This window comes from Typha angustifolia, chromosome 9 (genome assembly GCF_048772165.1).
Source record: "Typha angustifolia cultivar Huaian chromosome 9, ASM4877216v1, whole genome shotgun sequence".
Classification (NCBI taxonomy): Eukaryota; Viridiplantae; Streptophyta; class Magnoliopsida; order Poales; family Typhaceae; genus Typha; species Typha angustifolia.
Window position 1 is genome coordinate 4203490 of NC_133247.1, and position 140203 is coordinate 4343692.

Here is a 140203-nt window from a genome sequence, read left to right on the forward strand (position 1 = left end):
TACATGTTATATACATTAAGCCAAACATTATTTTTCAGCCTAGATGATGCATCTATATTGTGCAAAATAGATCAAAACAAATAGCCCGACGGTTAATTGGGAGGTCTAGGAATCCAAACTCTTCTATATTTTGGTCAAAGAAACTTGTTGACAGAATCACTTATGGCATAGTGATATCATGTTTGAGAGGCTGGATCATAGATCATTTATACTTTTCATTTGATCTTCGGGTCACGTTTATTGAAAGATCTGTATAATAGAAATGTGAAGACGCACCTGTCTCATATCATGAATTTGGTGATGTATGCCATATGAGGCCATAATTATTCTGCTTGACAAAATAATTGGTTGTCTCCTGTTTGAAAGTGAATGTCAGACGTGTTCCTTGTACTTGTGTGGCACAAAACTTATACTTGTTTTGATTACCTTGCAGTACAATTATGTTTTGATTATTTTTATCTGAGTAATGCAATGGAACTAGCGCAATTATCATATTGCAACATATGAGACCATTTTGGTTCTACTCATGTACGAAATGCTGAAAACAAAACCCAAAAAATATGTGCCTTCACAGGAAGCTGCTTCCTTCCTTTTATTTTTCATCTTCCTTCAGGTGACACGAAAAAGATAGAGAGGGTCAGCCCCTCGAATGTGTAAGGAACTAAGGATCCACCACTGACAGTAGGAACTAGGAAGGCCTTTCACCATGCAACAGTTAGCATTGCCGATTTCATGCAACACTAAGAAGATGTTGCACAACAGTAAGAAATATTAAAACCAGGGAGTCTTTTGTTAGTGGTGGGGATGGTTTCCATTTGGAGCAGTAGTAATCAATTGACATCAGACAGAACTAAGAAAATATTAACTGTAGGAAGTACACGTTACTTTAGTGTTCTGTATCCTTAACATTGCATATTGTGCCTGAACGTCCTCTTCTCTTTCAGCTTCTTGAGTTGTTATATGCATAATCTATTATCGCCTTCAAAATTTCTACCTTTGAGAAAAATTTCAGGCTTCATCATGAGCTTAATTTTTGTACTGAATTGCAGGCTGATTGATCTCAATGCATGTGCTTGTGGGTTGTGCAGTGTTGATTGGAATATAAACAATGGTGGATAAGCTTTGGTTGTATGAGCTATAATGCTTGTAATCATTGTCTATTCCTGAAATGTGGATTGTGGAGTGTTGATTGGAATATAAACAATGGTGGAAAGGTTTTGGTTGTATGACCTATAATTCTTCTAATCATTGCCTATTCCTGAAATGTAGATATTTTTGTTATTGGTGGACTATATAAATGTGTTGGCTTGTGTATGCTTTTCCTGACGGTTGAACAATGTCCTTGAGTATGGATCTACTCGCTTTTTGTCCAAATAAAGTCCAATTTCCTCTGCTTGCTTTTCCTCCAAATTAAAGTCAAAATTTCTTTCTATTGTCAACGATGTTACATTTATGAAAGCATGCACTCCATTAAGTCTGCATTGCTATGTTGTTAGGCTATCAGTTGGGTCTGTCGTAAGCCATTAGAGGGCTGGCCTGGGGTCCATATCAATCCACTAGTCTAAAACTAGCAAATTGGTGTAGGCGTGTAGCTCAACCCCACTTGCTTTTGTTGCCAGACGTCAGTCCACAATAAGTTTGTTAACAAAAGGAGCCTAGTGACTTTATGCCAACTTGAGATTAGCTTAGAACTCGTAACAAACAGTTAGGTTAAATGGGGTTGTACTTTGGACTAAATCACTCTACATCGTATATTTTATTTTGTATAATTATGTATCTTTATACTTTTAATTAATTTATATATAAGCCCCATTAACAAAGATTATAAATACCTTTAAAATTAACAAATAAATATGTTTTCTCGTTTATGACAGTTAGTGGTGGTTTTTATTTCTCAGAATAAGCGGGCTCAACTTAGTTATATATTATTTAGAAGATATATAAATAGAGAACATAGGAGGGAGTAGGAGGATTGGAAAGTGAATAGCGAGGAAAAGGAATAAAATGATATCTCAGAGGAAGAAAGTAAGCGTGATTTCCATTACAAAAATTCAAACTTTGGAGGGAAAATTTGATATTTCTTGCTAAATTAAAAGTGCAGGAGGTTAATGATTATATATATATATATATATATATATATATAACATTAACCAATTCCTATCAAGGCATAATCGAGAGTCAAGTTGATAGATAGAAATTGAAAACCAGGTGCCGAGAACTCTGTCCTCGAGCCAACCCGGGCGAAAGTGCTGCCGTGTTTTGCTCGCCGTGGTGGTCAAAACCCAGACCGAGCGGTGCGAGACCGAAACCCGAGCTGGACCGGAGTGACGTCACGATCCCTTGGGAATAAACCCTTATTGTCATTATACTTTGTGTGGACACTGAAATTTAGGTTTTATAAATAGAATTCACAGACAACGATGAAGATTATACTTGCAGACCTATTATCTTTTTTCAAAAATTTATCAAACTAAATCCTATGCCGTGTCGTATAGATAATCTTATATTTATTATTTGATCCTACATTTAAGAAAAAAAAGTATTAACTCAAAAATATTAAGGTTTAGTTTCATCTATAATATATAATCCGAGATATGACATTTATTCACCGTATATAAATAAATATATAGTTTCAATCCTCGAACACCCAAGAGTCAAAGGGTGAACAGTCCCAGCGCCCCGGTCAACGCGGCAAAGGCGGTTCCTCCTTTGCGGCGCAACATTCGCAAGGCGTCATCTGACGCATGCCCCGCACGTGAGGAATCCATCTATCGCGGGTCCCACTCTCCACATGGGGGCGGTGTGCCACGTCTGACCTATTTATTTTCTCAACAATCCCAAGGGCGATTAATTAAATATTATTAAAAACTCCACCCTCCCCCCACGCTTGCGCCGCAGAGGCTGGGAAAATGTGTTCCTCTCTGAATCTCGTACAAGAGTTATGTTTTTTTTTTTTTCTTTTTTTAATTTATTCAGATAAAAAAAATATAAGGATGATCGAGCAATCTCCACCGTTCAGATCTATGATCGACTGTTCGACTAGGGGCAGGCGGATTTTATTCATCGACAGAGGGAGTGGCGTGCAAACCTCTGTTTTGACTTAAAAAGCCATGTCCTAGAAAAGGAGCATTAGCATTACTACGGACAAGTAGGGAAATGAAGAAGCATGTGGAAAGGTGATTATAGTACATCTCATCACATGGTAGTGTTTAGGGTTTTCTTGGGATCACACACAACGATAGGATTGGGACTCACTTCGGATTTTATTAGTTAGTCTGTACACATCATTAGATATGATCATAAAATTAATCATAACTAGTAGTATATGCATGATTAATGCCTTGTTAATAGTATATCCTATAACTTATAAACTAAAAACTCATTAAAAGTTTTGGATTCTTTAAAATGTGGTCTTTTGAACTATTATGTCTGGCCAAATCTCATACAATGTAATGTCAGAGTCCACCTTAGGGACGGACAACATCACCTTTAGGGTGGAATGAGAAGCTTCTCATGATGACCCAACTTGGCATTTTTAATTTTAGTTATCGTAACAAAAACACCACATAGCTTAAAAGAGGAGAGCAGCAGTAAATAAAAGCAATACAAGATTAGTAAATGTCACATTTAAGTCTGCTCACTTCGCTTGTAGCAAAGTCAGCTAAGATTCCATGCCATTGCAATTGATTCAAAGACAAGCAACATATCCTACTCATCCAAGTTTGTATTTCATATCCTTCACCTGGAAGCCATGTACCTCTGGAAAGCTTTTCGCCATTCCAGAAATGCCTCCGAGAAACAAAAGTATATAGCATATTAATCGAAAAGCTAATGGTAGAGGTTTTCAGGAAAAATCAAATAAAGACTGTTATGCATTCCATAAGAGTAAGCTAATAAACAATGCAACTTGAGTTCAAAGCCTCTTTAAGAAGTTGCAATAAATGGAAGTTTTTGACGGAGTTGGCGTTGAGCAAGAGATTTTGCTCGTTTAACTGCGTATTTTGCTACGAGGTTCTTCCTACCTCCCCAAGTTATCACTGCCTGCTTCTGCTAGTATAGTCAGTCTTCGTGCCGTTTTAGTGAACTCGCTGTGCAAGGATAAAGTAAATATGTTAGTTTTGCTTCTAGATGCAACAATTTAGGACTGCAATGTAATGCGAAATGATCAAAGCATAGAAGCTGCTTCCAAAAGAAAGGCCTTAATAACAGGCCATGTGGAAACACCCACCTGAAAGGCTCATCTCCAGTATGTTTGACCACACCTGCTGCATTCCGGTAAAGTACATGGCTCATCACCTCAGCTTTCTCGATTCCAAACATGTCAGCTAGACGTCCATACAACTCTTCATATGAACCGAAGACAGAGAGGTCAAGGGTGCGACTAACATCCTCCGATTCCATAAATACTTTACAGTGCCTAGTCTCCGATCCAAGCTCAGAAGCCTGGTGATCCTTGTACCATGGAAATCCTTCGCATGACGACTTATCCATAAGACCATTATGATTAATTGCAGAATTCAAACCATCTGAGACATTCACCGTCTTCTCAGGATTCCCATCTGATGAACTGTTTCCAGTGACTCCAGGGGAGACTGTATCCCTGGAGATGCTCAGAGATATCTGTTGCTCGGTAAGGATTGGCTGGCCAAAGAGCACTAGCTGAGGTGTCTTTCCGTCATCTGATTTCTTCTTGCTCTGAGGAGTGCCAATTGTTAGCAAGCAAGAGATGTTGTCATGACTTGGGGCTTTGCCAACAATGAGGCCTGTAGATATTCTTGATGGTGGAGTTGCGTGATCAAGCCGGTGAAACCCAGCGTGGAACAGACTTGACTGCATTTTGTTAAGGTGGAGATCTGATAAAGATATACCAAATTGAGCATGCCTGGCTCCCTGTATGCCTGCAGGAGTGCTGTCCGGGAAACAGCGCAGGAGGCTGTTGTTGCTGGGAAGTAGAGGGTTCGGGGGAAATGTTGGATTTGGAAGCTGGCCATCAAGTGGAAAGTTAGGGTGTGGTGGGATCCGCAACTTCTTCCTAGGCGGTGAGAACGGTGCTAAATGAATGCCTGGCATGTTTGAAACAAGTTCAACCAGCCATGGGCTCACACATTTCACATTCTGCAACAGATCTGGTTCATCCCAAGTCACCTGCAAAACCAAAATAGTGCATGAAATATGGATGAACATATAATATTTTTCGAGAAAAGGTGGAATATAGAAATGAAAGTATTCCTGTGACAATTCAACCAATCAAGCAAGCTAGGAGATTAACGAAGAATGTCCGCAGTAAAAAAACATGTTATGTAGTCCTGTTTAGGGCTAATTAAAATCAGCAAGACTTGCAAGGAATTGACACACGTATTTTCACAAGGGCTTATAAAAGCTAGTGTCAGATTATCATACTGTTAGCTTTATTCAAAGTATCAATTGATCAAAGATTTGGAGAAACGGAAAAGCCTAATTATGATCACCCTAGCATAAACAAACAATTGAGAATGCATAATTTTTTACACTGGCAATCTGACAATTGAAAGAACGATAGCAAAAGACCAAAATGTCTTGTTCAGTGAATACCTGAAGAAGCCTCCAGGGTGAATTAGGCCATTTTATGGGATCAGTGACCTGAACAGATGCTATTGTTCCCATGAACCAGCTGATTCTCGAGGAGTCCTCAGTTTCAAAGGCCATCTTGAATCTCATGCCTGGGCACCATTGGATCCTCATTGCCGCTCGAACTGACGAAGCCTTCACACAGAACTCCGGCGTACTCGCTCTTGGATAATACACAACCTCAAAGGGCTGCCCGCTAGCTGCAAGATTAGCTGCCTCAATGACTGACTCAGCCCTCGCTCGTCCCTTTCCTCTCATATTCCCCCCACCCCCATTACTCCTCATCAACTTGCTGTCCTCCTCCCTCAAGAAGACAGAAAACCCTCCATAGGTTGAGAGACAATTCCCATTTTGGGGATTCCACCCTGACGGGGTCTCAGACCCCCCGCCAATCCCTCTTTTAGCCCGTCGGATTCCCACACAGAGATCCCCATTTTCGGTTCTCAGAAATACAATCGAATCCCCGGCGACGAGCTTTTTTTGATTCACAAATGTGCTCCATCCAGTAGTGAGGAGATGCCTGCGAGGAGTTCCTCTATAGATATGCCTAAACTTCCAAATCTCACCATGCACATCCTTTGCGAGCACGGTCTGGACCGGAGGGTCAGCAGAGTAGTCCAGCCGGGGGAAGATGGTCTCTGCACAGTAGCGAGGGACGGAGAATCCACCACCGTTGTTGGCATCTGACTGCGTTAATGTCTTTGCAAAGGAAGCAGGCTTTTCTTGTACATCAGCCCCATTACAATTGAGACCGACTCCATCATCTTCGCCAAACTCTGGTTCGCCAGACCTGATCTGGACCAACCGTATCTTGGCGAAGACTTCATCAGTCTCCGGATCGGCCATGAATTTTACTGCAGTCACCCTACAAAGAACGAGAGCAGGGATCCGCTGCGAATTACTGAAGTCGACGAATCCCTGGGCATGCTCTGCGTGGCCCTGAGGAAAGTAGTACACCTTGGAGTTCACCGCCGGCATCTGAACCATTCCACCTGCGCATGCGTGCCAGAGCTGGGAGTCCAAGCATTTCTCAGTGTCCTTCATCATTTCCTTTGTTGATTCACCAAATATGATCATGATATGGAGAAATTCTCACTCTTTCTCAGAGAATGCTGAGAAAAAAGAGGTTCTCAAAGGGTTAGGAAAATAACCATAAGAAAGACCCACATCTTTAAACATTGGCCCAATAAAGACAGCAAGAAGTACTGGAAATTATTACCTCTGGACTACTCCTCTCATCAAATAAGTGAAGAGAGCAACTGGAAAATTTGAGAAGACTTAACTCAGGCTTTTACATTATCAACTAAAGATTGCAACAAGGCAAATTCCTCCAAAAGAATTGGACTAAGAATAACAAAAACTTAATGAATTGATAAAAAAAATAAGAAAGAAAGAAAGAAAGAAAGAAAAAGAAACCCTTACCTTTTGAACCAGTGCAGTAGGATCAAGAAGCAAACAGCTCCAATTCAGCTCAGCGAATGTAACAATTTCCACCTGTTCACAATCTTCCTCTAGATTCCCTTCAGATTGCCACAAAAAAAAGCTCCAGATCTCAACTAGCCCATAAAGAGTTATATAATCTGGACAACCCTAAAACAAATAAAAGAAATAGGAAAACTGTTAAAACTCGGAGCTTAAGAACCCAAACCCTCGAAGAATACCAACTTCACGACCAAACCCACACGCTAAAGCACCATTCGCCAGAGACCCAACTCCCAAAAATTCTCAACTTTATCAGCAAATCCCAACATTTCCTTCTTTCCACCCGACCAAAAGGGCAAAAACCCACCTCCAAAAACTACCAGCAGAGACCTCCTCCTCCCGATTCAGTCGAGATTTCTCTCCAAAGGTGGCATCTTTCCTCTTCTCATCTCCTTCCTCCGATTATTCCATCACGGACTCAAAAGGAATCCCCCTTCTCGTCAGGTGATTTAAGATTCCCCCAACAGCAGAAGAAGAGAGAGAGAGAGAGAGAGAGATTAAACTGAGGCCTCTCTGCTATGTCCAATTCAATCTTTATAGGATCTCTCTCTCTCTCTCTCTCTCTCTCTCTCTTATTTCTCTCTCTTTTTCTTTTTTATGTACTATATATCGCTCTCTCGTCTAGTGGAGATAAATAGAGGAGGACGAATCCAAAAGGGATCACGCAAATTACAAAAAGAAACTAACTTAAAAATCCAATTATATAATTAATTCATGGGATGTTTGCTCAATACATTAGTACAGTAGTGCCAGTAGAAGCATGACTTCGGGATCGGGTGTTCGGTTCATAACAGGAGTAACATTAAGGGTGCCCAGCTACCCGAAACGTGTCACTTAGGGTGTTGAGTAGCTTACGTGGACCGATCTTTTGGTCGGGCGCCGTGGTATCCTAACTCGGCGATTCCTCGCCGAGTCGACGGACTCTCGGCCCCGACGAGATCCGCGCTTTCTTCCACTGATTGACCTCGTAGTTCCGTCTAATTACGTGTTTGCCACTCCACCTGTTATTGTCTTGCAATTATTGTGATACTCAGATGTGTCATGTGTGAGACGAACAATATTTACTTATCCAAAGAAAGAAAAAGTTATCCAAACATTTATCCAAGCAAACACGCATATATCTATCGAATAAAACCCGATTACTAACTAACTAGTCGACAAGTTATCCAAATAAACTAGCAGAGTAATGTGAATTACGTCGGTAGAAAATAAACATTAATTCCAACAAAATATAGATAATATCATCACAAAAGAATAGGTTTGGTCCACTGTCGCGCTCATGACCAGTGCTTTAAACGTCGTGCTACAGAGTCATCTCGTGAACTCGGGAAAACAATTTTCCCACGTATACAAGGAGACCAATTCAACCAGTTGATTTGGATTCTTATTCTCGGATAGTTTTAGATCTAATCAAATCACTCACTGTCAGCCTTATTGTATGCTTTTGCACCCTACATAGCTTGTAAGCTTGGGCTTTTGATTGGTTACACAGGATTGACGCTGTAGACTCATTGAAATTTTATTAGACTTATGCTTATTAGGTCATGAAAAAAAGTAGCGGGACTAAATTTTATGAGGTTGACCTTGTGCAAATTGGTCCGGATGCATGCATTCTGAGATACACGTTAATACAGAGATGGTATGTATGTGAATACGATTGTGTGTTAGTCGGAGTCATAGAACGTACACGATTGTTACCTTAAATTGAACGCTCAAAGAATCGCATAACCAATCTTAATTTATTAGAAAGGTAGTCCATTAACAAAATAGTCCTTAGTTGACTTGACGGTGGCTTGGTTTTATTCTTGTAGATCGAGATTGTTCTGAGGACAGAATACTCTTTTAACTGCTAGCAAACGTGATGTGAGTCTCCCGCTTCATTTTTATTCTCTCCATTTCCTGGGTACACCAATTCAATCAAAATGCTTTCGTTAGAAATCAACTAGATAAGTAATGGCCAACCAAGATTACTTGTTACTTATCGGTCTCAGAATAAACCTATTCGAATTTTTTTTAAACAAATTTTTACAGTTTAGTCCTTGAGGTCGTAACAAATATCGTATGGGTCCTAAAAGCTGCACGATCGGCCATCAACTCCGAGGACGAGGAGGGGCCAAACCCCGTAAAATTTAATCAGTGCCGATAAATCTTCAATAACTCGCCGATTAGTTCCTCGGGAACCGGGGTTTCGGGCGGTGGCGATCCCGTAACGGAGGCGCCGGGGGCGGGCAGCGACACACGAACTCCGACGCGGTCTAAAGTGCGCCCATCCCACCCCACCACCCCAAGCTAAAGTGCGCCGGAGAGTTGTAAAATTACGTAACCGCCCCCCGCCCCACCCTCCCCGATGGACCCCACCGCATGTCCAGTCCCTTGACAGCTACTGGACAAGACGTCACGCACCAAGCGGAGCACGTCGACGCGTATTAAGCTATACTAGACACGTGGAGCGATCCGGGTGGAGCTCCGGTCGCTCTCGTGGGGTCAAATTCGTCTCGTCCGACCGGTGGGGTCGCGGTTTCGGATCTATGTCGTCCGGAAAATTAAATAATTATCTTTATATATTAAATTGGCACTAAAATTTTCCAGAATACCATAGTTCTTGTGCCATATATCCTTTTAAAAAATAATGATTTATTTATTTATTTAAATCAACCTCCCTTTTATATAAATTATTTTAAAAACCTTTTATTCGATATCATAACGTAAAGAAAACTAATTTCTTTTAAATAAGATAAAAAAGTGGTTGACAAATATTCTCTACTCTAACATAAAACATTTCATAGGTAGGTGGAATATTTTCTTAATCCTCCTCCTCTGCCAATGACCTTTTTTATTTGTAGATTATACATACTAATCTTAATATAAACTCCTTTTATTAAAAAAGAATGAAAAAGAAAAGGAAAAGTTCCTTCTGGTCTAGGTTTAGACTTTAGACTGGACCAGAAAGAAAGCTGGTCTATATATGCTTATATTATATTATTCTTTCAGAAAGAGTATAGATTCTGCAAGGCGTTGGAATTGAACAAATGTCTTTTCTGATCAGGTACTGGGAATATTTTATCTCTGTCAGCTTACCTTTTTGCAGAGATGGATTAATGCAAGAAATTAAATCATAGTACGTGATGTGATTCAACCAACAAATTATCATCTTCTTTTATTCAAGTTTCTTTATTCCTTCAAATTCACCGCATCCTCCCACTGATATGACTTATCCTCCTGTAGATACCATAATACACAGACCCTAAATATATATATATATATATATATATAGTTTTAAGTATAGCAACTGTTATTTAATAGATTTATCTATATATGTATATATACTAATTAGTATAAAAACGATAGATTACGAGAGACTCTATACTCATGTTTTATAAGGTTCTTTTGTCGCACACTCATCCTTGTTTGAAAAAACTAACTCATTATATTTATATAAGTATTGGAAAATTATACTGTACTAGTCTACGAAGAAGATTAAAAACACAGATTTCATAGTCAGACTGGAAGACCTCGTAAGGTCTAATCTAAGAGGTCTGCTATCTGCCTATCAATTAATGGAAGAAGGGTACGAGACAAAGTCGATAAAAAGCTGAAAACGATACAAGAAAATGAGTGAAATGGAAATAAAGGAAGAATAGAGAAAGCTATGAAAGAGAAGAGAGAGAGAGAGAGAGAAAGAACTTTGAGGCTATGGATATGCTTGCTTCTTCACACTTTTTTCTTGTAATATAATATAAGTCTATTTATTGAACTTATTCTGAAGTGATGATGTTGGGTAATTGCAATAATATCCAGCTATCTTATTCCTCTAAACTTATTTGTTCTTTTGGTAAGTTTGAAGAATATATTTCTCTGTATATATCTTCAATTATAGATCATGCATTGCTATGTATTATTGCTGTATACTATTTTCTTTCTTTCTCTCATTCGTTTTTCCTAGTCAATGCACCTCCTAATGGCCTGCCCTTTTGTGAAGAAGCATATGATATAAATTGCTACTGTGGTGCATAAAAAATAAATAAAAAGAATAAAATAATGCATGTCCCACTATTTATACCGTGTTGAGAAAATATTAGAATATAGCGTTGGATATATATTTTATACTTCTGTACTAATTCCATAAGTATTCCTTAATCCTTACGGACGTCTTTATTTTAATTGATAGAGATCTACTTGTGTTGAGTAAATATATATTCAATGAGAAAATTCAAGATAATTTATTGGTATAAAATAAAAGTTAGAATATTTTTGTTCAAGCTGATAACAATTTCTAAATTAAGAATTCAAAGGCATTATTAATTTTGGACCCAAAAAAAAAAAAATTCTAATAATTATAACTTAGTTTAAAAAAAAGAAAATAGACGAAATAAAGTTCATAGTACAAAGTGATTGCTACTATAGTGCATGTCCTTTCCTTCCATACTAAATAAATCAAATAATAAATAATGGATGCCCCACCATTTATACTGTTTTGACAAATATCATAATCTAGCTTTAAATATATTTTATTTTCTTGTACCTTTTATATGAGAATTATCTAATCATTCTTCATTTTATACCTCTAAGCACTTTTGATGTAGATGTAAATATAGACATGAGAGTTCCTCGTAGCTTATAATTAATACAAAATTAAAGTTTAGAAAGATAAAATTATTTTTTGTTCAAGGTGATAATAATTTCATTAATTAAAAAGAAAGGAGATATATTGAGATAAGATCAAATGTATTTATCCCTAGAATATAAAACAATTCAACTACAGGTAAGAACTAGCATATATCTTAGGGGTTTAACTATTTGCTCGAGTGCTTGTGTTTTAAGTTATAAAGTTGATACTAAGCTTCTCTGCTATTCGGTTTGTGTTTTAACCTAGGTGTGCAATTTATCTAAGAGCCGTAGCCCTATCTCATCTCTCCATCTGATGTATCAAATTGTAAATGTTTGCTAAATTTAATAAATTATTGATATAAGGTTAATCATTCCTAATTATAGAAACAATTAGACTCTATCAAACTTTAGTCGATATCCTAAATCGTATATTCTAGATTTTAAGTTGTGTGCGTCGCTGAGCTATTATTCGACACTAAACATCGTTGAGTTGCTCCTCCAAGCTATAAAACCGTCGAGCTATCAATCAAGTTTAACAAAGTCATAGAGCTAAACCATCAAATTTCTAAATAATTTTTTTCCATAATAATTATTTGAAGTCAAAATCGATCGTACCATCTTGTTATTCATACCTATCAATTTTATGAGAGCTGATTAATCTTAAAAAAATAAAAACAAAAATCTACTCTCTCTCTCAAATGCAATGCATTATTCATGGAGCAATGGATTCTATACCTAATCTTTTCCCCCAATAAGATCAAAAGGTAGGAGGTTATTTACTAAAAGGAAAAGAACAGGTAACTAGTTATAAAATTTAGGAGGTTTTATGTACGTAATACATTTATCATCTGCATTCTTCTTATTAAATTTTCTCACAATCATTGGGTGGGCATCACATCAAACAGTAAGCCCCACTTGCTCTGATGTGATCTTAAATCAATGTGCAATTAATATAATTGGCTGCTTTCCAAATAAGTTTTTATTTTCGGACAAAATAATGCTCTTTGTCGACTAATTAACTACGCTAATGACTTTAATCATGGATTTCAAGTGATAATTTTGTTCGTCTCCTTAATCCAAGAGAATTTTTAGTGTCAAATCAAATCAAATCCTTGTTGTATGAGGATTACGACTTTTAATTTAGTTATGATTAGACTCCTTGCGTCAAGTCTTAATAATATTATAGAAAACTACAAACAACATTATACACTGTGAGTCTGTGACTATATTACAAATAAAACCCTTTTTTAATTTAGTAAATTGACCCTCTCTTTTGTTGACAAATACTTAATTAAGTTTGACTTAATAAACTCGACTTCAAATGCTATTGTTTACTCTCATCTCTGTTTTTAATTTTAATTTTTGAGATCAAACAATAATAGCATTTATAGATTTTAATGTTTCGATACGATTTTAATAATTGCTCTAATTCTATTCCAATCAATGTTTTGATTTATTTTTGAACTATTCTAGAGCTTTAATTTGACATATGATTCAGCTAACTTTAGCAAACAAAGATCCATACTTATAGATAATAAAAAGAGGGTTTTACTTATAATATGGTCAAGGTGCTATTTATATATTTCACATAATATTATAACAATTAATCTTTCACATCACCATGCATGAGGATGGGGTAACCCTCTCCATCAAACAACTTACCAAACAAAATTTAAGCACAACTTCTCCATTACTTCCATTGGTTTAGTGATAACTACTACTTACTACATTAATTTGTCAAATCCAACATTTTCAGGGGAGTGGTAATTAATCATGGGCATATTAATCACATAATTAGTGCCATGCCCTAGACTACTAGATGAGGCCTTGATTAGACCTAATTAATGATTAGGTTAATTAATAAAGGATCAATAGATCTACACATCAACTTCCACACAACTCATTGGCCAGCAAAGAAGGCATGAGTAAGTAGGCAATTGGGCATGTGATGTTCTCATTAGATCAAGTGGCCAAGCTGTTCTTCCTTCCAACTGTGGGAATAGAAAAACTTTTGGTAGCTTGTCTTTGACCAAATGGATACCAAAGGAAGTGACTGAAGGAGACATTGCCATTGTTCTACACTTCATCAAGAGAAAGGTGCATGTGAGATTGCTCACCAATGACAATATCTTCTGATAGAAGTGAGAGTTAAAGGCATGCACTTTTTAACTATTATCCATCTCATACTACTTAGATTTAGATGCAAAAAGTTGTATGAATGGAATTATTGATTGTTTAGTTATTATATTAGTATGAAGAGAGAAAATATTAGTTTTTATTCTACAAGTTAACGGAGGCTTAAGGATTTAAAATGTTTGACCTAAGGCAATGATAGCAACACATATGCTTGAGACTCAATATTAACCGATATAAATCTTTGTTTAGTTCTAGAAAGTTTCAAAGACTAAACAAGACCATCTCTCATATTAAGGGGTTTTTTTTTCCATACTTGTGGAGCACCATGGCCTACATTTGTGGCGTTAAACTAGCCTACTTAATGATGTTATTAAGATCCAATTAAAAAATAATTTTTTTGGTCATCCAAGATGACCGCCAAAAGGGGGGAGATAGATTTGCAGAACAATTAGAGAAGACATTATTCCAAAGCTTTAAGTGGGCCTCAAGAAATTTGTCTTAGATATTCTAAGTTTGACTACTCTAAAGGGTATATTGAATGGACCAAGCCCAACATTTTTTTGGTTTGTTAAGGCTGAATTAAAGCAATGTTAGTGTGGCTTAGATGTATTGAAACTGATAAATAATATGATATAAGCATTGGTTTTATTTAATAATCACATAAGACTTGGTTCTTAGAAGCTTAGGGAACATCACTTTGGAAAATACAACTGGGTATTACATGTAGAATTGTAGATTAACTTAGATTAAGGTCTCTGGGCATTCTTTTGTTGTTGACCTTTCCTATATCATAATTAGCTGCTTGACCATCATCTCCAAGGGAAAAAGAATTTTTAGTTGCAATTATGTGCTAAAGACAATCTGACTGGATATAAAACAATGTTTTAACACCACATTGACTCAAGATACAGAACTCAAATTTGCTACATGGATTTAACACTTCTGAGGCATTTATCCAGCTAAACAATGATACATATTTTTGGGCCGTGGCTTAGGGGCCAAGTCAAGCGCCTGTTTCAGGTAAACTATTACAATTTTACCTAGTCACCGAGTAGATTACTAGGCTTTTTCTCAACAATTCAAGGTTTGAAATGGTAATATTGGAGCTCCCCTCTGAGTTTTGAGCTTCCTCCACTCGTGATTTATGAGGGTTTAACGAATAACCAGCCCATGTTTTGCAGTTTCCCTTTTCTCGGATAATGACAGTTGAATGGATAAGGAATACCAATGCAAAACAATTCAGACTTGTTAAAGAATGAAAGGATTTCGTTGTATGATTTGATAACATGACAAATCTTTAAGTACCTCACAGGCAAAAGATTTCAAACTTATACTTCCTCTGTTGGTCCAACCATAATTTACCTGCGCAAATCCGCAAAAGAGGAAAAAGAAGAAAGTGAATATTCATTTGAGCTTTTTATGCCACTACATTTAGAAATCAGACTAAGAGATTTACCTTTTGAATTTACCAAGAGTTAACTGAAACCGATTTTGACGCATCAAGATGATTTAATCGGCAAGTACCTAGGAGAAATTCTGGAAGCTCTTCTTCTGTATTTCCCTGTATTATATTCAACTTAGATTGGTTTGTCATGATTAATATAGTAGAGAAACTTATGATTCTATGGTGCCCTGTCAGGTCAAAATGGTTCAGTTCAATTTATAGGTCAAGAGTGAATTTATTTCATTTCTATGCTTCAACTCAGTACTGATCAATGACCTGATTTTTTAAAAAGAATACATCAATGCACATGAGAAAGCAAGAGAAGTACCCTCATTATTACCTGTATCAAGAATGCCATTTCTATCACCAGATTATTCAAATACCCGAGTACAAGGCTCATAATGCCCCTGGCAACTGTAGACGAGCCAACATCAATTGCAAGCTGAAACGCACATTGCCATGTGGTCAGAAATCAAAATCAGAGTATCAATTATTGTTTATCATAACACATGAGATCACTCTGCATGCAGCAATACTGCAGTAACATTAGTTGTGCCAAGCAATGAACCATAAAAGCAATAACAATTGCAACCAGGCCAATTGAGCTTGGCTTGAATCTTTTCGAGAAAAAGAGTTAATCTATCATTGAAGGCTTCATTCAGAAAAGCTTATATCTTCTTCACACCAAATGGAAAAACAGAGCATCTTAACCAGCTTAGTTTTAATGAAAGCTTGCTTACCTCCAGGTAGTTGCTTCCACGAAAATAATGGATTTCTAGTGCTAGACCAACCAGACCTGCTTTCTTGCCCACACTTTGCTTCACTATCCAAGATCCCTGCATGGACCAGATTAAAGCCACAAAATCACAAATTGCGACCGGTGATTTGATGCCAAGATCGATCAAATGATTCAACACAATGTTACACATGCTTGAGTACCTTGGATATGTATGGGATGAGCTTGAACCTTGAATTTCTAAATGCATCATCTCCTTTGACAAATCTTTCTAGGAGGGGAACCTTTTCCAATGGGCTATCCATCATGTAGTACAAAGCAATATTGTGAGTGGTTGAACCAGGAACCTGTACAATGGAATTATGGTAAGATATTGAAAGTCAAAGAGAACTTTCTTTTGCAAGACAATTGTTTCCTTGTAGCAGAAAGGAAGATGAATAGTTGTAAAATAACCTGCATGTTTACAATGAAAAAAAATTCGCTGCCGCCTTGTGCTGCATATTTCTGCAAAATGAAATTCTTGGTTAGCACAAAAATTGGTAAAAATCTGGTCAAGGAAGACTAAATTTGACAAAAGGAGTAGGCTGTGTATTCTTGAGAAAGGTACCTGAACGATTCCTCCAGGTCTACCGCCAAGGTCATCTTCACGTTTATCAGATTTTAACCAATCAGCTCCCACTAGTTGCATCAAGGTGTTATTTGCTTTGATCTGTTGGAAGAGATGTGTAAATCTTATTACAAATTACTGCTACTTTGATACTGGCCTCTGAAGTCTGATTTGTTGATAAAGAGTTTCTTATATTACTCCCACACAGTATTTGACATGTGGGATACAAACAATATTAGCCACAAGATACTAACAAATTAGGTGCCTTCGCAATTATATTACCTTGCAGCAGTTCAAGCCAGCTGAATATGCAAATAAGATAATCTCATACAATCAGTATACTAGTGAATTGGTGCCTTCGAAATTATTTGCTACTTTTCAAAACAGGTGCCATGTACTTTCAAGACAGGATGATTATCCAGCCAAGCAGAATATGGAAAAAGAAGGTTAACTATGAACAAGACCTAGGTGACAAAAGCATGAATGGCCGTGCCGACGGCGTACCGACACGTGGCACAAGGGGTGCCACACGGCACCCCTCCTAATAGCTTCGCCATTGACCTCGTCGTCGAGCTTACCGTCATCATCGCCGCTGGCCTTCGCTAACACCACTCGCCGCTCGCCAGAGCTCGCGTCGAGTGCCCTAGCTGAGGGAGGGGAAGAGAGAGAGAGAGAGAGAGAGAGAGAGAGAGAGAGAGTTTATCGGTTAAAACTTAAGTTGCGGATCCGAAAATCTTCAAGCAATCCATTCGAACGCCTTTCTCGCGTTGGATACAATGATTGCTGCCCGGGATCAACTTTTGATGCCCTTGGAGACTGGATCTGAACACTTTTTAGAATAAAACGAATCGACCGTTTTAGCCAAAAAGGTCAATCTGTTTCAGGATCAGCCAAAACTTAGAACATTTGTCTTTATGACTATGTACATAATTATTCAAGTAAAAGAATTAGATTAAAGTGACAAATGCATTTGTCTCTATGGTTGGAAGAGAGTGATAGCCAAAGACACAACCCATATACTTCAATGTTGGCATCCTAGCTCTTCAAACACTCATTAAGATAGATTATTTTGCATCTGACTAAGTGGTGCAAACTTTACTAACGTGAACTGATCAAAATTATTCTCAAATCAAACATCTTTTAAGCACTATGTCTATATGCCACGAAGCGATAACATTAATCTAGTGAAAGTAGAGTCAGAAAATAGAATATAAAGGGACCGATTACCTTTTGACGGTCCCTTAAGTAAGATTCACTACGGATTAGAAATGTAGAAGGATCTGCCATCGCCCAACTACAAGTCATATTACAACTTGGATCTTTGGGAAGCGTAGTGCCAAAGCAGCATGTTGTAATATCCTCAGCAGCAATTTCTTGTAAATCAATATATCCTCTCTTTTGAACTGTGAACAAGAAAAATTACATAAAACAGATCACTACCCAAGAAAGCAGTATGTCCTATTAAAGATTGATTCCTAAATCGAATAAGTTCAGTCTGTAGCACACCTGCAAGTTCATGCAACCTTTTCACAAAAGCAGCAGCAGTTGATAATGTACTGTGGTGTTGGTCCTGTTCATGTGATGTCAAACACCAAAAATGCCAATAAGAAAATCTAATTATTATCAAACAATGGATAGCAGAAAACATGATTTCATTGTTTAAGAATGTCACTTGCACCCCATTAAGAGGAATAACATCAGAAGGAAAAGGAATAGTTCAGAGTGAAGGACAAAGTCCACTATTAGTCCATTAGAGTAGATGATAATTTTCACAGTAAACTCAACATCTAGATGCCTTAAGAAACGTGCAAGATAGCAAAAGAAATATTATCTTCATTCATATTATCATATAAGCAAGACCAAGTGAATCTTTTTACGCATTTCAACTCTTATAACCTCTACTTAATATACAATGTCAAACATACTCTATAGAATTAATTGAATCTTGCACTTACAGCAAGTAGATTATAGTCATACATATCTATCTGCACATACATGTCAACATCGATATGGATTACCCCAAACAGTACATATAGTTTTTATCAACAAAAATGAAAATGTCCATGTAGTACATAGCAACACCAAAATAAATCAACTTTATCTAGTGTAGATGAACTAAAATATGTCAAGAAACATAACAGAGAGATTCTAGATATCACAAAAAGCCTCACATGAAAGTGCATGCTTTCATCAGAAAAACATGAAATTTCCTTCTGATCATACTCTGACTCATCGGGAACATCATAGAACTCATCCGCTCCATCATTACGTTGAAGGAAGGAGCCACTGCTGTTTGCTTGTCTAGAAGAAGAATTTTCTGATCCTTCTGCAGGATTTTCACCCATACAATTTTCACTCTCAGTGCTCTCAATTGCTGACAGCACTTCTACCCTTACGTGTTCTTTTTCAGTCTGTGGAAATCCTACGTGACATGTCAACTCACCAGATGAGAAATCAGAGAATGGACAGTTGCCAAGTTTTGGTCGGAAGAATTCTCGCAGAGCTGCAAAATAAATAGTTAAATGCACTCTTTGGAGACATCCTGGAAGACTATTATAATTGCCAATGATAATTGTTATGATAATAATGTTCACATATAATGTAATGGTAGAAAAATATATCATTTGCAGACTATACCAGCAACTCTCCCTAGCATCCGGATTGTAATGAACTTTGCAGATGAAGTTATCAAATAAGACTTCCAGAATTTCCAGTCAATGGCAAGCATGTGTTTTACAACAGATTGTTTTCCTTGATTTACAGGAGATATTACATATCCTCCACCTACAGAAAAGTACATATTTGCAAGATTAGTCCCAGATAAATGGGTAGGCACTTCCAGCAGATCTGAGAATCTTAAATAATATTGACAGCAAAAACGTAAGCATACACTACTTTTAAGGCACGCTCGTATATAGCCTCTCTCAGTTTGACATTTTGGGTGGAAAACAGAGTGGTGTAGAATTACTGCAAATTTTTAAATACTGTTAGTTTATGCTGAACTTTTTTCACACAATAGTGACCAGGATCTAGTTAATGGAATCACATCATTACCATATGTTCCGTTATCTTCCCTCCTCCAATAGCGTCGTAATAATAAATCTCTTCTTCTCATTCCCCTGAAAACTACATTTAACACAGTTAACAAGCGCTAAGTTACTAGTAAAGAGGCATCTAAATTTTCACAATTTTAAAAGCTCAGCATCTGACCATGGCAACCAATCACTTTGCAATTTCATGTGAATAATGTCAGTATGGCCATCTAGATGTTCAACCACTCTGCCTTCTAATAAACAGAAGTCCCATCTGTAAGAAATCATAATGCTTAATTGTTGGAACAAGAGAGCTTCCATGGAAAACGAAGCTTTGATGGAATCAGAAGGGCCTAGTGTAGTCAATTGAAAGGTCTCAAATGTTGAAAGCACTGTAGAATGAACATGGCACTCGAAGAAGCAGAATTGGCATCTTACTCAGATCTTGATGGACCGAGAGATATGAGAGTTTGGAAAACTGCCTCTGAAGTTGCATCAACCACGCCAACTGCCATTATAGCTGGATGATCATCCCAATACTGAGGAAGGGAGTATTTATTAGTTATTACTGCTTCCAGAACTTACTCAAGATAACTACTTGCTTGAACATTAATAAATACCTTCCCAGGATAATCACCATACTTTGCCTCTTTAAACAGCCGTAAGCCTACACAGAAAGTATGGATTGATAATGGAACTCCGGTACCAGCAAGCAAGCAGCAATAATAAATGATAAAGTATTACCGTTTCTGCAACCAAATATTGCCCATGGAGAAGGTTCAATAACATCAGATGACATTGGATCAGCGTGCATAGAAGATAATACAGTCCAATCTGCAGTGCTTTCATATAGAAGAAATAGGAAAAGAATTAACAATTATATGGAGTTTAATAATCAATTCTACAACAAATGGACTCATCGTAGTTAAACACAAAGAAGCATTGTTACTTGAATCTCCTGAGGTGCATGCGCCAATTCTAGTTAGTTGAAAAAGATAAATAATCATGCATAAAATGTGAAATGGACAAAAAAGTAGCCCAGATTACCTATAGGGTGCATAGGATTAGTCCTGCCACGACACAGTCTGTGAAATTACAACACTAGTCAATAAGAAGGTCATTCAAAAGAACCAGCAATCATACAAACAGTATGAAGGACGACCTTTGCAGTATTCATGAACACTAACATATTAAGCAAGTTGCAAATGATCTTTTTAGAATCATAATAAAATTCCTACTAGGCACATAACCAAACTAAGCCATTGCTTTCGCGAATCAATTTAGTCTATAGCTTGCCAAAGATAACCATGCCGACTGGCACGATGCGTGCTGGTTAACGTATCGGCACATGGCACGAGGGGGGAGGGGGTGCCGCATAACACCCCTTCTCTCACCTTGTAGTAGTGATCTACTTGCCATGACCATCACCGTTGTCGTCACCATTGCCATCGTCATAGTCACTTCTGTGCCCTAACATTGGGGGAAGAAGACAAATGGAGATGATGACCCAAATGGGTCAAATAAGAACAATCCACTTTGCTGATCTAACTTTAGTTGTGGGATCTATTTGGGTCATCATCTCCATCCGTCTTCTTCCTCTCGATGCTAGGACATGGTGGGGCGACCGCAATGGTGGCATAGTAAGTAGTCTCTCTCTTTCCTTTCTCTCTCTTCTCCTCTCTCCTCTCCTTTTCTTCTATTTCTTCTTAACCGTGCTGACAGCAAGGAAATCCTTGAAGCTTGCATATGTGACAAGAAAATAACAAAAAATGTCTATATACCTATTATTTGGTGTTGGCTTCATTAGAATTTTTTCAGTCATTCAGCTAAACTTGCATAAATAGGTTCTTTGTCTCCCAGTGATAAAAACAATATCAAGATATGCAACAAAAATTAGGCCCGCAAACTTAAAAGTCTTGTGAATAAGTGAAAAAGTCTTGTAAAACACCTTTTAATAAAATTAGAGAAGCTAATGGGTTTATGCAAACAAGCAATCAGCAATGGCATATTATTGAATCTATATGCTTGACCATCAAAACATTACAAAGAAAACTCTATGGAAATGTTGGTGTCTAACCTAAAAGATTGCCATCTTTTTCGAGAACAAGCCACAAAACTCTCTTCTTGGTTTGGGCACTCCTGGAAGGAATGAAAGATATTAAACTTCTAATATACAAACCTACATATATATATACACACACACACACACTACGAGAAAGAATTCTAACCTTTATGACAGCTTTCATTAAGCACCGGATCCACCTAATTGCTTCATCCGAACTTTTGGCACCTAACTGCAAAATCAATCATTCTTGGTCTAAGTAAAACCCTGGAGGTTACATAGAGAACTAGTAAGTTTTATGATTGGTTTAGTGTAAGTATCCAAGGATACCTTAAGTTGGTCATTGCCATTTGAAGCATTGTAAAGTGTAAATATATAGAGAACCTGCATATTGTCACCAAAATATACAACAAACCATCTCTGCTAAAAATGTAAAACTACACTTAATTAAACATATAAGATTTCTAGGCAAATTAATGATCTAAATAGTAGGAAGCTTTACACTTCTATGTATGCTCTCTCTCCCATTGTCTGCAACACGTATACATGAATCAATCATTGCACTTCTCACAGGATCCTGGGAAGACAAAATATGTTCACTGGATTAATGTCATGAAATGCAAATACATAATGAAACAAGTTCAGAATTGTAACAAAGCAAAGATATGAAGCTGAAGCTGTTGTCACATTTATCTTCTTAAAAGCAAGATTGTAGAAATGATGGTGCAAGAGGAAAAAGGATGCAGGTACAGTTGACTTGGTTACACTCTATGGTAAACAACTAAACATCATAGGAACCGAATGTGCAGTCAGTGTCAGTGAAGGCAACAACTTGAATTATTGTGTTACAGATGAAATAATGATTTATTGTTCAATTCCACAAGTCCCATGCATTCAAATAAAAAATATAAATTATCAGAAGAATATATCACATAAGAAGAAAAAGATGGAGCGCTGTGGAATCCTTGAAAACGACCTGGGTAAAAATAATCCAGAAAAGCGCAGTAAGTCAGTAATATCTTTCTATAGCTATGTTAACACTAAATCTGCAGAATGTCAGGAAAAGTAACATGCAACTCCCTCCCTTCTAATGCTTCTTTCAAACCTTAAGAGTCCAATAGTGCATCCATACAACATCATACAAAACTACCAAGTGAACTCAGGGCCTCAACCCCTTATTCATCTGCCTTTATTAATTGAATGTCCTGCTTTCCTGCCCTTGGCTCCACACTTGTAAAAATTCTTATAAGCTCTGGCAACGCATAGCCTCAGTTGGAAGGCAAGCCTTGAAGTTGAGCAAATTCATGCGGCTTCAAGGTGCTGTGCTAATGTTTATCTCAGAGTTCAAAGGTGAACCAATGATAGCTTCGTACACAATTCGCTACCTTCAGCTGAAAGAAAACAAGTTCAGAAGATCTTTTCTATTATTTGATTGGTAGCAGTGCTAGAATGAGAAGAGGACCTCATCTATTATATGAAAAAAGTAAAAATATTTTATCACCTAGCATGTACTTTTCTCTTTATCTGGGTTATTGGGTTTGAATCCAGATCCCACTTTCACTTCCACCATTAATTTACTGTCCAAGACCTTCCTTGACACAATAATTTCTTGTATCTTTCTCAATTGGTAGAAAGCAATATAAGATGATCATGCCACTATAACTCCATACACTAAACAATGCGATTCTACGTCATTCGAAATAATTCACCCGATAAGTAACAGAGCGCTCCTTATCACCGAAACATCGGCAAGAACCAAGAAAACCCAATGCGGGGAACAAATGACTCTATCAATCAAGAGAAACAAAGAAGACGAACCAGAGATGGGCTTTTCTTACCCCTCTCTTTGAAGCGGGCGCGGCCTTGTACCAATTGAGGGCGTTGTCCTCGAGAACGAAGTACCGTTTCCTCGGATACCGGAGCCCGAGGCGATTAGAACCAATGAGATAGAGCCAACCTTCCATCCTCCTGTGCTCCTCCTCCTCCATTGGAGGTTCCCGTCTCTTCTCCTCTGGTTAAGGTTCGGACTCCATTCGTTAAGAAAAAGACCTTTTTCTCTTCTGCCGAGGAAGGAGAGAGGGGAGAGGTAGCCCCCGGCAGAAGAAGAAGAAGAAGAAGAAGAAGAAGAAGACGAGAATAAGAACGCGAAGAGGCGGGGTTGGATAAATGCTTATTCTTAGTAGCAAAGGATTTTGAACGGGGGTGATGGAGTGGTGATGTGATGTATTGTAAATCAAATGGACAGATGAAATCTCTCTCTCTCTCTTTCTCTCTCTCTCTCTCTCTCTTCGTTGCTTTCTCCTACTACCTCACAATTTTCAAATCAAACCACGTCTCTCTCTCTCTAGAAAGTAGGGGAGGGTGTGGGGGCAGGGCAGTACACCGTACACGAGACAGAAGAAGGGCGGGAGGAAGTTATTATGGTTAAGTTTGGGGCCTTCCATTCCGGGGAATTGTTAACCAAGGGTGGCTACTTCTTGAATAGTAAATGAGTGATGACGTGTACTTTTACTTTTATGCCCTTACTATATATATATATATATATATTATAATCTAAAATGGGATCTAAGCGATCACGCCCGTCCTTGTGGTTGTTATATTATTTTTTTCGCACAAGATCTTGATGTATCGGTACACATTTGATGAGTTATTTGTTGGAATTAATTTTAACGATTCGATCAGTATTTAATCCTCACCGCTTATATATGAGACATACTTATATATCCTCATCGCATTTAATCCACAGATATATTATATTTATGAAAGAAAAAAAGAATTATATTTACTCTAATTTGAATAGAATTCTTAAAAGAGAATTGAGAAGAAAGATGTAAAGCCTACACGTTAGGGTTTATTTTCTTTTTTTCTTCCTCATGCCTATGTTGTCTAGATTGGCGTCATTGTGTCCCTCTCTATGCCCTTCTCTAAATCTCCTTTCACTTTGCATCTTGTCTAAGGTGGTAGAGGAAGGTTGGAGCCACAATTTCCTTTGTTAGGTTAAAGTGTTTAGATTATGGGTTGAGTGGTTCCGAACCTTATCCTAAAGAGGAGAGAGGGCCTTCCGTCCTCTCTACTTCGGTGAGCCATCATGGCGGCGGCGATGTGTATATTTCCACCTTAACATATTTTTTTTCCTTTTATTTCCCTATTGCAAGTTGGTGAACGTCAATTCTCTCAACCTTACTCGATGTTTCTCATGCCTATAAATCTCAAGATCATGCTTTCATTTTATTTTCTGCCTTAGAGCTTGATATTTTATTCTACTTATTAATTGTAACCAAGTGGGATACTTTTCTACCATATATCCAAATTGAGGAGAGACAATTACTTTGCTCTTCTTTTCTATTATCTACTCGTCTCTTCTCTCCAATTCTATCTATCCAAACATAATGGTAGGTTAGATTAAAATCTAACATTAAATTAGCAATGCCACTGGTGACCTAAAGACTATTGAGCATTTATGGCACTTGAAACATGGCCTCTCACTTGCTACAACAAGTTAAGCATTTCCAAATTAGGAGTCAACAAGATTAAAGTATTTCCCGATGATATTTTTCTGAACTATCATTATTTTTTATTAGTAACTTTCTAAGTTTTTATTTTTAATGTATGATGACTCTCTAATTGAACGAGTCAAGTGAGACATTTCTAATAGTTCATAAGTCGTTATATACTTAGAAAAAAAGTTCAATGAATCATTATGAAAAATGATGATAATTCAGAAGATAAAAAACAAATTATTCCTATTTTTAACCTAACGGAGACTATATAAATAACATATATTCATATATATCATTAAAACTATCAAGACCTTTAATAAGTTCTATTTCTTAACTTTCATATATATAATATGTGCGCCACGATATTTATATCGTCCGAAAACTTAGAGAGATCAAATGGAGATAAATTAACGTCCCTCCCACCAACCAGGCAAGTGTGAAGTGTAATTAGATTAAATTTTCTGGGATCCAATTCTGGACCAAATTAATAAAGCTAGAATACTATTAAATTTGGGCATTAAATAGAAGGATATAAGCTGTCACATGGAGAAGAGTGGCATTGCAACTAAAAGCCATGCCCATGCCTAGTATTAAAGCTTGCAGCTAACTAAGAAGCCTTAATTTATTGTAGAACGTTGTGGTAGCTCAAAGTCAAAACCAGGGATAAGATCCAATACTAATATAACTATTCTAATTTGTTTATAATAATATAAAATATTCTAGCTTTTAGTTGTATGTTAATATTTTGTGTAATAAGTATATTTAATATGATATAAAATTATAATTATAATTTAATGATAATTAAAATATTATTATTTATAATGGATAAACGAGGATAATAGAGAGAAGATATGTTTACATGGATACCCATTATATATCTAAAAAAGAATTCCTTTTATTTTGCATTTATAGCATTTACAATTTTTTTATTAAGTGGATACCCTTCTGAGTTAACTAACTAATTTAAATAATTAAGATTTTTAAAAACAAAGATATTTTTATTATACTATTCATATATTTCTCTTAATTAAGGTTTTTTAAATTTTTTTAATTCTTATTATACTTTTCATACATTTAAAAAATAGTAATATATAAATATAAAAATATTAGATGAAAAAGGAGATGAGAGATAAATAATTATTATTATAATAATATATGCCTAAGTAGTTTTTATATAAGTATGGAGAATAATTAGATTGTTTGCAAACTCCAACTAGCAAGGAGAAGCTTTCATATATATATATATATATGTTTGCTTGTTTTTATTTTTTATTTTGGCATGTATACCATTCAAAATTATCTTATTTGCTTGTATGCCTCACTAATATATATTTACATGGACACTTCTAAATTAACTAACTATTAAAATTTATATAACTAAGATAGAAAAAAAAATATTCTTATCTACTTTTCATATATTTCTCTTAATTAAGGATTTTATTTTAACTTTTAGCTATTAAATTATTGAGACTTAATCTTATATCTATTGAAACATAATCGTAAGGTATTCGTACAACAAACATATATTTTGAGGGGTATATGTAACATTAATTTTGGAGAGTATACAAGCAAATAAGAGATGTTTAAGGATATACATTTTAAAAAAAAAAATCTATCTATTTATTAATTTTTGGGTATATCCATGTTATCGGGTCTAAAATCTAAATATTCAAGCGGGCATGATCATGCTTTGTTGGTTTATTAGTGAGCCAATCTTAATTCATTAATTTAGGTTTGGAATTATTTTCAAGCCAAGCTCAAAACAACTTAGCTCATTTTGATTTAAGTCGAAAAGACTTGATATATAAATTTATTTTCTTCTTTCAATCAAGTTTAATTCAAGTTTGATCCGATTTAGACTTCGTGTAAAAATGTATTTGATTTCACATATCAACCGATTTTTTTGGACCCGATCTCATCTTTAACTTCAAATCGACTCAAATTATAATTTGATCACATCCAAAATGTCTCAACCTACAAGATTCCAAATCACCAAAAGAGAAAATCTTCTCAAATTTGCTAAATTTTATGCCAATATATTTGATCCCACATACATATAGTTTGTTTGAAATTAGTAATTTACCCTTTTAATATCTCTATAAAGTGGAATGGCTATCATAGGTATCTTTAATTTAATGAAATGGTTGGGAGTTAGATCTTTTGGCGTCAATGGAGAAATCTAAGTGGACTTCTCTTCTCAATTATGGCACCAAATCTAGTCTTATTGAATATTATATATGTATGTGCTTAAACTTTGACCATCTACAAAGCTGTTCAAATTTAATATCAAGGCAAATAGTGAGTTGGATTCATACAAATATAAATGTGGATGGGGATTTTATGGGTTTACTAAGAGTTCATTGATATCTGCATTGGCTGGTGCAACTATGCCATTATTATGAATTTAATAGATGCATGCATTTGGATATCTATTACTGTTTAATTAAAGATAAATTCAGGGGAAATTCATAAGAAACACCATAACTTTTGTTTTTATTATTTTAAATTTTAATACTCTATTATGTATGTATTTATTATATGTATTATATCAAAGGTATTCTGCAATATATTTGACATAAAAGCAAATCTTTGCATAGTAAAATTACATCAAGTGCATTGAATTAACCCAATTACTATTTGGACGACAAAAGCTAATGATAATAAAAGCCAAAGATAATGAGTTTTTTTTCTTCAAATTTCTATAAATATAATGTAAATAATAAATAAAAGAGACAGCCATCTAAATTATAAAATAAAATAATTAATCTATTTGATTTCCTTCTTGGATTTTGTTGTCAAAGCTACATGGTCATCTTTAATATCTATGTTTCTAGCAAGTGAACTTTGGGTCCCAGATTTTGTCTCATGATTGGGTTCACATTGGTAGGAATAGTTGACCCAAACCCCACTTGCTCCTCATCTAGATGGTTCACAGGGACATTTTATTTCAAGATAACACTGTTTATATCCTTGTACCATATGTATGTGTATAAAGACAACAATAATGTCAATTAAAGTTTCCAACAATTTGGGATGGGCTATTTAAATAACTCTCTTTTATTCACCTCAATTAGTGCATCCTGGGAATTAAATCCTAGCATCATGCATACATTTATAAATTAGTTTTTGTTTGTTTTGAGTTTTGAGACCCATCCTGGTTTCCGAATTCCTAAATTAGTTTATTAATCAAATATTTTTATTTATCTTTTTTGTTTCTAATTAAATTTATTTTATAAAAAATTAAGATTAAAAAATAAAACTAACTAACTGAGAGTATGTGTGGGACTTAGTCTCAAACAAAACAATTTAGAATTTACTATTAATTGATTTGACTCAATTTTAATTTACCTTTTGGTACTTTAAACTAATATATATTTATATTTTGTATGTATACCCTTAAAAAAAACTCATTATTTGTTTGATATACTCTTCTAAATTTGATATTTGTATATAATCTCTTAAATCATAAATTATTTGTATAATATTTTGCCTGCCTCAATAATTTAGTAGAAAAAAAAATACTGCTAACAAAAAAAATACATCATTACTTAAATAAGAATATTTTGTTTTTTTGTATCTAAATTTTTTAATATGGACTTTAAAGAGTATACATATAAAATTTGTGTGTTTTAAGTGGTGGCAGAAAGAGTGTAAGTATACAAATTTAAAAAAACTATTTTTATTCAAAATTGATTAGTAAAACTAATTATATATTTATTTTAACTAATTAGATTATTTAATAAATAATACAGATGAAATATAAATTTTTGGATTAAACTTTTATAGGACAAAATTATTATTTTTAAAAATTAAATAGTATTAAAGCTGGGCTCCAAATTTTTAGAGGGGCTTTCAATTTGGCCCCTATTTGAAGCCCGATTGTAATTCTACCGGGTTCTAAATTTAGTATTTTGGAGCCCGATTAGAGAATGTTAAACTAGTTTTAAATAAAACTTCTATTTGTAGCACTCCTGAAAGAGAGGTTTTCTTTTTTTTAGAGATTTGAAGTCTAAAATCTTTTTTCTTAATATCTTGTAATATCTAATGCAGATAATATGAGCCCACAAAACAAGGGGAATAAAAAGGATGGGATACCACTTCAATGCTAACCACTAGAGTAGAGAGAGACTGCCTTCTCTTCAGGCCAACAGTCTGATACCCTTACCTTAATCAAGATAACACTTTCTACCACCACTTTGCATTCAACTTACTACCTCTGTAAACTAAGTTGCAACTGCTACATTTTGCATCCAAAACTAGTGGTGGCAAATATTTTTAGCCATAAACAAGTTATAAACCATCTCTACAATCATTAAATATGGGGACAATTATTACTCCTTTTGCATCCAGCGGTAAACCAAATTCCTAAATTTCCTTTCATTGAATACCTCATCCTTCTTTATACCAGTTTATGAATATAAAATATTAAATCCATTGCTCTTATCAACACGAGGTTTGAGACAAACTGGCGATGTATAAACCACGTTCCAGAGTAGGAGTTCCTGAATTTGATGATACGAGAAGGAATACTAGTATATATAAAGAAAAACGTAGAAAAAAAAGAGAGAGTTTGCACGGTATCACTCAAACAAGACTAAAAAAAAAATTATGATTCTTTCTAGATGATCAAGATGTACATTTAATAAATATAACGGATGAAAGAAAGTGCCCTTTTTTTTTTGGTTTATTTTTTGTAGATCTCCTATACCTTGTTACCTTTAGAACAAGTAGTATCACTAGGTTGAAGAGCTATTAGGCTTTTATGAAAACTTCGTTTGCGCCTTTGTCCTTGTCCATGTCTTTATATTGGTAGTGTCCTGAATTTTTAGTGCCCAAGAGTGGCGAGGCCTCTTTATCACCTACCTGCAATAACATTGACAGTAATGAAAAATAAATAAATTCGACTCGCAGCGCTATCGAATTATCTACAATATCATTTAAATTCTCGCTTCTCTATAATATAATTAAGTAAAAAAAGTGATATATTTCTGAAAAATAACATGAAATATAAAAGCTTTCTAATATATCGGAAATGCTAGCTCCTGTATGAATCTTTCTAAAATTTTATGGTATTATATTTTTCGTGCCCTTTTAGTTTTCTTCCGACAATATCCCAAGAGTGATTAGTGAGTAAACAAATACCTGAGTGAGGGGCATGACATCAATGGAGGACTTCTTCTTGTTCTCAAGCACAGAGTAGTAGGAGTACAAACCCATCCCAAAGATTGCAACGAGGATGCCAAGGATGTTCCTTGCAGTGAAGGGATCACGCAGTAAGACGAAGCCAAAGGATAGGATGAGGCATGTCTTTAGGTGGCCAAGAACTTGGTATGTCACTGGAGATGTTGTTCCAATCACTAGGAAGGTGCTGAAGTTCACAGACACAGCAATCAAGCAAGATAGCATGATGAAGGCCTGCAAATAAACAAGATAGGAGTTGTTCCAGTTACAATGTTTTGAACACAGAAGTAACAAATTATAAGGCAAATTAAGTACATTGATCGATATTCAAAAGTGCCTCGTGAACTTTCATTTGTGGAAATCGATCCTCTTTCTACTTTTTGTGATTTTAATCTATCTGTACCGCTAGCTTTTCCATCTAAAAATAACAATGAGGATGATTTTTTGTTCAAAAGCCGCCAAATTTTCGTTATGAATGAAAGAAGTTTTTGGTGGAAAATGATATAAAACTCTGAGACTTTCAACAAAAAAAAAAACTCTCCTTTTTTCAACTGATTACCACAAATTAAGGAGTATGTTGGTCCTTTTGAATTAAAAAAGTTTAAAACTCTAGAAATAGGACAGAAATACAAGAGAGTTAAGTATCACCAATGAAAGCTAGGATAGACATTTTAATTTTGGGTCAACCACATATGATTATAGTTACTTTTCTGTAAAATATACCTCATCAAGAAATAAGCATAAAAAAGATAAACATTAATCTACATGAATCCACTTTTGGGTAGTGAGAAAACTCACCAAAACCTGGAAGGAGTAATTGAAGGCAAAGACACTTCTATTCGTCAGCATTCGATCAACAAAAGGGCCAGTTACAAACAACACAGCCGCTTGATATGGCGAAGACTGGTAGAGGAGCTGAGTGGAAGAAACCTTCAATCTCTTCTGTATTGTATTTGTTAGCTATTGTTTAAAATCAAGGGTTAAGGAAACCTATAATTGAGAAAATAATTACACACACACACACACACAATATAACATCTTGAAGATTGAGAACTGAAGAGGATACGATTTGGCCGACGCATGTCGCAGCGATCGCCAACAAGGCGATGACTGAGCCAAGAAGATTGAGTTTTAGATCAGTGACAGACGCAATGCCAACTCCAAACAGCAACACCAGAAGAGAGATCTTGATGCTTTGGCTGCAAGTTTAGCTCTGTTAGATCTTTGGGAAATATTTTGCTTTTATTATCATTAACATCCTATATTTTATTTTTACTGTCATAAACACACCCAAGTTAATTTAACCTAATCAATTACGATGAAATGGAAAGTATTCTGCTTTTTAAGAAATAATACAGGTTAATTTACAGAGGGGTATTACAGTCGTTATATATAATGTTAATTTGTCTTATGATATGGTAATTTTAGATTAAGTTGACTAACATCATAGTGCTTTATAAATAATAATAATAGTAATAATATGGTGTTAATGAACATAATAATAAAAACAAAACTTAGGGTGTTTTTCTGAGTTCCTTTCAGTGAATCACTCTGTCTACCATCAAATTGAGAGAGAAAAATCTTAAATCTAGTTGTTTTAGAATCACAGTAGTGTGATGATACTATGCATTCAATTTGTTTGCCTGACCTGAACTTCTTGTTGAGGAAGATAGTTTCCAGCAGAACTGTGAAGGGTATGATAGCCAACTTTGTCATCTGCATCATGGTTGTTTGCAACTTCTTTAGAACAAAATGTCATAAGATTGCAGTGAAGAATACAGAGCCTGAAACAACAACTAGCCTGGTAAAATCCAACGGAGTTAAAGCCTAGGCAGAGATTGAGGAGGCCAATGGAGGTGCCATTGAGCACTCCAAAGAGGATCACAGTCTGCGTGTCAATCGCTTTGGGCTCAAAGAGCCGTAAGCGTTGCGCCAGATGTAGAGTGCAGAAAGTGACTGTCAGATGCCAGCTCGTCAGCGTAGTAGCTGTGTTTCAAATTAGCATCATAGAATTAGAAGGTCATTTTTATTCTCAGTTTTAAAAAAGAGTAAATACTAAAATAGTGTAAGAAGACAAACCAAATAGGAAGCCGAGAGAGCTAATGAGAAACTTGTTGCAGATGACAATGGCTACGGAGGATGCAACTGAGAGCACCAGAGAACCAATCACACCTAATTGGAAACGTGAGCCTTCTGACATTTTTGATGTCAAATGCTAATCGTGGTGACCTTCTGCTGCACTATTAACATTAGCTATAGGTTTATTGTATACATTTATCATGATAAATTTAATAGGAATATAAGATACACTCGCGAGACTGCATTCGGTGTGTTATTTTAAAAACAAAACACTTATCAAATTTTAGAACAGACAATTATAAAAATAGACAATAGATCACAAAATCTAGATATAAAAATCCTTGTAATTTACTAGCACCACCCATTAATTTTACAATAACCGAGAGTCCATGATGCAGTAAACCCAAGACTTAGCCCCAAAATTCTCCAAATCTAAATCAAGAAATTAAGAAGCCTTGTCCTTTTGTAATGTTTAATGCAAATAGGATATTATTGTATTCTTGTAGTTAAGTCCTATCGATCTACGATAGAGGTCATGACGTTAATTCTCTTAGAAAATATTTGGGGTTGATAATTTCAACTTAGTTAGGTATAAGTCTCCTTTATTATTAAATTAAAACATCTAGATATTATTTTTCTATCTCATATTCTTTACCAAAATGTGCATAAACTTCTCATTTATATTTAAAGCTTATATACCAATCAAGTATGACATTACTCTATAACTTAATCTATAACAGTAATAATAATAATAATTAAAAAAGAGAACGTACAATGTGACTTGATGACGTCGATAGGATTCCACCAACTAGTCTATGCTCACTTGCGGGGTGGGGTTTTATTCCACGACGGATAGGTCCCGCTCTACGAGGAGAAAACACCCGATAAGAGTTATCCGAGTAAACTCTTACCATATCTTTTATCCACGGTAATAACATCATAAACAACCTCATTCGTCACTATACCTTCTAATTATTGGCATGAATAGTAATTCAAACTTTCTAATACTATTCGCTCCTAAACTCAGAAAAGCTGGAATAAGGCGGCTCAAAAACCAGGGGAGCACCGACAGATATGCAACAGTGAATATTGATATAAATATAAAATATAACTTGCTACCATCCAGATCGAATCTCGGCCGTCCGTTCCGATGAGCCTATTTCCTCTCTCTACTCTCATGGCGGTGATCACGGCTCCGAGATAATATTGCGGAAGAAATCGACTTAGAACCGCAAAAAAAGATTAAAAAAAGTTTGCAAAAAGGTAAAATCGTAACGGACGAAGGTCTTTTTCGCAAATACATATCATTAGTAGTTTGAGGGAATCATACTGGAAGAAGAAGAAGAAGAAGAAGAAGAAGAAATCGAATATTAATTCACCTTGATAACCACTCAGAACTCCTCCTCTGAGAGCCGCCGATCTCTTCCGCTGGTCATAAACGGACGGCTAAGATCATCCCCAAATAGATAGATAGATAGATAGATAGATAGATAGATAGATAGAGGAAGAGAGAGGGGGGGAGGGAAGAATAACTCTTGTGATAGAAGGAAGGCAGAGAGAAGGCTTTCTTATTCTACGAGAGCGGAAGGGGTAGATGGTTAAAGAACTGACGCCGTGAATACGCCGTTAGTTCATCTATATCCCATTCTCCCCCTGGTTGGGTTATCGAAGGAGATTCTTGACGGCGTTAAGTTGCTGAGACGAGGGAGCAAGAGAGCAGGAGCCAGGTTGGCTGTTTCCCTTCAATGAGAGGACTATTGGAGTATTTAAAGTGGGCCAGCCAGCTCCAAAGGCCTAAATAAAACGTACATATTATATACTTCGAGAGGTGCAAAATATCTTTGTCGCAAGTTTGGAAAATATGTCGTTATTTTTTTTAATTTTGTATCATGTATTCATTCATGTTGCATGAGTTTGTAGTTACATAGTAGTGGCGTTTGATAAGCTTAAAAATACATTGCCTGCCTAGTCAACTCTTCCCGACTTCTCCCGTCTTGACAAGTGGATATTATGTGTATAAATTATACAAAATATTATTTTAAAAAAAAACTAAATAAGATTTGAGAGTCAACTCCGATCGAGTTGGGTTCAAATACAACATGCGAGTTGGTAAGGTGCACGTTGGAAGGAAATGCATATTAAGAATGATTGGGATCACATTATTATTTTAGTTGTGACATTTCATGTTACCCATATGCTACTGGATTAATGCCATGCCGTCTTCGTCTTTGAGCTGGAAGCCATTAATGCACGTTTACTACTGTTTGGTTCGTCTTTGAGGCTAACATGCAGTGCAGGGTTAGGAGCTACCTCTGGATTTTAATTAGATAGGTAGATCGACCATCGTTTTCTAAGTCAATGCTCAGGTAAAAGTTATATTCTATCTCTTGGCTTTACTGTTAATTAGAACGTAAAAAGATTTAGTTACCCCACAAGAATATAATCTATGAACTAAAGGTATGTTAAAAAAATGAAGCTAAATCGTAGAGATAATATATATGGGAAGAATTCATGGTATAATATAATTTCACAGCTTGGCTTACAAGATGAGAATTAGTAAGTTTCCTAGTGTTGCGATAGCAATGAGACATCCCTCCAATATTCTGGAGCTTTGACGCGTTGCAGAGTTGAGTGATATGTGTATGCCCCTCTCCATGAAATTTTGTTAAATCGTGGTAAGCGAATTGTAATAGTATAAAGAATAATATGTACGTAGGAGCAGCATGTGGGAGGATATATTTAGATACATATATATCAGTCAACTTTAATGAACATGGCACAATTCTAAAAATTATTTACTTTGATACTAAATTAACGCACTAATTATTTTAGAAATTTAAGTTATTATATAATACTGAAAAGAAAATAGGATTCAGTGTGAGTCAATCCGTGCATAGTTACGATGTCGGAGTACTCAAATTAACCGAGTTGACAATAAGTGAAAGATTAGCCTATCTCTTTTCAGAAAGAACGCAAGGATTGACCTTCACAGTCTACTTGTTTACAAATTAAACATCCAAGCCGGTCATGTTCTTGTTTTCTCTCACTATAGCCCTTTCAATCAAGTTCTACGAGGAAACATACTTCATTGGTTGGTCTTTCTGTGGGCAGAGAAGTGACACAGAAGTAGTTGGCTTCTTAGATATATACTTATTGATGAATCCTCATAGATTGGTGTTTTCATAATTAAGAAAGATGGGGAAGAGGAAAAGGAAAGAAGAGAAGAGGAGAGGAGAAAAAAGCATAGCAATAGATTGTCTTGATAGGTTGATTGCATCATTGTACTTGGGAAAATGATTGTTGTGGTACAGAAAGGTTTTGCTGCACATTTATGAGTTTGTTGCAAGGGACATGAGGAATGCCCTGTGTGAGAACTGGATCACAACTTGAGTACCAGAGGAATGAGAGAGAGAGAGAGAGAAGTACTTTTGTAATAATATTTTTGGAAGGTTTACCTACATCTGTTTTTTTTGTAGTGAAAGAAGGTAGGTGAGAGACCATTCATTTCTAACAGACAGCTTACAACCAGCACATAGGAAATCCTGTTACAGGGTGGAAAAGGGAACTAATATTGGACAAATCCTAGAACTTAGCGAAACATCAGGTAGCATAATAAAAAACATATTGTAACAACACCCAAGAAATTAGCTTTCATCATATTCATTCATTGTGACCCCAGCGAATTTGGACTGAGAAGCGCACCTGCACAACAACAACCCACAACATTTAACATACGCTGAATAGAGGAAGCAAAACATTTATTAAAAAAATTAAGATTTAATTATATTTTGCCCACCTGTTTGACCATATATTACTTTGTCTACTTGTACTATAAAAACGTACAGGTATCCTCTATACTTTTAAAATGCTACAACCCCTTAAACGTCGTTAATAGAAGCCCTAAAATTATTTTTCTATCCCTTTATAGTTAGAGTAAAATGTTAAGATTTATTACCTAAAAATATAAATTTACTTAACTACTCTTACTTACCACCGATTGGATTACTCTACCTCGCACGGTCACTGCCCAAGGTACTCAAACTTGGGGAAGAAAATGGGTTGGGAAAAAAGAGTGAAAGCCATTTTGTAGTTCATCTAAGAAAGTAGATCAGGATAAAATTGTGTAAAAAATATTCTTAAGGATAATTTCATCTATATAAAAATAATATATTGTTCATGTGCTTGTTACGTGAGTTTTAACTCACGAACGCTAATAGATGAGTTTAGTTGTAACATTTTAAAAGTATAAAAAAGTATTTGTACGCTTTTATAGTACAAGGGGTCAAAATGATACAAGGTAAAAATACACGGGGTGAAGCATAAGTACACGAGGCGAAGCATAATTAAGCCAAAAATTTAAAACTAAAAAGCTAATGTCACATTTTTGCCATCAAAGTTCCAGATGGAAAAAAGATTGGGATTTTCCATCTTACTACCAGCTTCTAAATCAAGATTATTAGTCAGCGGCAATGACGACGACAGTCGTTGATGATATATAGAAGCAGAGCAAGGAAGACTAGATGAACTGGAAGCAGAATTATGATCATGGCATGAAGCTTAATTCTTTTGTGTGCTGGAGAACTGTGGTTGTTCTCAATTCCATCATCTGGCGAAGATTGGACTGTGAGAATGAACAAGAGAAATGCTGCTAATCTGCAGTAGAGGGGAGACAGAAGAAATGCTCTTTCCATGATTTGTTCTGGAAATAAACATGCAAATAATGAAAGGCTCATATATATGGATGAGCTCACAAAACTAGTCCTGTCTGTGCTTGAGCTAAAGTCATCGTATGGACCATTGAGGAAATAAATTGGAATTTTTCGTCAACGCAAGAGAATTCCTACAATGGCCTTGAGAAAATTCAAAGCACTGATCCAAGTCAACATGCAGTTCTTCTGCAACACTAATCTTTTCATTTTTAATTTGAGACCAGAAAAAAATCTAAATCTGATATCGATGCTAGATAATTTTATATTACGACAGTAGTCAAACAGTAGTTATATTACACCATTTTCGTCACCATCCAAGTGAAGGAAAAAATATCACTATGCAACTCTTTCTATGAAAAGAAAAAGAAAAGAAGAGGTCCTCATAATGCAACTTGTGCAGTATTTATCGTGTCATCAATACATGCAACAGTCAGACAGAATTTGATTCACCAATGGAAGTGAAAGATCTGATTCATGTCAGAAACAATAAATGACACATAAATGAAATGGGATGCTAATATTCTTGATGTATCAGTTGCTGCTCTGCATGCACTTGTGATCTTATTAGTTCGATAGAGGGGAGAATAGTTTTACCCACTCTAAATATACAGCAGAGATGGGTTTATATGTACATTTTCTACACCATGGACCGGGTGAGAGAGAAAAAAGAATCTGTATGAAATGGTGCAGAAGCAGCTAATTGGAAAGAGAATAAGTACTCGAATTTCAAGCAGTTCCTTCATTGTTCTTTTGATAGACAGCTTCTAAGCATTCCTTTGCTCTATGGACCTTTGACTGAAGGTAGAAGCTCCCACCTTTTGCATTTTTTTCGAACAAGGTATCATACTTCTGCACATTAAACCTTAAGGCATCAAGGCAAATTTCCCAATATATATATGTACAAACACACACACACAGCGAGAGAGTAGAATGCAAACCACCTGCATGACTTCTTCCCATGTTGAGTGCTCCGTGATCCCCAAGATCTGCCTAGCTTCCTGCTCGGTCATAGTTTTGCTCGCCCTGCGCATATTATTTATTGTTTCATGTGCCACGCCAGTTTTATTGGCATCTAGAGACAGGGATAAATAAAAGAAAAAACATGGAAATGAGAAACAACTCTTTATTTACAAAAATCACTAATTAAAATTGTATATGAGCTCTCCAGATAAAGAACATTTTAGACTAATAGGCGACTTTGTATACAAAGAATGTGAGAACTAAGTGATCTGACAGTAGGAAATAGAATTAATGATGGTGACACTATGAAAGAACTAAAAACTTATCATCAACTCCTGAATCTATTGTCTAATATCTAGACCAGTGACTAAAGAAAGAAAGATCTTACTTTCAAGTGCTTTACGATATGCTTGTAATACAGCCCTTCCTAATATTCCAGAGCCCATTATAATTAAATTAGCGATAAGCTTTGCAGCCTGCAACATGGAACAGCAGTCTTCAGATGAATCACTTAACAAACTTAGAGACATGCAATTTCTAACAAAAAAACATCGATTAAAGAATGATATTTTCTTAGTTTAAACAAATAGTAGCTCTCAACGGTCTATAGTCCTTACAATAAGTTGTATCTACTATCTAATAAGTCAGAAAAGTGAACAAATCTTGTTCTTCTGGAAGAGGAAAAACAAAAGAAGAAGAAAACACCGCGAAACAATTGGTAAGTAATCACATTGTTACTTGTTTTACTATTGCTAGAGCTTAAATTGTAATGCAGAAGCCTGATAAAATTCATAGCTAAATTCGTTTGGAATGTAATAAAAGAACATGCTCACTGTATAGTTCAGCTTGAAACTATTGTAGGATGCTTAAAATTCGATAAGTTAAAAAAGAAAAGAAAATATATAAGTTTTCCATCTCAAGATAATACTTAGCAAATAACTCCCTAAGAAAAATTCGCCTTTCAGGTACCAAATTCACAGATCAACTTAAATCCTTCTATATCAATGAATTATTCTAAGCTAACAACAATACAACAGCAAAATTGGAGCTTAGACGAGCGCTAATTCCATAAATCAAAGCATGACCGACTAATTAAGAAAAGAAAACCCGAATCACCAATACTTCTGAATGCATCAACCGAAAGAATCAAACCACCTAATTGGATAACTACCACAATGATGGGAATCAAGGACAATAACAAATAATTATAACAAATAGGGTGACTAACCATTATTTCGTCGGGTGAAGAGAATTCTCCGGAGATGGCGCGTTTGTCTAGGATTTCGTGGGTCGCAGGAAGAGAAGAGGTTATTGGACTCGGAATTGGGCGAGAAGAAAACGTTACGATGACTTGGGGAAGAGGAAGAGGGAGAGGGAGAGGGAGAGGGTCAGAGAGAGAGAGAGAGAGAGAGTGAGGGGAAGGTTCGAGAACCCGGTTATTATTTACTGACGGTCGAACAATAAATCGGCAGAACCCGGTTTCGAGTATGGATCGGACTGTTTTTATATATATATATATATATATATATATATGGAAGTTTACAAATCATACCCTACGTTTTTGCCATTCACACCCTGTTTTTGATAATTTTATGATTCTATCCTTCCCTTTTCTATTTATTTAACACTCGAGGTTAACTTGAATGGTACCAACAAAATAATATTATATTATAATATACTAAATAATTTTATAAATTATCTAAATTATCTATGTCTTCTTCATCCTCTCATATTTTCCTTGTGAAATTAGTAGAATAGGAGGGGGAAGAAGAAGATGAGAAGGAGGGAGAGGAGGAAGATAGAAAATAATGCGACGGTGGGAGTGACCAGTGGAGAAGATTGTTGGGGGATAGAGAGATGACGGCAAAAATAACATCATGGTATTAAATAAAAATTATAAAAAAATGAGTTTTTTTTAAATTATTCATGAGTCCGAAGACTAGATATGAGTTGGATAAAGAGCTAATCCTCTTTTGATACAGATACACTTAGGGCATCAACTTTTTAGCCAATATAATACGCAGTCTAGTTTAGGCTTCAAGCCATGTGCATCGCTGAATAATCGTTCCAAACCAAACGCCATTGAGACCTACTCTAAACCGTCGTCTTACCGAACTGCTTCTCCAAGCTAACCGCACTACCGAGCCATCAATCGAGTCAAGCTGTTAAGCTAAGCCACCAAACCACTAAATAATTTTTTCACAATATTATTTAGGGTTGGGGTTTAACCTATGAACTCATTAGTTATGGGAAAAGTACTTATTAATAAATTTCATTAAACAATAAATTGGATTAATTAACTGTATGAAACGAAATAAGAATTCAGCCATATTTTAACTAAAATCAAAAGACATTTTAGTTTTCCGTACAAAACAATTTTTTAGAACCTCTGCATAAAACTTGCAGTCCAACTCTATGTTAATAATGCGACACGAATCATATGAGACAAGGCTGGACTTAGTCATAGTGTGACATAATATAATTTATATTTGGAGTTTTTATCATGTCATCATCTCCGGAACTTGTAGCAGTTTCTGTTGACCTTTAAATTCGACACAAACATAGAGAATTTATGAACTTAAGACTTCCTTCGCTGACTATAGAAGTTATACAAGAACAATTCCAGTCATAACATTTATTAATCTACTGATGTAATATTTTCAACTTGGTCCATAGAGCATTCCATATCTTATTCTCGTTAATTTATTTATAAGTTAATCATGTCTTCTACTCTAATCAAGTTAAATAACTATTTTACGGTATAGAATGAGGTTTACATAAAAATAGATAATAATTTTTAAAACTTAATTATAATTATTTATTTGAAGAGGTCAACACTAATTTTGTTGACTCGTACGGAGGACTACTCCCCCCCCCCCCCCTCTCTCTCTCTATATATAAGAATGAATCCCTTACTTGACTTCTAATATTAAGAAGGGCTTGGATAGAAAAAGGGGGAGAGAAGAAGAAAGGAAGGAAGAAAATGAATTGGATTAGTAGAAAGATTTATCTTTACAATGTGACCCTCGGACTTCATATGCTCGATCTCTGGGAGCGTTACCTTTTCAGTATCCTTCCTTTTTATGTTTTTTTTTACAATTTGGTCTAACGTGATTGTGCTTTTTTACTTTGCGGTACTAATTTTTGCCTCTAATTTGAGAAAGTATTTACCTTTGTTTTGCATAAACAACCTTCGAAGTTTGTCTTAACACTATTTTTAAGATATATTATTGCTTACTCTCCTCTTGTTAGTCTGCTACAGTGGATTCCGATTCATATCTAGTTATATGAAAGGTAAATTATCTTTCTGGCTTCCTTGATCTCATTCTTTTAATTTTCTAAGTCAACCAATGTGATTCCTTGTGTTTGCTAATCATCTAACAAAGAGACTAATTATTCTTCTTTCTTCTTTTCCTTTCTCGCAGCCATTTGAAGTCCCAGCTCAAAAATCTGGGAGGATGTTAAAGAAGAGTTTAAAATTATGCTTTGGTATTATAAAGATTTTATGTATCCGTTTTGTTTATTATGTGCATTATTTCCGGAGTTAATTTAACGTTTAAGCCCTCGTAAAATAGAATAATAAGAAGCAGAGGACTTGATCTCTTGACTCTTTTTGTCGTACTACTACTTTGGAATCTTTCGAGCAGCGGTCTTGCGAATCCACTTGTTATTCTACGCCAAATCCGAATCTATTCAAATTGCGGGTCAAACTTGTTAATTTACTAACCCGATTTCTTCTCTGGCTCCTGGAGGGGTGTAAACGAGTGAGTGCTGAGGTTCGGCTTGAAATAGATTTCAAATTTCAAATTTTGTTTAGATGAGTCGAGCCTAACTCGAGCTCGAGTTAGGACTGTCATATATTTCATCAATTCATATGCATCCAAGAAGTCAAGAACTACAATTCAAATTGAATATAGATTTGAACTAGTAAGGCATTGAGAATTTGGGATAGACACCCTACACCCATATAGTTGGGAATGAATTGGATAATATCTAAATGTCTCAATTTTGTTTCGAATGTAAATCTAAATTTATTTGTTTATATATATTTTTTTTACCTCGAGAAAGCCTGTAGGTGAGATTTTAAATAAATATAAAGTATTTTCTATAATCTTGCTTAATTTTTTTATTTTGGAAAGAAAGTTCGTAAATCGATCATATCATTCATTTTAATCAATCGATTACAATTTAATACAAGAGAATAAATAAGAAATAGAGCAAGAGCTCTAACACAAGTGCCGCACTTGACTATATTATAGACTGAACAATAATTAAAGCAGGCATCTGAACAAATAATCAAGCATAATAAAAAGAAAGGAGATAGAGCAGACACTTTAGAAATAAACTTTTTGCTTAACTAACAAATAATACTACAAGCTGAACAGCATGAGTCTCGAGAAGTTGAACACTCAACCAAAGAGTAAGCCCCGATAAAAATACAAGCACACCGATGACAAAGTTCAATGAATTCGACAAAATACATAATAATTCTATTTTAGTAGATCTGTGAATCAAGAATACAACGTACAATAAACAAAACAAATAAAGAAGAATATAGAAAAAAAACTAATAATGAGGGGGAGAGATCTAACAGATTTGTCTGCCTATTTCATCTAATATAACTTGCTTAAATCTCTTTCTGGTTTATTGTAATATAATTTTGAATAATTTTATATTCGTGATAGCTTTAAAAAAAATTTAATAAATCTGTTTCCCTGTAGAGAAATGTGATAACTAATATTGCTATGAGAAGTTTGGTGAAAAGGTTAGGTGCCGGATGAAATCACCACTAACGGATCTTGTTTGCTTTCCAACAACTGCACTTTCTTAAACCCTCAACCGGACCCCCATCTCCAGATCCGAAATCCGCAACCACCCACTCCCTAGGAGCTATCTCGGTAGGTGTGGAAAAAGATACCTCACTCCCTTCCCTCCACTTCTATAAATACCACAAGGTCTCTCGCTCCTCTCGCTCACGCCCACTCAGATCTCCTTCCACCTCTCTAACCTTTCTCATTGTCACTCCGAGGTCGCTCGATTTATTGAAATGGCTTCCGATGGCATCCTCTTGGGCATGGGGAATCCCCTCCTCGACATCTCCGCCGTCGTCGACGAGGATTTCCTCAATAAGTAACTCCCATCTCCTCTTCTATCTCTCCATTTGATCTCGTCCTGCTGTAGATTTGACTGTACCATTCAATCCGATCCGATCCTTGTTCTGTTCATTTTTATCGGATCACTTGTGGAGTTTTTTTTTTTTATTTTTTTTTTATGTATATCTCGTTCTCGGATCCGTTATGGTAAGATCTTTTTGATGGGAAGGCCATGTTTTGCTCTAATGCTTTAAATCTGGTGGAGATTTTGATTAAGTCATATTTGGATACCGATGCTGGGAGTTAATAGTGATGTTTTTTTTTTTGTCTTATGCTACCTTTGGGAACTATTAAGATTGATCTCTGTTAGGTATTTGCTATAAGAGAAGCTTTTGTTACGATCTGCGCACGTTAATTCCTCAACTTTAAAGTGTTTGTATTCCTCGTAGTCTTTCACGTGGTTTAATTTTTAGAATGGATCATAAACCTGCATATCTGATTAATGATACTCTTTGAATAGAAAATATGCGTTCTTTCTTATACCTTGCCATTTATATGGCGTGCTTACGTGGATTTAGTTGTTTGCCTCTTGTAAATGATATTGTAATAGAGTAGGATTTGCGTATAGATTTTCATTACATAACAGGAAGATTGGGTGTTTTTTTAATAAGACGCCTGATGAGAAGTTCTGCAATCAAGAACGCTAGATCCTTTAGCTCTTTATCTGATCCTGGAGCTCTGTATTAACATTCACCAATTCTCTTAGTTTACTTTATAGATCTTTCACTTTTTGACAAAGTTATTTTCATTCATAGATGAATTGGCTATTATCATGCTAGAAATTGAGAGTAATGCTGTAATTCCACGTGCTTATATATGCTATAATGCTGTAATGCATCCTTGATAAACAGGAAAAAATGTTCATCAAAATTAGCTATTTGTTACCAAAGAAAATCATTTTCATCAATTCCAATATTCTCGAAGGTAGGATTAGAGATATTCTTTTTGGTCTTTGTGTAAAGCTTTGTCAATGTTATATGTGTAAAATAACTATTTAAACTGATCTGATCTGTACGGTTTATCATAGCCTTCGTACAAATATAATTGTTGTAATATATGTTGGGGAATTATGACTCATCTGATTAAGAGGTCTTATTTTTCTTCTTTTGTCTTTCCTCAGATATGACATCAAGCCAAATAATGCAATTCTGGCAGAGGAAAAGCATTTCCCAATGTAAGTTTGATGTTGAATTTGGAAGTTGGTTATGCTATCAACCTACAATCTTCAGAAGCTATGAATTGAGCTATTATTTTATTTTATTTTCTCAACATACCAGTTATCCTCTTTAACTTTCTTCAAAAGAATGGTCAAAATATGAGTTTCTTCACTGAAGGATGGCAAAGTAAATGAAGAGTTTTGATCTTGTTTCCTTTTGTTCTTTCTTTCAATACACCTTATATACACCGTACCTGTGGATGCCAGGTGCTTAGCAGTTAGCACTAAATACTTTTATTCTTTTCATTTCAATTCAATGACAGTATACTTTTGTTCTTTCCGTTGCATCAAAACCACAAATACTTCCTGGTTTAGTCTGCTAGGTTGCGACATTGCAATGACTTTTCACTTAACTAATTAAAGTTATTTCCAGGTATGATGAATTGGCTGCAAGGAACAATGTTGAATACATCGCTGGAGGTAACTTATATAATTAGTTCTTTTACTTCTATACTGAGATTTTATATAATTTGATGGCCTAATCTTATGTGATTTGCTATACGGATCATTCCAGGGGCCACTCAGAATTCAATTAGGGTTGCCCAGGTATACAGTTAAGATTTCTATTGTCGTATTTTAGATCACCTGCTGATAGGCAGAATTTCAGATGAATATACCTATTCCTTGCTTTGTGCAGTGGATGCTTCAAATTCCAGGTGCAACAAGTTATATGGGCTGCATTGGAAAAGACAAGTTTGGTGAGGAGATGAAGAAAGCCTCAAAAGCTGCAGGTGTTAATGTAAGTTGAGTTCTCCTTTTGCAGCTATATTTATCTCTATGAATATATGTAATATGTCATCCCTGATGGCCATCCAGGTTCACTATTATGAGGATGAGACTGCTCCAACTGGTACATGCGCTGTCTGTGTTGTTGGTGGTGAAAGGTCAGTTTTTTACTTCTTTTTTCACTGGGCTCTCCTATTTATTTTGTGCTCATACAACAAGATTATTTTGGACTATCCTAATTATCTAGACGTCCTTTTCTATCCTTTCTTGCATTAGTTATCTATTTCTGACTGTTATTGAACACCCATAAACTTCTGTTTTACCATTGGAACCAATGGGAGAACTTCTTCATTTCTGATCTTTGAAGTTTCGCAGACTTGCATCTATCAGTAGTATAGCTTACAAATATGAGTTCATCTGTAAGATTTTGTATATACTGGCTGTTTTTCTTGCTAAATCTTGTGCAAATGCACACAATCAGTACAAGTATTTGCAGGCAGTATTGAAAGAATAGTATGTGCATGAGTGATGCTCTTGAGCAGGTGTTCAATTTTAGATTAATATCACATTGTCTGTAGTTGATCAGAATTGATATTGTATAATTAGTTGATAGTATATTTATAATCTGTACACATCATGTGATCATGCCAAAGAAAGGAACTAGGTGTCAATTTTCACGTTTACCAATAAGCAGAGAGGTCCTAACCCTGTATTTACCATGTGAAATATTAAGAAATCACTTTTCAGCACATTCATCTATCATGTTTCACATTCACCTTACTCCAGAAAACTTTTCCGTTTGCTAGTCTGGAGTAATTGATATAGGTGACTATGAATGAGAATAAGTTATTTGTTCCAACATCTCAATTGAAAGTGCTGAAGAAGGTTACACTAGAGCTTGCTTGTGGTATAAATCAGATATTTCATTTTTTGAGAATAGGAACTCATTAATGCTTGATGACTTATTTCTAAAAATCATTGACTTGGGCCAATGAAACCTATTCCTGTTCATACTGAGTTGCAATTTTCTGCGACTTGTGTCGATGGCATCAGACTTCTGTCAGGATACCATGCATTTATTTCATGCCCGCCTGTAATTTTTATACCATTTTAATCTATCCAAGTAATTGGTGAACTCTGATTATCTTTCACTATTGCTGTATGTGTGAATTACTCTGAAGCCCAAGACATGTGAGGAAATCAATTCTATTAAGTTATTGTCTGCTTCATTTCCTTTAACCGTTCTAGTTTTTGTTCACAGATAGTGTTACAATTCTCATCAGCACTCATCTTATAAATATGCAAGTTTCATCTGAACTAAGCACTCTTCAAATTTTTGGTGCTTCTCAATTGATCTTTAATTTCTATTATGCTTCCATTACTTCCTTCCTTACTCTATTTAAATTCTTCTATCTGACTGATCATGCCTCAGTGAAGTTGTCTCCTGTTTTTCTATGATTCTATTGGCTTTAATATTTTCTCTTATGTCATACTTCGATATTGTACAATTTGTGTTTCTGTTCTGGTACCACCATTAATATGATAAATTACAATATCACATGTATGCCCTTCTCTATGCATTGTTTGGTTATATGATTCTTAGATCTTGATTTCTGAAATGTGGTATCCAACCTTTTCAATTTTTAGGCTAAAATTTTGCATTATGGCGGTGATGTTATTCGTGATGTTGTCCTTGTTTGATAAGCAGGTCTCTAGTGGCAAACTTATCTGCTGCGAATTGCTACAAGTCTGAGCATTTGAAGAGGCCAGAGAACTGGGCTCTAGGTATCTAATTCATCATTATAAGAAACTGTTACTCTAGGTATCTAATTCATTGATATAAGAATCTGTAATATTGCAGTCATTTGTATAATGGTACAAGTATTTTTCTTTGTTTGGATAAATTCCTATCCCATACTCTGATGTTAACCTTACCTCATTTGCTATAGCAGAACCTTTAGAAACTTATTTAGAATACATGGGCTTGCTAGATTTTGGTAATATAGATTCTTCCAATGAGAAAACCATTTTGAATCTTCTACCGGTGAGTGTTGGAAATTATTATAAATAATCATTTGGATATGAAATGCAGAATTATTCACATACTGTATGAAGTTTTATTCTTGAATACTTTCAATTTCCTTCTTCTTGGAGTCTATCTCAGTCAATTATATTTGCCGTCAGATACGTATCTTCCAATTTAAGTTTTTCGCTCTTTGAGATTTGACAACATATTAAACTCTTATACATAACATTTTCTTGTGGACTTAGACCATGAAAAATTGCTTTATCCTTACTTCATCAGGTTTATGATTAACTATGTACTATTTTATTAGTTGAGAAGGCAAAGTATATTTATATTGCTGGCTATTTCCTGACGGTTTCACCCGAGTCAATTCAACTTGTAGCTGAGCATGCTGCTGCAAACAACAAGGTACCAGTCAATTTGCAAATATAGAAGGTCCTTTACTTTTGTGTGATTATTGGATTTCTGTGTATTAATATACTTTGCTTGCAGATATTCTTGATGAACCTTTCTGCTCCTTTCATCTGTGAGTTCTTTCGTGATGCCCAGGAGAAGCCTCTGCCGTAAGTATTGGGTTCTTTCTCAAAAGTATCATAACTATTACTTTGAACACAATTTGAGACTAATTGTTAATCGAAAGTACTTGTAGAGTTAGACATATGTCTATACTTACCTGATTAAAATGGAGTACTAATACTTGGCATGGGATGTAACTGTTTAAGCCAAATGAAGCAAATTGGGAATTACAATAAAAGCTTGCTACTACCCTATATCCCATTTCTTTGTTGTTAGGCATTAAGACATCTGTTAAAAGTATGTCTTATGTCTATGAATGTATTATCTCAGGTATGTAGACTATGTTTTTGGGAATGAAACCGAGGCAAGGACCTTTGCAAAAGTCCGTGGTTGGGAGGTACTCAGTCTTTCTGCTTTCTGTTACTGATTTGTGATGACCTAGATCCTAATCGATTAGCAATATGTAGACCGAGAATGTTGAGGAGATTGCTCTCAGGATCTCAGCATTGCCCAAGGTAGGAACACGCAAAAGGATTACCGTTATCACCCAAGGTTCTGATCCAGTAGTTGTCGCTGAAGATGGAAAGGTACTTTCTTGAATTACCATTTCATGTTGCCATAGTATTTACTGTTCATCTTGCATAAATTATATTTGGGCAAAATTGAACAATTTCTTGGTGACTGAGAGAATTTACTAGATTTTTGGATCAGAATTTTATTTCCAATATGTATTCATTAGTTTAGTTAAATCAGATATGTTTTGTTACTGGGAATAATAAACAAAGGATAGCAAGGACAAAATTTTATTTTGGACAACCTCTGTCTGTTAGCACTTAGCAAACTTCATATCTATGTTTGTTGGGTCTTCCAATCTTTCTTGCTTCTTGGAGTCAGATAAGAATCTAAAATCAAAAGCCACCTAATGTTTGATATAAGAATTCTAGTGCAGTGACTTCTACTATGGAGTGTGGGTTACCTTTGTTGTTATTGCAAGCGGATCTCTAGCTTTCCCATTACCTTCATCCTGAGAATAGCTAAGACGCTATCTTTTGGTGCACATAGAATTTTATGATGATATGTTCTGGGCCTCTTTCTTTTTGGTGACTTTAGTCAACACTATTTTAGAGTGTACTTTTGCCCTATCCTTTTATGCTGAACAGTTGCATATTATTTTCTCTGCTGCATTGATCTCGGTTAGTTAATCTCCCATTGTCATTGCGCAATTCATGTAATATGTGCTCTTTTCTGTTTACAAGATTTTCTTATATGTGTCTAAGCATAAATCATCTTAAATATGAGACTAGAAATCAGCACTATTCTAATACTATATCTGATATTTTGCTTTCTACATATATGGAGCATCTCATTTATGTGTTCTCTGACTTGACATACGCTCTTAATGAAATCTCACTAACAGGTAAAGACATTCCCTGTGATTCTTTTGCCGAAGGAGAAGCTGGTTGACACCAATGGAGCAGGTAGTTTCTGCAAACTTACATATATGAACTATCAATTTTTTTAATCACCATATGCATTTTTCTATCATCTTCATGTTGAGCAGCTTATTTACAAGTTCCCTATGTTTTAAGAGACGGTTTTCTTTAAAGCTGCAGCTGTTCAACATGCATATCATATGACATGTCTGTAAGCATATCAGAATTATTGAGATAAAACATTGGTTGCTTTATGCTTTCTATGGCTAACTTATTTTAGAAACTCTGAATCTTGTACATTCAGAGCGAAGGAGCTTTGAATTTTCAACAATTAATCTACTTTCTTCCATCATAGAAGAAGTTACAGCTACGTAACTCGTACTAGTTTCCTGGTAGATCTCAGTCTTCCATATTACTAACCCCAAAACAATGAAAGCTAGCAGTTATTCTACAATAAGTATATTTTTGACACCAGGCAGCACGATAATGCCAAGTGTTAATGGATTTACAAGAATGTCATCTTTTCAAATATGCGAAACTAACAATCTGCTATGTTTTACCTGCATATCCTTTTATTTTCTCATAAAATCCAATGCCATTGGTCTTTGGTTATCTAATTTGTTGTGCTTTAGCAGAGTTCTAATTGTCTGTCTCTCAGGTGACTCATTTGTTGGAGGGTTCCTTTCTCAATTGGTTAAAGAAAAGAGCATAGAGGACTGTGTCAAAGCTGGCTGTTACGCCGCGAACGTCGTTATCCAACGATCGGGCTGCACCTTCCCTGAAAAGCCTGACTACAACTAGAAGATTTTGATAAGACTATTATAAGAGCAAATCAGAGGCAAAACATTCCCCCTTACTCCGGCTCAAAATTCGTGTTGTTACTCTTTGCTACTATTACTATTAATCTCGTCTCAACATTGGTGATAAACACCACGAGGTGTTTTAATTTCTCTCATCTGATTCATCCCATTAAAGCTAGTTGAAGCACTGTAATGTTATAAAATTTCGGAACATGTATGTGATTCAAAGCCTATTATTATTTCCATATTATTTGGGTAAAAGAACATCTTATTGCCGTACTTTTCTCTATTGGAATAATTTTTTACCACCTCGGACCAAGCTGAGATATGAAACGACATTCATTATGTTCGACGAAATGCTTCAGTGGTGAACATGAACGAGAAATCGCGACTATCGCGACCCTATCGGTACCGAGTCCGAGTCCGAGTCCGAGTCCGAGTGGTGGATAGCTTAGATAGCTTCCAGAAGTTTAATTCTTGTTACGACTCTAGTGCGATCCTCTGCGTGAACGGAAGAACCTATCTACGAACGCCCGCTGCTTTGTAATTGATAGAGTTGGCTAGGCTTAAAACTTTGTCTTGAGATAAAATTCTTGTGAAGAATAATTTGGGACAGATTTCGAGTTAAATTCAGATACCTGAACACTATATATATATATATATATATATAGCTTGCACATGCGGTGGAGTTCAAAATCATCGCCATCTTCTTTGTAGAAGCTGAGGAGGGAGAACCATGGGCGTCTCTTACTCCTGCGGTATCCCATCCTACCTTCCTCTTCGCAAATTTTTGCTTCTCAACTTTGCTCCAGTGCTCTCATCCAAACCCTAATTGCAGGTGGATTCGATGACCAAACTTTTAAGTGGAGGATTGATGGATTCTCGCACCTCCTACGGCATGGGAATGTGCAGACCAAGTCTCGCCCTTTTAAGCTCGCTGGCTTCGAGTGGTAATTTCAGATGCGTTCTCTTTTTGTGGGGTTATCCCATGGTTTTTTTTTTTTTGATTGTCTGGGTTATCCCATGGTTGGTCGGAACTTCCAGAGTTTGGATTTACTTGCAGGTGTTTAATAGTGAATCCAATGGCTCAAGCGCACTATGTCGGAAAGGAATTCGTCTCTTTGGCAATCCATCTAGATGCACGTTCTATGAAGTCTGATTGCGTGGTAGAAGCCGTCTTTAAGTTGGTGTTATATGATCAACTGTCCAGAAAGCACATTATAAATGAAGGTAGATTCTTGAACCAATATTATATACAACTTGAGTCGCTTGATATTGTAACATTGCGTAGCCTCAATATTATATTACATAATACACTCAGAGTTCTACTGAGGATGAGTTTACAATGTTTTACTAAAAAGTATGTGACCTATATGAATCAGTCAAGGATAAGTCTAAGTTTGCGTAGGTCTTAGGCCAAAGATTTATTTTAACTTATTCTTTTTGTTCTTCAAACTTAAGCACTTAAATCTTCTATGTCTAACTAAATCATAACATGTTTCGTTTGATCGAATACTTTTCTTTATGAATAAATAGCAAAATAACTAAATTATCCTTTATCTACAAGATAAATCCAAGAATGTCGAACTACAGGGGTTTAATGTCTAAGTTTAAAATATACGAGTGTAAGTTGAAATTGTATAAAATCACTAATCACCTAAGATAATTTATAACTTTTCTACTTTATTTATAATTTTGTTCCCAAGTTTTCCAGTAGCCGCACCATAGCAATAGTAGGTCCACATTGTAGTAGAGGTACTGTTCACGGTGAACAGTACCAACGCATTACTTTATTAATATATTTTGTAGGAGTCTAAAAGGTTAGATTAGGTTAGTTAGATTATCAAAAGAGTGGTCCAACAACTAGTAAAAGTGGTTGAAGTTGTATCTACAATAATAGAGACACTTGGTTTAAGTCTCGCCCTAGGCATTGGTTGTCTGAAGAGTACTATTAGAATAAAAGTATCTTTTTTTTCGGTAGTAAGTTTTCCTAGAAAAAGGTCATTAGGTATACCATGCTTTGTCATACTTCTTATTAATGTCAACTTGTAGTTCTCTTACTGAAGTTGAATTGTTTATGAACTAATATAGTATTTGGTGTGCCTTGTAATCACCTGAAGGTCATGCCTATTTAGCTCCATTTAACTGTCAGATCAGTTTCACTCCATGGTCTAAGCCCTGGTGAATATCTCAAATTTGTGTTAGATTTTTATTCTAAGATCATTCTTGGAAACAGAGTGAGATAATCGATGGTTCCAACCTGATTCTTGCTTCCTGCCGGCCTACTTCTTTCCTTTTCTTTTTCATTATTTGTCTCCTAACCTGAAAATTTCTAATTCCTGAAAGGCTGAAAAGATTAGGACATCCGGATCTATCATCAGATGATCACCACTAATTTAATTCTCATGCCTTGTTTATAGTTTCTGTTGTACAGAACTCTAAATTAAATTGCTTCATTTCGTGTGCAGTTAGCCATCAATTCCAGACTACAAGTCTGGCCTCAAGAACAACATATGTGATTTCCCTCGAAAAATTAAAATCATCTTCTGAATTTCTTGTCAATGATAGCTGTGTCTTCGGAGCGAAGCTTATTAATTTCAACAGACTTAGACTCCTAACTGTATCTGAAAGCCTATCTGTACAGAAGGAAATAACTAATGTCTATACATGGAATGTATCGTATCTCCAGCTTTCAGAAAAGAAGATATGCCATTCCAAGTTTTTTTCAACAGACAGATACAGATGGTATGTGCTTGTTTTACTTTTCCATTTTTTTCTCATATAGAAGGGAATGTGCTTTCTTTTTAGCTGCAAAACTTTTGGAAATTATTATCATTTTCAAACTGTCTAAAGGGACTGCTTCCTCATGCAAGTTTGTTTCCACTAGTATGAAATATGATGATAAATCAAAATGACAACTACCTCATCTGAAAATAATAGTTGACTAAATAGCTAATGGATCAGATGTGGTGTGCAATGACATGCTCTACAGACTACACGTAGTATTCATCACGTCTTGATAACTGATCCTGATGTTTCTTCTTTTTCGCTCTTCTTAATTTTGTAACCTTCTTAAATTTTCTATGCATGTTGTCTTTCCAGAGAGTAGAATATACTCATCTAGTGATTTTGCTGTATTTCAAATCCAGCTCATGTCCTGAATTATCCTTGGACCTTAATGGTTTACATGGGACTACTGACTAATTCGTACTATGGATAGAACTTCTCCTACTATCCTTGTTTTCCTGTGTCAATGTAATTTAAGTAAGCATTGGGCTCTATAACTTGTTTTGAAGTTTATAATCTATGGTCCAGAACTGAGTAAATATACTTTACTCAGCTTACTGTTTAGAATCTCTACAAATTTTTGACCCGCTTCTACTATTTTCTATTGCTAGTGATTATTTTTCTTTGTGGTACTCTCAGGTATCTCATCCTAAAAACTTCTGGTCCTCAAGATAGTGATTTCATTTCTTTAGACTTGGCACTCCGCAACCCTGATTGCATCCCAGTTGCATCTGGACTGTTGGTGGATTTCACCTTATGCATTAAGGACAAAAAAAATGGCTACCACAAGAAATTCTCAGGTTTAGCTTCATAACTCGTGCTTGCGTCTCTTCCTGTAGCTTTATATAAAAGTCTACTGATATGGTTTTCTTTCACATGTAGCTCGAGAGCACTTCGATAGAAAGACCGCAATTTGGGGGTGGTTGCAGTTTATTTCACAGGCAAACATCAGAATGCCATCAAATGGATTTCTCGTTGACAGCAAGTGCACCATTGAAGCAACTGTTACCATCCTAGGATTATACAATAGAAATAGATAGTTAGTTTGAGAAGTCATAGTAGATTGGTAGAAAATGATGAGTATAATTGTTTTCAGAAGTACTTCTTGATCAATGTAATTAATTGCTTTTGTTTCTAAATCGATCTTTTGCCAGAATCTAGCTCCATAATATTATATATATTATCTGAATCTGAACTCAAGTTCTTTTACCAACATTTTATTCCTTTTGTTTCTGGAATTGATGATATATTAGCTACGCCTAGGTAGAAAAAAAAAATAGAGCAAATTATAATTTAGCTCCTTGTGATTTGGTCTAATTTTTTCTTACTATATTGTGCTTCAAACTTAATTAATTGCTCTATCATCTCAATCAAATTGTAGCCCCTAGATTTTTCATCTACAACTGCCGGTAGTTCATTAGTGTCAATATTTTTCATCATAAATAAGTTCCGAAATGGCTAAAGTATGCTTATTATTTTAAATAAGATTATTAATTTATAAGCGTAATTAATTCTTTTTCACATTCTAATTAATAATTGACTAATAGTTATAATTTAATCTAAACCACATAGTTAAGTACTTAAGTCTAAAGTACATTTAAGATCTTATCTGAATCGCATAAGGGTAACCTCAAGTGATAAATTGTAATTGCTCAAAAAAAAAAGAAAATAAAAATTATAACTCAAAAACATTTGAGATTTAATTATGTGCTATTTTTATATATTTCTTCTTGAACTTTTTCCTGATAACCAATGATAAATAATTGATAATAGTGCCGCTGGATTTTGCCTTCTTCTCTCTACCACATCAGATGCCAATGTTTGCATCCTTTTCAAAGGTTGCCAAGCAATTGCATTTCCCAAATATGTTCATCTATCTTGACTGAGATAATACAAACAATATAAATTTTATAATAGGAGTTAAATTCTATCGTTTGAAGAAGATTTTATAGACAGTGAAGTTTGCTTTTTGAATAATTTTTCCTCTTAAACTAGTGTTCGTTCACCACTCTGGCATTGATAACGGTCTTCAATTCCTTTGTCCTTGGTAATAGCTGATACAACCCAGAAGGTCCCTTTCTTTACCCTGTCCACTGTTCGATCCTTATCGATTTGCTCGTTAAGCATCCTTCCCAACAAATAATTCTTTGCACTGGTCAACTCTTTTTACTCTGTTTTATTTGTTAGTTATCAAATCCACAAGTAATCTCTTGCTCAAGTCAATCATATTCTATCCCCATTCTGGTCTCTTTCTTGGAATAACGCCAGAACTATTGCCCACAACCTGTTTCCCAAAATGCGTGAAAGAGAACCACTGGCTTGAATTGGCATCACAGGAGAACGTAGATGGTCATGAGTCTGTGCTTATAGATGCTCTAAAGTCTAATAGACCATCATATTGAAGCTAATTGAAGCAAAGGAAAGAGAGAACCATGGTTTCTTCCTCTAATGGTAGTTCCCTTCCTCTTCCATTCACTTAAAGATTATGGTTGCTTTCATGCTCTCATCCAAATTCTGACGGCAGATGAATCAGATATGCGAACTTTTAGATGGAGGATTAATGGATTTGCCTCCCTCCTAGAGCATGGAAAAGGATGGACTAACTCTCGGTTTTTTCAGATCAATGGCTTCAATTGGTAAGCTCAGTTATATCTTCTTGCTATGGTAGAATGAATAGCAGGGTAAAATGTGTTCCAGATTATCTATCTGAGCCTGTTTCCATATCCAAAATTTTCAGGTTATAGAAATGTATTTGTCCATTTGGCTTGAATCCAGATACATATCTGTATTTGACTTATCTCTGAATGTAGTTATGGACTGAAGTTTATTATCCAAATTTAAATCTTTATATCTGCATCCTTAAAATAGTGTAAGGAACACAATCTTTATTTGTCATCTCTTCACAGGACCTCCTGATTTATTTATCCTTTATTTTTTAGTAACATTAATTTTACAGTTTGGTGTGAAAATCAACTATAATTATATCAGATGGCCCATTTGAATTTACTTTGATTTGATAATCTTGTCAAGTTTACCTTTCTGGTTTTCTATCGGTGTTGGCATTTGAGAAAGAATGCTACTATCTGGTCATTTTCACTTTTAAATCTTGATGAATTATTTTTTCTGCTGGAAAAACATTTCATTTTCTTGGTTCAAGCTATGCCTTCTCATAACCTTATCTTTCTTTGGATTCTATCATTTTTGGTAGGCCTGGGTACGATTAGAAATTTGGCTTGCGAAGGGTCTTTTCTCTCTCTTAATTTCTCTGCCCTATTGACAAGTCTTCGTCCTCAAATTTCTCTGAGTTTAAAGTGGGATGGAAGTTAATCTATATGAATATGTTAGAGTGAACACTCCTTAAGATACTCAACTGCTTATACTTTCTGACACGTTTTCGATGGATCTTATCAATTTTGGTGAATTTTTTAGTGACTTTACATTTTGACCCCTACTATTGGACTTTATTGATGTACCGTATATTTGATAAGTCTATATGTTGGATTTCATTGTCACATACTTTTTGATTTCATCGAATTTCATGTGTTTGACGGAATTTAACTTTTTTATGTTTTAGCCCTTTTTATGAGATTTGATGGTATCGATGGATTTCTAGGCATATTTTTATTTTGATATGTTTTGGACTTAGCGGATTTTATTGATGGCAAAAGTAGCATTGCAAAACTTTCCAAAGTTGCATCCTGAATCACCATTTTCGTTCAGAATCAGCATAGTAATAGCTCTGCTTATATTCAACATACTTGCTTTCATATGTACCCAAGTTCTGCAGAACAACATCAAAACATTCACTTGTTTTGGTAATGAGCTAAAAATAGTTATCTATTTGGGTTAAAAATAAATTTAATGATATATTATTAGCCATCCAAAATTGTTTTACTCTCTCTCTATCTAGATTTTCCCTTTCCTGTCGCCTTGCTATTGCTAAGATTATAAAGTTCCTTTTGTAAGAAAGCCAAGAAAGCTTCTTTAAGTTGAACATGTTATAACTATTTTCTTCTTGTTCTTCTATAATGCGCAAAAGATCACATGACATCCAAATATCCAACATTTCAAGGATTTCAAGATTTAAATTGATAGCCATCTCTAACCTTTTGGAGGCACTACTAATTTTAGTTTATTTGCAGGTGCTTGAAGGTGAACCCATTATATAAAAAGAGTGATGGCACAACGAGATACGTAGCTCTTAGACTTGAGCTAAATTCTTCTTCCATACAATCTAACTTTGTGGTAGAAGCTGTCTTCAAGTTGGTAATATATAATCAATTGCCTGGAGAGCACATTGAAAAGGAAGGTAGCTTCTTGAATATTAAATAGCTAGCGCGTGAATAGCTTCATATATCCCTTCAATTTATTGAAACATCATATAGTTTAATTAAATCAAAACTAGAACTGAGTCATGAAGTACGAAACAGTAACTGGAATTTTCATGCAAACTATTGCTATCTGCTTAATTTTATAATCTCAAATTAAGAATTGCTTAACTAGTTCATCCCTAGGTTATTATTTGGAATATTTTGGAACTTGGAATTACTAGCGAAAACATTCTTTTACTGAACTGTAATTTAGTATTAGGACTTCAACACCTTTTCTGCTAAACCAGTTATCTACCAGGATTATTCTCAGTGGTCCCTTCATCTGAGACGGCGATAACCAGTACGGCGATAACCAGTTTTCTCCGATAGCAATGACTATTTCCTGAAAAATCATTACTTTTAGCTATCATATCTGTTAAAACTTAAAAGTACAGAGGTTTCAGATTTGATATATTATATATACCTGATACTAGGTTTGGTTAGATATGTGTCTTGGCACTAGTGCATGTAGCTCTTGGATTTCTTCAAAACATGGAAGGATCTATAACCAGAATCTAATTTGTTATCACCATATTTTTTCCCTTGATTTTAATATTATTTGTCTTCCAATTCCTATGAGCTTAAATGCTTATTCAGATCTCACTTGTGAGCAGGCTCATCCAATAAAATTTTGCTGTGGATAGAGGTTCTTGAGTTAATTGGTTCATCTTATGTGCAGTTACTCATTTTTTTCAAACTACAAGAACTGTAGGAGGTTCAAGTATGATCCCCCTTGAAACATTAAAGTCATCCTCTGGATTTATTGCCAATGACAGCTGTGTCTTTGGTGTGGAGATAAAAAAATCTGAAAAACTCTCTCTCCCTGAGGTATCTGAAACCTTATATATGCAGAAGAACAAGAAACGTTATGTCTACCCTTGGAATATCAAGAATTTCTTTGAGCCACATTTTAGAAAGTGCCGCTCCAAAACTTTTATTATTGGTGGATACAAATGGTATGTGCTCTTTTTTCCTTTCAGGCTCTCTTTCGTTCCGAAACCATTTTAAGACTACCTACAAAGTCTAATAAACACAAAAGTAAAGTATAAAAACTTCTTGTAGCTCTATGTAGCTGCAGGAGTCAGCATTACGACTGAATCATCCTCATTCTTCCTAGCATTGTTTTAATGAAATTATTAGTCATTGGGCTTTCTTAACTACTGAAGTTTGCATCTTCTTGTCCTCAAAATTTCAATTTTTGTATTTGCCATCACTACTATTAATTTGCATTTGCTCTCTGTACTCTCAGGCATCTCACTCGATATCCAGGCGGGCGTGGTAATAGTGAGTTTCTCTCTTTATATTTGAAGTTTGATGAATCTAACCAACTCTCACCAAATTCTGGAGTGTTTGTGGAGTTCAGCATATGCATCAAGGACCAAAAAGATAGCAATCACAAAATACTCACAGGTTCAGCTCTCTTCATAATCCTAGTATCAGAATCTATATGTAGCTCCCCCCACTATGTGCTGATACTATTTTCTTGGACAATTAGAAAGATACCATTTTGACGCAACAAACAGGAGTTGTGGATGGCCAAGGTTTATTTCAATGAAAGATTTCAGAAACCCATCAAGAGGTTTTTTTGTTGAGGAGAAGTGCACCATTGAAGCACATATCACCATCCTAGGATCATCCATTGGGGCACAAAAGCTGTAATGTCTAGTCTTGTAATATTCACTGTTGCATTGCCCCCTAATGTACATGATTAGTATGAGAAAAGAATAGTGGATGTTTAGAAAGCGAAATATATATATATAATGATTGCGATAATTTGCTAAGTAAGCAGAGCAATTTCTAATCGTTACATTAAATATTAACATATGGAATTTGGTAAACAAATCACAATTTAGAGCTCATAATTTCTCAAGAGTGTGATTTTTTTTTTCTCATTACAATTTAGTGATTTACCTTATGGTAATAGGTGTTTTGGCCTCTATTTACATGCTGTTAAAATAAATAAATAGATAATGTTGGATCGGTTAATCTTGTTCGGATCCGACCCGGATCCGATAAGAGGTATCCCCACTATCAACCCCCTCGCCCCAAGCCCTCCTCGGCTCTTCCCTCAACCACCAATCTCGTTGCTTCCCAAATCCCAAATACCCCCGGAGATCAAAACAGTACGAAGACCGACGCCGAAATTTTGTCGTATCGGCCGAAGAGTCCGACACGCTCCGAGCTCTCTCCCATGCCGGACGCCGTCGTGCCCCCGCCGCGGCTTGACCTCCGTTCCACCGGTCACGTGCTCCGCCGTTCGTGCTCGTCGCTCCTCGCCTCCCTCCCTTCCCTCCTCCTCGCCTCCCTCCTCTTGCTCCTCTTTCGCTCGGCCATCCTCGCCGGAACCCTGACCCTCTCCTCCGTCGCCGATAGTGACCCCGCCGTCAAGTCTCTCCTATCCCGGCTCTCCTCCTCCCCGTCCCCTCCTCCCTCCTCTTTCCCCTCTCACATCCACCGACAACGCCGGCGGTCCACACCGTTCCTACAGCTCACTCGCGCTGGAACACTAACCCTGGACGACGACGACTTCTTCTCCGACCCCGACTTCTCCGCCGGCGCCGGCGCCTCCGACCGCCTCTCCTCCCTCCTCCGCCGCAATCGGCCCCTCTCCAATTACTCCTATATTTTCCTCGCCGCCGACGAAGCTGCCGCCTCCCTCCTCGTCTCCCCGAAACCCTTCAAGATTAGGGTTCCCCCTTCCCCCTCTTCCCCTTTCTTCTTCTCCTTGCCCAAATCCGTCCCGACCGCTGCTGACGTCGAAGATCACCGTGATCGCGCAGTTGATTTTCGGATCTTTGGTGGCCGCGGGATCGATCTCGACCGTCAAGACGCCGCCGCGATTCTTTACCTCCTCGTGCTCCTCTCATCAGCCCACGCCCTTGCTATCCTGGGGTTCGTCGTCGCCTACTCCTCCGCCCTTGGGATTGTCTTCTTTGCTGTTGCCTGCATGTATCTTAGTAGACCGGTCTCGGTTATTGAGACTTTCTTCTCCGGTGCCCGGCTTGGGATCCGGCGGCTCACGGGGTTCGTGTTCTTGCGGTGGGCGGCGAGGGATGCGCTCGTTCAATTCCTTTGTCTCTGGTTCTTTGCTGATATTTACGACCAGACTGAGCTCTTCAAGCTGTTCGTTAGAGTAAAGCTCATGCCTTTGTCACTGTCACCGGTAAATCCATGGCCAACGTTGTCCGGCCCGAATGATGCTACGCTATCTGGATTCTTCTTTGTGTGGACGCTGCTTGATTTTATGGTGTCAGTAGTCTTCACGGTTGTGCCATGGGTGGTCATCATGGACCGCAATATGAGGCGGCCCGGCCGGGATGCAGTGAAGGAAGGGTGTTACCTAGTGTCACTGATGCCTTCTCAGGCTATCTTGATTAAATGGTCAGAGACTTTCCTCTGTGGGAGTTTGGGGACAATGGTCGTGATGATCCTTGGAGGGAGATTTCTCAGTGGATTATTTTATTCACTGGCGGAGGTGTATTTTATGGTGGTTTGGTTGATCTTCTACTTTGCTGCAAGGTGTAAGGATGCAGAATTGGAGGGGCGAAGGTTTGGACAGGAAGATTTGGAGGATTGTATCAATGGCCACAGATGAATGGGAGGCGGCTGGGCTGTAATGATGGTCTGGTTAGTAGAATCTTTGTCTTGCAACTATAGTGGTTCCATGAATCCATCAGTGCTGCTCTTGTTATATTTGCTGTGATCAAACTGTCTTTTTTTTTGTCCTGGCATTTGATGTTGTTCCACTTGATTTTTAGCGACGAGGGTGAACTTGAACTTGTATGTACAGTTCTTTCGACATAAGAAATTATGTATATCATTAACTTGGCATTTATGTAACTTGTATTGGTAGTAGGTGATAGGCCTTGTCAATTGGTAATTTCAATTGGACTGTATCTATTTTATGTAGAATTTGATGCTCTTCTGTATTAAACTGCAGCTGGTTAGGATCTTTCCTTAAAGTGGAAGTTCATCTTGTTGGGACTTGAGAACATTTTCTCAGCCATCTTTTATTTCCATCACTTGATATATACTTTCTTTTCATTGTAACTTTATTAAAATTAATAAGTTTGAGAGATATGTCATATGAGGAACTTTCACAGCCCTATAAAGTAATATATAATCATTAGTGAAACTATTAGGAAGAGGGGAATGAATAGTGCTTTGGCAGTCTGGAGAAAGCTCATCTGGTATGTCCAATAAAAAGTCCTATATGAAACTCCATTAGCACTGCTTTAACGTGGCCTATAAGTTTCAATTAGTTTCATGTAAAAGAGTCCTAGATAAAAACTCCATCAGCACTGCTTTAACCTGGCTTATAAGTTTCAATTAGTTTCATGTAAGGAGATTAGGTGCTAATAGTTCATAATGCGTGAGATTATCACTAATGTTCTTCTGTTGCTGTTGTTGTCATGTAAATGGACTCATCATATTATTGTGTTAATGGTGGTTTAACTTTTTGAGTTTTTCTTTTCTTTTGATATAAAACTTTTGCAGTTCCAACATGCTAGAATTTTGTGATAGAATGGTTATTGAATTTGTGTGTGCACTCAATTTGCAATATTGATACTTGCATTTTTGAGTTAAATAATAGTTTTGTTACTTCCTAATTCATGCTTTTGGGGATGATTTTTCATATAGAAGTCCTAAATCATTTGATACTTGATGTGTTTGGGGTGTACGCATTTCTTTTTCCTCTGCTATTTCTTTGATTATATGTTCTCTAATAATGATATCACCTTTTAACAATTTCTTTAGCGCAATTAGAGTTCACAAAAATTGTTCAGGATTGTGGAACCTTGACTTTATTGACTTACTTCCTTTATGAAGTTTACATTTTCAATTGGTTAGTATAAGAATTTGTGCCTAGAGGTTCTATCTGGAGTGATCAGTACTAAATATTGAAAAATCAGGAGTATGCCCATGCGAGTTGTAGTTTTCTTAATTCCTCAAGGGTTGCAATTTTGTACTAATGACAATAGCATTCTGTTGTCATTTTGCTGCATACTTTTGACTGGTAAATGGATAGCAGAGGAGTGATGGAACTTTGCAACAAAATCATCAGAAAATGTGATAGATCTTCTCGACAGATCTTGATCTTGATCTCAATATCTGACACAATGTAGCCAAGCTGGTCTACAGTGCCTTTGGCAATCATGGATCATTTTGAGCCATTTAAACGACTTTTATGGCATCACCTTAAGTTGTCATAATGAAGTCTGCTATCGTTCTACTAGCAGCAAACTTATTCATTATAATATCCTTATTTTCATGAAAATTTAATTTGTGACATTGTTGTTTTAATATTTTTGACTTTTAAAGCATGGCTACCTCAATGAGTATCAGAAAAAAGCTTCTTGTTAATTTTAGGGTGTATTTAAGAATCTCAAATAACACTGAATACCTTTCTGCACTTCTACTACATTATTTGATTTTATCTTCCTCTTCTTAACTGTTAACTAAAGGAAATAAATAATAGACCTACTTCATTTTGCTTGGGCTTTTGGCTTGAGGATTAAAATGCCCTTATTCTTGCAAAGCATTGTTCTTTGGCTCTTGAACTGAATTTTCTTTGAAATGCCCTGATCTAGCTATAAGCTAATTGTGATAACTCTTTGTTAACTCATTTGACATTTTTCCTTTTTGTCTTAAATAGTTAGTTTCATGATGTCAATCAAGCAGGCTAATGCAGTCAATGCAGGATTACTGAGTCATCATCATATGAGATTTTTGTTCCCTTAAAAATGTGCAGTTAGATGAGGTTGACAAATTGTCCTACATCAGTATTAATTGCATAGAAAAGATGGAAATAAACATGAAGATGGAGTTCTCCGATGTCATGGTGGATGGGTTAGTAGTCTCTATACAGACTGATTGGATATGGCATGCTCTCAGGGCTTCTGTAGGGAGACCAGGAGACTGTGTATCCATGCAGCTGCACAGATAACATTCCCATCATGGTGTTTCATATAATTTTTCTGTTCCTACATAGAAAGGTGCGGCCTTACTTTGAGATCGACTCCATCTTCCCAGCATGCTGTATCAGGACAAATCGGCGAAATCCTGAGTTGTGCTGGTGCCCTAGGTGGCAGAGTCTGGGTCGGAGGTTCGGTAGGACACTCAACTGCTGCTTGTTCTTCTGCACATGCTTGCCCTTTTGCTTCTTTAACAGCTTCTTCCGTAGCTTCTTCCCTTGCTTGGTTATTTGTCCCCTCATTAGACTGTTATTCATTGTGAAAGCTGTCCAAATTCAAGTTAGTACAAGACAACTGGGCTTGAACCTTTGTATCCCAATTTCACTCCATTTTCACTTTTTTGTAAGGAAGGTTGACTTGCACTTTCAATATTGAGATATTCACTTGTAGGTATCCTATCTCCTGACTTATATTCACATGTGCTAAGGAAGACAGTGTGCATAGGATAGAAGTCTAGGTCCTCGTTTGTGGGATCTTATGATTCTTATCACTAAGCAAGTGTGACTGAACTGTAGAAGCAATGTGTCCTAAATCCTAATAGCTTCTAGATGCAGTTTTCTAATCTTTGTTCTTCCCCTTGCATCTCAAATTTGCGTTGAGAGAATAATTGGTTTGTGAGTCTATGGTTTGATATTTGATGTAAAGATCATTAATGCTTGAGAGAGGATAATGATCACTTGTGGACCATGATAAATAATAGTTGCTTCTCTAGTAAAACAAGTGAGATGCTACTGTATTTCACCTAATTGTCACATTTTGAATATTTAATTTGTAAATTCTAATTGTTGTGATAAAATAGTTATGAAATTTATGTAGACCATTGAGTTATCTGGTGAAATAGATTCTACTGCACATCTAACTGTTTTATATGTTCCAGCCTTTTTCCTGTCAACATTTCATGAGCTTTTGATCGGGCAACTAGTAAAGTGTAGCTGATTGTAAAATGATTAATTTCTTTTCACTTCCCGTGGAGGATCTTTACCTTGTACTCGACACATTTTAAGTGAGTTGCTTGTTTGATATCTGGAAAATTGTTTGCGTATTGTGATAAGTAATGTTCACTTCTATGACTGATCTTTTCTTTGTTGCTATGTGGTCACCTCCGGTGGCCTTCCTACAACAGAAGTTCTAACTCCTAACTTGGTGGATATCTGGATGGTTGGTATAATGATCTTTTCTTCAGCTAATTGTTCCTTTTGTTCCTCCTTTTATTTTCTGGTTCTTGCTTAAGATTTTTGTTAGTTCTGTTCTTCACTATTGGTTTGGCAATGATTTGCTCAAGGAACACTCGGATTTTCTTATTCCATATATTGCTGCATTTCTGTGTCTATTAATTTCTTACAGCAGATCTCTCTGTATTGAAGAATATGAAAAAAAAGAATTTAAACTTCTAATCATTTGCACTGTCATATTGCACAAACATCTCAAATCATCAAGATGCAGTTTATATCAACTGAGTCTAATAGCAAGGATCTTACTCCAAGACAAATTTCAGCAAGATTCTAGCATATTGATTGCAGGTATTCCTACCATCTTATGTAGGTTTCTTATAAAATTCTTGATTGCTGATATTGTACGTACTGAAACTTCAGATTATCGTATGACTTGACCATAACCATCAACTTGTATCTTGATAGGATGACACTTTGCATGTGTATTGCAGAATTAGTACCTTATTCTCCACTTAGCTACTTTTCTTTGAATAATACCTGCTTGTAATCTGTCTTTCAATGAAGTATTACAATTTCCTTTTCTTTTGAAAAGTTTCTGGACTTTATTTGTCTTGGTTATATGGTAGTAGCCCCAGCACTTCTGTCTTTGGAAATGGACTCATCTTCCAGTACTTTTATTTGGATCTTTGGAGGTGGGGAGAAGTACTGTCTAGAGATCTAACTATTAGCAGCGCAAAGGAAATAACACACGTTCTTGCTGCAAACTGGCATAATGGCATTAGAAAGGGTGGTTGCTCTCATTCCAGTTTGTATTCCTCTTTGAATTCATACTACTCCACAGAGATTCTCTAGCAAGGTGACCTTAATCACATAACCTCTTGCATTCCCCTCCCACAGAACTACTGATCGGAAATATCTCTGGGCTAATTTTCTCTTCCTGGGTGTAATTCGTAAAGACTACTGTTTGGAACTTATCTTGCAGAAGTTGATAAAGCCTTCCTGAGAAAGGCCCCAACGGATATGCTCCTTGATGAGGGTGACAGCATGGAGGCAACCTAGAATCACATGTGCTTATACACTATAGGTTGCTTGTCTTGGAGCATTGGCTGAATCTTGTAAGAATTCTAAACATGGCTATCGGCGGCGCTAAGCGAGCTATAAAACTTATGTACAAGGTAAGTACAAGGCTTATGCACCAGCTCGTCGAATATCTCAAAGACAAATTGGTGAACCTAGCTATCACAGTTGCAAGGATAAGATATCAAGTTTCTATGTGCTGCTGCTATCAGTTAGAAGGGGCAATAAGCTTTGCAGTCTGGCCATTGTCATAATCTTCCTCCACTCCAAACAGCCTTCACTGCCAAATGAAAGTCTAGTGTTACAGGTATCCTCTACAGTCTACAATGAATGGGGCACTAAGTGATGACCTAACGGTTGGCTAATAATTGTATCATTCCAGATCTGAGCTCTAGAGTTTCTACCCCATTTCTCGAAAGGCTTTTCGCCGGATCTTTTATCTGTAGTCAATTTTCATTTACCATTCCAGCCAAAGCCAGGTTCTTGTTCCATATTTCGGACAATATTCATTCTAGATTGATGTTTGCAGGACCCGCATAACTGTAAATCTGCTGATAAAATTTTACATTCACGTCTCCCGGCAAACTAATCCGAATTTGTTGGGCTAGGTTTGATGAGAATGTTATGCTATACATCACATATCAGATCAGCTGAGGGTCCTTTTCCTTTTGATGTGGATTGTTAACTGCGATTCACACTGATTCACTAAATTCAGCATTTATTCCAATGATAGATCAAACAGCATTTTTCACCCCCTCTATATTGATAGGAAACAAAGTTTTATTCAATGAACAAATGTGGCCTGTTATTTATTTGTTATATTGCTTGCTTATGTATCTCCTTGGCTATGGTACCTCCAAAAGGTTGATCTGAATTCAAATTTAATTTTCAAAAGATCTCTTATTAGTGGTCCATTTTGAGTGCCGAGCCACTACTGAAACCTAGTATCGTTATAGAATATTGGAGAGTGGAAAGTGGAAGCTTCCATGGTGAGTAGAAAGACAGTGATAGCCTGGGCCCTTGTTGCTTATGCTGAAAGTTATAGTATATTTTGTTAGGATAAGATAATGATGGTGGGGTGTTTAATATGTGAGGGGTTCCAATAAATGGAACACTTGTCTACTAAAGTTGGTGGGATTTAATGATAAAAAAACCTGGCACAAATTAGGTGAAGGACTAAAAGATCAATGCCCTTGGGCTATGTCACACATCAAATTTAGAAATTAATGGCCAAGTAGGTTAAATAGTGTGCCGATTGGTGCACAAATTGTGCCACTCTTATTCTAATATATTAGAAGAATGCAGGCCTGGATCCCCATGAGCTTATAACTGGAAATTTTACTCAACAAACGCTTCGGAAATCTTCAGGAAATGTATGAAATGAGCTTTATAATATTTCCAGATATTCTTTTTATATTTGAATAAAAGTTCAATAAAGAGAGAAAATAAAACAAAAAAAAGATACTTGTATGTCTGTTGTGTTATTAATTAGACTATATTAGACCGTTTCTGGTAATCGATAACTATCGACAATCATTAACATCCTGCAACAACACATTAAGCAAATAAAAAATGAAAAAAAAATTAATGATTAGTGCAACATGAAGAAGAAACAATTCATCAAGGGGGAGTCACTGTCCATCTTCTTAAACCGAATTCTGTGGTGCACGCTTATGTGGTTATTAATGATAAATTAACCCCATGCAACTTGAGGAACTTTTATAAATTTTCTCCTCCAAGAGATCGATGAATCTTTCCATGCTTTCAATCTTGGTAACTGTATACATTTCTCCCTTTAATTGCTGCCAAAAGGATAAAGAAGTTTTATGCGGCATAATGTAGTATACCTAACTTCCTTTTGTTTTTAGTCTGTTGTTCTTATGATGATAGTGCTTTTATAATCTATAATTAACATAAAGTTGGAATATTACGTGGGAATATGAGTCATTCTTTTTGTCATTTGATTGGCAAAGAGACAAATGACCATTAGGTAAAATAGCTTCCAAAGATTTTGAAGTTCCAAATGTAGCTTGCCAAAACAAAATGCCAAAGGTTTTTTTTTTCATCTTTTGGGTAAATAAACTCTTCAAAATGTTTCATATATATCTGGAGTTCTTGCACTCCAAGTTGACAAATAGAAGAAATGCTATATTTTGTTTCCATACAAGTTTGCCACCAGATCTATCACATGGACAGCTTGAAATCCTTGCTTACTGTGGGCTATAGGCTCAAGGGTTTCCTACCAAAACTCTAAAAAGTAAGGAGGCTGAGTTCTGCCAACTAAAGAGATGAGGGTGGATGTGGAAGTTATGGGGAACAAAGTTTAGGTCAGAGGAAAGGAGACATGGTCATGTGAGGTTCTTCTAAGTTCTAGGGTTTTAATGGTTCAATATTTAGTCTCCAAGTTATAACTATGCTTTTAGTGAGTATTTTGTTAGCAATGTATGTAGTTATTAAAGGAGTAACCTTGAGATTATACAAGATTCCTCTCCAGCTAACTCCTTTGTTAGAATAAAAACAAAAATTAGAATGGAATGTAATGTAATGGACTATAAAATGGATCATGTTCTATTGTCTCCTCCTAAAAGCACCAATAGATAAAACAAGTAATATATATAGCTGGGCCATTTACAATGCACTTTGTTGTTCTTTGTTTCTCTCTTATTCAAACAAGGACAACCGTTGTGGTAGACCTATCACCTGCTAGAACTAGAACAAAGATAACAAAGTAGCAATGCTGTTATTAATTAATAACTACTGAGCAATTAAAACACGGATCCAAACCACCTAAATTCACCTGAAAATCCTGTGGGAGTCCACTGGTTTTGAGAGGGAATAAAGGAAGCTATAATGTTTGATACTATAAACATGTAGCTAATCCTGCTCAAGGTGTATGTAGCCTTAGTGATTGGGTATTTGAGTCTCTCCTACCGAAAAAAAATATATATACAAGTATCAAGTCATCTGGGCAAACAATAGATATGTGATACAGCACAACTTAGAAGAAAAATTCATAGGTTCCTTGGGACCCAAAGCCCAGGTAAGATGTAACCATTTAAGATCTACTTATTTAGGATTTCCTGGAGTTATTGCCATCATACTAATGTTGTTTATTTACAGTACCAGAAGATGCATGCAATGAGAGCATTCTAATAATTTATAAACAAATGTCTAGAAATGATTTCTAGTGGTAGATGGACCCTATAGACAAGAGAATTGCTTTAGTCCAGTGTAAGAGGAAATTAGCTTTGACAATGTGCCAGAAAGACTAACAAGGGAATTCCACATTAGATGCCAAAAATAGGAGACCAAATACTATATCTCCTTTATCTTCTTTATTTCAATATTTACACTAAGAAGCCCAAAAAATGTACATAAGCTTCTCACTTTCTCAACACTCTCTCTATTCACAGGCAGTAAGTAAGTAATAACCATCTCCTAATCTCTTCTTCCTCCTTTAGCTTTGCTCCTCCTCTGCTCCCAGCCCACCTCCACTTGTTATCCAAGGATGCACTATTCAAATTCAAATCTTTTTTTAAAAATAAACAAGAATAATAGTCCAAAATAATAACTAATTCACTAAATGATTTGTGGCTTTTTGGTGCGTTTTTGAAAAGCGCATTAAAAACTACCCCAACAAAAAAAACCCCCGAAAAGAAGATACTTACTGAGGACTTGCTCCGCGGAGAACCTTCTAGAAACGTCCTTGCACATCATCCTCCTCATCAGATCCTTCGCGGCCGGGGAGACCCCGGAGAAGATACTTGCCGGAAACCTAAGGTTCCCCCTCAGCACTGCCTTGAAGGTCTCCTCCGCCGTCTCTCCGTAGAACGGCGCCGCTTCCCCGCCGGTCAGCATCACGTACATCACCACCCCGGCGCTCCACACGTCCACCTTCTCGCCGTACTCCTCCCCTCTCACCACCTCCGGCGCCACGTAGAACGGCGTCCCTACCAGCCCAGTCATCCGCCGCCCGCAGCCGAAGCCCGCAGCCGACCCGAAGTCGGCGAGCCGGACCCGTCCGCCCCGGTCGAGCAGCACGTTGTCTGGCTTCACGTCGCGGTGTGCCACCCCACGCCGGTGGCACGAGGCCAGCGCCGCCGCGATCTGCGCCACCACAGCCGCCGCCTCCGGCTCCGAGGGCGGGGATCCGCGCCGGAGCCGGATCCACTGGAAGAGATCGGGGCCGTCGACGAGGTCCATGACGAGGTGGATGGAAGCCTGGTCCTCGAAGGTGGCGTGGATCTGGACCACGGCAGGGTTGCCAGCGCCAGCGAGGAGGGTGGTCTTCGCCTCGAGTTCCGCGCACTCGCAGTCGATGGGGTCGGCGAGGAGGGACTTGTCGACAGACTTGACGGCGAAGGGCTCGCCGGAGGAGAGGGAGGTGCACCGCCGGACTACGCCGAAGCGTCCGCGCCCGATCTCCGCGCCTATCTCGTACTCTCGTCTCAATTCCTCGCTCATCTCTCTTCTTCTCTCTCTGGATTCCTTTTCTATTTTCCTCTAAATTTTAATTGGAATTTTGTTTGATTCCGAAGGCTAACGACCTGCGGTATTTGTAGGTTGGATTTCGTGGAATCCTACGTGGAGGGGACAGGTGAGATCAAAACATTTCACAATCCCTTAATTACCCCTCATACTAACTTAATAGAGGGAGGGAGTTAAAAAACAAAGGAAGAGATCTCTTCGATCTAATTAATTAAGTACTATTATTATATTAACTAGCGTGCTTAGTGACTAATTGATGATTTAAATTAGAGGTAAAGCTTTTGCAAAAAGGGCTATATTTTAGGGCTTCTCTTAAAAAATAACTACCGGGAGGTAAAGCTTTTGCAAAAAGGGTTCATATATGGGGGAAGTGGTAATTATTTAATTAAATAGTTAGGTATAAAATTATTATTTTAAAATATCTTATATACATAAATCGAATCGTATACTGCCACGTGTTAAACGGCAGCACCTTTTCCTCTCTACTGTTCGCCTTAATATCCACTGAAACGATAAGCCGGTGAATAGCTTGGGCACTTATCTCTTTTGCCATTAGATTTCTAAGGAATAACGAATTGCCCTGTCCTCAACTTAATCTATAATTTGGTTAACTAACACTTAGAGACAGCATACCGCTCGTCTTCTTCTCTTATCTATTGCTAATTAAAACTTAAAAGTTTGGTCTAGAGTTATTTCATCATCAATTATTTGAGTTAGAATAATAACTCATCTAATGTCGTCCTAGAGGATTTATTATGTTTTTTTTTTAAATTCATGCTGATAAAATATCAATTAAATTTTATGACCACAAGCAACTTAGCAACAGCTTCTCCATTAATAATAATTTAATTGCACTTAGATACTAGGATAAAAGTTGCTGCCAGTAGTCTTTATTTCTCTTTTGTTTTTTTTATTCTCCATTTTTTTTTAAAGAAAACCGATATACAAGATTTTATACAAAAGAAATACTACGAGAAGCTTTAAACCTAACTATAATAGATGATAATAAACGAAGAATTAACGAGCCCAAGCAGCTCAAACATACAAACCCTATGTTTAGTATTATGTTTACCTTCTCATCTAGTGGATAATTTTCTAGTGATCTTTCTTGAGGTTAGAACAATTATCGGATTCTCACTCGGAGATTTGGAGACAGTGGATGACTACTTTCCGTCCCTCTACCCATGTCTCGTTCGATGACTTCTTTTGCCTTTCTCTCCTTCTTCATTTCTGATAGATTTAACTGCATTGAACCCACTTCTATGAAAAGAAGTAATATCATTAGTTAACTTTAGCCTAATAGCAACTAACATAATAAAAATTATCCCATTAACTTTTGAAATACGGTTCAATATTGTTCTTACCCTAAGCCTAGTAAGACTTGGGCCAGAGTACGAGACAAAGGCCCATCTTGAAACCAAGCCCAATGGGCATAGTATCCAAATATACTGGTCCTAAGCCCAACAGGAAAATAAGTTTATATGAAATCTACTAAGTAGGGTGTCAACAAGAGCTACACTTTTGACTCGAATTTAAATTTATCAAACTCAAAAACTAGTAAAGCTAAAAAAACGAGATGAAATCTTATCTTAAGCTCGTTTGGCTTGGCAAGCTTAGTCAATTTTATGGAACTAAATATTTAACCACTAAATCTCAATCTAAAGGCTAAAATACTTATTAACTATTATTTAATAAATCATAGCTCGAGTTGAATTGATTTATTAAATGAGCTTGCTGATCTCAAACAAAATACACAACACAGAAAGTTATGTAGCTGAATCTAACAAGATTTATTATGGCGGCGAAATGAAAATAAAAATAAAAATAAAATTTGAAGGTTAGAAAATAGTGACAAATATGAACTTCTTTCTCTGCTCCTTATACTGAGCGCATCATTAGCTGTTGTTATTAACTTAGACAGGGAAAACAATGCTTAGAGCTTGTAATGGCAGACCTCAATGAACAAGAGAAGAGGTAGGATACAAAATTGTTAATAAGTGAGATTCAAGTTCCTGTGCATCTCAAACTAATGTAAGAAAATAAAGATTTTTATAAATCGCAGCCTATATTTTATTTATTTTATGATTCACATCTCGTCTATGAGGATTTTATAATTTGACTCTTTTTTTTCCTTTTATAATTATCATTTAATACTCTAATATTATTTTGACTAATTAACGGTGACCAAGTTACGAAAATACTTCCACCACTCCCTCTCTTTTTTATATCCCGCTATCATCTTTTTCATCTACCTCCTCCATCGTTGTCACCGTTGCCACCACCACTTTTCCTCAGCTTCTCTCTTCTCCCTCTTCCTCATCTTTTTCTTTTTCTTTAGAATGAATAAGACAAGAATAATTTAGGTATTCATAAATTATTTCATATATTATAACAAATACAACAAATTTTTTTAAAACTGTCTAAGTTAATCCAGAATGTTAAATAAAAATTAAAGGAGAAAATGAGAGATCGGATTATAAAATCCTCAAGGACGAAATGCGAATCACAAAATAGGTAAAATGTAGAGTGCGATTTGTAAAAATCTCTAAAAAGATATAGCATAAATATTGAACAGTACTGTACATCAGTAGCTCTGTCAGTTCTGTCAGTTTCAGGTTAACTAGATCTCTTGGATGGTCTATCGCCATCAATGCAGCTCTGGACATCTATATCTTCTTCTTCCTGCTTGAAAACAAAGATTAATTAGTCATGGACCAACATTCTCTCATATAACAATCTTCAATTTACATTCACGAATGCCTGAGTATACATAATTGACCGAAATGACAACAATAATATTCTGCAAACACCACAATGTCTTGCTACTTACAGGAAGAGACTTATATGATATTCATGTAGCTTAAAGATTAGTTAGTCATGGACCAATATTCTCTCATATAACAATCCTCAATTTACATTCACGAATGCCTGAGTATACATAATTGATCGAAATGACAACAATAATATTCTGCAAACACCAAAATGTCTTGCTACTTACAGGAAGAGACTTATATGATATTCATGTAGCTTAAAGAGTTTGCTTATTTGCATCTAGCATTTCAATGCGGAAACTTGATATTGTTTAATGGACAATCCATGTGCCAAACTAGTGGATTGGTAACGGAGTATGATGCAGTTGTTACCATCCAATTACATGAAAGGACAACAGTTAACTCAACTAGTCATTCTACTCTCATTATCTAATGTTAGTTTGAACAACAATCAAGGTGTTCTTATAGTTCTTCACCATTAAAACTTAAAAAGTACAAAATTCTACACTACCTTATCTGCTCCAAGTTTGTCTGCTTCTTGCCATTTGCGCACAAAAGATCCCACTGAAGCATATGAATCATGTTCCTTGAGAGAATTTTCTTCTGCTGATGAAAATTTTGGATTGGGAACAGCATATAGACTATCACTAATGCTTCTTTTCCTGCCAGATGAGGACTCTGCTGTAGAAAGTGTGTCCTCATTCATCTTTGAAGTCTCTACTTGGTTATTCAAGTTTGCTTGGATAGGTCTCTGACCATCTACATCTCTCGGCGTAATGTTGCGTGAATTGTTCTTAACATTATAATAAGAGGGTACTCTTTGATCAAAAGATGAACTAGTGCAAGATGCTTCCTTCTTCACAATGACCACAGGAATTTCCAAGGTATTAATTTCCATTAGATTATCAGCAACAACTTCATCTGTACCACCAAATTTTGCAACTCTTGAAGTTCTGTCTAATTTCCACATCAAGGAAACAGCATCATCCAGGCGTTCACGAGCAGTATTAATATCTACAATGGGCTTAGGGTAGTTTACTCCTAAATCAACTCCAGCAGCCACCAGGACAGATTTAGGAGCATTCCATGGATGATGAATCCATTCATTTGGCATTCTCACGAGTTCTGGAATCCAACTTCTCACATACTCACCATCTGGATCAAAGTTGTGACCTTGAACCTAATTTCCAGGATAAGAAAGTTGAGCAAGCCAAAATAATGTTTATTAGTTGATGCTTTATGTAGAAAGAAAAGAAGTGGAGATATTTTCATGGAAACATTATATTGTTGTATATACATGATTGGCGAATTAAGTTCATTTAAGGATAATTTCAATATACTAGAGTTGCCTGTTTTCTCAGTTAAAAAATCTATCAAGATATGATGTCTGTTGTATTTTACAAAATACTAGCAGTATTGCTGTTGTTGATACATATTTGTCAGTGTTCATAGTTTAAGGCTGTTTATTATCATTTGAATTGCATCTTTTATAGTTCATGAAAATATTTGGATATCGCATACCTCAGGACTATCAAGCCTGTTGAGCTCGTGACCATCAGGTAAGCTGCCTGATACATATTGCCAACCAAGGATGTCACTTTCTAAGTCAGCATCCAATAACGTGTCCCAAAAATATTTCATCCCCCATGTCCATGGGAGTAGTAGAAATTTCACAAAGAAACTTGCAACAATGACTCTAGTTTTGTTGTGTATCCAACCAGTTGCCCAGAGTTCTCTCATACCAGCATCCACCAATGGGTATCCTGTCCTTCCCTGCCTCCAAGACTTAAACTGACCCTCATCTGACTGCCAAGGATAGTGCCTAAAATTCCCCAACAATGATCGTTCATGAGTGAATGGAAAGTTGAAACACAAATAACGTGAATATTCTCTAAGACCAATTGACCTTAGAAAAAGGTCCACACTTTCCTCTGCTTCAGACATATCATCTTTTGCCCATTGTATCTGCTTCGTTCTAACAGTTCGATAGATTTTCTTCACACTAATTTCACCAAAATGGAGATATGGTGACAACAATGAAGTTGTGGTTCCTTCCAACTTCCTTCTGTTTTTTGCATATTCCGCTAAATGCCTTTCAACAAATTCATCTAGCATTATGTTTGCATTACTCCAACCTGGAGACCATCCTCTACTTAGCAATGCATTACTTGATTTTTCTGATTCATTTTCAAGGCCCAAATCCTCAATTGAACATCTATGAATGACGTCCACCCCTGGAACAGCAAATTGAATGTGAGGAATCATAGAAGGGTACTCTATAGAAGATATTCCTACAACTCAAGCAACAGTTATATTACATATATAGTTTCTACATCTACAATTAAAATAAAAGGTTCAGGTAAATAGCCCTGTGTTCATATAACACAACAGCAATAATTCTGCTGAAGGTTACTCAAGTATGCAAGATTAGGTTCTTCACCTTTTCTCTAATCTAGGAGTGCCATTCCAAGGAAAATCATCTTAAGGTCTGACCAATAAGCACAACAGAGGATGGTTGGGCTTACAATTCACACTTACATAGACTTTGACGACTTTAAAACTTTAAAAAATGTCAAACGCTTTTCCATTAGTTGGGGCCTATATGAATTGTGCCTTCTCGATTTGGCGGTCAACTATAGATTTCTTCTAGAAATAAGGATAGTATATTTGTTGCCTTCATTAACATAGCTGCTTATATCCCACAGTGACATAATAATTTTACCAGATATATCAACTTAATCCATAACAAGGGAATGTTAATTGAAAGAACAAAACTTTCCAGAACATGGCGAGGTCTTCAAATTCACATACAACACATGGGGTATACATGTGCGTGAACTGATGAGTAAATAATTGAAGTATTGTATTGATAAAATACATAGGTGAGAACCAAAGGGAAAAGACACAAGACCACAAGGATGAGAATGAAGAAGATCAATATGCCAGATGCTGAATTTAATGGATCTAAAACCAAGAAGGTAAATATTTAATAACTGAATAAAACTATTATGATTCCAGTTTCTACCTGTGGCTGCCACCAATTTCCATGGAGGAAGAGACGTCACTGAGTCAATAGGCAAGTCCTTACACTTCTCCCAATATGCAGAAAAGTTCGTAAAAGCATGTCCATTCTCATCAGAGACTTCCCAAGGTTCGTAAAGCAGATCAGCATTAAAGCTTTGCACCGAAACCCCAAGAGCCATGAGCTGAGTCTTGATTTTGTGATCCCGTACAAGTGAAACAGGGTCTGAAAATGAGGTGGAATGCATAAGAATGAATAAATTGCCTTTACACTACATTATAACTATCTTCAGATGGCCAAAATATATAACGATAATGCAATATGACAAATGTGAGATGGAGTAGAATTAATACCAATAAAACCAAAACAGAATTGCTGGTGCCATATGAAAAAAGACTAGAAGTCCGAACAAAAAGTGCCCTCCTGAGCACAATTGAGAAAATAAAATCATCTAAGACTTGTGTAGCTTAAGAACCTTTCTTTTAAATTCTGCAATTATGAGAACAAGATGATGAGGACCAAGATGAACAGTATGCGACATTAGCTAATAAACTTTTTTAGTTTTTACAAAACAAAAAGCTAAAACCACTTGAACAGATTTAAGAGTAATAGTGGTTAAAAATTAAGTTTCAAGTCCTGCGTATAGCAGAAGCAACCCAATGTAATTAAGAGATGACTAAATAGCAAATGGAAGTGCACTATAGTGGATCTAATCAAAGGGAATCGATTCAAGAATTGGCCAACTGCATACCGTATAAATTATTATAGACCACTCTAGTAGCTCCAATTGCATCAATGCACTGCAGAAGGGCTGGAAGAGTGCTCTCAGTTCGCATCGTCACAAGCGGGCAACCGAGCGACTTCAAGGATTGATTGAGCTGGGTGAGAGACTGCTTCAGCCACCACCGAGAAGCCCGACCTGGATAAAATTCCCCTTCTTCACTCGGACACCATATAAAGACAGGAAGAACACTCCCATCCTTCACGGCGGCTGCTAAGGCCGGGTTGTCCTCAATCCTTAGGTCTCTCCTGAACCAAATAATGGTCTTGTTTGGACTATTCATCTCCACACCAATCTCAGGCTCTCATAACCAGGAGCAGATAGCAAATTCAATAACAAATCCTCCAGATAATAAAGGAGAAAGCTACAATAAACACTCTATTGAGCTACTAGCATCAAACTGGTACTTTCAAGAACAAAAATATCGAGTAATTTGGCAAAATTGAAGTCCTAAACAATACCAGAAGATAGCAGAAAATCACACATGCATGTCTCAAAATATGACAGATTGATGGAGATATAACAAGTATGAAACTGCTCCAAATCCTTCCTCAGCTTTTCTCCTCGAATAAATTAGTAATTTCAGCCTTGGGGAAAAAAAATTCCCAAATTATGGAGCTCCCTCGGGATTGCACACCTACCCAAAGGAAACCCTAGAACAGTAGCACAGAAGGACAGGGAAGCAAATCCCCATCTTGGCCCCACCAATCCAGAGAGCCAACAGTGCCTAACCAATCAAAAAGAAGGTGCATGCAATTACTCAAAAGCCAGGTAGTAAGTACTCAATCAAAATCCACAAAAGATCCAAAATCCCACATCCCAGTGAGAACTTTGAGTCCCATGCCTGCCCATACGATGCTATAAATTCCAAGAACCCAAATCCGATTGCACCTAAAGATGACAAGCGCCACGATAAGCCCCGTAAACTACCCAATTGAGAATTGGTTTAAAAATTGAAAGACCCATTTTGGAAAGGACACACCCCTCCCAACCAACCATTAGCAGGTTGATGTACCATTCAATTTAATGTTAGATTTGGTTTCTTCTGGATTCTGGCACCTTTGTCAACTTTTGATTTCTTTATACTATCGTTTTTCTTCTACCCATCACGTGCAGACAGCTACGTACCTGGATACGGGAGATGATCTCAAACTTATTTACCCGCTAAAATAACTTATGATCTACGTATGTCTAATGTTGCTCTCTCAAGTAGAGTCAATGTCACAAATGTCGGTTTTTAATTCATGTAGTTAGTTCGCTGATAGAGTAAGCAGTTCTTGGTACTCATTAGCAGAGACCTTAGGATGTGAAACACTGATTTATTCAGCCATTTTGGTAGAAACTATGTTATTTTGCCAAGTGTGCTCAAAATCATTGACCACAATAAATTGCTAGCTCCAGATAGCTAAACGTCACATACTCAGGCAAGTAAGTTTAATTCTCAATTATTTCAGTACAAATGAAACCCTGTAGACAAAAATTTTATTCAATCCTTAAACATAACCCGGTGTACGATAGAAAAGAAGAATAGAGCGAGCGACAACTCTTTGATATAAACTCTCTACTTGATTACAACGATCAATATCATGACAAAGGGTAACAAGACATCAAGCTATAGGGTGCTAACAAATTACAACAAGAAGAACAATCCTAGTAAATACATAGACGCAAAAGACCTTAATTTAGCTTGTGGCTTTGTTGTGATTCAATAATTATAAGTACATAGCCCTATGATCTCCAAAGATTGGAGAAGGATCTCTAGCTGAAAAAATAAGGCCTCACAACATGAAGGGAGGAAGCGGACTGCGTCAACAACAGAGAAAAAAATAACAAGAAATATCTAGAAAAACAAAAACAAAGAGAGGAAGAAGAGAGGCGGATGATGGGGACGACAACGATGGAGAGGAATGCGACTGCAGTAAGGAGAGGACAACGATAGTGAGGAGGGGGTGGCAACAACTAGGGAGGGTGTGGCAACGACAGTGAAGGAAAGGGTTGTGACTGCCAAACATAGCAAGGGCGGGAATGAGAACGACAACGTTGAGAAAGAGGCCAGCAATGGCAGAAGCAAGACGAATGAAGCCAGCAAACAGAGGAAGAGAATAATAGGAGAAATTTAGAAGAGAGTAGGAGGGGGGAGGAAGAGACGAGAGAGGGAAGGTCTTTCCCCTTCCCTAGCCACTTGGGCTATGGGAGGGGATGGGAAATACTCAGGTGGCAACAAGAGGATAAGTCCTCTGAGAGGAGAAACCTGCACCAAAAACCCTTGGAGCTAGAACCAGCACAGGAGAAACTAACTAACAATTGTATGTTTATTTAGGTACAAGGTTCGATGCACAGAAGGCGCAAAATCTGCCCTCCAAATTGAACAAATGACAGCCCAAGATGTTTTGCTTACATCTACAAAAATTGTATGTAAAGAGAATAAACATGATTAATGCTGCAAATTTAACACTAGTTAGCACAATAGACATATTCTTCTAGTTCTTGGTAGCTCACGAGCTTTCATGCCTTCAACAAATGCTCTGATAGCTAGATGCTCTGAAGCATACGTCATGAATGATGCCACTATAAGTCCTCCAACAACCATCAAGCCTAGCCTATTAAGGAACAAAAGAGAAAAACTTTAGAGAGACGTCATAACCATCATGATGCCAGTATAGATGCTCAATTTTTATTGGATTAACTAATCATAAAATCGATCAGTATAAGGACAATGTTGAGGTTTTCTGAATTACTGTACCTTGCAAAAAGAGCAGAAATGCCCAGTAGGCTTGGCAACAACGGAGCTGCTAGAGCTAAAAATGCCATTCCTATCCAATAGAACAATGTTTCCAAGTAGCAATTAGATGTGCTGAGTTGATGACCTGCACAAAACAAGTAGGTTGTCAAGAATGTCACTAGATGTGCATTTGAGTCAGCTTCTGTGCAGCCAAACAAACCTTTTCCTGTATGATGATCAGATGAATCAGGGTTTCCATAATCTACTTGATTAGCATTTCCCCAAAGATAGACGAGACGGAGGTAACTTCCAAATATTAAGAAGAATGTCACAAATGCCCACTCATACATCAGAAGCAAACCAGTCAATGGCATCACTTGCTGGGGAATAATAACAAATGCAAGTGCAAGAGATATTGCAGCAGATATAAAGCAGATTAACACAGAAATTGCGCCCAAATAAGCAGGTAACTTGCTATGTACGCCATTTGAAAACTGCAGCAAATCAAACAATCCATCATATTGATGATATCCATTAAAATACAATGCAAAATTGCAGATCAGAAGTTATTCGGGATCCAAGCAACTTGAATTGAAAAGGGTTATAGAGCGAACTAAGAAAACTAAGCAACTCCAATAAAAAAAAGGGAAAAAAGAAGGCCAATTACTCTTTAAATTACTCTAGAAGAAGACCCCAAACAAGAATATAAGCAACTCCAATAAAGAAAAAGGGGAAAAAGAAGGCCAATTACTCTTTAAAATTACTCTAAAAGAAGACCCCGTCATCAATTTTTGTTTCAATGCCATTTAAACTGAAATTTTTGTTGAACTGACTTACCACAGGAGATGCAACTTAAAACATGCAAGAGCTAAAAATTCGCCTGTGCATCAAATTATCATGCCACATATTGTTTACTCTAAAAGAGTTATAAAGTCCCAGCCCCAGGAGCCACAGCAGAAGCTGAAAGGTGGGTTAACAGCTTAGAGAAACAATAACCTGTTGTCCATGTTTAAACTCATGATTGCTTTTCGAGAAAGAAGGATGAAATTATTCTAAATAGTTTCATCTGGGCAAAATGGGGACGTAGCTCATTTCATGTAACATAATCATCTTTGCATCATTATACTTGAGAAAAGCAATAACCTGTTGATTTGTATTAGCAATGGAAGAAAAAGCAACTCCAACACTGGAATAACCAGGAAGCCCCCCTCCAGATTTGTATTTGTAGAAAGCATGTCTGGCAAACCCACATAAAGAACTTTGACAAGATAAACTGAATAGGTCCATGTTAACCTGCAATAAGCTAATGACATTACCACATATCATTCAATTTCAAAACTGGTATTGTACAAAAGGATAAAGTTTCCAACCTGAAGGCACGGTTGATAGTAACAGAGGAATAACAAACAAAAGGGAAGAAGGAATAAAAATTTGATCACTAGCTGATCATGAGGATTCCTTCCTCCACCAGTTCCTGGAAGAGTTTCTTCGAGCCTTTCCCGAATATTCTGCACCATCAGCACAATAAACCAATGAAAACTAAAATTTGTTGAGTTAGCAATAATGTGTCTGAATCAAATGAATATTGATGTGTCTGAATCAAAAATAAATAGACTAGTTCAATCCACCTGCCAAACTTCCACAGGCTTTATAAGCCATGCTGCCCACCAGTCCCAGGGTTTAAGGGGACCCAATGTGTAGTGAATTACTCGAAGTTCCTTTTCATCTACCATCCACTGTACAAAAGAAAAAAGATAAATGTAACCATAACTTTATATAAGAATATGATATCTTCTTCTATTAGTTGACTCACCAATGGTCATGAAAGCTAACATATGCTAAGCTTTTACAAACAGTGAAAGCAGAATATAGTTAAAGATGTGATGTGAATATCGCAAGTGAGATTTTGACAACAAACATGAATGATTCTAACAGATTCTTTTCTACCAAAGTGTCAATTCATCGGAATATATAATGTGACCCGTAAAAAAGGGGCCAGCACATAAAGACCACATGCTGCCTCCTTCCTTCACCCCCTCCCCACTTGCCCGACAGAGGATCTCATCCTCTGTCGTGGCAAAGTTCGGCGGCCACCTTGCACACGCTACTAGCAGTTAGCTGCCGAGCCGGTTGTCGGTCATCTCAGCTGGGCCACGGTGGCTTGCTCTGACTCAAGGTCCCTATATATTCTCCATGAGAATGGCATCCTCATAAGCTTTTTCCAAGGTCTTGGGACACAACACTTGAACATCCGCTTACAACTCACTCTGCATCCCCAAAATAAAAGTCAATTTCAGCAAGGAATCTGACTAAGGAGGATGACGACAGGCGTTGATTCTATTGGCATGCGCGAGATTAGGGAAGGACTATGTTAATATTGACTTAGTATTTCACCGCAGATCCCCCTGAAATCGGCGCCTGCCTGGAATAGACCAAGATTTAAGTGGAACATTCTTATTACCAGAAAATTTTAGCATATCTAAACAAATGGACTATCTTCCTTTGTTGTTATTGATTGATATGATGTGTTAGACTATACACTAGAGTAGCTTAAATATGGCATGATAACTTTAGCATTTGTAATTACACATGATGATTATTATGTTCTTATCATGATTTTTGCATATCTCTCTTATTATGCTCATGTATGATAACACATGTTTCTCTATGACAATATTTTTCATTATGTTTATTTTTCTATATAATATCATGTCTTAGCATACGTGCACTACTATGAAGGGTGTGGCATCTATATCTCAACAATACTTAAACCTCCTCGGCTAGGGTAGAAGACAAAAAAATATATTATAATATGATATAGTAGGGCCTACGCTTGAAGTTATAATATGTGAATCCTAGACAACCAAGCATGTCATTCGCCGAGTTTAGACGAGCGAATACATTGTCGACTAATGAGAGTCAAATTCTTTAAGGTATTTAAATTTGATATCGAATGATATAATGATGTAGACCTAGCGATACTTGATGACGCAGGATGAGAGCATCTTTGAGCAACGGCTCATAATTTCCACACAAGTGATGCAATGATATTGAGCTGAGGTGCGACGCTGACTCGTGATGATGGCTTACAACTAAGGTCCTTAGTCTGCTATAGCGGACAATATGTCAGCTATTCGTCAGGTAATAGGTAGGTGATTCTACCACTAGAATCTACCCTCCTTTGGGGGTATTTACATTGGACGAGTATAGGTGATGGTCGGTGAGGTGGGCGTAGTTTTAGGCATGATGAATAGACATGGTAGGGGTGTATAGAGTTATATATGATCGGACGGACCAGCTAACCAAAATATTTGTGTGCATGTCTTGTTACTATCGTGATATTCAATTAATTAAATATTCATATACTTTTTATGATGGGCGTACCTATATCCATATAATGTTAGGCTTATCCATATTTGATGTGTGCATAGATTGACTGTCATTGTGATAGGAGCCTTGTAATAGTTCATCTAATAGGCATTAGGCCTATTTTTTGAATTCCCTTATGGTGTAATATTTTGTAAGGAGTTACATTATTTTTCCATATTGTATCTTACTTTTCAGCATGTACTCTTATATTCACAGATCTTATCTACTATTGTATTATAGTTGGACTTGTTGCAACCTGCAGACGCTTCTTCTGTTTTCCACTATTTTTGTCTTATTCGGTATTAGTTGCATGTTGCTAGTTCTTCTAGTCTCTACATGAAATTCACGTGAGAGCCACCTCATATGGAAGGCACGTAACGAGTTAGGATGTTTCATATAAGAGTAAGACCCATATGTCCATGAAGACAATAACATAAAAAAAGGATAAGTAAGAGTAAATTAACATAAGGAACTACATTACTACAATTGTAAGAGAAGTATACCTCTGAGTTACTACAATTGTAAAAGAAGTATACCTCTGATATAGTGAGTCATTACCTTATTTGCGAGCATATAAAGACCAACGTCCGCATTATATAATGTAGAAAGCCGCTGCATGTCAGGTTCAGATTTAGAGTTTATCTCCTGCTTTGGTATATTTGGTTCAAAGACATGAGCACTGGCAAAATCAGCATAATATGAATTCAGAAAACCTTGATCTCCTGCAGATATTAAATCAACATTCTAGATTATAAACCATCATAAGTAGCCTAAAGGAAAAAATGAGTGGCATGTCAATTAGCAAAAACCATAACAGAATAGACAAAGAAAACCATGGCCAAGCTGATGTAAATGGGTCTAAAAAATGAGGCTGCTGAATACTTTTGCAATAATTATCCTAAAGGACAAGGGTTGTACTGTTGTTATAATTTAAACTTCAGAAAATACATGACAAAATACTACAAAAGATCTTCTAAGAAAGACCAATTCAAACACTATGCATGACATGCTACCAGTTGAGAACTCAGAGAGAGACTTCTTCTCAAAATGACAGCTTTTCTCCTGAATATTATTTTCTTATTCAGACACTATGCATAGTCTCAAGCAGCACAGGATGGATGTCATGAAGCAGCCAATTAGTCTTCAGATTCAAGTCTCACTAAATGAAACAAAGAGTAAAACACGTCTAAGAACTGCCTGGGATGAAACTATATAATCAATAGAACAATGCAATTCCATCTAATCAATGTGCTAACAGAAAATGTATGAACTACAGATGGTACCTCCAGTATAAGAAGGTAAAGAGTTCACTTTGCTCATCATGTCCTGATAAACAGTTTCAGATGGCTCTACAACCATTACTCCAGAGTTCATTCTTTCAGAATGTTTCAAGTTTGCACAGAACCTTCCACACTTGAAAATATCTTCAATACTCTTTACCACAATGGTATCCGCGTCCAGATAAACAACTGAAAGAAACAAGAAAACACAATATAAAGTATACCAAAGAGAACCCAGAGGATAAGCAAGTCAAGCCTGTTGAAATGTCATAGAAAATTGATATCAAATTTACCTTTTCTATACTTCGTCAAACTAAATATTTTTAATTTAGTATAGACTCCCCAAAATCTTTTTGGTCTTACATGATTTGGATTAGCCAACAATTTTATATGCTCCAAAATCCAGCCATCAGCCTACATTTGTTTTTTAAGTTAGGTTAGTAACTCAAATAGTGGCAAGATATGCTATGAGAGTGACTATAAAAAAACAGCAGAAATTCAACATTTATAAAAGATAGACGACTAATCAGGCTATTTGTTAGTAATTCATGCATAAATGAATACGAAGTGTGCTAAGTATTAAAAAGATGTGCATCATTTGGTCGTAACATGTAAAAAAATCGGTATTAATAAGTATCACCTGACACATGAGAAAGCATCTCCTCTGACAATGGACTTTTAGCACAGCTAGTGAAGGTATCACATCTGCCATCTCTCTCACATGTACAATGGGTGACGCATGCTTACTAATCATTTATTACAATTGGCGCATATTAACTATTTCTCGTTTTAAAATAAAAGCACATGGCAAGCCTGACTACTAAGGAACTTGCAAGATAAAACTGCTATAAATAAGGCAAGCCTAACTTGTGAATATTTTCTATCTTAGTGAGCTGTGGAAGGATCATATTATCACGTATAAGCATAACAATTTGCAGACAAAGATATATGAAAACTAACTAGGTAATTATCTACTCAAAAACTTTCAAGCCAATCCAAGAATTGTGCAAATTAAAGAAAGCTCCAGCGACCATATCAGGTTCTCTCTTGAAGCAGTCGAGTAATTGAGTCAATCCACGCATTCAAAACGTTGTGCCGATCAAAATTCTAATCTTTCGCACAAATGCGATCAAACAAGCCTATACTGAAGCCAATTTACAAGGAAAAGGAGATCACAACGCATACCTTGAGAAGTCTCTGGGCGTAATCCGAGACGCCATCGGTGACGAGGACGACCATGTCCTTGGTGGTGCCGGTGTCCCGAATCGACTTCCCGAGCACGCGAACTCCGAGGACGAACTCGTCGCCGTAGAGGAGGGTCACGTAGGCCTCATCGGATTCGGCTCCCGCCCAAGTCCCCGATCCCAGAAGCACCAAAAGAGCCACCAAGAACCCTAGTTTCCTCATCCTGCGATCCGAGAAAGGGATCTCAGATTGCGCGGAAACAAGAAAATTTCCAACCAACGGAAGAAAGAAGGGAACTTTTTATATACAAATAATAGAATGAGACAGGGCAAGAGAAGAGGAGGATGACGGCGCCGACTGACACGCTAAAATCGAGTCGTTGCCGACTTCGTAGTCTCATCTCAAGTCGAGGTTTGTGATCATAAGCAAGTTTAGCTCGTTAATAACCAAAATCTATGCTAATAAATAATTAATCTCGCCTGGCAGAAAAGTCCGGATACATGGAGGGAAATTTGCAAACCTCTATCTTATTTTATCGTCTTTTATGCAAAAAAAATAATAATAATTCTACATATAAAAATATCCATTTAAAACGGAGGCAAATTTTTACCTTAAATTAAAATTAAAATAAATAAATAAATATGTGATCTTGTTAAGTACGATAATTTTATCATTATCATTTATCAATGTCAATAATCAGCTCAATTCTTCCTTTCTAATTTTTATATTTTCAATTTCACATTATTCCTATGATCATAGGCATTAAAACCCTCATCCCAATAATAGAATGTCGATAATTCTTAAGTATAATTACTTAAACTTTGTGATGATAATATTAGGTTATATGATGGTAACAGTGTGGTGTTAATTAGTTTTTATTTATTTTTATTTATCTAGTACTTTAAATTTTTCCCTATAAAGAATCTCACCTTGGCCCATTTGGCTAGAGGAGTTAAGTAGCCAAGTTCAAGTTGGCTTAATAACTCATTGAACTCAAAGTAAATCATAAACTTCCTACATAAATTTAGCTTGAGTTTTATTATTATTATTATTATTATTGATTATTGTAGGCAAATTCATAGACTAGATAGAATGCTCATATCCTTTTGAGACAAAAATGATAAAATAGACCCAAAAAAAAGGATAGTTTTCAATGATTTGGCATTTGGAGGCACCAATCTCATCATAGCATAAATGGGAAAAAGAAAGAAAGAAAAAAATTGTGGCCTCTCATATAAAATTAAAATAAAAGATGTTTTTGGTGCAAATTATTATTTTTTATATGGTAGGAGTTGCAATACACTAAGCCTAGATGGCCTAGTGTTTGTTATGAAAGCCAAAGGGGCCTTGGAAATAATGGACCTAGCATGCTTGGGCTTAAGATGTAACTTAGTTTCGTTGAACTAATTCTTCGTGATAGTTTTTATAAATAATTTTTAACTTTTTTTTTTAATAATCTTATGAACTATTGAAAGTATCTTACCGCTGATATCACGGGCAAAAATAGGTGAAAAAATTAAAATACCTCTCTACTTATAATTATGGTGAAGTTTCTCTCTTTTTTCCTTTAAAATATAAGGGCGGACATATCATATAGCTACTCACTTATCGTATAACTTATAACAAAAAGCTACATAGGGGATGTCTGAGATATTTTTTATAGGTCAAGAGATTTATGATCTCTAGAAAATAATTAAACAACGTCTCTGGCATGCAACCAAATTTTTAACTTCAACGTAGAAATATTATTCTTTCAATCAAAGTCTAATTGAAAGAAGTTTGGTCTCATAATTAATATTAATATAGCAAAGATGAAGGGTTTAAGTTGAGACAACGTACAGTTTAAGTTGTTAATTGTATGTTAGTGGGAACCCATTTGGTAAGTAATCCAAATTAGCCTGCCTTTGGATTCTTTAAACAGTTAATTAACAACAACATCCTCTTACAAATTAGCTAAACAGTTAATCCAGGAAGCAAACAGCATTATATTTATATTATCTCTGCACCAAATGCACCACTCTATCTTATTTCATGCTCTAAAAGAGGTTATTAGTTTACCATTATCTCTACAATTTTATGTTTTAGAGAGAGGGTTTAATTATTTATACATCTCCAAAGTTCCTTAATTATTTGTGTATATACAAATAAGAATAATACACCAAGAGTCAAACCATATCAATTTATATGGATACCTTTCTTTTTCCCAACTACAAAATAAAAGCTTATAAACTTATAACTAATTTAACATATGAACAGTCAAAGAAATATATGTGAATAATAATAATATTAATTTTTGAGAAGCTTACATTAAAGAGATGTTAGAAGTCTACGTGCATAATGGGAAAACTAATACTCTCGTTAGAAGTTGGTATTGACTCTTGATATTCCAAATCTATTCTTTTTCTTCTTCTTTTTTCTTTTTTTAAGGAAGCATTCGTGAGCTTAAAAACTTCATTAATATCAGTAAACCTAATACAAGCTTGAAGCATAGCAAACAAGGAGGAGAAGGAATAAGAACTACATATTGTATCAAAGGCGAGAGATCCAGATCAACCACACTTACTGTTGAAACAAATAGATGATTAATAAAACATAGCGGTCATAAGCAGACACCTCACGACGGTCTCTTTTAGCTAAAAAAGTTGACTTCCATTTGTAGTCATACAGATGTGCGGTACGTGTGAGAGTCAAAGGTATGAATGCCATGCAGCTATCGTGCATGTGAAGGAGATGACTTCTACGGCCATGCATGCATGGTGTAAACTTTTCTTTTTCTCCTTATTTTTTACTTTGTTTCTTTGAGAGATAGAGATGTAGTGACGAGGATAGTCCCTTAGTTAGACTTAGGGTCATTAAATATATATATTGCCTTCATTTTATCAAGACATAACCAATCCTTCACGTTCAAAGGTTTAGGTTTTGAATTCGTCGATCGCTTTGGTATTTAGTTATGAAGCTATGACGTCCAATCGTTCAATTCTATGATGAAGGTAAGATGAGATCATCACTTGCTAACTCTCTTAATGTCGTGGAATGTTTGGAATAACACCAAATGTTTTAGTGATCTTATGATCAACGCCCGTCCGTCTAATTTGAGCTATTTACTCTGACTAACTATCTTTTTAACGTCAGACTATAGTTTATTTAACTCTACGATTGAAATTATAAGAGATCTTTGCGTAATTGGCATTAAAACCTTTTAAAATATCATATAAATCTAACTAGTCATTGATTAAACACAAGCTAAATTTAGAAGAAAAAAAAAGAGTATTTTGCATTTACAAAAATTATTTAAAAGGTTTTAAATAAGCAATAATTTTACATTCTAATTTTTTCTTTAAGAAGAGGGTATGTTAGTCATTTAAATGTGTTTGTAACTTTAATAATAATCACTTTGGAATATTTTGTCAAAAATTAACCATAATAGCAATTTGGAAAAAGTCAAAAGATATTAGTTTTAAAAAATAGAATAATTATTATGATATTTTAAAAGATTTAAGTGACAATTATATAAAAAATCCAAATTATAAAAGTACCTAAAGAAACTTTCTAACCTAATCCTACCTGAGTAGGTTTAGGTTTTGTAATGGTGTTTTGTGCGAGTATGTTTTAGAAATTAAACCAAAGATAAAAGGAAAAACAAAGTATTTTAAAAGATAAATTTAGTATCATAATGAAATATAAGGAATTTTATAAATAACTCTTTATATTTTACCTATTTTGTGATTCATAATCCATCTTTGAGAATTTTGTAACGTAACCCTTTATTTTTCCTATAAATTTTATTTAATACTCTGAGTTAACATAAACCGTACTAGCAAAAAAATATTCTATTATAATATACTAAATATTTTATAAAATATCTAAATTATCCATGTCTCCTTCATCCTCTTTCTCATAAGATTGGTTGAAGAGGATGAGGGGAAGGAGAAGAAGACAAAAGGTGGCGACGGCTACGACTATGAAAGAAAGTGGTTGGGGGAAGATAAAGAAAGATAACGAAGTAAAGAGATGGTGATATTTTAGTAATTTAGTTAATTTCAGTTATTTAAGGATGTTAAATAGAAATTACAAAAAAAAATGATGAATCTGTTTACAAAATCCTCAAAAACAACGTGTGGATCATAAAATAGGTAAAATTAGGGTGTGATTTATAAAAATTTTAAAATATATTTGTTTAAATATTATTTTATTAGAGATTGATTAGCTTGAATTAACATTGTGATATGAAGAGAAGGTGGGATCACAGATAGCTTTAATAGGGGAGACTTTTGGCTAAATAACAAAATTATTCTCTCCTAACTAATAGAAATCTTTGTCCGCTTACTACTTAATTGTTTTCCTAATATTATATTAATTAGCTGTCTCATTCAAGCACAAGAATCGGCGCCAAATCGGGATAAATTAGTCCTTCTCCTCTAATTTAATGTGAAACAATCAAGTATTTAAAGAAGTTTAAGCTGCTAAAAGAAAAAGAAATTTAAATATTATTATTATTAATAATATTAATATTATCCCACCATATATAAGTATTTATCAATTCATTTAACTCTTTAGTGCTAAATATTTGTTAAATTATAGGCACGATATTTTCTGCATATATTATTAAATTATAAGACTCGATTTATAAATAATAATAAAAATACGAAGTTATATACATTTAAAAAAAAAAGAATAAGACATATAAATCTTACCTAATTTTAGTTATATTTCTCTAGCCAATGTCTATATATATATATATATATATATATATATAATAAGACCAGTCATTTTAGTCATGCAAAACTGTCAACGTTTGTCAAAGTTGTTTGCCATACATGGGATTACGACCTATGAATTGAAAACAAAAACCCCTATCCAAATAGTTTGTGGGAGGCAAGGTGACTATTTTATTTTAATTTTCTTTTCATTTCACACATTGCCTTGTAAAAATATTAGTTTTACACCCCCTATATCTTGTTCCATTTAAATCAATTCAATTTAAATTCGAAAACATTCATACAATATAACACTTACAATTTACTTCAAAATTAGAGATATCCCTCTTTCTTTCTAGAAAATAGGGTTCTAGATTCCAGCTGGAATTTGCAATCAGTGTGAATGACATGCACGCTATTTCTGACTATCACATTAGAATATTAAAAATTATCAACCTTTTATTCTTTGGACAACAAGAAGAACAAAAAAAAAAAAAAAAGAATTAGTCATTGGCCAAACAAGAATCAAAAACCGTGTGCCAATAGGAATTTTCCAAGCTGGCAAGGCAATAAAGTCCTATTTTATACATATATATATATATATATATATATATATATATATATATATATATATATATATATATATATATTATGGAATATATGAACCACAAAATAGTATTGGGGATTAAAGAGGTTATCATGTATACCCCCTCGTGAGGAAAGACTCAAAATTTGTATTTGTGTGAGTACTCATTAAAATTAATTATTTTTGCTTGGATACATTCCTTTTCTTTTTTTTTATTATAGCTATATGTTTAAAAAATCTAAAGCATTCATTAGAAATTTTATAAGGGAAAATTCTATAGGCCAAATATCATTCATTTCAACTAGAAGGTTGGAACCGGTGTGCTACTAGTAGCATATTATGAATTTGATACAACGAAGAAATATATCGTACCAAACTTGATAGGTAAATCATATAGCTATTATGAGTATGTCGTACTAGAATAAGAGGCTTTTATTGGGTTTATCGCAATTGTAGTGGATTCAAACCAATATTGAAGCTCAGCACAATGAGCTGTCGTAGTGAATTTGACGATAATAAGGTTGGTGACAAATTTGATCCCTAAGGGAAGTAGAGGTGGACTAAGAGTGAGGTGGGGTGGATCCATCGGCGGGAGGTCAATGACTGAGGCGATGAAGGCTTAGAGAGGAAGAGAATAGGCAAAGGAGTAAGAAAAGAAAAAAAAAAGATCAAAAAAAAAATTGCTAAGAGGGAGGAGAGGAGAGAAAACCCAACAATATCAGCTCCGGCAACAAAAATTTCATAAACTCTATCAAACCTCGGCACACTTCTAAAGAGTCTAATAGATAAAATAAACTATAAAAATGCACTTACTTAAGAGCAATGCATGAACAAAAAGTAATATTTTAATTATCAATTAACTTTAAAAAAAAAACCTATACGCATCTTATGTTTTAAACGGTGTATACATAACCATCAACTTTACAAGGGTGTATACATACAAAAAGCCCTTCCTTTTGTTGGGGTTTGTTCCGTCCTTATGTGAAAGTGGAGATGTTGGAATAGCACACGGTATTGACCTCCTTTTCTTCTATCCCCAGTGAGCTAACGACAAATGGCTTCATCCACTAACTCCCTTGTCAATGGCTTAGCTTTAACTAGACTCCCATTAATGTCGATGGATTAGTAGATTTAATATTATAGTTTGTAGCTCTCTCCCTCTCTCTGTCCTAAAGCTTATGCTTGATCTAAAATCTATGAGTGGTTTCAATATTTATATCAACAATATATGGAGAGTCCTCGGTATGAACGCAAGGTTACTAGTCCAACAGCCTATGATTTCTTTGTAATTTAAATAAAAGGACGTGTGTGGAAAAGTAAACGTCGACTGTGTGTTGTACTGTGTTGACTTGCAACTTTGGCTACCTCAAATTTATAATACAGCCTTCACATATGGTTACTTTTGATTAGTAACTAGAAAGTTTCAATCAAGTTTGTTAATCTAATGGTAAATTGAATGAGAATCCAAACCAAAAAGACAGCATGAATCCACAACTAAAAGAAGAGAAAGATGGCTTTTTCGAAGATCTCAAAAATCAAATTAAAATTATAAATTTTTTGTGTTAAATATGTATCTGTGTCTAAAATTATTCTATCCTCATTATTGAACTAAAAAAATCTTGAACTAGTTGTTATATGGACGACTAAAGTGAAACCGTTAAATTTTTCATCGAACTTAATTAAACGCACATAAATTACTAAAATACCACTCACTTTACATCAACTGCTCTATCTTATTGGAAACTAATCCGCCACTCTCTCTCCTCTCTCTCCACTAGGAGAGAGATAATAAAGAAGAGAGGTTCATTTTCTTTATTTTCATTTTTTAGGTTAAAAAAAGATGAGAATATTTAAATTCATAAAATATATAAAAATGGAGTTTAAAAAAAAACTAAATTTAAAAATAATTTGTGCAAATTTGGTAGAGTCGATTAGGCCAACTTCAGTTTTCGTGTATTGACCCAAAAAAGGATCGACAGGCCAATTTGCTAGGGTTATTATTGACTCTTAAGAAGAATATCCAATCTCTCACATATATAAAATAGATAAACAGAAAGAAAGCTTGTTCTAATCCAATACATAAGGCCGACAATGTGTGAATCCCCCTTTCCTCAATATTTGAAGTTGAAATAGGAGCCGCAAATGCCAATGCTATTTCCTATTTGGTTTGCAATATATCCTCTATTTTGGGCCTAAAATTGCAAACGACAAGCTCAAGGTTGAGTTGGCCCACCGCACGTTTTGCTGACCGTTTGACCTTGAAGTCGTCATTTGCACGCGCACGTACGCCAGTGTGCCTGTATTTGGACATGCCAGATCCAAGAGAGGGATCCACATCATCCATGCATGACCCCCCCCCCCACCATCACCATGGTCTTTTTCTGTTATTATGTATGTATGTATGTATGTATGTATGTATGGCATGGTGAAGTGCCATATGAAATTATGAAGGATCTTTTAGATTAATTGATGCATGAAATTTTTATTAAAAATAAAAGTAAAAAAAATAAAAGATGGGCATGGGATTGGGCAGCCGATGATTGGCTGCCAAGGCAGTCAAAACATATTGATTTGGCAGCCAATGGAAGGTTGCCAAGTACCCTAAGTCAACTTTTTTATTTTCCCGTACCAAATGCTGAGAAAAATGATAAAATAATTCGTGGGTCCCGGAAATTACCCTCTCTCCTTCTCAGAAGCAGCCAATTGATCACGTTTCTGAATGGATTGCAATATAAATAAATACCCAAAGGGTGTAAGGGATCCTACAAGCTCTTAGATTACAAGGCAAGAGGAGGAGGAGGAAGAAGAAGGAGTGAGAGTTTTCTCTCTATAGAATTTTCCAAGATGGTGAGAGCTCCTTGCTGTGAGAAGATGGGACTAAAGAAGGGCCCATGGACACAAGAAGAAGACCAGATACTCGTTTCTTTCATCCAGGAACATGGCCATGGCAATTGGCGAGCTCTACCGAAGCAAGCTGGTACGTATCAATCCATTAATCACTTGTTATCATCACTATCTTTGATGGGTCTTCAATCTATAGTTCTAAATTTTTTAATCTTATCTGGTGTTTAAATCTCCAGGTTTGCTGCGATGTGGGAAGAGTTGCAGGCTTAGATGGATGAACTACCTGCGGCCGGACATTAAGCGCGGCAATTTTACCAGGGAGGAAGAAGAAGCAATCATTAACTTGCATGAATCGCTTGGAAACAGGTACAGGAGGATTAAACTTCTTCTTCTTTTTTAATTTTTAGATTCATTTCATCTCCTTTTTTTCTATCACTTTTGTTTTTAATCAAATATCAGTTTGAGGCTAAGGAAACTTTTATTAATGCTATTGTACCTTCACTGAGAGTAATCAAAGTTGATAACAAGATTAGATTCTGTTTACTGTGCAGATATCTTAATAAGAATTTTCTTTTCTTTCTTGTCGTTAGGTGGTCAGCAATCGCAGCAAGGCTGCCCGGTCGAACAGACAACGAGATCAAGAATGTGTGGCACACCCACTTGAAGAAGAGGTTCACTTCAATTCAAACTTCTCATGAATCAAAGAGAAAGAGCAAGACTGGATCGAAACCGACCAACAAACACCAGAGTTTCGATAGTGAATTGATCATGGCAGCAACCTCAGAGCAATCATTCAGTGACTTCTCCTCAGAAGCAGAATCATCTATGGTGACAGGAGAGAATTATATCAGTGTCAGTGCCAAAGAAGAGAGCTTCTCTTCTCAAGAATTTACTGAGATTGATGATAGCTTCTGGTCAGAGGCATTGTCGATCGATAACTACGAGACCCAAATGGATTTTAATGCGTCGGAAGCTCCTTCTTTCGATCGAAATGGTGAATTTTTCGGGTCTTTCAGCTCATCAAGCAGTGATGACATGGACTTTTGGCTAAGGCTCTTCCTGGAAGCTGGACAAATGAAGGATTTGCAGCAAATTTAACCACTTTCAAGGGTGATTAAATGAGTTCAAATCTCAATATAGGCAAAGGGAATTTTTAACTTCACACTTATTTTTTTATCTTACAAATTCTTTATCCTCCTTGGCTAATTAATCTAATCTGAAGAGATTTACTGAATCAAGAAGAGACATTGGTGGATTGGACTTGGTTAGAAAGGCAAAAAGCACAAAGCTGCATTAGCTTTGGAATTTTGTATACATCCATTGTACTTTATTTGTATAGAAGAGAAAAGTGTTTGGGTGATTCACATTGCAAATCTTTGTAACTTCCATGATAGTCAAAAGAAAATATGTCTATCAAGCATAACTTTAGACTTTATATATGATCTTGAAATACCCTGTGGACTTCTGCTTCAGTTTTCCTCATCCTCGATCGCAAGCACGACAAAATTGGAGATTTTATAGAATTGTGTCACCCCATAAGTTCCTATTAATCTCTACTTAGTGTTCTCACTTGTTACAATGCCAAGCATTACATGGCAGGTCAAAAATAGCAGGACTGGCTTAGTCAATCAATAGGTTAAGTCTAGAGCTTTCCAAGCTTCAATGAAGTGGCAATTAAAATATCCAATATCCATTAGTTTACTATAATTAAAGCATCTGTTACTTGTTCAAACATAATTATATAAGCACAGACTTACAACTCTTCAATATATCTTAATAAGAGTACAGATGAAGAGAAATTTGGGAAGGACCAATAAAAGATTAATAGACCTGTTATTGTTAAGCTACCTCTATAATGCAGTAAACGCCGGTCCATATCTTAAATGTTAAGATACGTGCGCTAATTTCTCATCTTTGATCATATATTATGTTTAAACTTAGAGAACTGACTATTATACCAACCTTTACCCAGTAATATTTCACCATACTCTTTGACAGAGTTGTTCATATATAAATTAATCAGAAAGAAATATGCAACTACTGACGATGGAAAAGATTAATAATCTAGAAACGGATTAACTAACTAAGTAATTATATAAAGCTGCATGAGTTCCAAACTGAGCACTAGTATGGAACTAGATGGGTAACTTACTGTTCTCTTTTCCAAACAGTAAAAAGTGTTTACTGACATAGAAGCAAACACAAGCTTGTGAATCCATAAACCGCTCACTTCTACTGTTCAGATACTCTTAGATTTTATAATGTTTGCCAGCTTAGATGATTATCCAGTCATCTACTGCTCACTGTTGTCATGATATATATGTCTGACAGAGAGTTTTTGGCTACCCGGTGCAAAGAATTAATAACTACAGACAGACAGCTGCAGTTGATTAATGTAAATATTAGTGAAAAGGGACGGCAAAGCATGATTAAATAATTGTTCTTCCCGTTGCATGGCTCGGTCACATCACATGTGCATTAGTTTCAGAATAGTTCTTGGAGGAATTGGTATGGCTGCATTCAGATTTAGCAAAGATGAAAGCTTATAGTTAGCAGAGGAGAAGGCCAAGATGCTGGGTCAAAGTTCTCAATGCAAGCCATACTAATTGCTCATAAATCTTTTAGATAGTAATTGTTAACACGAGCTCTATCCGTTGGACATGGAAATCTTTCGCTAGATTAATCGGTCAACGAAGAACACAAGAGTTTCTTTTTTTCAAAACTATCAAATGGTCTCAAAGATCAATCAGTTGAGGCTGTAAGCTCTCATCTCTTCACCAATGTAAAGAATTTTTCCACCACACATGGAACAGCCACTTACCTTTATTAATGCACATCTAGGATAAGATCTAGCACCATTTGTTTATAAACTTCGACGCATAATTTTGACCACCACATTTAAGTTACTAAAAAGTATTTTATATATTTTCTTCTTTAATCGTTGTTTCATGGTCATCTAGCTAATATTATATTTACATTCCTTGCAATTTGCAACCGTCCTATTAATTTTCTAATAGAGAACAACTTCAAATCAATCTTGTCTGCAAATTGTCCTTTTCCATGTATGGCTGCTCCTCATTATCTGACCCATAGTGGAATACATACACTAAAACCATGTCCACCACCTATAAGAAAGGATTCATATAACAAATTGTCTGTATAATTAAACTGATGGAACTTAACACCAACTCAATGGAGAATGTAAGAGATGCATTAGAAAACTAGTGTTTGTAGAATTCAATGAGAGTTACTAATTATTGGAAGAATAATAAGATCATCAAAATAACTTCTCTGATGGTGAGACTTTAATTTGTCTGTAATGTTCAGCTTAAAGACCAAATCAGCTGCTTCAATGCCACTGGTTTTATAACACCAAGTCAAATTCCATTGCCTGTCTTCTTCAAAGAAAGAGAATTTTATTATAAGCTCATCGTCGCTCTGATGTTTACCTAATTCACACTTTCGCTATCAATATGAAATCAATTACCGCATAATTTTCTACCAGTTGTTGAAGAGAAAATATATGATATATTGGCTGGATAACGATTAGTCCAAGAACGCGCAAAATAAAATCGAAAAGGAAAACTGGGCAAACCGCGTAAAAATGTTATTTGTCTTAGTTCATGCTGCATGGCTTGGTCCCTTCACGTACCTGAAAGAAGAAAAATTAGATATCTTGCATGCAACTTGCAGACATTCAGCTGGCCAGCAGTGCTGGAATTGGATACTTCTTGATGCAATTGGATTGTGTTTATACTCATCTGTCAGAATGAGTTGGATGTTCTATGTGGAATTTGCAAATGCTTCCAAATCTGCATCGGTAGATCATTCAAACCGAGAGCGAAATAATTCTCAATCTAGATCATCTGCAACACAGTGGGGTCTCCCATTCTTGATCAATCTAGACTTCTCTGACATTAGCTTTCGCAGTGAGCTTTACCAAACAAATAATTTCTCAAAAAAAAGGTACAGAAATAATCACAGATTGTTGTCATCATGAACAAAGCAAGAGTAGGATTACACAATAATATAACTTATCAGGGCGAACGGCAATAAAAACGAGTTGATTTCAAAAAACGGAAAGTACGTAGAGAATTCATGGTCAAAGTATGATTAGTTTTCTATCCCTTTTTTCTTCTTTATTTTTGGAAACATTCTTGGTCAAGTTGTCCGAGTTGTCGTAAACTAATACAACGCTGTCGAAATCCAGGCTGTCGAGATTGTTTTTAAGAATAAAAGTTGTCTATGTGTATATAAGTTTCTACCACAGTTGAGATGCTATCTCTCGCCCCAGCTAAATCTTGAGATTGCTAATGGCCAAGAACTTGGTTGTCGAGATCTAGACATTGTAATCCCGAAGGGATTCTCCTTTACACTCGCAGACAACCAGATCCGTTATGCTTACAAGATTATTTGTTCTTTTTTGATGTCCCTGTCTGCCTGTACGAAAAAGCATGTCTTCTGCCGAATTAATTTTAAATTAGGATCTATCCGGAATACTTTTCAGTTTGTTCTTGTTATTATCCACATCAATCCGCTCTTGTATTCTGCTTCTAATAACTCAAAAACAGCTTTATGTTTGGTTTCTTAACCAAATATACATAAGTTAATCTAACTGTAAATGTAAAATGGCACTCCTAAGGTAAAAGTTATCTCATATTTTGAAGTTAGATGAGAAATATTTTTGATATTTTTTTATAGATAACAAGTTATTTCCTATTTCATCGTGTTGTCAGGTGAAAGTTAAAGCTACGGTGTTTTTGATGCACTAAAGGAAAAATATCAAAAAATTGGATGAGCTACTAACTTATCATGAAACAACCACTCGAATTTAGAAAGTTAGAAGAGTACCCAGGGACGAGGAAGTCGATCGATGGTGGGGGTGGTAACTAGGAGCAATGGCACGAGGAACGACCCAGAGCTTAAAATTAGCTAAAGGATAGTGAGATTTAATTGCTTTGATATGATTGTCGTGACCATATCTAACTTTTGAAAAAGCTTACGATGAGACAAGCTTCAATCCTTGAGATTTTCTGAGAAGTAGCAAACTTTTTCTATTTGTCGGCTTCCTGGTTGAGTTGGGTTGGGTTGGGTTGGGTTGGGTTGGGTACACTTTTGACCAGCACTCTCTAGTTCACTTTTCTGAGTCAAAAGTAGGAAACTTCTACAAAGTAGCAGATTGTACGAATAAAAAAGTTCATCGTCGTAGTGTCGTACAGAACTATCGGCTCGGCTCTTCGTACTATTCCATATTTTTGCCGAAGTGTTGTTAGCTAGCGTCTGGAATGCTCCTCCTTCTTTTAACAGATAAAAAGAGAATAAACCACAATTAAAACTAATTCAAGCACATGAAAGAAACTTATGTGTTCAAGCTTTTGCTCGATATGGTTTTAAGATTACCTTCTGTTATTCCGAGCTACTAGCCAATATGAATAGAGATTTATCGGTGAAGAATCCTACATGAATCTATAAAAATATATTCCACATAATCTCAAGTTTTAGAAAAATATTAAGCATAATCTCATTTTAATATTTTTTTTCATCAATCTGTACTTTGTTATCCTATCCACATAAACAGATACGATAATCAAAATTCTATTATCCTGCGTGAAAGCTAAAATTTAACCCTCATTCTGAACCAATTAATTTTACGAAAGCAATAATACTACCAATGTTTTACTCATTGTAATGTAAACGGGTGATGGAAAAATAGGATACTCTGCAAAACTTCACACTGAAACAGTTGCTACCAAGTTCAACAGTAATTAGAAAAGCCAAGTGAAACGAGTAACAGGTTCAGGAGATGCAACTCTTGTCTGTGTCAATGTCTCTAGAGAAGCAAATATAGTTTATTCAACATTATACCAATTTAAGCCTCAAAAGTTTGCGCCAATCGACTGCTCTAGAAGTGTCAAAAAAAGCACATTCAAGAGAGGCAAGAGTATGCTAGAGCCTTCTCCTCAGCTAACTCTTGCGCAGTCGCGTCCATCTTCTTCCTTGAGAACTCATCAATTGGAAGACCTGTAATAATTTAAAGGAAGAGGTCAGGTACTAGACGAAATCACAGCACCTACTTAATCCAAGCAAGATAGACAACAAGAAAGTACTTTACGCCCTCATTAGCAAAGCTACCAATTATAAAAGAAAGGCAAGACAAAACATTCACAAGATCATCTGCAGATATTGTGTTAAACATTAGGGAAAGAAATGGAATTTATAACTTGGAATAACAAAGACTATATTTGAAACTCCTCTCCCATATCATGAAGTGAAGCAAGCAACAGTAAATAAAGGTATCACCATCACAAACATAAGTTCTGATCATGAATAGACAATATCATCAAGAAACCTCAAGCCACTTTGATTTTAGGTAACCCACTAGTTTGTCATAAAACAACTGGCACTTTTAAAGAGAACGAAATTAAACAGCCTCTATAGAAACCAAGGCAAAAGAGCATCCATACAAAATTAAGTTTTAGGTGTCTTTGATCCATATCAGTCCTTCAGTGTCATGAGATGCCTACTGGAAATGGTATAGACATATTCTCTCTACACTAATTAAAAAAATTGGAAAATGAATCGTGCACAAGGAACTTGAGATGCTAAGCCCCTTATAACCAGTACAACTGTAGAGATTCAAATATTAATGAGCATACCTTGAACAATTGTCCATTCTCCATTACGACAAGTCACAGGGAAAGAGTAGATTAGTCCAGCTGGTACATCATATGAACCGTCGGAGTACACACCCATGGAAACCCATGTTCCCTGTGAGCAAAGGTTGAAAGATCAAGAATCTTCTATGAAACAAGATAGTAATGCAAAAGGAGATTTGAGTACTAGTGATTACCTCAGGAGTTCCAAGAACCCAATCACGTATGTGATCACAAGCAGCACTAGCAGCAGATAAAGCACTGGAAAGTTTTCTTGCTTTAATGATTGCAGCACCACGTTGTTGAACAATGGTTATAAATTCTCCCTTCAACCTGTCTCAGGGAAATAGCAAGTCAATTGCCTTCTTCAGATATAAGACACTACTAGCATTTATATATACAACATTCCATGTATACCCCACTTACCATTCATCATCAGCAACAAGTTCACGAACAGGCTTTTCCCCACTTGGAGTATTTACTGTTGCATGGTTTACATCAGGATACTGAGTAGAAGAATGATTGCCCCAGATGATTACATTCTTCACATCGCTAACTTGAAAGTTAAGCCTCTCAGAAATCTGACCAAGTGCCCTATTATGGTCTAGCCGTGTCAAGCAACTTATGTTTTTCTCAGGAATTGATGGAGCAAACTCCTTCAAGATCAGCGCATTGGTGTTTGCAGGATTAGCAACAACCAGAACCTGCAGTAATACATCATTAGATTTCAAGCAATTAATCAAAAGCAGGCATAAAAATATCATATAACTAGACATGTACCAATAGATATTGCACAAGCAGCATTTTAAGGATCATGATTGCTGCTTTCAATTCAGAGCACATTGATGCTACAATAATGAAATAGCCCCACAAAACCCAACTATGCATAAGAAAAGTGTCCTTCCACAGTGTAATTAATATATAGTATGCACTTCAGTTTACTAGAATTTGAAACAGAAATACAGAGTGTAATTTTCAGGCTTCACACCTTGCAATTTGGAGCTGCATGCTTTTCAAGGGCAGAGGCTTGGGATTTATATATTGATACATTTTTTGACATGACATCTTTCCTTTCCATTCCTTCCTTCCTGGGGAATCCACCAACCATAACAGCTACATTTACCCCAGTGCAGGCCTCTACGGCATCAGTTGTTGCGACAACTCCTATAGTAGTATTTGAAAATTTCAATAAAACATAAATTGATGATACCCATATCAAGTGAATCTTAATATATCTCTAAGGAAGAGGAAGGAAAATGATGATCAATACCCTTAAGTAGAGGAAATGCAGCATCAACTAACTCCATTTTAACTCCATTAAGAGCTTCTGCAGCTGGTGGAATATCCAGCATATGCAAAATAACAGGCTGGTCTGGACCCAACATCACTCCCCGAGCAATCATAGGGACCAGCGCATATCCAATTTGCCCTGCAAAATAGCAAAGAAAGTCAAATCTGCTATGCCTTGAAGATTTAAATATAAAAAATATCAGTCATGTAATCCGGAGGAAAAGGCAGGTCTGTGAAATCAACCGGATGCGAGAAGTAACTGTTCAAATTGAACAACAGAAATCTTCATTTTTCACCAAGAAGAGAATGCATGAGCTACACAAAACAACAAGAGGTTGTGTTTAAATAATAACACCCAAATAATGATCTTTTCATGTTGCCAAAACCAAGGATGGTCGAGCCATGACACGGCACTTACCAACTACCGGTCAGCACGGCACGTGCCGCAAGAGAGGGAGAGAAAAAGAGGAGGGAGACTAACAGTGTTTCACCCTTCATCATCATCATTGCTAATGACCTCGTCGTCGCCCGTCGCTCGCATGCCCAAGGTCACCAATGCAGGCGCCTGATCCGCAACTTAAGCTTTTCTTCGAAATCGACCCAACTCGACTCACTCAAGTTATCTTCCTTAGAGGTAGCAAAATTTAAGCTGACCCGATAACCCGACACAATAATCCGGCTCTTAATCGGGTTTGGGTTTAATATATTCGAATTTAAGTCATAAACGGGTCAGCCCGCCTAACCCGTTTAATAATTGAGTCGTGTTCAAGTTTATACTATAGACCCGTTTAAGTATATGGGCCAAGTCGGGTCGAGTCGCGAACCGATCAACCTATTATATATATACAAAGTAACTAAAAACCCTACCTTAAATTCCTAAATCTTAACCCACCTTCTCAATCTCTCCCACCACCTCATCCTTTCGAAAGGGAAAAAAAAAATTTATGCCTCATCTCTCTCCAACCATGACCGTCTGTCGTCGTGATGCCTTTGTCCTAATCTCTACCTGCCATCGCCTCTGTTACCTCTCACTCTCCTCTCCGGCAGTTCATCAAGAGCAAAGGTCTGGTTGAGATGCGAATCCATCAACATATTATATATATATATATACAAAGTAACTAAAAATCCTACCCTAAATTCCTAAAGCCTAACCCACCTTCTCAATCTCTCCCACCACCTCATCCTTATAAAAGAGAAAAAAAATTCGCCCCATCTCTCTCCAATCTCTCCAACCATGACCGTCTGCCGCCTGCCGTGATACCTTTGTCCCCGTCTCTACCTGCCATCGCCTCTGTTACCTCTCACTCTCTTCTCCAGTAGTTTATCAGGAGCAACCTCCTCTCCGACGACATCCCCACCCTCCCCTCCTCCTCTAGCTACCTTTCACTCTTCTCCAACCGCCTCTCCGACCGCACCAACCGAGTCCTACCTTGCCTCTCCCATCTCGTCTTCCTTGGCAAATCCCGAGATTTGGGGGACGCTAAAGGGACAGCCTCCTCTCATGCGTCATCCCCCCTCCTCTCTTTGCTACATTTACTCTTCTCCAACCACCTTTCCGTCTCCCGCCGCACCAACTGCCTCTCCCGCATTGTCTTCCTCGGCAGATCCAAAGCTCACCACCATTGAGGTAAAAGTTTCTACAGTGACTGACTGATCTGTATGAATTAAGCTTCACGTCTCCTAGTTGATAAAATAACAAGCATACCCTCCAGCTTGTTTTCAAATAGACTTCATGAATTATTATTAAACAAAGCGACAATGTCGCCGGGTGTGTATTTTTAGGCTTACCCACATCTCTTGGTGCCATGGGTTGGTCATAGAACAAACCACTCAATATTCCTTCCAGAGACTCATTGGCAGAAAAGTAGTGCACTAGAAAACTTTTAACGATAAATTTATAAATACTACATAAGAAAAGATAGATCCACAAATTCTCTTTCAGATGGACATAAAATTCACTATAGTACCAAACAACGACAACGTGGACAGCATGCTGTGAAACATAATCCGTAAAACATACTCCAAACTTATTTACGAACATAAGGAATGATTGTTCAAAATCAAAGTACCTAGGTAGGTTTTGTGTGTCGGAACATAAGATCCAAACAAGATTTCAATTAGTAGTAAAGGTACAATCAATTGGCTAAGCTTATCTTATTTCTTTTCACAAAGTCAGTGGAAACTAAAATTGACCAAAGGAGATATAGACCTAGCAAGACTACAGATAGCTCAATTTTCAAATGAAAAAAGAAGTCAAATAGAAAATTAAATTTCTAAAAAGCCTAAACCCTCAATCGATGATGAAAGCCACATAGTAAGATGGACAACTTTAAAAGGTTCCTACTTCAGCGAGCCAAGCTCATTAATTTAACCAGCTTCTTAAATCAAGCACTATAAATTCAAGGACCATCATATCAAATGATGGATTCACTGAAATAGACCGATCCTTAGAAGAACACAGGACAGTCCAAAGGCTACACACATGTTTGCCTCCAAGATCCGAATCAGACCTCAAAACCCTAACTTTCAACCAGATCTGAAACAGATCATCGGATCGGCTAGAAAACTAATATATAATAATAGGATGCACAGACATGAAGCGGATCTGCTCAGATCTTGATCAGATCTAAGACACATCGATCGAATCGTTCAAAGAACTAACCATCGGTCACAAGAATACATAAGATGGATCTAGAGATGGATCGATACCTGCGGCTCCGGTGACGAGAACACGGACGGGATCCTTCGCCATCGGTGGATAGAAGCAGAAGATTCTAGAAGAGTAAAACGAGTGTGAGAAATGAACCGAGCCGAACTGTGGCTCTGGACAAGATTATATTTATATATAGAAAGAGGCAAGCGCAGGGGCCGTTTACTTTGGGGGTACGGCGAAACGGTATGCGATGTGAATTCAAGCGGGAATCGGGAAACGTCACACAGGAAACGGTGATTTCGTTCTTTAGTCTGGGCTTTTGGGCCTTACTCGAGTAAAAGCCCGTGGGCTATTTGCCCACCCATGAAATTATATATCTCTCTCCAAAAAGATTTTCTTAGTTGAATATTTTCCTACGTGGATAATAAATAAAAGAAAAGGCTGTGTGTTTATTGCAATATTTACACGTGTGTCAAGCTCTTAAATCTCCCACTAAAACTTCACACATGGACTACCCTCTCACCTTAACCTCAGGAAAATTTTGCTACGTAGATCATGCACTTATACTCTTCTTTCAAACGCTTGGCACCTATAACCATACGTGGCGACGTGAGTCCGTCTCCCACCACTCTCGATGCCAAATAAGATTCCTACCCCTCTTATAAATACCATCCTATTGCTAGCTACCTTTCCTTTGTAGTAGCCATGGCAGCTTCTAAGTTCTCTTGGCTCTCCTTCTCTTTGGGCTTGCTTCTCCTCTGTGGCGTCTCCGAGGAGACGCAGACCGGCCGGTGCCGCATCGACTCGCTCGAGGCCCTCGAGCCGAGTCGCCGCGTCGAGTCGGAAGCCGGCGTCACCGAGTACTACGACGAGAACAGCGACCAGCTCCAGTGCGCTGGCGTCTCCGTCATGCGCGAGAGGATCGAGCCGAACGGCCTCCTCTTGCCTTCCTACTCCAATTCCCCTCGCCTTGTCTACATTCTCCAAGGCTTGTTATAATTAATTTCTACCTCATTTTGTAATTACATCGAGGCTCCTGAATTATTGCTAATTTTCAGTAAATTCAATATGGGAAGAAAAGTAATTAAGAGGGTGCAAATATAATATTTCTAAGAAATTTAAAAAGTTTTGCTGTTAATTTTTGTGATGGCATGCATGCAGGTAGGGGTATCACTGGAGTAGTGATTCCTGGATGCCCAGAGTCGTATCAGCAGTCCGGCGGGCGAAGATTTGGAGGAAGGGAAGGTGATGAAGAAGAAGAGCGTGATCAGAGCTTCCAAGACGAGCACCAGAAGATCCAGCACTTCCGGCAGGGCGACGTCCTCGTATTGCCGGCCGGAGTGGCGCACTGGTGCTACAACGATGGCAAGAGCCCGGTCACCGCGGTCACCGTCTTCGACACCAGCAACAGCGCCAACCAGCTTGATGCCACTCACAGGGTAAACCTTTACGATATATTCAATTGATTATCTAGGTAATATTAATTAAAAAAAACACCCTAAGTTTTGTTTTTGTTATCATTCACACATCTCAAATTTTAGGGGTCGGGTCAGATTCGGGTTGGGTCAACATTACCTTGAGACGAACACGACCCGATTGATTAACGGGTAACACGATCCGATTGATTAACGGGTAACACGACACGATCCGATCAAGTTAACACGACCCGTCTAACCAGTATACTTAAACGGGTTACCCGACACGTTAACACGACCCGTCTAACCCGTTTAATACAAATTATATATAAAATTTAATATTTACTGATTTATTATATATAAATAGTGTATTACACAAATACAATCCTAATAATTCATATAATATTAAAATTAAACGGGTTAAACGGGTGACCCGACCCACCCGACCCGTTTACTTAAACGGGTTAAACGGGTCAAGCAGGTCAGAGGTATAAACCCGAACGCGACCCAATTAATAATCGGGTTAGGCGGGTTGATCCGTTTATGACCCGAACCCGATTAACAGTCGGGTTATCAGGTCGGGTCAAGTTTTGCCACCCCTAATTATCATTATGGTTAAACAGATTATTTTCTTGCAAACGGTAATATCTTTTTCTATAATCTTAAAGGTTAAATGGGATACCTCTGAAGTATTTTAATTTTTTCAAATAATGAAGCATTCTCTATTGCATCAGCTGTTCTATGTTAAATTAATTAGGGGCCCTTTTCTAGACATTAAAAGTAAAATATAGAGTTGAATAATAAATAATCTTACAATAGAGTGTGAATGTGAATGATAATAAAGATAGAATGTAGGGATTTTTTTTATAAAAAAAAATTAATTATCGTGAGAACTAAGATATCCTATAATATCAAAGCTTATTGGTTAACCTGTATATTCCCTTACTTTAATATCTTTATGTAGCAATTCCTCCTTGCCGGGAGGAAGCAACAAGGGCAGCGGGGATCCTCCCGGACCTCCCGCCGCGGCGAGGAGAGCTCCGGGGATAACGTCTTCAGCGGTTTCGACGTGGAGCTGCTAGCCGAAGCCATCGGAGTGAGCCGGGAGACGGCGAGGAAGCTGCAGAGCCAAGATGACAACAGAGGGCACATAGTGAGGGTGGAGCGAGGGCTTGAGGTGCTAAGGCCAAGGCCGTCGAGGAGGGAGGAGGAAGAGGAAGAGGGGGGAAAAATGGCAGCTGTTAATGGGTTGGATGAAGCCATCTGCTCCATGAAGATGAGGGAAAACATCGGCGAGCCGTCGAAGGCCGATCTCTACATCCCCGGCGGCGGGAGGCTCACCGTCCTCAACAACCAGAAGCTCCCCATCCTTAGTTTGGTCCATTTGAGTGCTAATAGGGGAGTTCTCCAGAGGGTAAGAAAGAATAGTCACCCCCCACACATTAATTTTAGTAAGTATATATGGTTTCTTATAGTTAAAAGAGTCAAATGTATAATTAGCAAACGAAAAAAGAAAATTAGTGACCTAACTAACATATTTGTTAGAGAAGATCGAAGTCCTCGAGGAGGAGGTGCATCTTCGCAATAAGATCGAAATACAGGGGGTGATATGCAAAACAACAAAATCCAATCTAATTTCGATGCCTTAATTGCAGAACGCGATCTTAGCACCGCACTGGAACATCAACGCCCACGCGGTGGTCTTCGTGACCAGCGGCCGCGGCCGCCTGCAGATCGTGAGCAACCAAGGCAAGAACGCCTTCGACGGCGAGCTCCGGCAGGGCCAGCTCATCGTCGTGCCCCAGAACTTCGCGGTGTTGGCCCAGGCGAGATCGGACGGCTTCTCCTGGATCTCCTTCCAGACCAACGAGAACGCCATGAACTCCGCCGTCGTGGGCAAGACCTCGGCTCTCAGAGGGATCCCCGTCGACGTGCTCGTCAACTCGTATCGCATCTCGAGGGAGGAGGCGAAGAATTTGAAGTTTAACAGGGGGCAAGAGATGGCGATCTTTTCTCCCAGGTCTTCTAAGGAGCGTGCATTTTGACGGACTTTGAGATGTTATATATATATTATATATGTTTATGTTTACGTAGTAAACTAAGTAGAGAGTCTAGTGTTGGGGATTATGTATGCATGCATCTGAGATTAAATAAATAAATAAAGGATCACTGCACTAGCTCTTATATCTTTCTTCTTCACGATCTCTAAAATTAATTTAGAAAATAATATCGCTTGAATTATATCGGAGTCATGTACAGTTATGCCCCCTTTAGTTAGAAAATTTTGTCTATATTTGATATTAAAAAGAAAGTATAGTAAAATTATAAGAAACAGCACTAGTTGGTCGCCCTTAAAATTTTAGTATCAATTAAATACATTATAGTATCAGAATACTATTATAAATAATATTATAACAAGTATTTGTATATAATTAGAGATGTTGGCCCTTTCTAATTAAAACTGTAAACTGCTTAAACGCCACACTAAATAGCTAGTGTGGATAATATTAAATATATAATACAACACAGTAGTAATCTCTAGTATTATTAATGTAAAAATAAAAGAAGAAGTGCACACATTTTATCCAGCCCGTGGGCCTTTGCAGTGTAACCTTGCTAAGATCTTAGCCCACTTACCATTGGGCTAATGAAAAATCCATTGATACATATTAAGAAAAATTAAGATTACAGATAGAATTGAAAGATGAAAAGGGAAATTGCAACAGTTGGGATAAAAAGCTTCCGAATTTTTCCAAGATATCTTTTAAATGATAAGAAAACTATTCGTTGTTCTGGCTTTCTTTTTTTTTTTTTTTTGAAAATCTCCAAATTCCTTTCTCTCCAAATATTCCACCACAGAAATTGCATATAAAGCCCAGTGATGCATTATTTATCAATTATAAGAAAATAGAAAGGAGGATTCCTACCGAATCAGTAACCTTCAGTATTTTGGGTTAGGTTAGGGTTTCTTATTCGTGCCAAGAGAGGCACAAGAGCTTCAAGTCCGAGTCTTAGTAATCATCTAGCAGATTTGAATCCGACCAGTCACATTGAAAAATCCTAAGGTTATACATATTAACGACAGTTTATGAACATTTCTTATATATCCTACCATTTGAGGCATTGAGCCTTTTATCTCTGACTTGCATTACTTGTATTTTTCTAAGAATTTTTTAGCATCTATATCTTTTTTTTTTTAATGAAATTAATGGAGAGCTATATTTAGCTTAACCCCTCACCCAGCTATACCGAGGAGTTTAGAAAAAGAATTTTACATAGATCAAGGTGGACTGGGTCTACCGGCCCAATGAAAGTACAGTGTGATCTAAGAGTCCTTTAGTCAAGTGCTGAGTCAGCTGCCTGATTTGCCTCTCGGACCACATACTAGATACGAATATTCTTGAATCTTCTCAGGAGACGAATACAATTACAATTGTCTGCTAAGTTCCTAATTTTCCATGGGTAATATTCCTTCCCCCTGAGGATCTTAATTAACACCAAGAAGTCCATTTCAAAGATGATGTCTCTTTGATAGCCCAAGCTTTCTCAAGGATGACGGAGTCCTTTGCGCAAAGCTTTAAAGCTGCCAATAGTAGATCCTTCATTGGCGACTGCGCTCGCACCACCTTGATACACATCGATCGAAACTACACTATCCGTGTTGATTTTTATCCATCCTTTATCCGACGCCACCCACTTTCTTTTCTTTTCTTTTCATTTCTTTTTTAACGAAAAGGAGGGAGCATCCGTATCTTTTGAACAGATATCTCACATCTCAATTAAGCAACCGAATCTATTTGTGCACTCGGTCCATGCTAAGTAGAAACGGCAATCTCCTACAGCAAGTACTTGTCACTATGTGATTGGTTATGGGGAAATTCCTGTAGTTGGGGTTGCAGGAGATACGATCATACGATGCCATATTAAGTAGGCAAAAGTCGCTTATGCTGTGGGTCCGTGAAAGAGAATGGTGAGCTTGTAGACTAACTAATTATACTAAGTGATTCTTTTGTTTAGTCTGGTTATATGCAATTTAACATGATATAATTTATTGCTATACCCTTTATCGATATTTATTATTTATTATTTGACCGTGAGTTTTATTTTTAATATTTTAAAAACACCATGAGTTATATAAAAATAGCTAACAAAATATAAAATACCTTTCAAGATATAGTTCTCCATTTTTTACACCTTAAGTCAAAGAAAAACTTGCTTTAAAGTTATTCAATGATATTAAGGTTATTTAATATCTATAGTTAGTTTAACTCGTCTATATAATAATATACTGTTAAGAAACAGTACAATATAGAAATTTTCAATAAAATTTTAAAATTAATACCCATGGTGGGAGGATATGCTAAAATTAATGCTTGAGAGGATGATTGAATGGCTCCGGATGCAATGTGAGGCATATAAAGCTTTGAAAACGATTAGTTCCTAATAGTCATATATGACTCGGGGGGTGTCCCCACTTCAATCTCTTTCAAAGAGAAAGCTAAAGATATTGAAGAAGACGTACACTATTGATAAGATAAAACACGACAAGCATAATTAGATATAAGTGTTTAGTCCCACGTTGAAGGAAAAAAGCAAGTTTATAGAGTGGAATAGTTCAGTTAGATTCTAAAATTTGATGGCCTCTTTGTTTGCTAGGGTTAAAACTTTTCTCCAGAGATTTGGTAAATCGAACAACGGGAGCATTTTAATAGGAATTGATCTTGGTGAGGAGGTAAGTTGCCAATAGCAACAGCTCCTCTTCTGAAAAATAAAAGAAAACCTCTCATAATTGTGTAAAAATTTCTACCTATATATCTACAGATTTGGGTGATTTGCACAAACATTAATAGGTTATTCAATTTCATTTTACCCATTGCAGATTTGTCTATCCTATAGATAAAGAAAAACTGAAGCTATCATCTCCTTTACTGCAGCATTAAATCTTTATTTTGTCCTTTCTAATTTATATATTTATACTTTTTCCATGGTAAACAGCATGCATCTTTTTTGTGAAAAGACGCTTAGTGTGGAGGGGAAAATCAAAGTCTTTTGTAATTCTTTACTAGTTCTCTTCGCAGCAACAAACAAATAACAATAGATCTTCTCCTCTTCACCAACAAACAGGCCTCTTCTTTTTCCTTGGTATTGTTCTTCTTTGAACTCTCTTCTTCACCTCTCCAGTGAAAAATGTCTCAACAATAGCTATCTAGCAACTTACCTTTATTCGACTAAAAATATCAAGAGCAAATATTTTGGTTAAAGAGGTTAGTCTCATATCTCAAACTACAACCTTCATTGTTGAGAGTCAGACTAAGGCATAAACGAAAGGAAAGAAGTTTGTCGTGAAGTGAGAAAACTAATTTACTTTAGGAAGAACTGCTCAAATACAAAAGAGATAGGGCACAACATGAGGTTTTACACTATGCCTCCAAATGATGCAAACAATAAGTTTCTATTGCACTATCAACTCCACCACCCACCGCATCCGAATTATTTTATGATTATATGGACCCCCTTTTTATATATATATATATATATAGACTCTCACTTTGTACAAACAGATTCCTACCTTTGCATCTATAGATTCTTATTATATATATATATTAATTCTATTTTGTATTTATAAATTCTCATTTTATACATATAAATGTGTAATGCATCTTGACCGAATCATTACTCTCAAAACACATGCGTTCTAAAGATGTACATTCGAATGGAGAATCCTAAGTGTCTGATGAGCATTCATTTAGCATTCAAACTATCACTATTTCAAAACATTTATAAGGATGAGCAATGATTTGATACTAATCAATTAGTTATTAACAATAATTTTCATCTATTGATAAATTAAAGGATATATAAGATATTTTACATATGTAACTAGATTAATCGATAAAAAAATTAGAATTTAAGTATTTTTTTTATTGCTTATCCTTATAAACATTTCCTTAATAATAGGAGTGTCAACTTCTACTAATTTATTATTATTTTTTATTTTTTATAAAAAAATGGATAGTTAAGAGAGAAATAAAATATGACTAATTTACCCTTACAATTTAGATAAATGACATGCACTTCTAGTTCATATGACCGGTATTTTTGATTAATTTTATTTAGTGTCATTTAATCTCAACCGTTTGATTAGAAGAGAGAAATTAATAGTTCTTATTGAATCATTTGTCTTATAAGGATATATAAGTTCAAAATATCTATGGATTCTAAAAATTGTATATAGATTTTAAAGATATATCTATAGATTCTAAAATTATATTTGTAGATAAAGATGTAGGATCATAGAATACTACCTATGGATCCTATGACAATATTTACATATAATCTCATCTACGTCTCATCTTAAAGAGTTCTATCTCGGGGGTCACAAAGGTAGAAGCATAAGCATCAACCTTCAAGGTTACTAAGGTTGATATTCGATCACAGGAGGCAGTATATATTGTGACTTTGAGTGAGAAAAATCTTACAAATATGATCATGAGTATCAACATGCAGTCAGTAAGTACATTTTGTGACTTTTACATTGGTTTTAGTGATTTCCAAAATCTTGGATAGAATCCATTGGATTTTTTTTTTTTTGCTTTTAATTTACAAGCATTTTTTTATGTAAAAATTTGTGTTTATAATTGACTCTTTATGCTTTATTTTCTGTATTACATATTGATAATATGTGGTAGATCTAATCTGTGAGGGTAATTTAAAATTTCAATTGACATGGCTTGGGTTAAAGTAAATTTGGGATGACCACTTTTGAGAAATTTCAATTTTCCCTCTTCTTTTGTTGTTGTGATTGAGATTCATGTTTTTATTTCTCTTGAAACATCCAATCAATTTCTTAGATCGGTTATAAAAAAGATAGAATATCTGTAAATATGAGTAAGTGTATAATACTAACATCGGATTTCATAAGAAAACTAATACATATTATAGAAATAATAATACAAGATTCCAAAAATCATAATATAAGATTTTATATATAATGCATACATGCATGAACTAAATTCGTAGATAATTGACAAAAACTAAATAATGAGACATATATGGAAGAGAAATGTGATTAAATTAATTATCTTGCTTCCACTTGGGCTGAAAGATTCGACCTAAAATAAATAAGAGAGAGGTTTGAAGGTTTACACATTTGATCGATCTCTGTGACTATGAGTTAAACAAATCAAAGGGAGCAAAAATTTCTCTAGCATAGTGAGTTTAAAGTACAATGGAGCAAAGATGAGAGGTTCTTTAGTGTTGCAATTTTACCATATAAAGGAAAGAGAAAAAGATTGTTCTGCAACCACTGGCTTAAAAAGGAAAGGAAAGAGTGTGTTCCAGAGAGCGACAGATTAGAGTCAGAATGGAGAAATACAAAGTTTAAACCAAATGCAAATAAGGAGGTGGTTTGGTGAAGAAAAAACTTAAAGAAATAAAATTATAATAAAAAAAAAAAAGTGGGCAAGAAGGGAGGAAAAACTTCAGAAAAAAATAGAGGATAAATCGATTTTGATTTTTAAAAATGCCTATCATATAAATTATTTTCTTCTCAGATATATATATATATGTAAAAAAAACCACCACACATATTGAGGAAAAAACGTACTTCCAGCAAAACGAAAGGCAGCACTACGTGCACAGTGATTTGTACTTCTCTTGAAAAAATTTCAAATTTTTTTTAAAAAAAAAAACCATGACAGAGGGGGGCATTTTCGTCATTCCACAGCCTCCTGTCATTCATTGCATTCAACGTACGGTTAATTTAACTCGTAGCTTACTGATGTATGTTTCACCTCCCCCCACTCAAGTTTAACTTTTCTCCCGTCACATCACCTTTCAACCCACTGTCAAACTTTTCTCCATGTACACATGACCTCCAACAGTAAATCCTCCCCTCTCTCTCTCTCTCTCTCTCTCTCTCTTTCTCTGTCTGTCCCTACTTTATTTATTTATTAATTAATTTATAAAAATCTCTCTCTATCTCTCCATCTCTCTATCTCGCATGAGCTATAGTGACAGAGATACAGCATCACCCTCTCTTTTTTAGGCCGAGCAACATATCCCTCCTCTCAGAATCCATCCTCTCCTCTCTTTCTCTTTCTCTTTCTCTCTAAAGCTTTCTTTTTTTCCAGTACCAAAAATCCTTATGAAGAAGGTCAAGCGCGCTCTCTCTCTCTCTCGCTCTCTATCTATCTATCTATCTCTATCAACATACACAACTTTCTCTCAGGACGAGTTCTTAATTAGCTCCCGATTCTGACAAAGATTCAGTAAAAGCACCGCCATCGATCACCCCTGCCATCGGAGTCATCAAATCAGGTAAAGCACCAACTCCCAAATAGATTTCCTCTTCCTATAAATAAACACACATATATATAATCATTACCCTTATCATGTAACTATTATATATCACCTCTGTGGATTATTGGTGAAATCATATTTATAGATATATATATATATATATCTAGCTATGGATTTAGTACCGCGCCCGCGCGCTGATAGCCCCACCTCCTCGCCGCCGGCCGTGAGCGGCGGCTCGATGGTCGTTGCCGCCACATCGTCATCGTCTTCATCATCGCTATCACCGGCGCCGAGCCGATACGAGTCGCAAAAGCGGCGGGACTGGAACACCTTCGGGCAGTACTTGAAGAACCACCGGCCGCCGCTTAGCCTCGCCCGGTGCAGCGGTGCGCACGTGCTGGAATTCCTCCGGTACCTCGACCAATTCGGGAAGACGAAGGTCCACACCCCGGTCTGCCCCTTCTTCGGCCACCCGAACCCGCCGTCGCCGTGCCCGTGCCCGCTCCGGCAGGCGTGGGGGAGCCTCGACGCCCTCATCGGCCGCCTCCGAGCCGCCTTCGAGGAGAACGGTGGGAAGCCCGAGTCCAACCCCTTCGGAGCCCGAGCCGTCCGGCTCTACCTCCGCGAGGTCCGCGAGCACCAGTCGAAGGCCCGCGGCGTCAGCTACGAGAAGAAGAAACGCAAGAAGCCTCAGCAGCCGCCGCCGCTACCTCCTCCTCCGGCACATTGAGAGAAATAATGGTAAGGTATAAAATATATATATATATATATATATATATATATCATCTTGGACCTTCTTATTTCTCCCTCTCATTAGATTACTAGGTACTGGCTCTATCAGTTTATGCTAGCTAGCTTGCTCTTTCTACTCTTGTGATCATTGAACTCTGAGAAGAATCTTTATTTTTAATCCTTCTTACTGGAAGAATTTGGGCAGTCTCTCAGTGCTATTGCTAGTGGTAGTAATTAACCACGACCGCAGCTGCAACATGATGAGAGATTGATGGCATTTATTACTTAGTAATAGTTTGTACTTTGAACTGAGAATTCATTGCTGGGGTTTGTCCTTGAGATTCTGTTCGCTTGTTATGGTAAAGCTATAGATCTACCCATGATGCCATGTTGGTCTGAAATTTAAATTACTCTCTTTTGGCTTCTCTTTTGTTTCTTTTTATTGGTACCAAAGTAGACTGGACTGTAGGGTTGACAATTATTGTAGGATTATTATGTTAGTTTCAGAGAACTTAATTCCTACACCCATTTCTCTTTAATTTCTCTCTACAAAACTATCTACGATCATTGAGAGTACTAACTAAATGGGAGTAACTGGGATTGGGCTGACATGCTTATGAAGTTAGTAAGAAATAATTTCCGGGAGATGAGACACAAGGATCACTATTTACTCCGGGAGATGTTGTAGTACTTGGAAACTAACAACAAAAATAATAATACTAATCGTAACTGAAGAAATGCTTGCGAGGAGCGAGGAATTTGTCACTAAATGCAGTAAGGTTGAGGTTTAAGGCTACTAGGAGATTGGATGAAACCCAAAATACTTTTGGTTGGAATTGCATTTCCCAATTATGTGTACTAGTTCTAATGATTTGGGGGATACTGTTTAATTTCCCGATTGATATTTTCTAGGGAAACTTAACCTAACAAATTTAAATGCCTATTTTCTTCAGACAGTTACACGTTGAACTTTTAATAGAAGAACACAAAATTGAACAAGTAAAGCACAAGAACAGCAGAAAGTGGTCAAGCTATCATACTTGACCAACTGCTTAAAATGTCACACACACACACACACACACATTGTAATCTCTTATTGTTTTCCTTAATGTTTTGTGTCATTATTCATAAGTCAATTTTCATAATTGATAGTCTAAGTACTTGATAATTTATGAACGTTAGAAACTTACCAACAGTTGTTAGTACTTCACTTCTATTTCACTTGAAGGTGCTCCAGTTTTTTTATCACTTTGTCCTTCTCAAATCTTTCAGCCATAGCATATTTGTCTTTTATTTTATTTTCTCTAGATGTGTTCCTTTGTATGTGCTTCGTTCTTCGCTTTCCAAACAATTTATTCTTGTCAATATTTTCATATACTCACCTAGCTAGCTAGAGGAATTTGGTTGAAATTTAGGTATGAAGTGAAATTAGTACTCGTTGAATTATAGTGTTTCGTGATAGGATACAGCTGATAAACTCTCAATTTCTTCCAATATTAGGTTGATGGACTTGTTTATCCATCTGATCAGAATATTGAATTCGCATTATTCAGTCATCCGCAACTAGGAATGGCATCTATATCTGACAGGAACATGCATTGCGTACAAGAGACTTAAAAGTAATTATTACAGAAGTTAGAAATTTTTTTAATAGTGTTGATGTTAAATGGACAGTTCAGATCTTGAGATTGGAAGCATAGTGAAGCTAATTGATGTCCATATGATGGCAGGCAGTACTCAAGGATTTGATTTTTTGGAAATAGTATATACAGTATCGAAATTGCGTCGAGGACCAACCTAAGGAAACTTTTCTGAATCATATGAAAGAGTGACATATAAGTGAGATAGAGGTCATACCTTAAATTTTCTATTGTCCATCACTTGGTTTTAGGAAAGCTAAATGAATATATATGTAACTGTCATCAGTAAGAGTTTCAGCAATATAGATTATATTCAATAGTACAAGAACCATTTCGAACACAAAACTAGCCCCTTAGTCAAATTTTAGTTTTACATTTCTCATAATAATGACTTGATCAAGATTTTCTCATTTGGCACCCTGCCTTATTGATCAAAATGATGTTTTGCATACAATGAAATGCTGTTGTAATTTATTGAATGTTATCAGCCCGATATGTTATAACATAAATGCTTGAGTCCTTCAGTAACATCTTCTAGTACATCCTACAGGATTAGATTGTCCTAGAGGCTTTTTGAGAGCAAGTTTATCCTATTGGTTATAACTACATAAATGGCTTAACTAACAGTTACTACTCTTTTTCTCTTAGAAGAATAACTACACTTACTTACTATATGATGTAGGGCGACATATGTTCTAATCCGTTTAAGAGGTCTTCGAAGTTTTCCTTTTTAGAAGTTAGAGGTCTTTGACTTGAGATCTTATATATATATATCATTGCGGCAATAAGAAGTTTATTGTAATTTACATTTTGATTTCATAACCAAAAATATCTGAATTAATAACTTAAATCGGTGACCTCCTCTATCTGCAATCACTTACAAAGCTGTTACGTCTGGAGAATCCTTTGTACGATAACTATTGCCAATAATTGTGAAGTTCCTACTTCGGGTGTCCTACATATGGGTCCTCCTTAAGGTAAGAAGAAATTTTGCCTAAGTAATATATTCGCAAAACAATAAGGATATCAATATCTTATTTCTCCTTGACATTCTGTGGACAGAGACATCATGAGAACAGTCATCGAGTGTTAGGTGTCACATATTGTCGATTCCAAGTTTCAAAATCTGCTTTGTGCCATTTTTCATGCTTCTCAACTATCAATTAGACAAGTTTGAAGTAAACTACATGCTATCTTGGCAATGGATGTCATACTTATAGCTGTACTTTTATCATGTTCTTGATTTCAGCTATGCCTTCTTTTGTCGTGCGTAATTTTTGATCACTTAGTCAGTGGGCTACCTCGATAATTGTTCAACTCATTCTTTTTAATGGTGTATATTAAGGCATTGGCAAGTTGCCTGCCCCACTAAGTACAAGCCCTTTGAATTTGCATAAGTACAAGACTTTAGTGCACTACTTAGTCATTTCTGTTTTCAGAGTCATCACGCAACGGTTGTTGAATCCGCCACCAACTTTGTTGTCATTTGTCGCATGCCATTATTGTTCTTTTCTTAGCTCAGCCAATACTTATATTGTTCAAAAATGATCTCCCTGATTTTGAACCTGCATGAATATGCTAGAATTATTCGTCGTATGATTGAGGGTCTAGAATTATTTGGCATATGATTGAGTGTCTTCTGATAAAGCTAATCGAAACATGAAGCTCATAGGTGTTTGTCCAGTGAACTTTGCAGCTTCTAATAGTAAACTTAGATTTACCTTTCATTGCAGTATTACCAGATCATTTATGGGTATATCACGCTCATCCGTTGGTGTATAGGAAGAAATAAGGATTTTGGAAGTTATACAAAATAGAAGAAGCATTAATTTACTAGTACTAATGATACTAAAGTTCATGTGATATGTTTTCCAAGTTGCTCCCTTCATTATTTTGTAACAAGAGTATGCCAATTATTTGGCGGGCAATTAAGGCTTTTATGTTTTTTGCCATCTTAGAGATTTGGTAACATATTGATTTAAAGTGGATCCCATAATAATTAGAATTCTTCTAGCGTTATCAAATGATTTAATGGCTACAAGGTGCTCCAAAATTGTAAACTGTTTCTTTTTGTCATTTTTAAAAAATCATCTATATGGATATGGGACCCTTATCTGACCTACTCAACACAGCCAAACGAAAAGTGATACAGGGAGAATTGTATATTAAGTGATGTTTAAATAATTATAAGTACATATTCCAAACAAAAACAAAAAGAAAAAAGAAATTTCTTTCTTCGTACAACCCACTCCTTTTCTCATTTGAGCTTTTGACATCAGAGCGACACATGAAGATCCTGTTTGTAGTAATTATTGATTTAGTTTCAATGTTGACATTGACATTATTTTGTCATTGGATTTCCTAGATCCTCACTCCTAATCCTGACAAAATTTATTTGGAAGTTTCTGATACATCTTGATCATATGATTGCGCTCTCAAAATGAGCAACCAACTCTTTTACCCTTTGATTAGCTTCAAAACTTCATCATAAACTTTTACTTGTTGGTGATATGTACAATCAAAACGTCAAATTTATTGTTGCGTAATAAATTATATATATATATAAAAAGTGAGTTCGCACTTTAAGAGGCGTGTCTCTAGCCAGGAAGTGGTTAGAAGTTCCCAAAGTTCAATATTTATATCACTTGTCAAGCAAGCATTGGTATGGACTTTCAGAAGTTAGATTTCTTTCAGCCAAATTTTCTTTTCTTTTCTCTCTTCGGAGTAGTATACCATCCAAAACTTAATAGTGTGTCTAGAAGATCCTTAGACATAAATAAGACCTTCAAAATAAAAATAAGAAGACGAAGATATATCAATTATAAACTATAATAAATAATTTTTTTTGAGAATTTCCATCATATTTCAGTCAATATATGTCTTATATAAGCTGATGTGATCAATGACACAAAGAAAGTCCTTCAAAAAATAAACAGTAGCGTAGTGAAAGGAGATGTTTGACATAAATTTACATTTTAGGATGATAATATAGTAAAAAAAAAATTAAAAGATGTGTAAAAACCAACAATAATTTAGTGGGTGTAAGTGTGTAACTGTAATTAATTTTGGGATAACTACACTTAGACTCACGATTCCCCATTTCCACATACGCTTTGACCCCGTTAATTATTGAAAACGTTCAACTCCCTTGGAGCTGTTGATAGAAAAGTTTAAAAGAAATTAGAATTGCCCTCACATTTCTCATTCTTACTTTCCTTTAAAATTAATTAATGGTACTAATCATAGATCTACTCACATATGAGTGACAATAATTTTATGGACAAAAAATATAATGTAAAACTAAAGAAAGAGAAATTTGGGAGATTTTTCAAGTCTATCTGTATCAAAAATAATTCAGAAGGTGTACATAAAAATTAATGATAGTTATCTAAGTAGAATTGTCCTTTAATTCTTTTTAGTTATTATTAGCCATTCTCTATTTATATTGCATGAAAATCCGAACAAAAAAACTAAGAAAATATATTTATCACACTATTTAAATCATTATCAGAGATAGCTAGTTATTCTTAAAAAACATTATCAATTTGTCAATATATATAATAAACTATTATTATTTTATACATTTATATAGAGTAAATCGCTCTCTAAGACAGTAATTTATATTTATTATAATTAAATAGTTTATAGCAAAAAAGAAAGTAGTATAAGAATCACTGTTTTCCAACATCGATTATGTATGTAGGGTTGAGCTGATAAAAGATCATAAGTTTAAACAGTATAATTATTTGGTAAAAAAAATTTACTTTAATTGTAGTGGTAAAAACTCGCGCTCCCTCCCTCATCAATCAACGAGCTGAGGTGACGTTATACCAATAGAAGATGAGGAAAGATGATTTGACTATATTATATATATATAATTAAGACGCCATTTATTAAGGACAAGAAAAAGTGAGATGCCATTAAAAATTGCACTGCAAACGAGCTGATGTACATTGACTGGAAAAGGAAAGAAAGAAAGGAAACATACTGACGTTCCCCGGGAAAGAAGGTGAAGGCACTTCTATCTTCTCTCTCCTACGCAAGAGATTCCCTTCCATCTTCAATCATCTTCACTAAGTGCCTACCTACAGACATAATAATGTGGCAACTTATGGAAGACATTTCATAGTTTTTTTTTTCTTCTCTTTTAAGCTTGTATGTTAGTCTTAGGCTAAATATAGCTACTAGTTCTTCTCCACATAAAATTGGGATATTTAGGTTAATACTCCTAACAAACCAACGACTTCTCCAAGCACATATAAACACAATTCATTTTGAGTTTTGTACACGCTCACCTGTGCTCAGACCCTGCAACCAGGTAATTAATGGGAATAGGGGAATAAGAAAAGGTTATTAAGTAGTAGTTAGGTAAGATTGGAACTTGAGACCTCTGATATTATGTTAAATAAGCTTATCAACAACAAATTCCATCCAACAGAAGGCATATAGTCAAAAGAAGTATACTTAGGAAAAAAGTAGATTTCAAAAATAAATGTAAGATAGAATACTATCCACAATAAGCTCCTGATGTAGGTTTATCTCAAAAACAAGTTCAATCATACCCTTCTCTTTTTCTCCTTTTTCCACTCCAATAAAATCTAATAATTATTTTTTCTTAAAAGGATATCACTTTAATCATTAGCTACTGTTTTAATTTTTTTTTTCTCTCTTTCTCGCTTATATTTTCTCATTCTCAATCATCCACTATAAATAATATCTTAATCATTTATCAAAATATCTTCTAATTTATTATTTTTTATGTCATATTAAATATAATTATTTAAGTTTTAAAAAATAGCAAAAGTATACTAATTTAAGACTTATATAATGTCCAGATGCTACCTTAAACATTTAAAACACATATGGAAGATAGGATGCAACTCTATAAATGTGGTACAAGTCCTAAATTATTGTGTACTACTGGAGAACTTCTAGAGCCCTCCAAAGCACACTTCTTAACTGTTATTGATGTAGTTAAATTTATAGTTTTACACCTGTGTCATTAGCTAACCACTGTAATTTTTAATCTATAATTAGGATACCCTATCTAATTAGGGAAGAACATAATAGATCAAAACTCATAGATTTAGAGTTTGTAGACTAAACATAAGTTAGAATAAAGAGGCTAACACTTTTTGATATATAAGTAATATAATTTTGATCGAACACTAAACAAACATATCACAATAGTCTCAAATTAGTTGAGAAATCCAAATCAACCGACTTCCTAAGAAGCTTAAAGATAATAACAAAGATAAAATGATTACACCTAGATTCCTTAAACACTTGTGTATTTTTATATAGAAGTCTTATTTCTTTTTCGTAACGCATTGACTTTCTTATCTATATATATTTTTTTTTAAAAAAAGCCCTCTAAAATGTCTATTTTCCTCAAAATAATGGTAAACTATTTTGCGATTGTTTTAGAGATTTTTTTTTTTAAAAAAAAGGGTAACAAACTTGAGGATAAAATAGTCATCACAGCCAGTGAAAGAGAATAGATAAATGAGCAATAGTTGAGGGGTTAATTAATAGCCTTGGGAGGGACAAACGGAGGACATGAAACATTACTGTAGTTTTCCTATTTGAGTTCAGGAAATGAATATTCTCAGAAGTCGGAGTGCAAATATCAAGAAGTTAGCCGTTCTTTTGGCCGCTTCAGTCTTTACTACTCAAATAGATGATGCGACGCCCACGGAAGCCCGGGTCCCGCCGAGCTCGCCGTCCCACGTGGCTTCCTGTCCTCCGTGTCGGCGCGGCCGCCTCCACGAATCCCCGCTTCCCACGTGGGGCGACCGGACTGGCTCCGTACTTCGTACGGTCATCTGGAGGCTTACGTCGCGTCACGCATCGGCCAACGCAGAAGCGTGCGCGTGCGTGCGTGTGGTGGGCCCCACCCACCCCATTCAATTTCCCATTTTGCCCCTCTCTCTCTCTCTCTCTCTCGACCTCCCCTACTATTTACATTTATATTTATATATATATTAAATATAATTATTATTTATTTCCGTATCGTATTAGTTTTTTGTTTGCCCCCCCCCCCCCTATCACAACTCACGAGGCCTTGTCTGCCTTTGGCGTCTCCTGCTGGCGTTGTTACTCTGTGATTGGTTCAGAGAACAATTGGTATGAATAGCTTGTCTAGGCCTCTCATACCTTTGGCATGCTTAAGATTCTTTGTAACGAGTGATAGATATATCACTCATGGGATGTCATGCTCTTTCAGAAATTTTTTTATTAGCATAGTGTCTTCTAAGATAGTATTATTGGAAATGCTTTTATTATTTTGCTTCCAAGATATAGTTCCAAGATATAGTCAGGCTAATGATAAGCGATTTTAAACCAAAGAAAATACACAATCCTTTTTTTATTAAGAAAGGAAAACTATATTATTATAAATTAATTCCACCGCTACACAAATCTAATTGAGATATGCGACTATAACTATAGAAGCAAAGGATAAGAACCCCTAAGATATGTCTAGAATCGCTAATCAGCAACTAGAGATCGATTGGCTTTGTGAAAAACACGAATAATTTTCGAATGCTGATATTTTCGGAGAAGAAGGAGTGTACCATCAGTGATGAATTGACTAATCGAAGATGGGCAGGTGTAACCATCAACATGTTGGCGAATAACAATGAATCGATTTTAATCTAGACTCGATCGAGCTTGAAACAATTTATCGCCTAGGGCATCTTTGACCACTGAGGCCTCTGCGACCAGTGTGAATACATATCCGACATAGTAGGTACCTACAAGTAAAATACTTTCATAAGCTAAGGAGCCACAAAACCCGTTCTACCCTAATCCGAGTATCTAACGAAAGAACCATCAGAATTTATCTTAATCTCGCTTCCTCCAAGCAAATATTGGAAGCAGGATTTGCTTGGATATCAGCTTTCAGGTCAAAGTATTCTCTCTCTCTCTCTGTACGAAAAATCTTTATAATTGTCAAAGTAGAAAATAAATATTATATTCGTGATGCATTTATTTGTTTCCCTCTGTGATTTGGATGCTGAGCTTGAGTGTACGTGTTCGTGTTGTGCAGTTGGCATGTCTCCTAGGTTGAGGAAGCCGTACGATAAGCTAGCTATTTCCTCTTAACTATTTAATGTTGGTATCTCTTTGAATACTGGATGCAATGCCAAGGTTCATGCACTGTGTGGCCTGTGGTCGAAGGGCAACACCAATGTGGATTTGGACAAGAAGTCTTCCCACAGAGCTTAGGATGGGCCCAATCCCCCTGCTACATCTCTCAACTTGTAAGATACTGTAACCCTATATATATATATATATATATATATATATATATATATATATATATATTTGTGTGCATGGTTTTCTCCTAAAACTAAGTACTCGTCAGAGAGATAGATAGGTGGAATGCCAATATCTGACCAAAGTACTGCTACAGGTCATTTTTGTTTTTACCTTGTTTTTGTATAACAACAGTATAATATTTTTTTTAATTTTTACCAGCTCAAACGATGATTCTTAGTGGATTTATCTACCTACAGATGTGCAACAAAATTGTCATTTTTCTATACGAATTGATCTCCTGAGAAGATGGCTTATTTATCAATATATGTTGGAGAAGTATTCTTTTGTATATAAAAGGCTTTTAGGGAGAATGATTTCACCCGAAAAGCTAGAGGAAAAAAAAATTAAATTTAAATTTGGAGGGATTATTTTATATTTTGTGATTCTGGCAACACCATGTTGACGGAGAATAAGTTATTCTCATCTATACTTTATTTTAATATGTTTACAGTAAATATATTTTATGGCTAAAATAGTTAACTGAGCATAAAACTTTGGAGCAACAAATGAAAAAGAATACTGCTTTGTTTTAACACCCTGAAATGGCTTTCTAATGAGATCTAAATTGAGTTGTTGATATTTGCGTTGATAGAAGTGGATGTTTTCCAATCCATTTTCCGATCCATACTAAAGAAATATATAAATATATATATTTATATGTGACTAATTATATTTTTAATAAGAATAAAAGTAAAATAGCATAAAAGAAATAAAAGAAATAAAGAAACAATAGTTATCAGATGGGTAAAATTGCATCCAATTCAATGCAGTGGGAGTCCTCTCGAACAAAATGACATTAAGATCCACAGATGTAAGGATCATGTATCATATGTGACTTGAGTTTACATCCACTTGCGAAATAAATAAAATTCTAAAATGAACTTTTCTATTCTTGTTTAGTAACTCAAGAACAACTTAGTATTATATTAGATCTCTCATCTTATTCTATACCACTTTTAAAAAAAAAATCCAATAATAACCTAAACTTAATATTTTGCCTCCAAATTAAATATCACTTAATTATCGAGGTGGCTTCCTTCACAGTAAATACCTATTGGGATCAAGCACAAAGAAGCTAACATTCGTTTTCTGCTATAAGAAAATTCCTAAAAATAAATACAATATGACACAATCCTAAGAGTGGCAGGTTCACAGGAAAAACATGCAATTCCACATAGTTAACCATGTAAGCCACCATCGCGTGTAAGCAAAACATAGCTATTTTTGAATATTTCATCATTAATAAAACTGCAAGGCAGTAAGGAGCTGCATGAGAAAGAAGTTTTGTATTTAAAGAATGTAGTGGCCGATCAGCCTGTCAAGCTTTCAAGAAGACTGTTTGACATAGATATACATAATATACACCAATAATGAGAAGTGTGAAAGAATTACAACTCGATCTGCCCGACCTCCTTTAATACAAAAAAAGCAAAGGAGATTGATACAATCATTTGACTCACCATCAAAATCCAATACACAATGAAGCATCCACGAAAGCACAAGCAGAAGCTACCACGCAATGCACCAGCAGGCTCCAAGGTTCCTTAATTGCCCTCCCATAGTCTCCATCGGCCATAGGAATCAGGCAACAGTAGTAAAGTTCAAATCAAGAGGCCTAAGAGCTCCCTGCACTATGTCTTGGACTGTCTTATTTCGCCTGCAAACATCTGATAGCTCCTCAAGTGTATCTGTGAGAGAAGAACTACTTGATCCTGATGCAGCATCAGACAGAGCTTTAAGGAAACTCGAACATTCAGCCTCTGTAATAGCAGTCGGCGGTATAAGGGAAATGCTTTCTTTTGCCCAGTCCAACACCTTGACACCATAGGTTCTAGTCAAGGACAAGAGAACATATGATACCTGCATGAACAAATAAGAATGTGAAGATTCCATTTACCTTGCATGTTGGTTCTCCTGGTTAAATATCAGTGTAAAGATTTTGATTTATGTCAGGCAACTTTGATAATGAAGATTTTCAGACTCATCACTTGTATAGATGATTAATCACAAGGGATAAGAGTGTTTCAAGTGACATCAGCATTCATCTGCTCATATTCATATGATTATTGTTTCAGATCACACATTACTGACTATAAAATTGGCAACTCTTGGTTCAGGTGAGATCAAGTGAATCACCTAAAAAGGTTTTATAATGAAAAATTTTATTGTACGCAATAATGAGGCAATTTTACATACCTCCTCTATTCGAGAAGACGGCAGTGCTCCAGTTATAGAAGCAATCAGAATTCTTGTGAGATTTGCACCGCGACGCAGTATAAGATCATTTATAAGTGGTTGGTACTTATCGCCGGCAGAAGAGTTTGCAAGATCGAAGACATCAGACAAAAAAGTTAATATGGATTTGCAAGCATCCCTGTATCACATGCACACAAAATTTGTCCAGTGTTGTCAAAAACGCCCACGATTTGGTCTATAGAATCAAACAATGTTGTAAGAAGTTACCTATGTTGTATAGTAATCCCAATCATCGAGCAGTCAATCAATGATGGAAATATTGAAGAGGGAAGGAAAAGATCAGGACAGTAGCGGATGCATCTGGACGCTAACAGAAAACAATCGTCTGCTATGTCTGGTCTAGCTGTAAAATCCTACATTATAAGAAAATGAAGAAATTATCAATCATCCAATTATTCAGTGATGAAAGTGAGCAACATAAAATAAAGGGGGGAGTGAAAGAGAGAACCAATTACTTGAATTGTCATAAGAAGCTTTATTGTGTGACTGAAAAGTGTCTCAATTAAGCTTCTAAGATAGGTAGCACAAGAAGGATCAGAACCAAATATCTGTGAACAATATGGATTAGTAAAATGAAGATAAATATTTAACATGTTCTAGAAAAAAGAAAGTTTGGAATTTGATAATGTTCAAACTACCAACCTTTATAACTTCACTTGATAGATAAAGGAAGCATGACTGATTGTGCTGCTGATATAGGGCTTGGATTTCTTCAAGCATTGCACCAATGGTGACTCCCATGAATCTTCCACATGTTCTCACCTTTAGCAGCAGAAGGCTTTACTCTTTAGTCCAGAAGGAAAGAAGAACTAGGCAGAGATAATTTGGAAGAAAAAGATACTGTTATCTTGCGTAACATACAACCAACGATGTATTTCATCATATCCATTTAAAAACTAGTAAATTATGGAAAGTTAATTTTTAACTGTGAAACATCTAATGATTCAAGGGAGACATGTGGCAAATTTGATATTCTAATCCACATGGGACAAATGCAGCATTTTACTAATCCGGCGTATTGCAGGAAATAGACATGCCTAGTGTTGCTGTGGCTGCTTCTGTTAGACAACATTTTCCTTTTTCTAGAAAGTGACTTCAACAACTCCAAGGACTATTGAAATATTAAAGATTTTGAACTGTGTTTGGAAAGGATCATTTACAAATGGCTGTATATAATTTAGTAATAAAAAACAGTTCAAAGAATCTGATACTAAAAAATAATTCATCAATGTGTGATTTTTTTCACTGAAGAACAGGTGAAATTTCAAAAGAAAATATAGATTTGTTTAGTATATGTATATATTAGTTGGTAGTTCAAGTAAATGTTAGTTCAGATGCCTTGTTCACCAAGATGGGGGTATTGGTACTTACTAATTGTTAAGACAATTAAGTTCTTTGCATTACAGAGATGCAGATATTTGGAAGTTTAGACTTCAGAGTAAATTGCAGCTTTGAAAGACTTGCTCATTATTTGTCAAATTTGTCCAATTGCTTTTGTGAGATCCCATAGGAAATTCTTGTTACAAGTAAAGCAGTGAATTCTTTTGAGCTAGGTGCCATTGTGTGACAGTTGCAGATCTCTGCTCATGCTCCTGAGGGTAATTACTGTAACAGCCTAGATCAACAGATCACTAATTTATATTTCACCATATGCAACTTCCTTCTATACCATCAGAGGTACAAATTTCTTAATCAACTAAATTTAATGGTCTAATTGACATGTGCAACAAACATTGAAAGGACTAATTAAGAGGATTTTTTATGCTTAAACAGTGTCATAGATTATAGCCGCAGGGACAAACAGGGAAAAAGAAAATCACTGATTCAAAGGGACCTAGGCATACATTCCGGTTTTTTCCTACCATGTATACTTATTCATGGGTTGTCATTCTAGCAAGTACAGTTAGCATGGGGATGTCTCGTGCTAATGAATTACACTCACTAAAAGGAGAGTAATTTGATACTCCCCCACCATCAGTTGTGCCGATTGTGCTGGATAACTTTACGTGTGATAAAACATGGCTCTCTCCCCCCTCTCACTCTCCCACTCCTAGCAATACTCTTGGAATGAACAATAGCTTTAGATTTAGTAGAGAAAAAGATTATGTAAAGCAGCAAGATAAGAAACTAAATGCTGACAAATATAATGCAAGACATAACACGAGAAATAGTGGAAAGATGTTCCTCCGTGGAAAGAGACAATTTCAGAGCAATGACATGTACCTTTATTTTAACTCATCAATAACATGATTTTAATCAAATTGATATGAACTATAAACTAAAACAACATTCCTGAGTGTTCAAGGAAATCTATGATAATTAATATAGTATACTTGTAGATTTTTGGTTTAGAAAGAGCATAGAAAAATGGAGCTTTGCATACAACATATCTTTTTAGATAAAAGCTCTTCAGAACTCAAGACTTCACCAAAGAATTAAGCATACAGCATGATTCTTTTTAATGAAGTAATGATTGAATTAAAAGTTAAATAAAAATTAAAACATAAGCATATCATAATATGAACATGCACATCGATTACTTTACTTATGTTTAACGAACATGCACAGTATGTAAGTGCATCCATGTCTGTAAACAGGTTGTATTCATGATTGCTTTACTTATGATTATAGTTAGAACTTTGATCTTAGTCCAAAATGTGCATAACATGGAATTGAACACAAAAGACAAAGGGTAATAAGTTAACAAAGTAATGAGTTCTTACGATGAAAAGAAAAAATAGTAATTTAAGCATAAACAAACACATTAATGGTTGAAAGTTGAAACACCTACATTTAGGTTTCACAAGTACAAAATTACAAATAACATACTTATAAAAAGTGCATTACATAGATCTAGAATTTTTATTTTAAGGAGCCATAATGCATGTAATAAAGATTGCATATTTGAGGAATAGTGATAGAGAGTACCAAAGACATCAGAATATCCTAAACTCTAGATTACTGATTGATGCATATGAGCAGCTACACTTAAGCAATTGTCAGTTTTTAATTTTAACAACATGGATACCCAGTTGAACTCAAATGGATATATCCAAAAACCTGTAGACATATCCATATAGATTACCTGAATATGGATCTGCATCCACATTCAAGCTGATAAACATTTTTTGAGTTCATCTTTATCCAGCTAAAAATCAAAACAGTGAACAGCATTTCATCCATTTTCACTCCTAAAGATAAAGATAGCTACTTGCAAGATGCACTTCAAGATATAAATGCTTAGACCATTTGACTTGCATTTGTCCCATGTGTCTCTCCTTACTAATCCTCTTTATCTTCTATCACAAGGATGTTCTATCATCATTTTCTGCTTCCTATTATTCAAATTTTGAGTTTCAAATCATTAGTGATTGATAAACAACTATCTGGAAACAAATTGACCTTCTATTGATTTTATTCAAGATCTTTTTTCACGAGGATCACAGATGAATCAGCGCATTGAACAAAATCCCATCAGGAAAGCTACATGGGAGCAATGGTTTATGGCTAAGTAACTCAGACTACACAAATGATTTGAGTTCTTGGGAGGAAAGTAATTGACAAGTAATTTTCAAATGAAATGAATAGGGATTACACATCAGATGACTAGATATGAAAAGCATAAATTCAAGAAATACCACAGCTAAAGAAAAGGAGAACTCACAGCATATTTGCACGAACGGCACAAAGACTCCATTGTACGCATATCCCAGGCACGACTAAAGCACAATCACAAACAATTAACGTATGTGCTCATATACCTAACTAATATTTCATCTACAATATTTGTCTAAAATCAATACTTACTGGTCAAAGATAGCTTTCAATGTAGGCCAAAATCTCTGAATTGCATCAGCTACAATTTCTGGAAGATTTACATTCCTGAGATTGATCTAGTTAGTTACAGAAGAATTAGTTCTGAGGAGACAATAAGAACATCAATATTGAACAGGTACTACCTGAAAATGCAAGCTAATCGGTCAATATGAACAGTTAGCTGTCGTGCAGGAACTTGCTGAAGAGCTGCCCCACCTTGATTAATTATTTCCTGAATTTTCACAATAACATAAGATTTATCAATCTGTCAAATTCCCAGACTAAAAAGTTAAAAGGCTCTAGTAACCTGTAATGGGCTAATGGCAGGCATGCAAATCAACTCCAAAGCCTTTTTGGCATGCTCTGGTAGAAGTTCCGTAGTCACCGCACTGAAAATTTTTGCGTCCAAAATTGCATCATGAGATATAAACTTGGCAAAAGCAGTACACATTGATATAAAATTAGGAGAGTAAAATGAAGCAAACTATATCAACAAAATGTTCTAGCTAAATAACCTTAAAGCTTCGACCAAATGCATTGAATCATCAGAAGAAACTTTATATCCACCCTCTCCACTGATTGCTATATGATATATGTGGAAAAGACCATCAAGTGATCCAGAGAACTTTTTTCTACAATCTTGAAACATGTGAGATAAGATTAGACGAATTAAAACTTTCTACAACTGAACAAGAGTAATAAACTGTTAAGCCAAATCACATAGAAAAGTCTTTTAACACTTATCACCAAGTTTCAATAAAAGGGAAAAATGAAAATAAGCTCCATATCAACAAACTTTAGAACAGCTCGCCAAATTCCAAAAACATTAAAATAGCGATACAAATATCCACAGGTAAACAAATTTGCTTTATGACCATGACATGGATGTATGTGTAGGTATCAGCCAATGCATGGATGACCATACCATCTTTCCGGTAAAGAAACCTGCCACCGCAGTGGCATTAAGTGCCAAAAGAAGATACACATCAGCCAGTATGCACTTTTGTGGCCACACCCGAAGTGGCTACTGGCTAGAGATGTTGATCGGATAGCATTGCTTCCATACAGAAGATATCAGTTATTTGGAGCATTGCTAATTTGAACAGCACTTTCAATTTGAATAGATGAATGATAGCATTGTTAAAGTTTAGAGATGCTGATCATAAGATAGCACTTTCAAAGGCAGCATCTAGTTTGAATAAATTAATGGAGAAGACATAATGATGCAGATGTAAATAAATGGCATCCCAGCACATGAATAATGAGGCTAATCAGAAAGATGCTGTGAAGATGAATTACCTACCTTCACATATATATTTAAATGCTACAGCTGCTGCAGCTGCACAGTCTTCTGATGCACTCATGCCCCTAGTGAGAATATCAACCAGTGGAGGTAGGATAGAAAGTTCAACTGGAGCAGAATCTATCCATTTCGAATATGCTCCAATGGTTGTACAAACTGAAAATTAAGGATTTAATTCAAAATAGTAGTCCTCTGAATTCTCTCTTTTGAACTGGATATGGTGAGCTCTGCAACCATTACATTTATCAATTATAATTAAAGCAATACCTGTTTGTAGCAGCCGCAGTTGATGGGGGAGCTTTGGAATTAATGCCATGACCTGTACAGAAAACTTCTTAAGAGAAGGTGTATTTCTTTTAATAAATTCTGAAAGTATGTACCACTAAATAAAATGGTTGAATATTTATAGCAAAACACCAGCCTACATGAACTAATCAGTTGGAAGAACCTCTACATTGCAAGACAGATCGATGAAAATTGAAGGACAAAAAAAGCGCTACTTAAATCAAGTGAATCCGAAAATGATAACTATCAAATAACGGCACTCATGACAAGATATATGCACAGCGACAATAATATGGTAGTTCTTGCAAATTTATTGTTCTAAGAAAAATTATAGATATAACAGTGTTGTGCAGTATAATACTCAGTTATAGCATATATATTGGAAATGAATATTGAACGCAAAATAGATTTCTCCATCAAGGGAATTGAAAAAAAAAATTCCATACATACATAGCATATATTTTACTATTTAAGTGGCCACTGTATTGTAGTACTTTAAATCTGTAGATACAACTATTCCCATGATTTGCACACTAGTCATGAAAACTGAAAGTCAAATGACATTACAGTCATCACGAAAAGCATGATAGCCAAGAAAGTTTGCTGATGATCTTTTACAACAAACTGATTGATTAGCAGAAGATTAACCAGGCATTTCAATGCATAATATCCTAACACTTCTAGATATCTAAAATTAGAAAGTCATACCTGGGGTAGTATTTCTGCTTCTTTAGTTGAGATAGACTTAGCTATAGCTTGTATGCAATACAGAGCTGCCTCTACAGGTTGCCATTTGCAAGTTTCGTCATTTCTGCAATTCCCTACTGCCTGTGGTATCAGAGCAAAATAACAAGGTCAACTTAAGTTAAAAGTATTGATTCCGGCCTTTTGCATTACTTTAGAAAATCAACTACAATACTGAACCCAAATTATTTAATTTGAAAAAAAGAAAATCATGACACTCAATTTGAAGTTTTGAACAAAGAACAACAAACTTAGGAGGAGAACAAATCATAATTATTTTAAGTTTTAGTTAGAATAAGAGCTTCTGAGCAGCTAGATAGCAAGTATGCGTTTGTTCTTCCATCTACATAAAATTTAGTCTCTTTTCGTTCTTGTGTGTGCAGTGTTCTTTTCATTCCATCTACCTATAATTAACTTCATATTGATGGCGTTGAGCCAGTGATAGTGGTATGCACATGTGTGAAGGGATTGGGGCAGGCATCAGTACCCCTGAGAGAAGCCTTGGTGAACATGAAGTAATCTCTGAAGGTGCTGGTGTAAGATAAAGTTGGATACCGAAGATGTGCTTTAAACCAGAAGCAACAGACTAGGTGTAAGCAATAGAGATGGAGATACCAGCAGAGTTGGATTGCATGCAAAGATATAATTTTGAATAGTAGAAGAAAGATCCTTTACCAGCTTTGAAATGATAGTTATACTCCTGAATATTATGAAATCAGTCAAAGCTAAAGAAAAGGAAATAAGGCAAACAAACTATTATTCCCTCAACATATTGTCATCAGATGGAAATATTTGGGATTCAACCAGCCTATTGGTATCCTAAATATGGAGAACTTTTAACATGATTTGTACATGCTAAATGCCTTCTAAATTAATATAGTCAAACTTAATTATCTACCAAAGAAACCCCTTATCTGCATATATTGAGAAATTTTAATTTAACCAAAGTTATATAGCGCAGGTAGAAGACATTAGATTTTTTATTAATTGCAAACAGATTTAAAAATTCCATTGTAGACAGTAGCTTCCAAGATGTTAGACCATAAACATCAAGTTCTACTATAGCTAAACAAGAACAATAACAACAGTAAACCTCCAACAACCACAGAAGTTCAAAGACTGAAAGATCACTAAACTTTAGAACCCTGTCCGCCCCCCCACCAAAAAAAAAAAAAGAAAAAAGACAAAACTTGTATATTCTCCTTTTAGAAAATTAATCTTATCAAGGTAAGACAAGAAATGGATCTAGATAGGGGAAACACTTCTAAAATTTATAACTAGAAAAATGAAAGACTTGATGTGAAAGGATGTCTATTCAAAATAAAGATAATAAGATATTCCATGCAGAGAAACAACAAAAAACAATTCACCTGTACTAGCTTCAGGAAGAGAATCTTAAGTGTTGGTTCACCTCCTAGAACTTCAGTGGCATCAATTAGTACATCACTGACCGCTAGCAAAAGAATAGATCACATTAATTCCATGGAAGCAAATAATAGCAGGGTAATCAACAAGAAAACTAATGCATAAGGAATAATATTGCATTTTAAATATTGAGTGGATAATGGCATCATAAGATGATGCGAAGTCAAATTACATTTGCAAATCACAATATTTCAATAATAAATAAAAATCGAAAAGATTCATCTCTAGGACAAAATATGGTAAAGGTCTCTTGAGAAGGAAAAGATAGGTCAAATTTTAGTATTTTACATTCACAACATACCAATATTAGCAGCTTCATGGTAGGTTTATTACTAACATTATGTGTTGAAAATTCAAAACAGCAGATATAACTGATTAAAACTCGCTCTTGGACAAACTACAAGTCTACAATTGAAGTCCTCGGGAAAATTATAAAAATTCAAAACTAGGATCCTCCAGCTAAACTACAGTAGTAGGAATTTAAAATGATTAATCCGTAGTCCATGAAAGTTTGTTTGACTCAGCCATGATGTGCAGCACTAACTCATTAACAATATCAGAAGGACCGAAAGATCCATAAAGGTTAGTTGTTTGCAGCAATGAATCGCATGTTGTACAGCAGTGGTGATGCACAAAGATACCAGAGAACATTCTATTCTAATGTTACCTCACATTGTTCCCATGGATAATTGACATGTATGTGATCTTCTTTCTGTTCATCAATTTGTTGACATGTTGCGTTCCTTCTGGTTCTAGATATAAATTTCCTAGGACGATAACTAAAACTGTTCAAGTAAGAACTAGATTTGTAGGTCTGTATGCCCTAAAAATTCATTTACTTCCACAATGATGCTGAAAATAAATATTTCGCCTATAACATAGATAACTAATCTGCCCCTAATTTACAATGTTTAAGTATTTGTTTCCTGTTCCCTCTGTGCATGATCATTTAGACCAACAATTTGAAAAGGCTTTAAAGAAAAACTGAAAATGTAAAGATCCTTTTTAACTACAGAAAGCTCCTGCGCAGGAACAACATTAGGCTCAATGATTAGGGAAGAACATGAGGAATCAAAGTTGAGCGGCTGATTGGTGAACAACAATTGAAGAGGCTTAAATAAACTGACCGCCAGTATTAAGAACTTTGATTTCAGTTATACTTTTCCTAGAAGAGATTATGCTGTCTAAAAAATGCTTAATGTGTTATATACTTTATTGAGCTGAAAACTGACTAACTAAGCATCAGAGCATCACATTGTCTTAGCCTTGGCATACAATACTTAGTTCTTACGACTATACGAGCATTATTAAAAATCAAACAACATTTCTCCGCCGAAAAGAACTTGCAAATTGAACTCCTTAAAACCAGAAGAAATTTATAGATCAGCCAACTAACTAAGAATCACAGTCTTAGCCTTGGCATGCAATACTTTGTTCTTATGACTGGATGAGTATTATTAAAAATCAAACGGCATTTATCTGATTGAAAAAAACTTACAAACTTGAACTTCCTTAAAACCAGAATAATCTTATATCGAGGAATTCTAATGTATCAGCTGAGTCTTTCACATGCACCCAGCAAAAAGAACAGAATAAAAGACTGCCAACTTTGCTCAGATGTAACTTCATAATAAACAGGCCTACACAAAAAAACACTGATAATTGTTTATCAACTACCATATCTAGTATGTCTGAAATCCTTGTGGTCTTCTTCCGAAAGCTCCTGATAGTCTTCTGGATATTCAACACGGAAACTAACCTGGGAAAAGAACTTCAGTATGTTCACACAAGATAGGAGAATAAAGAAAAACAACACAACTATAAAAAAGAAATATATGGTTGTAATGAGGTATACACCACAAAATCAAAAAAAAATTATGTGATATACTGGTGCTTCTTCTTTCTGCATATGGGGGGTAGGGACTCACCAGAGATACCAGCATTTCAAATGGAGAACGGAAAATCTGTATCCTCCGGTTCTTTTCTAGCTCAATTGAGGCCTCAGATCCATATGACTCATAGGAATCCCTGAAATTCCGAGACCCCAAATAATACGTACTTGTTTCAAATAAGATCTGTGAGCACAAAGAACACCAGTATATTATAGAGTTACCTCCTAGTCAAGTTGACCTGAAGGATGTGCCAGAAGTTATATGTCATGGAAGAAATATCAAATTCTGGGTGAGAAGCAACTTCGAGCAATGCTTGTATTATTAGCATAGCTTCATCAGTACCTGAATAACATCAAACAATATCCAGTGAATACAAAACAAAAGTTTTCATTGCAAGTCAGAATTCCTTGAGATAACTGTCTACTTGGTCAAAGGGTCATCTGTAGGACAAGTACCAGTCGCAATCAAATCTACGTAGGAATCCCCCATTTCTGCAAACAAGCGAGCAATAGCCTTCACATCTTCTTCATCCTGATAAGTGATAACCATGATTTAAATGCAATCATGACAAGACAAATAATAAAATGATAAAACATATATCTAAAGGAGAATGCCTGAAAGATTCATATATCTATATAAAATGCCTTCATCTTCTAAAATAAGTATCTTGTGCAATATTAAGCCCAAGAATATTAGGGTCTTATTGATCTCACAAGTAGACAGCTCATCTATTTTCAGGAAAGGAAACAACATGGTCTGGGGCATGGCATCAGTAACAAAGGGAAGACTCACAAACAACTTAACATTAATACTACGAAGAGAGAATAGAACAGATCATATTAAGAAACTTATACACAGAAACTAAAGATTCAGAAACAAGATAAATCTGACATGTTGAATTTAAAGTTTCAATTCAGATGAGCTTTCTATTCTGGACTTCGATGGATCCACTTAGTTTAAGTTTATTAACTCTTTGTGCTCCTTGTTTACTGTTTAACATCCTTAGATTGCATTCAATGATTCAATCCATTCTGTTTGTTTGGAGCTTAGAAATTGCAACGTGGGTGGGTGCATTTCATTACTTATTTGGACATTAGTGCATAAAATTAAATGTTCACAGATAGAATTTATCCATGATATTTCATAGATTAAAACAAGGTTAAGAACATGGATACTATGTTTTCAATAAGTAGAAACCGCATAAAAAATAAACAGTGCAAGACACAGAAACTACTTGTACTAAAGATTGTCTGTCTAATACCTTGGATGAATCTCTAAGCTGATCTTTCAGACCCATAACACGAGGCACAAGAACATGAATTAAAGGTAGCTGTGCCGAGATACCGCCCGAACTTCCAGATACAGTATAATGTATCAACTCAGATATGACTGAACAGAATGTACAAGTATAAACATCAATATATTATTTGGCATAATCCACTAGATAAGAGTCATAGAGACATATAAACATCAATGTGCAAAGCATTATAACACTCATGCGGATAAGAGTTTCAGAGACATATAAAAGAATAATTGAGCAAACAAAAATCACCAAACTAAGTTTCATTCTGGATACAACTATGTAAAACATTGGCACATAGAGACTTAATTTGTACATCATCCTGCAAGGCATAATTATCCACATACAAAGTACTAGTTTCTTCCCAAGAATCTCAACCCAACCAACTGAGAATTAATCAATTCAATTCACCCAAATTGCTTTGATACAAGCTTTTCCCCACCAGACAGTCCTTTATGTGGGCCATTCCATTGCTAGGTCTCCCTATCTTCCTTGCGGGATGTTTTGCTCGACCACCTTTGTACCATAATTATGTTACAATCAGATATAAGTCAGCGACTTATGGAAGAGTACATCAGGTCAGCAAGATTTACTAAGAACCACTAAAAACCTCGTTCTTGATAATCCCTCGCTTATTCTACAGCATAAAGGAAAGGCATAAGCTTGGAAAATCAGATCTTTGGTCATCTAGAAGAAATATATGACCCTGCTTTGACCAAAGAACATCCCAACCTAGTTACCTCCTGGCAAAAAAGGAAACCAGGGGAATGACTTTCCAGAGACATTAAAGGGTACTTGTAGATAAGGACTATTGTGCCTATGGCATGGTCCATGCCGCAGGACTTGCCGACCATGCCAGAAAAGAATAGAGCTTCATCGCTGCCTTATGCAAGAGAGAAAGAGAAAAAGAGAAGGAGAAAGGGAAAGGTCATCATCATCAACCAACCAACAATCGTCTTGCAGTTACACCCCTCCTCTCTCATTGTCTCTTGCTGTCTCGCATGCCCCAACCAAGGTTGACAACAATGACTTTAAAAGCTTGATGGGTTGAGAATAAATGGATCCATTTTGTAGATCCTTTTAATTCTCTCTCAACCCTCTCCCTATCGAACTACTCTTACTTATCATCTTCTCGAATTGTCTTAGCATCTAGGGCACGGAAAGGAGAAAAAGGAGGGGCAACAGTGCAGGGAAGAGGACAGTATTGCCAGTGGTGGAGGATCTGCACACGGTAAATTGTCTTGTAGATCATCTTCCTTGTCTCGCATTGATGTTCCCACCGGGTGCCGTGCAGCACCACTCATGCCACATGTCGATACTATGCCGACACATTACATGCCTATCAGCACGGAAATCCTTGCTACAGATGGTTGAAAGATCCATCAATTAGAGAATCTCAAAAATTTAGAATGCGCTTAAGTTCTTCTAGGGAATCTGATATTTTGAAAGATATGAATTATCCACAAACTACTAAATCTTGAACTCAAGCGTTGACATTATTATAGAACTCTGACTAAATAAGAATTATCCACAAAATGTCCAATACTGGCATCCAAACAAGCCCTACGGGTATGTAGTTCCGCACAAAAGCTGAACCTGTACTCCTCAAATCTCCACATTTCTATATTACATAATATGCAACTGAGATCCGCTAGAAGCTCTGCTATAGTTGACAACAAAGTTGAAAGAAAGATAAGTAAAAAGAAATGAACTCAAAACGGTAATTTTTTTGCTTATATTTCAAAATATTGTGATATAAAAAACTATGTTGGATATATGTGACTGGAATGCAACACAAATGTTGTTAGATTGTACCATTCACAGCTGCGTCCAGAAGCTGGTCAGAGCTCAAACATGACACTGCTGCATGTACCAGGGGATGGGAAGCAAGCGTAGATGCAGGGATCCTGAAAGGCAATGCAGCTTTATTAAATCTCAAAGAGCAACATAATACAACAACATGAACCTAATGCAAAAAAGCCTATTAATAAATTCATGCGGAAATATCCTTTCTAGAGAGTATGCATGTATACATGGTTTACATTATCTCATATAATTATATAAATACACTAAAATTGAAAAACAAAAAAACTCGTACCCATGACTCAGTCGAAGCCAAGAAGCGAACCCCTCCAAAACCTACAAAAGTAAATGTGTATTTTAAACACTACAAAATCATAAATCATAAAAATTGCTAGATTACAGATATATTTACCAAATTAGTAAATATCACATGACTCACATTACTAAATACACTTCATTATATGCAAAACCTTTAAGCATTACAATTCCAAAATCGGTTAGTTGGATTACAGATATCTCCATAAATTGTTTGTACTTTCTTTCAGCAACTATCGTGTCCTACATACTAAATCATTCTTCCCCTTAAGCACAATAATAACTTTAATTGTTTGACAATAGTAAAGGATGCATATTAAAGGAGATTACTATGCACTGATTCTTTCCAACCTCTTTGATTTCATCCAAAAGGAAAAAGATTTATTCAAGACTTATTTGCTGTACCAGATATAACATGTGGACTGTTTATGATCAATTGTTGGATTCTGTAGGAATGATGAACAACCAATTTGAGCATTGGGAAACATTGGAGCCAAAGGCCCCACAGTTAGCTGCAAGTAAATGCAAATAACTCTTCAACATTGATGCCCACATCAATTGCTGACATCCTTTTGTCCATTTGACAGCATAAAAAAAAACAGGTCACTATTATGAACAATATCTAACAAAACAATCTCTCAACTATAAATCATTTCTATATCTATGTTCTGATCAAAGTTCTATTTCAGTTCTTTATAGGTGGTGAGACATTTGGTAGTTATCATTATAATGATGATAATACTAATATCAACTATCGAGTATCAAGTACGATACATGCTATTGAAGTCATGGAATGTTATTTCAATTTATTATCTTAATTCGTATATAGCTGAGTGCTAGTAATGGATTTGGCCTTTAAATATGTAGATCAGCATCGAATCAATAACAGGTGGATATACAAAGAAGTACTCATATTTCAGAGTTGCAGCTCAGTTTTCCAGAAAAAAAAAACATCTAATAATCAAAATTTAGAGCTAGAGATTGTAACCATTGACAAACTCTTTAGTTTCTATTCATATTCTGGCAAATGATATTCACTTTCTCTGACCTAGCTTGCAAGCTTGCACATCCGCAAACGCGTTTATACTAGTGAATCTGCATGCGTCTGTATAATCTATTAACTTCCACCAAAGTGCAAGCTGTATTACATATGAACCAAAATTACCAACCCGTGAGCTAATATAAGATGAATGCATCAACCCTACTTGTTTTTTCTATCAATCTACCTGTTTGCTTCAATATCTGAGCAAATAAAAGCCAATAAAATATGAACATATGAACTAGAATTTTTAATTGTACCTATCTAATGGAGCATAGGTTTTCTATAATACTAAATATCAAGCACATGAGCATACTCTAGTTTTTACCAATATAAAGCCAACATATGAATATATCAAGTAGAACTCTTTAAATTAATTTAAATAAGATAGTATAGCTCTTTCCAATACTAAATATCACTCCCGTAAGCACCATCTAATTTCTACTTTCTACCACAATAACTGATGTTAGTAAATTCCACACTAGTATCTAGATTACGATATTAAGATATCATGATCACCCTATTAAACATTCCATCTGGAACATTAATGAAAAAAATGGACTATCTTATTAGGATTACCCAAGGCAATAGTCAAGGAATTGTTATCTAAATGCAAGCCTGCTCATGAAGCATCCGTGTATGGATAGGTCTGGCACCTCAGCAAACTAAATGATTACCCAAATATGAATGCCAATGACAAATATGAGAAACTCATCATAGAAAATTTGCATTGCCAATACTGGATAACTGGATCAAAGTTTAGACTAACATTTGAGCTCGACACCTCTAAACATTCACTCTTGATAGCATCAGATCTCCTATAATGCAAAATTGAAACAGAAAAGCAATAAATATTAAACAAACCACAGAAACCTGTTC

The 140203-nt window shown here is 35.9% G+C and overlaps 17 protein-coding genes across 34 annotated transcripts in view; 8 read left to right on the forward strand and 9 right to left on the reverse strand.

The window, feature by feature from the left end:
• Window positions 1–1393, forward strand: part of LOC140767887 (ubiquitin-like protein 5) — a 3379-nt gene extending 1986 nt beyond the window's left edge. Inside the window, exon 2 of the mRNA XM_073107967.1 lies at window positions 1050–1393. The gene's annotated coding sequence lies outside the window, so the exon portion shown is untranslated. The remainder of the gene's footprint in view (window positions 1–1049) is intronic.
• Window positions 1394–3849: 2456 nt separating this feature from the next.
• Window positions 3850–7686, reverse strand: LOC140766757 (auxin response factor 18-like). 4 transcript variants are annotated; one of them, XM_073106376.1, is made up of 6 exons: window positions 7397–7686; window positions 7030–7197; window positions 6827–6866; window positions 5572–6719; window positions 4229–5145; window positions 3850–4088 (listed from the first exon to the last, which is right to left on the reverse strand). In XM_073106376.1, the coding sequence occupies exons 4-6, from the start codon at window positions 6682–6684 to the stop codon at window positions 4019–4021; spliced, it is 2100 nt and encodes a 699-aa protein (XP_072962477.1). In that variant the 5' UTR covers window positions 6685–6719; window positions 6827–6866; window positions 7030–7197; window positions 7397–7686; the 3' UTR covers window positions 3850–4018. The 4 variants fall into 4 exon arrangements, with proteins under 4 accessions (XP_072962477.1, XP_072962476.1, XP_072962478.1 ...); XM_073106375.1 differs by having other exon boundaries at window positions 7290–7686; XM_073106377.1 differs by having other exon boundaries at window positions 6827–6951; window positions 7030–7686.
• Window positions 7687–14690: 7004 nt separating this feature from the next.
• Window positions 14691–23962, reverse strand: LOC140766591 (protein ENHANCED DISEASE RESISTANCE 2-like). Of its 5 annotated transcripts, none has more exons than XM_073106019.1 (24): window positions 23553–23961; window positions 22217–22291; window positions 22045–22134; window positions 21881–21946; window positions 21730–21791; window positions 20700–20737; window positions 20397–20486; window positions 20273–20319; window positions 20091–20191; window positions 19831–19926; window positions 19675–19739; window positions 19516–19587; window positions 19258–19404; window positions 18792–19042; window positions 18127–18190; window positions 17848–18023; window positions 16621–16722; window positions 16467–16517; window positions 16217–16360; window positions 16018–16113; window positions 15618–15719; window positions 15290–15394; window positions 15139–15195; window positions 14691–15019 (listed from the first exon to the last, which is right to left on the reverse strand). In XM_073106019.1, exons 1-22 carry the CDS (start codon window positions 23700–23702, stop codon window positions 15299–15301), a joined length of 2181 nt encoding a protein of 726 aa, XP_072962120.1. In that variant the 5' UTR covers window positions 23703–23961; the 3' UTR covers window positions 14691–15019; window positions 15139–15195; window positions 15290–15298. The 5 variants fall into 5 exon arrangements, with proteins under 5 accessions (XP_072962120.1, XP_072962116.1, XP_072962118.1 ...); XM_073106015.1 differs by having other exon boundaries at window positions 18792–19123; window positions 23553–23960; XM_073106017.1 differs by having other exon boundaries at window positions 18792–19123; window positions 22045–22098; window positions 23553–23959.
• Window positions 23963–29809: 5847 nt separating this feature from the next.
• Window positions 29810–34175, reverse strand: LOC140766440 (UDP-xylose transporter 1-like). Of its 7 annotated transcripts, none has more exons than XM_073105781.1 (9): window positions 33854–34175; window positions 33248–33338; window positions 32475–32627; window positions 32197–32381; window positions 32044–32111; window positions 31462–31594; window positions 31194–31355; window positions 30357–30629; window positions 29810–30077 (listed from the first exon to the last, which is right to left on the reverse strand). In XM_073105781.1, the coding sequence occupies exons 3-9, from the start codon at window positions 32593–32595 to the stop codon at window positions 29967–29969; spliced, it is 1053 nt and encodes a 350-aa protein (XP_072961882.1). In that variant the 5' UTR covers window positions 32596–32627; window positions 33248–33338; window positions 33854–34175; the 3' UTR covers window positions 29810–29966. The 7 variants fall into 7 exon arrangements, with proteins under 7 accessions (XP_072961882.1, XP_072961883.1, XP_072961881.1 ...); XM_073105782.1 differs by having other exon boundaries at window positions 32475–32630; XM_073105780.1 differs by having other exon boundaries at window positions 32475–32635.
• Window positions 34176–37703: 3528 nt separating this feature from the next.
• On the reverse strand, window positions 37704–39605 carry LOC140767245 (mitochondrial import inner membrane translocase subunit PAM16 like 2-like). Its single transcript, XM_073107092.1, has 4 exons — window positions 39372–39605; window positions 38532–38619; window positions 38125–38255; window positions 37704–38032 (listed from the first exon to the last, which is right to left on the reverse strand). Exons 1-4 carry the CDS (start codon window positions 39372–39374, stop codon window positions 37910–37912), a joined length of 345 nt encoding a protein of 114 aa, XP_072963193.1. The 5' UTR covers window positions 39375–39605; the 3' UTR covers window positions 37704–37909.
• A 3502-nt stretch (window positions 39606–43107) lies between these two features.
• Window positions 43108–50258, forward strand: LOC140766935 (adenosine kinase 2-like). The gene is made up of 13 exons (XM_073106639.1): window positions 43108–43273; window positions 44417–44470; window positions 44886–44932; window positions 45027–45058; window positions 45150–45251; window positions 45329–45396; window positions 46947–47023; window positions 47575–47672; window positions 47757–47827; window positions 48111–48177; window positions 48248–48367; window positions 49198–49258; window positions 49872–50258. The coding sequence occupies exons 1-13, from the start codon at window positions 43191–43193 to the stop codon at window positions 50012–50014; spliced, it is 1023 nt and encodes a 340-aa protein (XP_072962740.1). The 5' UTR covers window positions 43108–43190; the 3' UTR covers window positions 50015–50258.
• A 127-nt stretch (window positions 50259–50385) lies between these two features.
• Window positions 50386–53987, forward strand: LOC140766936 (uncharacterized). The gene is made up of 6 exons (XM_073106640.1): window positions 50386–50771; window positions 50852–50963; window positions 51077–51243; window positions 52482–52758; window positions 53440–53600; window positions 53683–53987. The coding sequence occupies exons 1-6, from the start codon at window positions 50750–50752 to the stop codon at window positions 53838–53840; spliced, it is 897 nt and encodes a 298-aa protein (XP_072962741.1). The 5' UTR covers window positions 50386–50749; the 3' UTR covers window positions 53841–53987.
• A 597-nt stretch (window positions 53988–54584) lies between these two features.
• Window positions 54585–58911, forward strand: LOC140767462 (uncharacterized). Of its 2 annotated transcripts, none has more exons than XM_073107383.1 (6): window positions 54585–55251; window positions 55325–55436; window positions 56943–57109; window positions 57850–58126; window positions 58420–58580; window positions 58666–58911. In XM_073107383.1, exons 1-6 carry the CDS (start codon window positions 55233–55235, stop codon window positions 58827–58829), a joined length of 900 nt encoding a protein of 299 aa, XP_072963484.1. In that variant the 5' UTR covers window positions 54585–55232; the 3' UTR covers window positions 58830–58911. The 2 variants fall into 2 exon arrangements, with proteins under 2 accessions (XP_072963484.1, XP_072963485.1); XM_073107384.1 differs by having other exon boundaries at window positions 58670–58911.
• Window positions 58912–59234: 323 nt separating this feature from the next.
• On the forward strand, window positions 59235–61025 carry LOC140767036 (uncharacterized). The gene has a single exon (XM_073106783.1). It carries the CDS (start codon window positions 59362–59364, stop codon window positions 60763–60765), a length of 1404 nt encoding a protein of 467 aa, XP_072962884.1. The 5' UTR covers window positions 59235–59361; the 3' UTR covers window positions 60766–61025.
• Window positions 61026–68692: 7667 nt separating this feature from the next.
• LOC140767402 (phosphoenolpyruvate carboxylase kinase 1-like) lies at window positions 68693–69901 on the reverse strand. Of its 2 annotated transcripts, none has more exons than XM_073107291.1 (2): window positions 69063–69901; window positions 68693–68888 (listed from the first exon to the last, which is right to left on the reverse strand). In XM_073107291.1, exons 1-2 carry the CDS (start codon window positions 69856–69858, stop codon window positions 68833–68835), a joined length of 852 nt encoding a protein of 283 aa, XP_072963392.1. In that variant the 5' UTR covers window positions 69859–69901; the 3' UTR covers window positions 68693–68832. The 2 variants fall into 2 exon arrangements, with proteins under 2 accessions (XP_072963392.1, XP_072963391.1); XM_073107290.1 differs by having other exon boundaries at window positions 68715–68907.
• A 2513-nt stretch (window positions 69902–72414) lies between these two features.
• On the reverse strand, window positions 72415–77272 carry LOC140767241 (cryptochrome-1-like). 2 transcript variants are annotated; one of them, XM_073107087.1, is made up of 6 exons: window positions 76918–77272; window positions 76427–76820; window positions 75679–75900; window positions 74175–74887; window positions 73165–73833; window positions 72415–72564 (listed from the first exon to the last, which is right to left on the reverse strand). In XM_073107087.1, the coding sequence occupies exons 2-6, from the start codon at window positions 76737–76739 to the stop codon at window positions 72499–72501; spliced, it is 1983 nt and encodes a 660-aa protein (XP_072963188.1). In that variant the 5' UTR covers window positions 76740–76820; window positions 76918–77272; the 3' UTR covers window positions 72415–72498. The 2 variants fall into 2 exon arrangements, with proteins under 2 accessions (XP_072963188.1, XP_072963187.1); XM_073107086.1 differs by having other exon boundaries at window positions 76427–77272.
• An 894-nt stretch (window positions 77273–78166) lies between these two features.
• On the reverse strand, window positions 78167–85297 carry LOC140766506 (inositol phosphorylceramide glucuronosyltransferase 1-like). Its single transcript, XM_073105886.1, has 10 exons — window positions 85013–85297; window positions 84121–84241; window positions 83831–84016; window positions 83106–83269; window positions 80807–80914; window positions 80549–80686; window positions 80322–80471; window positions 79399–79672; window positions 79200–79323; window positions 78167–79056 (listed from the first exon to the last, which is right to left on the reverse strand). Exons 1-10 carry the CDS (start codon window positions 85232–85234, stop codon window positions 78915–78917), a joined length of 1629 nt encoding a protein of 542 aa, XP_072961987.1. The 5' UTR covers window positions 85235–85297; the 3' UTR covers window positions 78167–78914.
• Window positions 85298–93065: 7768 nt separating this feature from the next.
• Window positions 93066–94591, forward strand: LOC140767063 (transcription factor MYB4-like). The gene is made up of 3 exons (XM_073106825.1): window positions 93066–93272; window positions 93376–93505; window positions 93730–94591. The coding sequence occupies exons 1-3, from the start codon at window positions 93140–93142 to the stop codon at window positions 94235–94237; spliced, it is 771 nt and encodes a 256-aa protein (XP_072962926.1). The 5' UTR covers window positions 93066–93139; the 3' UTR covers window positions 94238–94591.
• A 4276-nt stretch (window positions 94592–98867) lies between these two features.
• LOC140767680 (malate dehydrogenase) lies at window positions 98868–103942 on the reverse strand. The gene is made up of 7 exons (XM_073107671.1): window positions 103792–103942; window positions 101063–101221; window positions 100781–100956; window positions 100219–100496; window positions 99990–100125; window positions 99796–99907; window positions 98868–99160 (listed from the first exon to the last, which is right to left on the reverse strand). Exons 1-7 carry the CDS (start codon window positions 103832–103834, stop codon window positions 99066–99068), a joined length of 999 nt encoding a protein of 332 aa, XP_072963772.1. The 5' UTR covers window positions 103835–103942; the 3' UTR covers window positions 98868–99065.
• Window positions 103943–104440: 498 nt separating this feature from the next.
• On the forward strand, window positions 104441–107314 carry LOC140766837 (cocosin 1-like). The gene is made up of 4 exons (XM_073106498.1): window positions 104441–104723; window positions 104897–105174; window positions 106115–106564; window positions 106806–107314. Exons 1-4 carry the CDS (start codon window positions 104441–104443, stop codon window positions 107193–107195), a joined length of 1401 nt encoding a protein of 466 aa, XP_072962599.1. The 3' UTR covers window positions 107196–107314.
• Window positions 107315–113164: 5850 nt separating this feature from the next.
• LOC140767065 (protein G1-like4) lies at window positions 113165–114368 on the forward strand. 2 transcript variants are annotated; one of them, XM_073106829.1, is made up of 2 exons: window positions 113165–113469; window positions 113597–114368. In XM_073106829.1, the coding sequence occupies exon 2, from the start codon at window positions 113621–113623 to the stop codon at window positions 114179–114181; it is 561 nt and encodes a 186-aa protein (XP_072962930.1). In that variant the 5' UTR covers window positions 113165–113469; window positions 113597–113620; the 3' UTR covers window positions 114182–114368. The 2 variants fall into 2 exon arrangements, with proteins under 2 accessions (XP_072962930.1, XP_072962929.1); XM_073106828.1 differs by having other exon boundaries at window positions 113166–113469; window positions 113619–114368.
• Window positions 114369–124417: 10049 nt separating this feature from the next.
• Window positions 124418–140203, reverse strand: part of LOC140766879 (transportin MOS14) — a 20672-nt gene continuing 4886 nt past the window's right edge. Inside the window, exons 6-27 of the mRNA XM_073106552.1 lie at window positions 140198–140203; window positions 138266–138306; window positions 137983–138074; window positions 136129–136256; window positions 135323–135398; window positions 135089–135209; window positions 134904–135003; window positions 134653–134734; window positions 132921–133003; window positions 131515–131634; window positions 130789–130840; window positions 130522–130677; window positions 129734–129857; window positions 129526–129607; window positions 129362–129450; window positions 129210–129284; window positions 129067–129121; window positions 126045–126164; window positions 125858–125950; window positions 125610–125755; window positions 125343–125520; window positions 124418–125006 (exon numbers count right to left, since the gene is read on the reverse strand). The exon at window positions 140198–140203 is cut by the window's right edge and continues 126 nt beyond it. Coding sequence (XP_072962653.1) covers window positions 124728–125006; window positions 125343–125520; window positions 125610–125755; window positions 125858–125950; window positions 126045–126164; window positions 129067–129121; window positions 129210–129284; window positions 129362–129450; window positions 129526–129607; window positions 129734–129857; window positions 130522–130677; window positions 130789–130840; window positions 131515–131634; window positions 132921–133003; window positions 134653–134734; window positions 134904–135003; window positions 135089–135209; window positions 135323–135398; window positions 136129–136256; window positions 137983–138074; window positions 138266–138306; window positions 140198–140203 — 2298 coding nt within the window. The 3' untranslated portion in view covers window positions 124418–124727. The remainder of the gene's footprint in view (window positions 125007–125342; window positions 125521–125609; window positions 125756–125857; window positions 125951–126044; window positions 126165–129066; window positions 129122–129209; window positions 129285–129361; window positions 129451–129525; window positions 129608–129733; window positions 129858–130521; window positions 130678–130788; window positions 130841–131514; window positions 131635–132920; window positions 133004–134652; window positions 134735–134903; window positions 135004–135088; window positions 135210–135322; window positions 135399–136128; window positions 136257–137982; window positions 138075–138265; window positions 138307–140197) is intronic.

Excerpts from the sequence above, each read along its gene's own strand:
- LOC140766591 (XM_073106016.1), bottom strand. The coding sequence starts at position 23,702 with ATGGAGGAGGAGGAGCACAGGAGGATGGAAGGTTGGCTCTATCTCATT. Across the intron at positions 22,135-22,216 it reads GAGAGAGCATACATAGAAGT|AGATGGTTTGTTGTATATTT; the intron begins GTAAAGCTTCCT and ends CATTTTTAGCAG. Across the intron at positions 20,192-20,272 it reads ATGGTGATTATCCTGGGAAG|TATTGGGATGATCATCCAGC; the intron begins GTATTTATTAAT and ends TCCCTTCCTCAG.
- LOC140767065 (XM_073106829.1), top strand. The coding sequence starts at position 113,621 with ATGGATTTAGTACCGCGCCCGCGCGCTGATAGCCCCACCTCCTCGCCG.
- LOC140767680 (XM_073107671.1), bottom strand. The coding sequence starts at position 103,834 with ATGGCGAAGGATCCCGTCCGTGTTCTCGTCACCGGAGCCGCAG. Across the intron at positions 100,497-100,780 it reads ATGCAGCTCCAAATTGCAAG|GTTCTGGTTGTTGCTAATCC; the intron begins GTGTGAAGCCTG and ends GTATTACTGCAG. Across the intron at positions 99,161-99,795 it reads AGAATGGACAATTGTTCAAG|GTCTTCCAATTGATGAGTTC; the intron begins GTATGCTCATTA and ends AAATTATTACAG.
- LOC140767402 (XM_073107291.1), bottom strand. The coding sequence starts at position 69,858 with ATGAGCGAGGAATTGAGACGAGAGTACGAGATAGGCGCGGAGATCGGG. Across the intron at positions 68,889-69,062 it reads CTCCGCGGAGCAAGTCCTCA|TGGAGGTGGGCTGGGAGCAG; the intron begins GTAAGTATCTTC and ends TTGGATAACAAG.
- LOC140766837 (XM_073106498.1), top strand. The coding sequence starts at position 104,441 with ATGGCAGCTTCTAAGTTCTCTTGGCTCTCCTTCTCTTTGGGCTTGCTT. Across the intron at positions 104,724-104,896 it reads CCTTGTCTACATTCTCCAAG|GTAGGGGTATCACTGGAGTA; the intron begins GCTTGTTATAAT and ends GCATGCATGCAG. Across the intron at positions 105,175-106,114 it reads AGCTTGATGCCACTCACAGG|CAATTCCTCCTTGCCGGGAG; the intron begins GTAAACCTTTAC and ends ATCTTTATGTAG.
- LOC140767036 (XM_073106783.1), top strand. The coding sequence starts at position 59,362 with ATGCCGGACGCCGTCGTGCCCCCGCCGCGGCTTGACCTCCGTTCCACC.
- LOC140766440 (XM_073105783.1), bottom strand. The coding sequence starts at position 32,595 with ATGTCAGAAGGCTCACGTTTCCAATTAGGTGTGATTGGTTCTCTGGTG. Across the intron at positions 31,595-32,043 it reads TTCCTCAACAAGAAGTTCAG|CCAAAGCATCAAGATCTCTC; the intron begins GTCAGGCAAACA and ends CTAAACTTGCAG. Across the intron at positions 30,078-30,356 it reads ATGTCATGCCCCTCACTCAG|GTAGGTGATAAAGAGGCCTC; the intron begins GTATTTGTTTAC and ends ATGTTATTGCAG.
- LOC140766935 (XM_073106639.1), top strand. The coding sequence starts at position 43,191 with ATGGCTTCCGATGGCATCCTCTTGGGCATGGGGAATCCCCTCCTCGAC. Across the intron at positions 44,471-44,885 it reads GAGGAAAAGCATTTCCCAAT|GTATGATGAATTGGCTGCAA; the intron begins GTAAGTTTGATG and ends AGTTATTTCCAG. Across the intron at positions 45,059-45,149 it reads ATTCAATTAGGGTTGCCCAG|TGGATGCTTCAAATTCCAGG; the intron begins GTATACAGTTAA and ends TGCTTTGTGCAG.
- LOC140767245 (XM_073107092.1), bottom strand. Across the intron at positions 38,256-38,531 it reads ATATCGTAAAGCACTTGAAA|ATGCCAATAAAACTGGCGTG; the intron begins GTAAGATCTTTC and ends CCCTGTCTCTAG. Across the intron at positions 38,033-38,124 it reads CATGGGAAGAAGTCATGCAG|AAGTATGATACCTTGTTCGA; the intron begins GTGGTTTGCATT and ends TTTAATGTGCAG.
- LOC140767462 (XM_073107383.1), top strand. Across the intron at positions 57,110-57,849 it reads AGAGCACATTGAAAAGGAAG|TTACTCATTTTTTTCAAACT; the intron begins GTAGCTTCTTGA and ends TCTTATGTGCAG. Across the intron at positions 58,581-58,665 it reads CAATCACAAAATACTCACAG|AAAGATACCATTTTGACGCA; the intron begins GTTCAGCTCTCT and ends TTGGACAATTAG.
- LOC140766506 (XM_073105886.1), bottom strand. The coding sequence starts at position 85,234 with ATGAGGAAACTAGGGTTCTTGGTGGCTCTTTTGGTGCTTCTGGGATCG. Across the intron at positions 80,687-80,806 it reads AGCCTGTGGAAGTTTGGCAG|AATATTCGGGAAAGGCTCGA; the intron begins GTGGATTGAACT and ends CTGATGGTGCAG. Across the intron at positions 80,472-80,548 it reads ACTATCAACCGTGCCTTCAG|GTTAACATGGACCTATTCAG; the intron begins GTTGGAAACTTT and ends AGCTTATTGCAG.
- LOC140767063 (XM_073106825.1), top strand. The coding sequence starts at position 93,140 with ATGGTGAGAGCTCCTTGCTGTGAGAAGATGGGACTAAAGAAGGGCCCA. Across the intron at positions 93,273-93,375 it reads AGCTCTACCGAAGCAAGCTG|GTTTGCTGCGATGTGGGAAG; the intron begins GTACGTATCAAT and ends TTAAATCTCCAG. Across the intron at positions 93,506-93,729 it reads CATGAATCGCTTGGAAACAG|GTGGTCAGCAATCGCAGCAA; the intron begins GTACAGGAGGAT and ends TCTTGTCGTTAG.
- LOC140766757 (XM_073106376.1), bottom strand. The coding sequence starts at position 6,684 with ATGATCATATTTGGTGAATCAACAAAGGAAATGATGAAGGACACTGAG. Across the intron at positions 5,146-5,571 it reads CACCCTGGAGGCTTCTTCAG|GTGACTTGGGATGAACCAGA; the intron begins GTATTCACTGAA and ends TTGGTTTTGCAG. Across the intron at positions 4,089-4,228 it reads ACTGGAGATGAGCCTTTCAG|CGAGTTCACTAAAACGGCAC; the intron begins GTGGGTGTTTCC and ends ATCCTTGCACAG.
- LOC140766936 (XM_073106640.1), top strand. The coding sequence starts at position 50,750 with ATGGGCGTCTCTTACTCCTGCG. Across the intron at positions 50,964-51,076 it reads AAGCTCGCTGGCTTCGAGTG|GTGTTTAATAGTGAATCCAA; the intron begins GTAATTTCAGAT and ends ATTTACTTGCAG. Across the intron at positions 53,601-53,682 it reads CTACCACAAGAAATTCTCAG|CTCGAGAGCACTTCGATAGA; the intron begins GTTTAGCTTCAT and ends TTTCACATGTAG.
- LOC140767241 (XM_073107087.1), bottom strand. The coding sequence starts at position 76,739 with ATGAATAGTCCAAACAAGACCATTATTTGGTTCAGGAGAGACCTAAGG. Across the intron at positions 73,834-74,174 it reads ACAGGCTTGATAGTCCTGAG|GTTCAAGGTCACAACTTTGA; the intron begins GTATGCGATATC and ends CCTGGAAATTAG. Across the intron at positions 72,565-73,164 it reads ACAAACTTGGAGCAGATAAG|GAAGAAGAAGATATAGATGT; the intron begins GTAGTGTAGAAT and ends GTTTTCAAGCAG.